The sequence below is a fragment of the Camelina sativa genome, chromosome 17, assembly GCF_030686135.1.
Source record: "Camelina sativa cultivar CO46 ecotype springtype chromosome 17, ASM3068613v1".
In the NCBI taxonomy this organism is placed as follows: Eukaryota; Viridiplantae; Streptophyta; class Magnoliopsida; order Brassicales; family Brassicaceae; genus Camelina; species Camelina sativa.
Window position 1 is genome coordinate 12,826,600 of NC_141896.1, and position 143,596 is coordinate 12,970,195.

At 36.1% G+C, this 143,596-nt stretch overlaps 10 protein-coding genes, 1 non-coding gene and 10 pseudogenes across 17 annotated transcripts; 9 read left to right on the plus strand and 12 right to left on the minus strand.

The window, feature by feature from the left end:
• The first annotated feature begins 5,219 nt into the window (after positions 1-5,219).
• LOC147923618 (uncharacterized) lies at positions 5,220-7,620 on the plus strand (annotated as a pseudogene).
• A 183-nt stretch (positions 7,621-7,803) lies between these two features.
• On the minus strand, positions 7,804-12,046 carry LOC147923619 (uncharacterized). The gene is made up of 6 exons (XM_087497377.1): positions 11,922-12,046; positions 11,747-11,833; positions 11,323-11,417; positions 10,334-11,186; positions 9,046-10,227; positions 7,804-8,953 (listed from the first exon to the last, which is right to left on the minus strand). Exon 4 carries the CDS (start codon positions 11,183-11,185, stop codon positions 10,457-10,459), a length of 729 nt encoding a protein of 242 aa, XP_087353503.1. The 5' UTR covers position 11,186; positions 11,323-11,417; positions 11,747-11,833; positions 11,922-12,046; the 3' UTR covers positions 7,804-8,953; positions 9,046-10,227; positions 10,334-10,456.
• Positions 12,047-15,831: 3,785 nt separating this feature from the next.
• LOC104759670 (4-substituted benzoates-glutamate ligase GH3.12-like) lies at positions 15,832-20,475 on the plus strand (annotated as a pseudogene).
• A 2,428-nt stretch (positions 20,476-22,903) lies between these two features.
• On the minus strand, positions 22,904-23,396 carry LOC104757749 (major pollen allergen Ole e 10 pseudogene; annotated as a pseudogene).
• A 3,191-nt stretch (positions 23,397-26,587) lies between these two features.
• LOC104757748 (small ribosomal subunit protein uS13z/uS13y/uS13x) lies at positions 26,588-27,907 on the plus strand. Its single transcript, XM_010480519.3, has 4 exons — positions 26,588-26,727; positions 26,954-27,114; positions 27,307-27,495; positions 27,597-27,907. The coding sequence occupies exons 1-4, from the start codon at positions 26,725-26,727 to the stop codon at positions 27,700-27,702; spliced, it is 459 nt and encodes a 152-aa protein (XP_010478821.1). The 5' UTR covers positions 26,588-26,724; the 3' UTR covers positions 27,703-27,907.
• Positions 27,908-28,386: 479 nt separating this feature from the next.
• LOC104757747 (UDP-rhamnose/UDP-galactose transporter 6) lies at positions 28,387-30,938 on the minus strand. Its single transcript, XM_010480518.3, has 6 exons — positions 30,687-30,938; positions 30,147-30,354; positions 29,886-30,070; positions 29,589-29,789; positions 29,271-29,432; positions 28,387-28,936 (listed from the first exon to the last, which is right to left on the minus strand). Exons 2-6 carry the CDS (start codon positions 30,274-30,276, stop codon positions 28,607-28,609), a joined length of 1,008 nt encoding a protein of 335 aa, XP_010478820.1. The 5' UTR covers positions 30,277-30,354; positions 30,687-30,938; the 3' UTR covers positions 28,387-28,606.
• A 1,661-nt stretch (positions 30,939-32,599) lies between these two features.
• LOC104757746 (uncharacterized) lies at positions 32,600-37,182 on the plus strand. Of its 4 annotated transcripts, none has more exons than XM_010480513.3 (3): positions 32,600-34,289; positions 34,659-35,276; positions 35,787-36,018. In XM_010480513.3, the coding sequence occupies exons 2-3, from the start codon at positions 34,735-34,737 to the stop codon at positions 35,854-35,856; spliced, it is 612 nt and encodes a 203-aa protein (XP_010478815.1). In that variant the 5' UTR covers positions 32,600-34,289; positions 34,659-34,734; the 3' UTR covers positions 35,857-36,018. The 4 variants fall into 4 exon arrangements, 3 of the variants coding, with proteins under 3 accessions (XP_010478815.1, XP_087350658.1, XP_010478816.1); XM_087494532.1 differs by having other exon boundaries at positions 32,600-32,984; XM_010480514.3 differs by having other exon boundaries at positions 34,172-34,311.
• Positions 37,183-37,373: 191 nt separating this feature from the next.
• Positions 37,374-39,179, plus strand: LOC104757743 (light-harvesting complex-like protein OHP2, chloroplastic). The gene is made up of 2 exons (XM_010480511.3): positions 37,374-38,040; positions 38,884-39,179. Exons 1-2 carry the CDS (start codon positions 37,625-37,627, stop codon positions 38,996-38,998), a joined length of 531 nt encoding a protein of 176 aa, XP_010478813.1. The 5' UTR covers positions 37,374-37,624; the 3' UTR covers positions 38,999-39,179.
• On the minus strand, positions 39,123-41,601 carry LOC104757744 (putative methylesterase 14, chloroplastic). The gene is made up of 5 exons (XM_010480512.3): positions 40,981-41,601; positions 40,166-40,405; positions 39,938-40,081; positions 39,703-39,837; positions 39,123-39,569 (listed from the first exon to the last, which is right to left on the minus strand). The coding sequence occupies exons 1-5, from the start codon at positions 41,224-41,226 to the stop codon at positions 39,297-39,299; spliced, it is 1,038 nt and encodes a 345-aa protein (XP_010478814.1). The 5' UTR covers positions 41,227-41,601; the 3' UTR covers positions 39,123-39,296.
• Positions 41,602-46,697: 5,096 nt separating this feature from the next.
• LOC104757742 (regulator of nonsense transcripts UPF3) lies at positions 46,698-50,295 on the minus strand. The gene is made up of 13 exons (XM_010480510.3): positions 49,932-50,295; positions 49,571-49,677; positions 49,271-49,465; positions 49,099-49,178; positions 48,858-48,956; positions 48,619-48,739; positions 48,408-48,508; positions 48,068-48,299; positions 47,849-47,986; positions 47,664-47,750; positions 47,446-47,561; positions 47,306-47,363; positions 46,698-47,186 (listed from the first exon to the last, which is right to left on the minus strand). Exons 1-12 carry the CDS (start codon positions 50,069-50,071, stop codon positions 47,325-47,327), a joined length of 1,455 nt encoding a protein of 484 aa, XP_010478812.2. The 5' UTR covers positions 50,072-50,295; the 3' UTR covers positions 46,698-47,186; positions 47,306-47,324.
• Positions 50,296-50,573: 278 nt separating this feature from the next.
• On the plus strand, positions 50,574-52,766 carry LOC104757741 (immune-associated nucleotide-binding protein 9). 2 transcript variants are annotated; one of them, XM_010480508.2, is made up of 6 exons: positions 50,574-50,719; positions 50,895-51,152; positions 51,247-51,521; positions 51,618-51,782; positions 51,880-52,014; positions 52,374-52,766. In XM_010480508.2, exons 2-6 carry the CDS (start codon positions 50,906-50,908, stop codon positions 52,578-52,580), a joined length of 1,029 nt encoding a protein of 342 aa, XP_010478810.1. In that variant the 5' UTR covers positions 50,574-50,719; positions 50,895-50,905; the 3' UTR covers positions 52,581-52,766. The 2 variants fall into 2 exon arrangements, with proteins under 2 accessions (XP_010478810.1, XP_010478811.1); XM_010480509.3 differs by having other exon boundaries at positions 50,594-50,784.
• A 703-nt stretch (positions 52,767-53,469) lies between these two features.
• LOC147923620 (uncharacterized) lies at positions 53,470-66,581 on the plus strand (annotated as a pseudogene). The gene is made up of 5 exons (XR_015587466.1): positions 53,470-54,630; positions 54,678-58,697; positions 65,433-65,597; positions 65,695-65,829; positions 66,189-66,581. The product of XR_015587466.1 is annotated as an uncharacterized LOC147923620 (transcript).
• A 705-nt stretch (positions 66,582-67,286) lies between these two features.
• LOC147923621 (uncharacterized) lies at positions 67,287-72,532 on the plus strand (annotated as a pseudogene).
• Positions 72,533-91,266: 18,734 nt separating this feature from the next.
• On the plus strand, positions 91,267-91,736 carry LOC147923622 (uncharacterized protein At2g29880-like; annotated as a pseudogene).
• Positions 91,737-102,139: 10,403 nt separating this feature from the next.
• LOC147923623 (uncharacterized) lies at positions 102,140-102,748 on the minus strand. The gene has a single exon (XM_087496497.1). It carries the CDS (start codon positions 102,746-102,748, stop codon positions 102,140-102,142), a length of 609 nt encoding a protein of 202 aa, XP_087352623.1.
• A 1,797-nt stretch (positions 102,749-104,545) lies between these two features.
• LOC104757740 (immune-associated nucleotide-binding protein 8-like) lies at positions 104,546-115,094 on the minus strand (annotated as a pseudogene). Its single transcript, XR_015585776.1, has 6 exons — positions 115,080-115,094; positions 114,519-114,814; positions 105,459-105,736; positions 105,209-105,373; positions 104,972-105,122; positions 104,546-104,917 (listed from the first exon to the last, which is right to left on the minus strand). The product of XR_015585776.1 is annotated as an immune-associated nucleotide-binding protein 8-like (transcript).
• A 2,690-nt stretch (positions 115,095-117,784) lies between these two features.
• LOC147923624 (small nucleolar RNA R71) lies at positions 117,785-117,890 on the minus strand. The gene has a single exon (XR_015587928.1). It is a non-coding gene; the product is annotated as a small nucleolar RNA R71 (small nucleolar RNA).
• Positions 117,891-124,732: 6,842 nt separating this feature from the next.
• On the minus strand, positions 124,733-126,614 carry LOC147923625 (uncharacterized). The gene is made up of 2 exons (XM_087497139.1): positions 125,310-126,614; positions 124,733-125,019 (listed from the first exon to the last, which is right to left on the minus strand). The coding sequence occupies exon 1, from the start codon at positions 126,422-126,424 to the stop codon at positions 125,669-125,671; it is 756 nt and encodes a 251-aa protein (XP_087353265.1). The 5' UTR covers positions 126,425-126,614; the 3' UTR covers positions 124,733-125,019; positions 125,310-125,668.
• A 1,816-nt stretch (positions 126,615-128,430) lies between these two features.
• On the minus strand, positions 128,431-130,386 carry LOC147923626 (uncharacterized; annotated as a pseudogene).
• Positions 130,387-131,440: 1,054 nt separating this feature from the next.
• Positions 131,441-133,260, minus strand: LOC147923627 (uncharacterized; annotated as a pseudogene).
• Positions 133,261-133,851: 591 nt separating this feature from the next.
• LOC147923628 (uncharacterized) lies at positions 133,852-136,853 on the minus strand (annotated as a pseudogene).
• Positions 136,854-143,596: the final 6,743 nt, after the last annotated feature.

Genomic DNA, 143,596 nt, shown 5'->3' on the forward strand with positions numbered 1-143,596 from the left:
ACAACATGAACAACAAATCCACATATGAATCCCAATAATTCAAGAACCTGCGCTCTATCAGGTGATTAGTCACATATTTAACATAGATATATATTTTATATGTAGGTTATATTATATTATATTCAGCTGCTTCCATAAGCTAATCCCTATTTTTGATTATAAAATACTATCAGAAAACTAACCAAAAGTTGTTATCGAAGAATCTGATGAGAGTTTGGTGAGTAGCCGACAGTCTGATCATGCCCTCGAAGATGATGTACCTAGCATTCTCTCATTAAAGATACACAAGGAAATTCAATGTTTAAGGCTCTTTTCTCATCAGCTTTGTTCTACTTTTTTATTTGATTGTTTGTTTTTCGTGGCCAATATAACAAAAGTGTTTTTGTATTTCTCAGGAAATAAGAAAAAAATTTCTCATATCTTTATATTGTATTCTTATATATGAGCTTCAAGAAGATATATGAGCTTTACGCACGCTCATACCATACAAACAAAGCGTACTATCTGTCATACCAAGCTTAAATATTAAATTATCCCTATATCTAAATTATTTCTTAAACGCAAACCTTCCGTCCAAACTTTTATGACTACTTTTAATTTTAACTCCAAAACTGTTGCAAATAAATATTACAATCCAAATAAGAATTACGATAATTACAGTATTCCCCATTTTTGAAATACAAATTAGGATAATACATTTATTTTCAAATTTCCAGAAGCATATATTTGGGCTTACGATTTATTTACGTTTAAACTAAATTTGATATTTAATTATATACCAAATTATCAACAAAATCTTCCAAACAAAAATAAGGTCATTGCCTATATAATTATGTGTTGTAATATCAACTTACACAATATATTACTTCCTCTCAAAAAGTTATTATTAGCTATTAAATATTAATTCATGTGTTGATTAGGATATAACAAATATATAGACGTGTCATCATGCTTTTGCATGCTTTAAACTCTTTGTATATATAGTGTGTATTTTTATAACGATTGATTTTTTGAGTAAATATGATCATTTTGTTAATTTCTTTGCAGAACACATAAGAGGAATGGATGACATTGAAATACATAAAAGTATATATATTTTTCCCAACCACATAAAGTATACTTTTATACATGGTCAACTCCCAAAATTATTTATATAGACAAATTACATTTTATTATTATGAAAAAGAGAATACTATCAGATATTCAACTAAATGGAGGATGAACTTAGTTGTTGTATTCCAAAAGTACATGTGTTTAATTTATAATGGTATAGTAAGAAGATTTGTAGGTATAGTAGTGATATGATGTGAATATTGACAAGTTGCTTCGACAAACTTTTCAAATATAATATTAATCAAATTTGACAGATTTTACATCATAAATTTTATCATGAATGTATTGCAAACTGGTTATATCACAAAACAACAAGTTCTAGTTATACAATAAAAATAGTATAAGCTTTAATACATTTTTAATCTAACAAAATAACCATCAATAATAAAATTATTTCAAACTACGAGAATGAGTTTTTACTTCTTTGATCATTTCAAAAAGGGTGAGCAAATATATTTATATATTTAAAACAAAAGATAATGAAAAAAGTATAAATTCCAAAAATACAAAAACACATAAATAATAATAATAATAATAATAATAATAATAATAATAATAATAATAATAATAATAATAATAATAATAATAATAATAATAATAATAATAATAATAATAATAATAATAATAATAATAATAATAATAATAATAATAAAGGAATGTTCATTCTCAAATAAGATAAACAAAAAATAAATGAAACAAAACAATACAATTTATAGAAACAAATATGCTAAAAACAGTAAACAACAAACTAAACACGAGACTATACCTAGTTTAATTATATATTTTAGGTAAAAATAACAAAACATTTATAATTTCTTAAACCTTAAACTTTTTATCTAGAAAATCTTATATATCGGAAGAGATGGATTATAATTTTGAAAAATTTATAATGATTTTTATAATCTTATGAGCATACTCAAAATAGAATATTTCATCATCTCCATCCCCAATCACTACTTTAAGCAAACAAAAAGCATGAAGTCGTGTGTCTCTCGAAACTCCGATACTTTATAGACTTATATGTATTTTCATCTTTTCATAAACAGCTTTGTCTTTTACTAAGGACAGTCAAGAACCGCTCTTTTCACCATCCCATCTGAATTATTCGGAGATGTCACCATCTCTATAACTTGTTTCATATTATCATTGCCCTCGCTCTTCTTCCAAGACCAATATCATTATGTCTTTGAACTTTTTTTAAAAAAAAATTTATAAAAACTTAAGTAGATAATAAATAATATATTTGAAATGTTATCTGAAAATGAGGTTTTGTGCAAAAAAACTCTATTAAAATACGTACCAGATTTTGGTTATTTTGTCCAACTCAAGCGCTATTAATTATTTGATATACAATAATTTCAATAACGTACTAAGTAATAAAAAAATGAAAATAATTTATTTTTTGCCTCTTATTTTTAAATTATTATTTGTTTGGATCTCAGCAACTTTTGAATAATGTTTAGATCGGAGGACAATGTATTTATATCTCATTTTTTAATATATATTCCCTATATAATAAAACGGAAGTACACAATCTTTTTTTGTAAACTATATAAGATGGATTACAAAATTAATTATTTGATTATTTCATAGGTTAGAGACGGTTGCAAAATTGAACCCCTAACTTGAGTCAATTGCAAGACTAAACCTCTCATTTTCTCTCTCTAACATTTGTCACTTTCTCCCTACTAAATATTTGGTCATTCATTATATTCACATAAATACCATTATTTTTGATTTATTTGAATTTCTTGCGAAAATGATTATTACATCCATATCCTCGTCTTCTTCTCTTATTCACGGTTGTGTCATCGCCATCAATTTTCCAACAACCATGAACAACCGAATTTGAAGCTCTTAATACTTCAACAACCCAAATTTGTGACCTTAAATAATATGCTATGAGAACTTCATTTTCTTCCATCTCCTCTCCATTTTAATCCAAGAAAATTTGTAAGTGCGTTCATCTTGTTATATGTCGTGATTTTTGGATAGTGATTAAATTGGTGCTGGGTTTCGTCCGTGGTGACTAAAGACGACGTCCTCGGTGCTTGACATTGCGAAACAACCACTGTAAGGTTATTTTCGGTATATTTCGTGATTTTCCTTGTGTTTTTGTCGAATTTAGACTTCATTTGTTAGTCCAACCATCATAATATCATGTAAAGTCTACAATGTGGTCAGTTTTGCAATTAAATATTTATCGAGTTTCGAGCCCGTATACAGAAATTTCAGTTTCCTTAATTTAAAAACAAAAAAAAATATGATTTAGACTGCATTATAGTCTTTCCGTCGGACACTTCGTTTGCAGTCTACTAAGATGTATTTTTGCAATTGACCAAAATCTTGAATTTTTAGTTATGACTGTCTGACGAAGTCTTTTTAAAATAATAAAATAGTAGACTTCTATAGTGGCTATTTTTGGGGTTGACCAAAATATAAAATCATTGACCGGAATATTATTGATATAAAATTAATCAGTTGACTGCAAAAGAAGTCTACTGGTTAATCAAATTAAAAAGATGGTCAACCCCAAAAATGACCACAATAGACTGCTAACAAAGTCAACGTATCTGGAGACTTCGTACGTAGTCTATATGGTGTAAGTCAAACTTAGTCAATTGCAAAACTAACCATGACGAAGTTTACTTTTTCTTGTTGACGGATAGATGAAGTCTACTTATTAGACAGAAGTCTACTATAAAGTCAATGGGTTGGTCAATTGCAAAAATAACCAGAGTAGACTATAATTGAAGTTAACAAGTTGAACTTCCCATTGAAGTCTACTTTTTTTTATGTATTTAATTGCAAAACTGACCAAAAAATTAACAAAGGAAAACCACAAAAGAAGTCAACCGTTTCGGGTAGACTTCGTCTGTTGTCTGCTTTGTTAAATTGTAATTGCAAAAATATACCACAAAAAATAGACTTCATTTGAAGTTATCTGCATATAGTCTAGTTTATATCTACCTGTTTGACGTCAACATGAAGTCAGCAGAATTTGAAAACCAAATTATTGCAAATTGATGAATATTTTTTCAGATTTTCTTGTTGTATTCTTTTATATATGTTATTTACTTGCCTCTGTATGTTTTTGACATGAATTCATATTATACATATGGAGAAATCAAGTTTTGGTTTTCATAGGCAGTTAGGTCAATAAATTAGTTAATTTTGAAAGTCAAAATGTTGGAGTTATCTGTGAAGTCTGTATAATTGAAATAGTATTTGATTGAAATTTAAAAAATTTTCTTTTTGATTTTTTAGTTCATTTGTTTTGTATCGGTCATGTACTTGCCTCTGTCTATTTTTTCATGATAATATATTATACTTTTGGATCAATCATGTTTTTGGTTTTGTTAGGCAATTAGGTTATTGATTTAAGACTTCTACGGATAGTCAGCTATGTAATGAGTATTTGACTTGCTGCTTACTCTTTCAGGTAAATGGCGCAAATACCTGTTGTTTTCGGAGTATGGGTGACGAGAAATGGGTCTTGGCATTTTGACATGGATGGAAGCAAAGGTGGGAGAATGTTTTTTTTGCGACACGGTTGTACATACGCTGAGCTTCTTGAAATGGCTGTAGAAGATTATCTGATTGACAAAGAAACAGAGATGGTTCAGTTATCGTATCCCTTAACAGAGATGATGCTTCAGCAATTGCTCCAAGATACCACTCTTGTCTATGTCACAAATGATAGATCAGTTTAGAACTTGATAGATTTTAGTAGTAGGAATGTTGTTTGCCTTTGTGTCTCTATGTGATGCATGGATGGACAGCCGGTTAAGGAATGTGTTAATGATATAAACAACTCTCGTTCTGTTGACGATGGGGAGCCAACGGATGAATTTGGTGACGATGTAGATCCAGGTACCGATGAATGTGTAGAAGAATGTCAAGAAGCTCTCCATGATACTACAAATGAGAAGCCGACAGATGTTGATGACATGGATTTCGATTACAGTGAGTACGGGAAATTTGAAGATGAAGATGACGATGAAGATGAAGATCACCTGGATGTGGATGCTGAAAAAGGGAAACCGTTTGTTGGTGGTATTAATGGACAGTTAAATAATCCTTGGATAGACCAACTGAAAGTAAGTCAATGTTTTCCATGCAAAGATGATGTCATAACAGAGGTGTGTTTGACCGCTGTTATGTTAAATTCTTTTTCAAAATTAAGAAGTCCACAAAGTCTTGGTTGGTGGCAATATGCTTTGTGCCAGGATGCACTTGGAGGGTCGTGGCCACTCTGAAGAATGATCCAACCAATTTTTGGGTCACCAAATATCTGAACGTGCATACATGTTCTATTGTGGACCGCGTAGCTCAACGTAAGCGTTGCACCCCCAAATATATTGGTAAGAATAGTAGATGGTGTTGTCCCACAACATATCAAAGATTCAATAAGGACAATGTTCGGCATGATATTGGATTACACAACTTCGTACAAGGCTTTACAATATGCCTTGTAATATGTGAGAGGAAACGCTGAATCTGGATACACGAAGTTGCCTTATTGTCTTAGAAAAATAGAGCAGTCAAATCCGGAAAGTGTCGTTGACCTTGTTGTTGATGACGAGCATAGGTTTAAGTACATTTTCATATCTTTCAATGCTTCAATCCGTGGTTTCAATTACGTGAGGCGAGTTATTGTGGTTGATGGGACCCATCTCACCATAAAGTATGAAGGTGTATTGCTAGTCGCTTGCGCACAGGATGGTAACTTTCAGATATTTCTCTTGGCTTTTGGAATTGTCAACTCCGAGTGTGATGCTTCATGGGATTGGTTTTTCACCAAATTAAGTGAGTGTATCTCGGATGATTATCCATTGATAGTAGTTTTGGATAGGTGCAGTTCAATAGCTAAAGCATGTCGCAATGTTATGCCATGGGCAACACGAGGGATATGTTACTACCATCTCCAACAAAACATAATTACTAATTTCCATGGGAAGCAACTAATGTACTTGGTGAAAGGGGCAGCATATGCGCACACTCATGATGATTACAACCGCTACATGGCTTCCCTTACTAACGTAAATCCGGCCCTTGCAGCGTACTTGAATGAGGCAGATCCAACTTTATGGTCTCGGGTTTACTGTCCAGGAGATAGATACAACATCAAGACTAGCAATATTGTGGAATCTATCAACTCCATGCTAAAGAAAGCCAAAGGTTATCCCATCACATATCTCATTGAGTTTATTATGAAAAAGTTAGGTAGGTGGTATTGGAAAAGACGAGAGGATGCACTTAGTCTGACAACCACTTTTAGCCGGGGTGTTGAGTTCTTATTGGCCGTAAGGGAGCATTACGCAGATATGATGACGGTTGAACGCATTGATGGTTGGCGTTTCTACGTTAGGGGTGGGCAACATGACTGTTTGGTTGACTTGGAAGCAAAATCTTGTTCATGTGGGGTGTTTGATGTTGAGAAAATACCATGTTTACATGCAATTAAGGCTGCCAAGTCAAGCGGATGACATATGTTTACCGTAGTCGAAGCTTACTATAGAAAAGATTATGTCTATGTGTCGTACGCGGATAACATCATGCCCAATGTCGAGCACGATCCAATTGGACCAGATATCCGATGTATACCTCCCATACCAAAGCGGAAGCCTGGTAGGTAAAAGAAGTCTTGTTGGCTAACATGGCTAGAACTGTCACGTAAAATGGGGACGAAGCCGAGGAAGTCTTATAAGCAATATGATTGTTCAAAGTGCAGGCAGCCTGGACATACTCGACCTCATTGTGTAAGTAACAATCCCACCTGATACATTTTTAGCGTTTTGTATATGATCGTCGGTTACACTAACGAGTATTTGTTCAGGTTGCTGAAGACTGTGAGTAGAAGTTAACTTCATCGTGAAGTCATCTGGAATTTCCGTAGCAATAATTTGTCTCTGTAATATTTTTAGGGATTATCCCACGTGTTCAAGTCGACATTATTAAAGACTAGTACTTAACTATCATTTACTCGTAAGACCATGTTATGATACTCCTCTTCTTAACCAAGCACCATCAGCTAGAGAATGATGAGTCAAATTTTGGGGTCAGTTTCTAATACAAATTCGCAAATACAAATTACTCGTCCAATCTGCAACTACTGTGGTAGATCGACGATACTTGTGAAATCATGGACAGATGCAAATCCGGGAAGAAATTTCTTCACATGCACTGTTCATGGGTTTTCCCATTGGTCAGATGCAGAACCATCACGTGGTTGGAAAAGGCGGAGCTTATTGGATGCGAGGGATCCGTCGGCAAAGAGAAGAAAATAAGGTACTTAAAGAATCTATAAGAGAAATGAAAGAACAAGTTGTTAACGGTTTGGTGAACTCTGGGGTGGTTAACAAATATGAGGAAGACAAGAAGAAGTTTGAATGTGATATTATGGCTGCCAATGAAAGGGAAAAAATGTTTCGAAAATTCTTGGTTTTGTCTTGGATAGGGTTCATTGTTGTCATGGCCATGTGTCTTGGAATGTGTATGAAGTAGGTTGCAGAAGAAGTCTTTTGGTTAACTTCAATCATATGTCTGCTAAGCTTTCGCTGTACGCTACTTATGTTTACTAAGCTTTTGTTGTACGCTACTTGTCTTTTTTTTTTAAGTTTTTTTTTGGCCACCTACACTCTTTCACCTGGTTTTAAGCTTATGTTGAAGTTATATATATGTAACGAGTGACAACCAAAAAATACCAATATCCCACATATAACTAGTAGACAACAAGAACAGTCATCCTTATACATTAGAATTTTAAAAGGAGGATCCCACAAAAAATATCAAGATACCGCCCATCATCAGAGTTTAATCAGTAGGAACCCACCCACAAAATAGAAAGATCACACAACAGAAACAAAACATCATCCTAATGAGTCATACATAATTAAAACAAGAGTTTAAGTCTTTCAAACAAAGTTTATAGTTAGTCCCGGATTGGGGGAGGATCATAGAGCCCAAAGTCGTCCATGTAGTTCTCCTCAATTGGTCCAAGGCATTCAATCTCTTGAAATAAGTCACAAGCCATCTTCTCCCTTATCCATGTGATGTTTGTGTCGCACAAAGTAGTAGGAAAGGTTATCCCAAGAGCATGACATTCTATGTACTTCAAAGTATACACACCACAGTCACCTGGCTTCATATTCGGAGGCACTCCCTTTATAACCCGCTCATCAGTGAACTTCTCGTACGTCCACATTTGCTTGTGGTCAGGGCTGGCTAACTCCCGCAGCACATAGGGAACCAACACGACAATAGGCTCGATGGCAGATGCAAGCTCTTTGTCGTTGGTGACACTCGGGATGCTATCCCAGATGACGATGTGTCTCATGGGAATCGAGATCCACAAAGCAACCCAGTGCGTCGACTTCACGTTTAAAGGCGCGTATAAGTCGTCTACTTCCAGACCCCATTGCTTGTTAGTGTGAGCATACGGTGGATACTCCCCTGCGTGGTAGCTGAAGGCACCGGCCGGCAACAGTTGTCCAGATTGATTATCATTTGCCTCAGAATTGACAAAGTCAAGGTACTTCGTTGTCCACAGATGAGTGAACATAGCGTATAGGAAAGCTACTCTAATCGTTTTAAACCTCTCAGGATGTTGTGCATGTTGATGTCTCAATAGATTCAACCCCGCATCCATGTGCTGGATAACCACATGGATTTAAAACAAAATTATATAATACTGAAGACTGACCCGAAGTTTTCTATTATACTTGAAGAAGAAGTTTTCTAGTAGACTTCCGAATCTCGTAGCCACACTGTTCTTGTCTGCAGTTCGTACCACCAAAGACAACATCGGGATTTCTATGGGACCTTGTTCTTGAACGTCCTGCGGGTGATGAATGGTTTGGAAACATATAAGTTACTAGAGTTTCGAAAAATAGAATTTTTGAAACATACCATAAAAGTTAGTAGACTTACGGATCTTTCTTTAAGAAATCAAGCAAAACCTTCTTCAACTCCTTGTCTGCTTTATCAAAAGGATTGTATGCTGACATAGCTGACTTATCACCCATGATAGTCTTGGTTGTGTTATCACCAACGAATGGAGAACGTTGACTTGACGCCAACCTCTTAACCCTTTCAGCCTTGCCATGTGCCGCTTCCTTCCTTGGTTCTTGTTTCTTGGCTCTAGCAGTCAAGTCAGCAGCTGTTGGGATTTCCATGCGAATAAACACAGGTGGGTCTGACTCAGTGTCAGATGATTCAGAGCTGACTACCTTTGGCACCTTTGTATCCGTACGAGTAACATATGGAGATGGTTTTAGGGTCTGAGATTGACTTGACTTGTTCTACAAATTCCGATTTAAAAGTTACATGATCATTTATGAAAACAAATAATATTAAATTCGCAGCATTTGTTTAAAAGCCTCGAATAAAACAAACAAAGACAACACGGATATAGAAGTCTACTTCACATAAGGAAGTCTACTTCACATAAGGAAGACAACACTTGTTATTATGTCTGCAAAGTTGACAACTTCTGGAAGTCTATTTTTTCTTCGCCTTGTACCTGGTATTGTGATTGTGAGGGATCATAGTAGGAAATTGCAAGTATTCAAAATTAACCATATCCGTTTTTTGAGTATCAGGCTCTTCATTTTTTCCAGTAGCTACCTGAGAGTCCTTCTGTTCCTTTGATAAAGGATCAGCCTCTTTCTTACCAGCTACATCTCCCTTCATTTTGGTAAGATCCGAAGCCAGGTTTTCAATCTTCTCATTCAACATGTTAAACCGCAAATCACAACTGTTGAAACCTTCCTTCATCTGATCGAGCAGAGCTGCTCCCCACATGCTGAGCTCATCTTTAATAGAATCCAAAATGTTGAAGTCCAAGTCAGTCGAAGAACCTGGATAGTGCCTCTTCCCACTTGGTTCACCAAATGAACCGGCTCTCTTATTCGATCCCTTTTTTTCAATCTTAACCTTCGGATTGTTGGATTCATGAATACCAACTGTCTCCCACAAACCTCACCCCCACTTCCATGGACCAAAATCCCCATTGAGTGCTCTCAAAATGTTATCAATCTTGTCATATGCTTCATCATCTTCCCAAACAGGGCTAATCATGCCACCAATGGTTTTGAAGTGTTTGAAGGAAGTCTACAATTTATATAAAACAGTATACTAGTTCAAATCTAACACAATAGTGGTTACCGACTCATCTAAGATCGTAGATAAACTATAGACAAATCACAGAGATGCGTACCTATTTTAGAATGCCCTCTTTGACATATTTTCTACCGCGAGAACCGTGGTAAGCAAGCAACGGTGTACTTGGATTGTTTGGCAACGGTTCCCCAATTACTTTGGCAAAATCAGGCATAGATTCTTACACCCATATCTGCAGAGGTTCGACAAATCCGTCTATGGTGTAACTCTGCTTGTTTAAGTCCTTCTCCTTCACAGACTGAATCAGGTTCTTGAAAGCAACTCTTCCCCAGGGATAATCAAGAAATGCATCTAAATCCATGACTAGCCTAGCCATATTTAGACGGGTGGGCGTTGATGGGTTTCTAGCTTCTATAAACCCAGCGTAGATGGCTAAATAACCCAACCTAACACGATCTTTTCTATCCCAATCGTTTGCGTTCTTACATGTTGCGACCAGTTGCTCAATACTCGGACCGCTGTCTAAACTGACTCCAAGCTTCTCCCAAAACTCTTCCATCTCGTCTGAAACCTCAGCCTGTGGCTGCTCTAACGACTCGACATCTTCACAGTTAAGTCCAATGATGGCTTCAAACTCATTCAAAGAAAATCGTAAAGGGTTAGATCCAACCAGACTCCAGATCTCGTACTTTTTGTTGCAGACTATCTGAAAGCTGAGCATATAGTGAACCATTCTGGAAGCCCATTCGAATTGAAGACGGTTCAACTGTAACAAGACACCCAGACGAGATTGATAAATCTCGTCCCATTCATCCGGCTCGAGAGCTTTGTACAGTTCATCAAACAGCTTTGTATCGTTACTGTAATAGCCGATGTTTTTACCCAGAAGCGGCTCCTCACCTTTCGTGTAAAACCTCTGAGGAAAATCTGGATTTTTCGCCTCCTCCATTCTGCAAGATAAGGTTAGGTTTGGCGGGAAATTAGAACACGAGAGATTGAGAAAGAAGAAGACTAATCTAATAAGTCTATAAGTCTATGCGTCCAACTGAAATAGAAGGCTACTATCGAATTGCAAAAGAAGTCAACCTTCAGTTTAATCGAAGAGGACAACGGCAGCAAAGACGACGCGGCGAAGATGAAGATGAAGCGGCTGGGTTGAAGAATACAGAGTTCGTCGAGATCTGGTACAAATAAGTTAAACAAAGTAAGTAAACTGACAATCCGAAAGATAGAGATTTAGATTTAACAAGAACAAATAAATAGAAAAATCAACCGTTAGTGATAAGCGGAAGAGAAGCGTGATAATTCCTTATGAGGAAGAATTAGAGATAACTATCCTATGTTATCTCGGTTTTTAAGTTGTATAAAATTACAATAATTATAATAATCCCGGTTTTATAAAACCAAAACCGTTTTGTTAGAAACAATACCAGAAAATTATAAAGAAATTATAAAGAAACCGATTAAAACTGGATCCCGCTTATCGGTAAATTAAATATATAAATATTACCGCCAACTAACGTCAAATCAATTTATACATTGTAATGATTATGTTGACGACTTTTTTGGCAGACTTCTCTACGGGAAACTGAACCGTCTGCAAATCCATCAAATCAAATTAATTTTTTGTACTATTATGATGAATACTTATCAAGTAGACTTCTTTCTGGAAAACTAAAACGTACTTTAAACTGCAAATCCATCAAATTTAATTAAGTGGGGGTTATTGGTTTAAGATTTGAATAGAGTTTTAAAGATTTTAAATGTTAGGTAGAATTTGTTGTTATTAGATTATGATTTTGTTAAACTCTGTTAAAGTTTAGTGTTATTAGTTTGTGATTTATAAAAAGTCATTTAAAATCTTAACAAATCTGAGTTATTGGATTCAGACTTTTATAAAGTCATTAAAAGTTTTGTGTTATTCAATTAAAACAAAAGAATCTAGAATTGTTAATGAGTTCAATTATTATGTTATTGGTTCATGATTTTAGACATTTTCTTTACAAAATAAAGTCATGGAAAGTATCATAAAAATACATGGATTGTTTGGAAGACTTTACAAGATTTTAGAAAACTAATCAACAAAACTCTCTAGCAATCTTTAACAATCTTTCACTTATTCATTTTTTATGATTTTGTTGAACTTTTCATAAATCTCAAACCAATACCACCCCCTAATTTTTGTACTATTATGTTGAAGACTTATCAAGTAGACTTCTTTCTGGGAAACTAAAACGTACTTTAAACCGCAAATCCATCAAATCTAATTAATCCCCTATATAATAAAATGGAAGTACACAACATTATTTTGTAGACTATATAATTTTAATAAGTTGGTTACAAATAGGTTATAGATTAAGTTTTATATTATTTGTATAGTCTGGATTTATTGTTTCCAAAAAACTTAAAGAGAATATTCTAAAAAATCATTTGATATCATCTAACTTACCCTATTAAGTTCCTTTATTAAATTGTTCATCAAATGAAATCTTTTGATCTAACTTAATATATTAATTTTTTAATTATTATTATACTTCACCTCTCATTTTTATATATGAATCTATTTTTTGAAACAAATAAATTATCATATTATTTATTATAATTAAAAAAATATTTTTATTTCCGAATATACCATAAGTTGAATTTTTAAAAACAAATATAGATGATTCAATCTATAAAATATTCAAGTTTTAATAATATTATTCTTTAAAAATAATATCTATTGAAATAAAAAATTTACTTTTTTGTTGAATTTTATAATTTTATATAATATAATAAAGTTTAAATAATTTATTTTGAATTTTTAAAAAAATATTGAAACTTGGTATAAAAGTTAAAAACTATAAACACACTAAATTGGTTTGTTGTAGCAATGTTAATAATATGTCACTATAATATGAAAGAATTTCAAAAAACTAAGTATATTAAAACAAAAAGTATAACAATATATTAAATTACTCATAATATAATAACTCGCTTTTTAAAAACCAAATTCACAAATTTATGTCTTATAATGACATTCAAGTTATGATGTAGAATATACATTGTTGAAATAACTTCATGTACATAAACTAATACAACATATTAAAAATTTATTTTAAAATAGAAAATATACAAAATTTTGTATAAAATAAAATTTAATCAGTGTTATAGCACGGATGCTTATCTAGAATCATTAACAATATAAAACTTACAAAATATGTCTTTTTTCAAGTCATCATATTTAGTATATAATTTTATTACATAATATTTTATCCAAAAAAACTTTTAAAAACAATCACATAAATTATATTTTATATTAAAATTACAAAATAAATAAAATGAATTTCAACCCGTGCTCTAGCACGGGTCTTAATCTAGTTTTGTACTATTATGCTAAAGACTTAGCAAGTAGACTTCTTTCTGGGAAACTAAAACATACTTTAAACTGCAAATCTATCTAATCAACCAAATTAATACATCGTTAACGACGATGAACAAGTTTCTATGGTACAGGAACAAAAGTTGCGTGTGAACATAGAATTCTACACTTATAAGTATGAAGTGATATAGAAACTATCTAAAAATTACCCAACCGTGAATGATAGAATTCTACACTTATATGATGAAGTGAAGTGATATAGAGAAAGTTTCAATTACCCAACCGTGAACAGTCTCCAATTCTACGTGGATGATTTATATTGACTGAAAGACTTTCAATCACCAATTCTCCGTCTTGAAGATGAACTACGTACTATTTTTTTTAAAGAGAAAAGAAATGATTTACTGATAACTTTTTTGGTTGCAGTTTTAAAATAATCAAAAGTCCCAGGGCTGGTTTATATATACGAGACGAAACGGTTACAATGAACAGTTACATAATTAATAACGCAAACCGTCGCGTCGTAAATCATTAACGAGTAGACTTCGTTGACTGACTTCTTAATGTAAACGGTTGAAGTCTACTAGATAAGTCAACTAATGAAGTCAACGATATCGTCCAAATATTACAGAAACTGAAGCAAGTTCACAAATTACAGACATAAATACGCCATTCAAACAAACGTCCACGATAAAGAGAGGTTCACAGATTTTAGAACTTAATTGAAAAATCTATGAAACAAAATAGATTAATACAACAATTAAGATTATACCAGCGATTAAGACATTCTCGACCATCCCGCATACACGACGAACTGAGAGACGTAATTCTTTCATCTGATCTTTCACCTTGTCTAGCTCCTGCTGAACCCATAGCATATCTTCATTTTCCTGGATGGCTGTAATAGAATCCTTTTGGTCAGCACCAATAACCTGCGGTGGATTTGGATGATTAGTTCCATTTGCCACGGTGAGAGGTTAGGATCGATGCCCTGCAGGGCCAGCTTGGAGTCCGTTGGAGCGGCTAGCAGTGAGGCTAGTGGGGTCCACGGGACGGGTTGTTACAATAAATGATGAGGATACAATCTGAATTTTTGAGAGCAACAATATCAGAATTTTTGAGAGAGAAATTGTGGAGAGAGAGAAAGCACATAAAAAACTAGGGTTCACCTACAGAGACAAGTATATATATGGTTAAATTATCCGGTTAGGTTAAAATCAAGGAATTGGTACGCATTTGGTTAGGTTCAGCTATCGGTTTGGTTAAATTGTTGGTGAAATTAAAATAATATAATATTAATAGTTGATGGCATTACAAAGTCAACCACCAATAGTCTACATAGAAGTCTACTTAAGCAAACCCTAAATCAAATAATTTTAACCTAATCAGCCTTTCCTCCCTTAATTTGACTAGTTTATATGTAAATTTATTTTATTTCAATGCAAGAAGTCTATGTGGTTATTATTTGGTCAACAGGTTTACCAAATTATTTTTTATAATTTTTTTAATTAAAATTTAAACTATAATTAAGGAGTAGACATATTTTTATGTCTTCCGTTTGACGTCAATTTGAAATCCACCATAAAGAAATCTATTGCAGACTTCCTCCGGGTTACATCTGTCATTTCGGCTTCTGTTTTTTGTTTGGTCGTAAGGGAGTCAACTGTAATTTCAGTACCCTTAGTGGTTATGTTTCTCAAATATCGAATATGGGGTCTACGTTTTCATTCAAGACCAAATAAAGGTCTACAAATAGCAATTGTCCCAAAAATAAGATCAAATCTCCACAAAATATTTAATTAACCATATATAGACACGAAAATCTCGAAAATTAATATTATTCACAACAACTTTTAAAAATAATCACTTTTAACTCGGGTCTTAAATTTCAACCCGGATCCAACTTTTTTTTTTGTCAACCCGGATCCAACTTTTATTCACAACAATTTTTAAAAACAATCACATAAATTATATTTTATATAAAAATTACAATATAAATAAAAAGAATTTCAATCCGTGCTCTAGCACGATTTCTAATCTAATCTAGTACAATATAATATTTGCCACCCGAAGATGCTTTTGGTTACATCGATTTTCTAAGAATTGGACTTGTGTGGTTATATTATATACAAATTAAACAACCTCGTATCTCTGGAGCGGCGTTTTCCTTAACAAGTTGATTTAATTAATTGTATTGCTCTATATGTAGAACCACTGACTTGAGGTAAATCAAGAGCTCGAAAGCAGATATGAATCTAAGCTCCAAGCTCAAGGATCTGGAGGAGTTGACGTCGAACGCGAAGCAAATACAAGATGATCTACCTTTGAAAAGATAAAGCTCTCTCTCTAGAAAAGTTTTCTCTCCCTTCTCTCTAAAAACAAAAACTTTTAGATCTACTTTGTTGCCTCTCTGGCTAGCCCTTCCGGCGCCGGAGAGGGCTTTATTCCTCTTTTTAGCTTTCTCTCTTCCTTCTGACATCGCCCTCCCCTGCGGTAAGGTGGTCCTCCGTCTTTGTCTGGTCACTCGGGTAGGTGGTTTCCGGAGAGTTTTTCCCGGCGCGTGAAACGAAGTCTCTTCTGGTGGTGGCTGCTGAGGAAGGTTTGGTGAAGATGCTTGAGGAAGGCATCAAATCCATGGCTCGATCTAGCGGATCTGGTTTGGAGTCTTCGTGTGTGGGTCTTCTTCTCCGGGGTGTTTGTTGGCTTCAGATGAGCAGTGAGGCTTCTCCTCATTCCAGTCGAGGCGGTGCTTTGCGGTAGGGTTTGGTGTCGTCTGTCAGGTAAGGAGGGCGGCGCCTAAATGTGGGCTTTGGATATACATGAGGAAGACATAGGTGGGTAGATCTCTTCTCTGGCAACAGAGGTGTGGTTTCTTCTCCCATCTGATGCGACTGTGGCTTTTTTGTGGCGGGTTGGGGAGCTTCTGATCAAGCTGCGGTGGTTCGCGGTGGAGTTTCCTTGGGTTCATCCACCCAATCAAAGCTGCGGCCTGCGACGGAAGTCAGTTGGGAGTCAGAAGGGTTGTGTTGCGCTGTCATGGTGGTTAACTGGGGAGTTTGGCAGCTTCTGGGCTCTCGTGGGTGTCCGGGATATGGAGGGTAGATTGAGCCACCACCGTCTGTATACCGCCACAATTCTTGTCTCCACCGGACCGGATTGAAGAGTTCTTACCTAAAGGAAGCGATGGTCGCCGGAGCTAGAAGGGGGTGTTAGATCTGAGTGAGCAGGTTGCTAGGAACGAGACTTCACTTCGCGGAGCCGGAGATCGGATGTTTGTACTGGTCGGAAGATTTGTAGCAGGTCAGGTGGCTTCGCCGGAGAGAAAACCTAACGGATCTTGGTTGCTTCCGTCAAGGGTTTCGAACTGGTGAAGCCGCCGCAACGCTGCCAATCTTGCAACCACCGGCGCTACTGTACAAGCATCTGTCTTCAGGTCAGTTCAGCAGGATCCGATCCCTCTTTCCAGCAAAGGCATTCGACGTCGTTTTCTTTATTTTGTATCTGTTGGACTCATGTTGTAATTCAAGGCCAAGCCCATTTTGTGAGATGACTCAGTTGAAAATTAATATTAATATAATTTATTTAAAAAAAAAAAAAATACAAGATGATCTATTGGAAGCAGTGTTCAAGAAAGCGGTCTAGGCGGCCGCTTAGGCGCCGTCTAGCCGCTAGGCGCTCAGTAGACGTCTAGATGACCGCCTAAACCGCTTAAAATTACATTAATTTAATTTTAATATTTATTTTTGATTTTTAACTATATAGATTTAAATTATTAAGTTTTATATTTGTATACGTAATTATAAATGTTTATATGTTGTTAATATAACTTAAATAAATGTATTTTTGTTAATTTTGTTTATAATTTATAATTTTTTTTTATTTTTCTAACATATATTTGTACATAATTTTTTATATATAATATTTTATGTTGTAAACGCCTAAACCGCCTAAAACCCGTCTAGGCCCCGATTAGGCGTTCTAGGCGCTAGGCGCTGGGTCACCGCCCAGATACCGCTTAGCGCTTTCTTGAATACTGATTGGAAGAGACTCAGAGTTAACGCGAACACAGTGTATCTTGAACGCTTTCTCCATGGGAGCTCTGATAAAGAGCTTTTCAAGAAGAACGTACCAGTGGTCACCTATGAAGATATTAAGCCTTACATCGAACGTGTTGCGAATGGAGAACCCTCCGATGTGATTTCGGGCGAACCCATTACTCATTTCTTCTTGAGGTATACAAAAGAAATTATTTTATTATGGCCATTTAGTTTTAAAATGGATTTTAGATTATAGTTTTTGGTTTTTGAATTTTATAAAAATAAAAGACATAATAAGAATGTCATGTAAGACATTTTTATTAGGAAAAGTGAAAAACTTAAATAAGATAGTTTTTAGATTATCAGTGAAAATTATTAAAATCTTTTAAAAACTAGATTTTCTATTGTTTTTTTTAAAAAACATTTTTTACAAAATCTTGCAAGGATAAAAGAAAGAGATTTTCAAATAACAAAAACCAAAAAACATTACAAAAACTAGTAAGCATTCAATGGACAACTAGTTATTACGTTTAAAAGATTATCACCTTTGTGACCTTATTGGTGTGTCTAGGGCTGGGCAAAATAACCGATAACCAAATAACCGACCGAAACCGAACCGAAAAAAACTAAACCGAACCGAACCGAAATTCTTCAAATACCCGAATGGTTAGTAAAAATCTATATCCAAACTAACCGAAACCGAACCGAACCGAACCGACAATTAAATGGTTAACCGAAATATCCGAAAACCTAGAAGATATCAAATATTATATACTTAATATTATGCAAAACTATAAAATAAACTTAAAATATAAATTATTTCTAGATTCAAAACAATTAAATATTTTAAATAATCAATATATGTAAATGTTATTATTTTGAATTTACAAAGTTAAATACTATTTTGTAAAATTGAATCAATATTTTTCCCTTTTTTGTATTTTTGTTATTGTATATTTGGTTAATTTTGGTTATATTCGGTTAGTTTTGGTTATATTTGGTTTATTTGGTTAATGTTAATATAATTTATGTTAGTTATGGTTATTTATTTAAATAACCAAACCGAAACCGAACCGAAAAAAACCGAACCGAACTAAACCGAAATTTCATAAATATCCAAATGGTTACTATATTACTATATCCAAAATAACCGAAACCGAATACAACCGAACCGAAACCGAATGGTTAACCGAATGCCCAGGCCTAGGTGTGTCATGTGTGTAGCTCTGGAACGACGGGAGGAAAACAAAAGATCTTCCCTGCGAACAATAAGTACTTCGAGAAGAGGACTTTCAGGGAAGAACTACGCTTGTCCATTTTATCAAAGTAACTAACTAGCACTACATACTGTATATTTCATTCTTTTTAAGTGTAATTTGTAGCTTTCATCACCAAGAATCCAATTCTTCATTTCTGGTTTGCAGGCATATCAATGGGATCGAGGAAGGAAAAGTGATGGCGTTTGTCAACGCTATGCCGTCATCCAGAACTCAATCTGGTCTACTAGTTGCTCCAGTGAGTACGTGCTTCATTATGAGTGATTATTTCAAGAACCGGTCACCCAAATGTTTTACCAGCCCTGACGAAGTCATATTATGTGTGGACAACAAACAAAGTACGTACTGTCATCTTCTTTGTGTTCTTGTCCAGAGAGAGGATGTTGTGAGTGTGTTTTCTCCTTATGCTTATCCGTTAGTTCAAGCAATCAAATTTCTTGAAACTCACTGGAAAGAATTGTGTAGTAATATCCGATATGGTCATCTTAGCGAGTGGATCACCGACCTTGGTTGCAGAGACTCCGTCTCTAACATCCTTAAAGGACCTAATCCCAAAACGGCTGATCTGATCGAACAAGAATGTAGTCAGTAAACATGGGAAGGTCTGATCACGCGGCTATGGCCCAACGTCAAATTTGTTCAAACCGTAATTACAGGACAGATGAGTCAATACATTCCAATATTAGAGTTCTACTCCAACAAAATGCCTCTCATCTCCATGACTTATGGGTCGTCTGAAACATTTCGTGGGATAAATGTGAATCCTCTATGCAAACCACAAGATCTATCATACACCTTTGTGCCCAACATGTCATACTTCGAGTTTCAAGATGCAAGAGACCATAATGAGATAGTTGATCTTGTGAATGTCAAGTTAGGGTGCGTCTATGTCATAGACTCTATGAGCCCTTGGTCACAAATCATTTCGGTGAGTTTTATATACATACATATATATTATATATCAGCTATATCTAATCAAAACTAGTTACTTTATTGTTACTAGACTTATACAGATATAGACTGGGAGATATTCTACAGGTGACAGGATTTTACAATAGCGCACCTCAATTCAGATTTGTATGTAGAAAAAATGTGGTTCTAAGCGTCCTTGTGGAGGCAACAACGGAAGAAGATCTTTTAAAGGCGTTGAATCAGGCGAGAACCGTTCTTGAGTCTTCTTGTTTAATACTGATGGGGTTCACTTGCTATTCTGATATCTCCACTAGCCCAGGTCTATGTTCTTTACTGGGAGCTTAAAGCCAAGAAATTAAATGGCATTGTTAAGCTTGATAACAAGGTAATGGTGGAATGTTGTTGTGTAGTGGAAGAATCACTTGACGTTATTTATAAAAAAATAAGGAGTGAGTTAGGTTCAATCGGGGCTCTAGAGATAAGAGTGGTGCAACAAGGAACGTTTAATTGTGTCATGGAACATTACGTCTCCAAGGGTGCTTCTTCAATTCAGTACAAGACACTTCTATGCATAAAGTCTCCTGAAGTTTTAGCAATTCTTGAAGAGAAAGTTCTTGCTCGGTTCTTCAGTGACAAACTCCCTCCTCTTTGATCACTAAAGTCAAGAAACAAAACCCTATGTATGTTAAGTCTTTTCTTTAGTTTGCTTAATTCTTTCGTGCATAATAAGAAGTGTCCATTGCTCTGAAATGTAGGAGCATGACCTTTAGTTTTCTTAGTTGTTTCCGTCACTGTAGGAACCAAAGAGTTCCAATCTCCACTATAAAAATAGAAAACCAAAATAATAAAAGGCATATTGAATTTTCCTCAAAATCAGAGGGTTCTCAGTATCTCTGCTTTGCTTTGATTGGGTTGACCTTTCATGAAGGGACGAAGTTATTGGTGAGATTGGTTTTATGGAAAATCGGTATATTCATATCCCAGCTAAGGGGGTAAATATTCCTTGATTTTATCTTTAATGGAGTGTAAAAATACTCTCTAGTTTGTGTATCAATATGTTACTTGAAGAGAATTTGTTTGAAGAGAATCTGTTAGAAATACCCTTTTGAGATATTTTTTTCAAAAATACTCGTTTTTTTGAACATTTTCATTTTTACTTCTTTTATACTCCTTCCATTTCATAATATAGGATGTTTAGAGAAATATTTTTGTTTCATAATATAGGATGTTTCCAACTTTCTATGCAACTTTTAGATTAATTTTATATTTTATAGTATGCAGTGTTATTTGTGATTGGTTAAACTTTTTAAAAGCAACTATTTCTTAATATGCATATTTTAACCAAAAAATCATATATTTTGAAACGGAGGGAGTATAATTCTAATATGTTAAATTAATTTTTAGAATGTTTTTTTAGGTTTGAGTTCCCTATTTTATATTTATGGTTTTGTTTTTAGAAGGTAGGATTTAGTATTTGGGATTTAAGATTTAGAATTTAGTCATTTTATATATTAAAAAGGGGTATTTTTGAAAATAGACACCATAAAAATATATTTTTGAAAAGTGACATAGAAAAAAATTATTTTTGAAAATCTCCCTACTTTTAAATCGGTTATTTTTTAAATAAACGATACAAGGACTCGCGAGTCATCTTGAGAACGAGTTATGCAACATTGTCTATGTTGCTATTGATTAAAAATTTAATCTTACTTTGATTTTATAAATTTAATTTTAGTTATTAGTTATTATTACCCATAAAATTATATTCATTTTTATCTGAAATTCTTTTTAGAATTACAAATATCTCATTTAAAAAAATAATTGTAAAACAAAATTTATTTATTTATTTTGTTTTGTTTTAAAAATCTTAATTATTAGTTAATGGCAAAATAGTCATTTTGTGCATTAATTAAGGTATTTCTCAAATACTTAAAATAATTTAGTGTAGACTTCAAATTACCTATAAAAATTAGGATACACTCCAACCCAAAAAAAAATTAGGATACACTATCAAAGTAATCCTATTATATTTCAACGAGCTTCAAAGCATAACGAATCACTTGATGACGGATTTTCTTGATATTCGCCTTGCGATCACTAATGAATTTCATGTCCACTACTACATGTCCCAAAGCATTCTAAATTTTGGAAAAAAAAATTAAATACTTGAGATCTAATAGAGAATATATCGACAAGGTTTCTTTGCTGAACATTTTTGTTGTGTGATTTTATTTGTCTTGAGACGCCATATTACCAGCGGAAGAAAGAAAGAAGTCTTTGAAGCACTGATGCTAGCTAGAGACGGAAAAAAGTACTAAGCCTTCCGGTCAGCCATAGAGAACAAGAATCAAGCGAAGAACATATCATTTTTTGCATACATAGTAGTATAGAAAAGAAGTCACAAGTCTTGAAGGAGATAAAGATGTGAATTAGTTTGAAACAAGGCATGAACATTAGTTGCAATCAATCGTGTCGCTTTAGTTCCGAAGATTATGAATCTGTTATCAGTAACTGAATTTCCCACTACATTATGCAGCTCTCTAATAAAATAATCCTCTCGAGCTATGCCAATTGAAATGAGCCAACTTCTTAATAACGATAACTAATTATGTGCCATCCTGACTCAACAACTGCACTTCCCTCTTCATTTCGTATCCAGAAAGGCTTTGAGAAAAAAGATAACGGGGTAAAATTAGAAAAGGCAATGGTATTTCATTAAGGGTAGCCAAATATTCTGAGGGTGAATTTGACGTCTCTTTAATATGTGTAATGAGTACATACAAATATATTGATATTACTTTTTATCATGCGGAATCAAATATATTACCTGTAAACCTTATACGTATCTTGTAATTATTTTCACAATCACATACATTATTAGACTTAAAATTCTAAATGAAAGCTTCAATTTGATATATTACTCATTAATATTTTATAAACTTGATAGTAAGGAAAAAAATTATATTGCCTATTCTTTTTGACTTTGTATGATTGTTTGTATATTGTAGAGATGGGGTGTACATAATACTGCAGAAATTATCGACTTTGAAAATATATTTTTTTGCAAAAACTCTAAGAAAAATTTAAAATCATGATTTTATTTATTCAGTTATTTATCATGCATATAAATTAGAGCCAATTTAATATTTTTAAGATCCATACACACAACTTCCATAACTAGGATCAGTAGCAGCAAATGTGCCCGTATTTTTAAAACTACAAGCCTCTGTGGTTCGACCGTGGCTCTGATAATAAGCATTCATCACATATGATGCATGATTTACAAGAGTATCGGGGACGAAGCAGGATCCCCCTGGTTTGATTGGCCTACAATCAACTCCTTGACTACATGCAAAATTAATATTATCTTGTAGCTGCGCATTCGTCGCGGTCAGAGTTGCTATACACCATGTTGTGGAACTCACCACATAGAGGTGGTTGATCATGATCAAAGATAGAAAGATGAAAAGGATTGTCAAAGGCGATGACATTTTCATAACTGTTTAAATGACAATTCGAATGATAGTTGACTAGTTTTTTTTTTCTTCTTCTTCTTGATATCTATGTGAGTGTATTTGTGTCCATATTTATAAGTATATATGTGTCTTTATATAGTATATATAACATAATGAAAAGTCAAAGATTTAAAACTATTTTTAGGTTAGAAATTTATATGTATAAATTAGAAATCTGACTTTAAGTATATATATGTCTTAAATAAATTTTAGTCACTAAATAAAGTCAAAGATTTTATGATATTCTAGGACTACATAAATATGTCTTTATAAATATAAATAAATCTCTATAATAATAAATATATCATTATAATTATAAATACAGAAACTATTGTTTCCATATTTAATTCACAGCATTAGCTCTGTATTTGTATCAGATTACTGAGAATAACATCATAATAATAATAATAATAATAATAATAATAATAATAATCAAAATTTATTATTATATATTGTGTATTTTATTAATAGGGACATTTTTAAGAATATACCAAATTATATAAGAAATTTGAAAATTACACTCAATGTTATAATTATTTGATAACTACACTTTTTCAAACAAAAAATGACAAAATTAGTGAGTTATGTATATTTTTAAAATTGTATTTAGTTTAAAATATATAGTGAAATAAATATTTTTAAAAATCAAATCAAATTTAAATAAATATTTAGAGCTGAAATTCATAATTATTTAAATTTACTAGTTTGTAATTTATAATTAACTATGTAACTAACTCAAACAAAGTTTAATCCTATATTTAATTTAATATTATCTAAAATTTTAACTAACATAAATCCAGAAAAAAAATTATAGCTAAATATTATAAATTATATTTTAGTTAATAGTTAATGTTATCAATAGTAAAGAAATTCATTATTATCTGAAATTCATTTTAAAATTACAAATATCTCATTTAAAAATAAATTATTTATTTATTTTGTTTTAAAATATATATTTAATTGTTATTTAAGAGCAAAAAGTCATTTTGTGTATTAATTAAGATATTATCCAATACTTGAATAATTTAGTGTAGATTTCAAATTACTTATAAAAGTTAGGACACACTATCAAATTAATCCATTAATATTTGGTTACATAAATTTCCGTGATAAAAACTTAAATATGAGAAATGAAAAAAATGTTAGCAAGCAAATGACATTTTGTGGACAAAAAAAAAAGATTCAGTTCATCGATTCTAAAGATTGGCTTTTGCAAAGAGAATGCTCGTCATTCATCAATCCATTTTTTTCATAAATTTTACATCGAATATCTATATTTTTTTTTTTTTTTGATTTTACGAGTTATTGAATTCATCACTTTTGTATGCTTATGAGGATTATGGAGATAGATACAAACTAAACCTAAGAGATAATTCGATCTGTCTGAACGTCTTTAATAAGCCATTAATCTTTTTTTATACCCCTTAAGTGTAATTAAAAATAAGTGGCTTGATTAGATCATTTGGACTGCTTGTAAGCTTTGTAAAACTTTCTGTTATACGAAGATATCACCATGATTGTGATGTGCTGGTAAACCTCTAATTTTTTTATTGAATTAATCACATTTAAACATATGCTTCATGTTCAAAAGAAAAAAAATGACTTTATTGCGTCATTTCAATTGTACAAGAGATTAACGATCGACTCTCCCGCTATCACCTTTAAAAGCAGCGTTTGCAGTTATTGGAACCAATCAAAGAAATTGTTTTCTGTTGCTTTGAGTCACCCAGAATCGCTAACTCCAAAAACTCCTTCCGACTAGTGTTTACGTTTGCGAGTGTTAGTGGATGATTAAAAAAAGAAAAAAAAAACATAAATAACAAATCAAAAAATATATTATAACAAAACGATTAGTGTTTGAGAATTAATGTGAATATATTTATTTTCTATATATTTTTTAAAAATTTCATCTTGGTGTTTTTAATACATCTATATAAGAAAAACAATCTGAATAAATGCAAGTAACAATTGCGATTTTTCGTCGTACCTTTTTGTTAATTTTTTTTTTCTTTTTTGATAAAAATCATATGATTGCGTCTGTTCATTGTAGAGTTGTTGTGTTTTTTACCATAAAAGAAAATCATATGGTTGCTTCTGTTCATCGTAGAATTATGTCTTTTCACCATATCTTATTTACAACATTTCGTTATAATAGTTATGTTTATCTAAGTGTTTTATGTATATCTATATATATATATATATATATTTTTTTTTTTTTCTCTTATTAGATAACTAACAAATCAATGAATCAATGTTCGTTGACACAAAATTTTCGTTTCATGCTGAATCTAAATAATATAAATTTTAAGATTCAATATCCAACATTATTCTATAATCTAACTAAAGATTTTATAAATGATTTTAGTAATATAGAAATTTAATCAACTTTATTTATATAACTTACAGTTGCGTTTATTTATCGTAACTTTCTTAAATGATGTGTTTTTAAAAAATTAAATATTTCATCTTTTATTTTTAGAAGTTGTGTATTTTTATCATAATTACTGGTTGATAAATTTTCATTCAAGATGAAATTTATTTTATTTTTAAAATTATTTTATCAAAAATTTGAATTTACTTATTATAATCGTTCGTTTGATATTCTCACTTAGAATCACTTTGTCATAATATTTGTTTATGAGTAATATAAATATCAATAACTGTTTGTATGCTTGTTACTCTTTACAATATTTTTTCATACAATATTTTCTACTTATAATACATACAAATTAAGTAGAATTACCTCGATATATGACTTTTCATTTTATAATTTTTAATTAGAGTTAAGTCTTTTTACTATATATTTTTAGTATAAGTTTTTATTTTGATGGTTGTGTTTTTTAAACTCACAGTTATATATATCTAATATTTATGAAGTTTTAGTCCTAATTATTATTTTTTTCGTTTGAGATAATTTTTACTTTTATTATTTACCATATATTTTCAAATATTTTTATAATATACTTGTTTTGAAATACTATTCCCCGCGATTGAGTCATAGTTTTTATAATTATAAATTATTAATTACCTTTATTTGGGTAATTTTTTTGTTTAACCACTATCACACTCACTCATCAACCGGTATAAATCTCTCCCAACCCCGTCGGTTTGGATCGGTTATTTGTTGTAAGACCCGTCGGTTTTATATCCAAGTACTATTTTTGAAAAGGCCTGCCGAAGTATTGAAGTTTCAATGGTCGTTTAAGGGTATAATGGTCTTTCAACATTCAGTAATTTCGATAGCCAAAAAACAAAAGAGCTATATAAACCGGAAAAAAAAAAACCCTAGCTTTGGCTGTTGAATCTATATACACTGGAGAGAGAAAGCTTGAAGACGGCGATAGAGCTTCATCTTTTCTCAGGCACCCTCTTCTCTTCAAATCAAAATGGTAATGATGCTTTACGCTTCCCGATTCTCTCGTCTTATTATCTTCCCCAACAACTATTGGCTCTCAGATTCGTTACTTTTGATTTCCTGTCGATTTTGATTTACACTCAAGTGTAGAAGTAGGATTTGTATTAATTTCATGATTAGAAGAACCAAATCGATCTTTTTATTGGGGATATTGTAAATTTGTTCTGATGAATTTGTGATTTTTTGTTACGTTTGTGTAGTCTCTGGTTGCAAATGAGGAGTTCCAGCACATTCTGCGTGTGCTCAACACTAACGTTGATGGAAAGCAGAAGATTATGTTTGCACTTACCTCTATCAAGGGTATTGGTAGGAGATTGGCCAACATTGTCTGCAAGAAAGCCGATGTCGACATGAACAAGAGGTAGTCACTGAATTGAAATTAGCACTTCTTTTTCCATAGACCAGATTAGTTTTATGTGGAACTATGATAATAACTGTAGAATAGAATAGCTAGTGTTGTTGAGATTATATTTGAGTATTCTTGTGTATCCCTATTTGCAATTCGGTGTTTTATGAGTGGATTGTTGTCTAATTTTTGATATCAACTCGTCAGGGCTGGTGAGTTATCTGCAGCTGAGATTGACAACCTCATGAACATTGTTGCAAACCCAAGACAGTTCAAGATTCCAGACTGGTTCTTGAACAGACAGAAAGACTACAAGGATGGCAAGTACTCTCAAGTTGTCTCCAACGCCCTTGACATGAAGCTCAGGGATGATCTTGAACGTCTCAAGAAAATCAGGTAAAACTCAATACTGATCCCATTCATTGTATACGTGAGACCATTTGCTTCTTTGATTTTATCTAAATTGGTGGGTTTCATGTTTTCTTCACAATGAGCAGAAACCACCGTGGTCTGAGACATTACTGGGGTCTCCGTGTCCGTGGGCAACACACCAAGACAACTGGTCGCAGAGGAAAGACTGTTGGTGTGTCTAAGAAGCGTTAAGCCAATGTTGCTAGCTGCAGCTGGATTGGATCTTTGATAAAGACTGGTTTTAAGTTTTGTTATTCGTACAATTTTGCACGACTCAATATTGGGTCTTTTATAAGAGATCTTCACTACTATTTTATTACTATTTTGTTCCTGGATCTTTATGCCACTTCTCTAGTTACATGATGTTGGCCTATTTAAATGTTTTCTTTAGCAAAAATTTGATTTATCGCATTATTAAAAAAATTCAAGTATTACTGTGAAACATGGGAGTACTTGGATGGTTCTATCAGCCAAAACAAATGGATATTACTGTCGCGGTACTAAAGCGTATAACCTTGGAACAAAAGAGTCTGAAGAGATCGAATGCTACTAGATAATCCCTGTTATCCCATCTATTAGTGTTAGAACTAGCAATCCTTCCTGGTCTGGTAGCTTAAATTTTCTCAACATCCTCCCTTTCTTGGATCAAGTTTTGGTTTCATTCTCTTGCATTTTCAACTAGCAACTCTGAAACCTCTATATCTACATGCTGATATTCAGACAGATGAAATGTTTTTTTTCAGGACAATAATCTGAGGGTTTAGGTGGTTTGTCTGATAAGGATCAAAACAGACAAGAGTATTCTCCATTGTCCACCAATTTGGCATACATCAGAGCCTGCAGCATGTATGATAATCGGCAATAAACACCCCAAAATAATAAAATGAATGTCTGACTGCAATATGGAAAGCTGTGAGTTGATGTAACTTGATTTCCCCAAAAAGCATTACAAAAACCCCAATCGTCTCTGTATGAAAAAAATTCGCCTTTTTCGCACCCAACCAAAATTAACACAAGAATGATAAATTAAGCTAAAAAGAACAACTCAAAACAGAGACGTAACTATGTGGTGTTCCTGATAATTTACTACTTACTACTAGGCTTTGTCTTCGTTGTCGTCAGAATCCGAAGCAGCTCCAAGTTTCTGTTGACGGGTCGTTGGAAGAGAATAGCTTCGTCGCTCTTTGCCTCCAGGCTTCGAGGAGGCATTACCGTACCAGATCATACCAAGTACTGCAATTATCATTCCGACAACCACGTGCAAGTTTAGACCTTCTCTACCAAAGAAGAAGAATCCCATTATCAACACCAGGATTGTCTTCATGTGTCCCAGTACTTGGAATGATACCGCCGTGAATCTTCCGATGCAGATGAACTGGCTTAGGTTGGTTCCTATCGCTATTGTGCACGACAGGGTTATAAACAGCTGCAAAATTCAAGAACGTTAGGTTCGAATGAGTTATATCATGTAGGTAACAGCACAGTTTGGCCTTAAGCATAGAGAAACAGTTTGTTAGTTAACTAAGAAGCAGGCATTATAACAAGCTAGATTCGTATAGTATCTGCTCGACTCAGCATGCTGACTCTAAACAAGGTTGGTACCAAACAACGAAAACACAAGAATACTATCCCATTCAAACTGCACAAAATTTATAAGGCAGTGACATGGTGATGTGATTTTGCTCTTGTGAGAAGAGGAAAGTTAAATCTAATTCCAATGAGACTAAGGGATGGAACTTATTGAGGTTTTTGGTGCTTACCACGGAAACCAAGTTGTAATCGTACATGTCTACTCTTTTTTCTGTCAACCAATAATCAAGAAACGGGCCAACTACAAGCAATGTTGCGGCTTGGGCTGGAGCGGTATGTCCCAATAGGTTGAACGAGTTTAGTGAGTACTTGCGCTGAAGGTAATGTACATACTGCATCATGTAACACCAATATTTAGTTTTGTGTTAAACAAAGAAACGATAGATAGGAACAGATATGATAAATACTGATAACTATCGGATCGAGTATTAGAACAGAAAAATCCATATGTTATGTCATAAGAGCACGGATGCTTTAAGAACACTTACGTATTGTTGCAGAGCAGTACTCCACACAGCAACAACAGCGGCTACAAAGCCTTTAGTGTTTACACTGACATCAGTAACAGTACAAACACCAACACCAACAAGAACCAGTCCTATGCTAAGCTTTGTGTCTCTGGAGTAACGGATCTTATCGAATACCATTTCCAACAAGCAGGACACAGGAATCATACTGAGCTTAGCAATCTGACACACACGAAAAAACAGAACACAAGGAAATAAAGATTAGATGATTTTCTTTGCGCAATTGCATAAATACAGAGCTAAGATAGTATTGATCACCTGATAAAAACCGACAGAGTTCCACATAAGACTGACATTCATTCCAACAATCGAGAAATTCGCAAACAGAATAAATCTCAAAAGCTCCGTAAACGGAAGATGAGAAGGCTGAATGTAACCAAGACATCTTAAAACAATCGTCATCAGAGTTGTTGTAGCGAAATGTAAACCAGTTAAGGTTGTAGCTGCAGCGAGTTTTGCAACACAATAAGAATAGCTTCAGGCTTTAAAGAAAAGGCATAAGAGCAAAAGAGACCTTACCAAAGCTATAACCATAAGTCGCCATTAAAGCTTTATTAACAATGATGATGCCAACAGAAGTGACGACATTGAACATCCAAGCAGCAGCATCTACTGCTGCCTTCTTATCAGCTTTACTCACAGGAGCCATTTCTAACTGTATCTCTCTATCTCTGTTCCTCGATCAGTAGTTCTCTGTTTCTTCAATCTCCCATTCTCCAGAGACACACTTCACCACAGAGATATAATTTCCATAAGAAAACGGATCGAGAGTTATGAAGAAATTATAGAATCGATTTCGATAAAAGCGTAAAACAAAGAACTGGACTCAAACTCATTCAGTTCGATCGCGATCGCGATCGCCTAATCAACAGTAAATTTGAATGTAACACGATTCGATTTCAGATCGGATCCGGTGCCGGAGACTGGAATCGGAACAAACTTACCATAAGATCTCTAAGATCATATATCAATCTCCACAGTTTGAAATCGAATCTGAGGGGAGAGCAAACAGATTCAAGAGAGAAGAAGGAGAATACGAGAATACGGCGTGGAGTTTACCTAGAGAGGCAGGAGAGAAACGCAAGAAGAGAGCAAATCGGAAATGAATCGTGTGGAGGTGATCGGAGCACCGGCGCTGTCGACGGCGAGAGTGGTAGAAATCGGAGTGAGTCTGTAAGGTAATCTGAAAAAGGCAGTTGGGAAGCGTAGGGCTCGTGGAGAGCGAGAAGAGTAGTTGTAGTCAGCTCCAGCAAATTCGTTATCGTTATTTTGTTTTAATATTTTTTTTCCTATAATATATAATTTCCAAATACATTCAGACACATTCTATTCTTTATTTATTTTTGCCATCATCAATTCAACATTTCCTTTTCCGCCGTCAACAAATTTTATTCTTATATAGCACATCATCTTTTCTTTTTAATCAACTAAAATTTTATCGATCGGAGAGATAATTTCTAAATCCATATGGAATTGTAAATTTTAGAAATCAAAACAGATGGATTTTGAAATAACATGTTTTATCTTTGGATTTCAATCATTCTATTTTACACTATCAAATCCATTCAAATCCATATAAAACATAATGTGGATTTTGAAATCCAAAAACAAATCATTAAATGAATAACAGGGGATTTTAAAAAGTATTTGTAAATCATAGAACCAATAACACATGATTTTGATAAGTATTTTAAAATCAATGATTGAATAACACATGATTTTTGTTTGGATTTCTAAATCCATCAAAATCATACATCCAATAACCCCCTTAGAATAGAGTTTTTATTTCTTTCAGTGTATTATATTTTCATAAAAGCTTAGTTGTTTGCCAAAAAAAAAAAGTTGTTTTTGTGTTAATTTCACACCGAAGTAAAATACAAAACCCAAACAAGAAAAACTAAAGCTGATGGACAAAGTAAAAACTTCATTGAAGGAGTTTAGTAGAAAAATGAAAGACAATAAAAACACATAAAACAGAACAACTCATACGTAAAACGAAGGAGAACGAACTCATAAAATAAACACAAAAACAACTAAGCGTTTGTTCCTAATGTAGAGTTCCAGGAAAATATGACTTAGCCACAGATCCACATACATATATTCATTGATCATAAAAGCGAATCCCAATATCATTTTTTGGTGTGAAATAGGAGACAAAGTCCCCTATGCTTTATTAGAAAAAAAAAAAAAAAAAAAAACTACATACGAACAGTACCTGGGATCACAGTCCCTTAGATATTCGTTAACAACACCGGACAATATCATCCGGGCAAACATCTAAAACAAAAAAACTAAGCAGTAAAGAAAAAACATAGTTAGTGAATTTCAATATCATAATTTTTATAATTTAATATATAAAAAATGAATCCAAATATGTAGTTTTTATATATTTAATATATAAAAGAATCTGAAATTCCTTAAAATACCACATTTTAAATGTCTTTCCAAAATATCATATTTTAAGTTTTTCTTTTTAAAAATACTACAAATTTTTTTTTTCAAAAATACCATAAACACAAAAAATTAAATTTGAAGTATGGAGAATTTGATTTTCTAGGTTTGGATTGATAATCTAGATTTAATGTATAGTTTTTAGAGAGTATATTTTGGTGTTTATGATTTAGGGTTTAGTTTTGAATATAAAAAGTTTACGTTAATTTTATGATATTTTTGGAAAAAATTAATGTTAGTAATATTTTTTAAAAGTAAAAACTAAAAATGGTGTTTTTGGAAAAAATCTTATTATAACGATATTTGGAAAAATTGCTCTCTTAAAATTTACAAATTAATTTTTAATAACAAATTCTGGGCATCCCCTTTTACACTTTCACTTAGGCCATCATTAACGGGGCATCAGATGAGGTGTTCTAAGCCGTTTTTAATATAAAAAAATTGGTTCGTGGTCTAAGTTCAATATTTTAGGTCTTGATGTAGAACAGTTTTAATCCCAGCTCTAGGAAACGTGTCAACACGTGAGTCGCTGATTTTTTCTTTTTGCAATTGAGAGATTTTTTCATTTCTCGAAGGAGATGGATTTGGAGAAGAGGAAAGCTGTGACCTTAGCTTCAATTCGTTCATCGGTGACTGATAAATCTCCCAAAGGTTATCTCGACGAACCCATCATACCTCTCCTCGACACCATCAACCACCACCCATCTTACTTCACTACAAGTTCATAGCTATACGATGTTCGATTCGAATGGAGGTTCCTTTGGGCAAAATTTTCATTTCTCCCCTTCTGTCCGAAATCGATTCTAGGTTTTCTTCTTTCTATGTTCCATCAACGCTCTGGGCAAAGCTTCTTCACTCTCCCTCTCAGACCAATCGTGATTTTGCATACTCCTCTCATAATCTCAGGTTAGTAATTCAATCTGTAGTCTTAAGAGGAATTAGGTGATGAGATTGTAGAATTAGTCGGAATCTAGAATCCAAATTCGAATGGTATTCGAATGTTTGTTCCAGACATGAAAAACCGCCAGGACCAAGAACTTGAGGGTTTGTGATTGGTGATATCACAAAATAATTAATAAAAAAGTGATTGAATCTTTCTCGAGGGTTTGTGATTTGGTCTGAGAGGTTTCAGTTCACATCAGCTGTGAAACTCAATTCCGATGCGACTTGTATCAATGTGTTACCTTTTAGAGATTTCAAAGGTTCGAGCAAGTACTTTGCTATTGGTGATTCTAGAGGAAGGGTTTATGTGTTCTTGAGAAATGGTGATGTTTTGATTGAGTTTTTCACCACGGTTGATTGCATAGCCTTTCTCTCTTGCTGCCATTAAAATGTTAGAAGCTTGGTGATTGCCTAAGAACTTGATCACTTCATGTAGATGTTAGTATGAATGGTAGCTAGATGTTCAACATTGTTGTTAGATGCCATTGGAATGTTAGAAGCTTGGTGATTGCGTATGAACTTGATCACTTCATGTAGCTGTTAGTATGAGTGGTAGCTCATGAAGTCAGTTTTTGATTTAGCAGAAGACATGGTAATCTTATGGATTAGGAATTGGTAGCTAGATGTTCAACATTGTTGTTTCAGCCTTTTATTAATACATTTCTGTGGCCTAATTTGTTGAAAGCGGAAAGTTTTGCTTCTTGTTTTCAATGTCCCAAGTAGAGGTACGGTTACAGTGGGATTACCACCAGACTGGGTTGATGTATCTGAGGAGATTTCAGTTAACATTCAACGTGCAAGAACCAAAATGGCTGTGGGTGTGGATTCTTGGATCATTTGCAGCTTCCTTGGATCTCTGTTTTTTAAAGAGCTCTCTGTTTTTTAATTTGAAAGTTTTGTAGGTAAGTATTAATAATTTTTTGTCCAAAGATCATTGAATTTGGTTTGTATCTTTGTTCACATTCAAGTTTTGGTCTATAGTTAATAATAAATTACATCTTTGTAAAATGTTTAAGAATATTATATTATTATATCTTTATTTTAAGAACACCAAAATTAGTTCCCCTATTTTTTTACCTATGATCTTAACAACTGATCTTACATTATTTTCACTATATATTTAATCTAAGAACACAAAAAAAAGTTCTCCCATTAAGTATGCCCTTTGTTTTCTCCATCACAAAGCAAACCAACACAAACAAAAGCCCACCAGTTAATCAAATCTCTCTCGCCGCTACTCTCTCTGCTCTGCCGCCGGTTTTCACTCCGGTACGTCTCTCAGATCCGTCCGGTGAATATTCTTGGCCCTTTGATTTCCCAATCTCACAAATATTTTATTTTCTTTCTAAATCTGAAGGTGAAAACCACACTAGAGTAGGAAGTGTTTTAGATTCCTAGTTCTTTTTTTTTTTTTTTAATGTCTTCCCCATCGCTTCAACAACTTACTGAACTGAAACCATTATGGTGAACTCCTTTCGTAGATTTCGTTTCTGATTTCAGACTCAAGCCTCTTCTTTTTTACTGTTTTGCCGTATTTAGTGGAATCAGAGAGTTTTTTTTTTTTTTTTTTTTTTTTTTTTTTTTTTTCATATTGTAAAAAAGCCTTCTTTGTTGTCATCCTAATGACTTTGGTTTTAGGGATTTGGAGTTTGTGTTCCGGAAAAAGAAAAAAGAACTGTTGTTGGAATGATGTGCAAATGAGACATTATTGGAAATGTTATTTGCAGCAGAAGGAGGAGGATTCTTCTCTTCATCAGCTTCTGGGTATAGCAATGGTTTAGCTCTTCTTCTATTAGGTCAGAAGAACGAACAAAAACCTGTCAAGGTGTCATCATCACAATGGAACCATTATCATTTGGTAGTTGAAGAATCTAATACCGGGTTTCGGTTAGATTCGTCTAAGAACTGGCTCTCCTCTGCCTGCACTTCTCTTATATGTTTTGGTCGCAAATCCGAAAGACCGGATAATCCATCTCCTATCCGAGTCAGTCCTTCTCATACAAAAGATTTCACTTCTGACTCTTCAGTTCATCGTGAGGGGAAGAAGGATCAGGCACCTAGTGTGGAGTATAATTGTGAAGTCACTAATAGGTTTGCGCTTAAGAGCAGTTTGAAGAAAAGATCATTTAGTGATGTTGTTATTGGTGATGATGATGTGAGTAGAAATGGTGTGGTGGATCATACAGATAGAAGGAAAGTGCAATGGCCTGACACTTGTGGTATTGAGATCGCTGAGGTCAGAGAGTTTGAGCCTAGGTATGGATGTCTTTCTCTTATGATATTAGATTCGGTTTGATGATTGATCAGTCTTTGTATGTGTGGCTAATAGATGTCAGTTTTGGGGTATGTTAATAGTAGGGATACATCTCGTAGGAAAGAACTGGCTTGATCCCTCCCTGTCTGCTTAATATGGTTTAGAAAACTATCTTTTATCATGATCTTACAGATTCTGCCATGTAAACTTAAGCTCATAGTCTGAGAATTAATAGTTTGGATGTGTACACTTTAGATCATAGATAAGCAACAGTTTAATAGATCCAAAAATTCTTTAGCTCATTCTTTTTTTTAGATACTACTCATATAACTCTCTTTATTCTTTGGCACAATGGTTTGATTTGTTCTTAAGAAATTGTGATGTAGTTGTGCAATCAGTGTGTTTTCGTCTTTCTTATCTTTTTGCATACCAAGTACTAGCATTGCTCCTTTTACAATTCCATTTTTGGTGAACAAATGTTGAAACCATAGTGCTATGATTGAATTTTGCAGTGAAGTAGGTGAATCAGACGATGAGATCCATCATGGAAGTGGTAAAAGCTGTATGTGCACAATCATGTGAAGTCACCTTCTTGTCTCTTTCAAGTACCAAAGAGCTTTCATATAGTTTGTGGTAGAAACGGCCAATTCCCCCCTAAACTTAGTTGCTTTATCGTATTCATACACAGATCTTTGGAGTGTGCCTAAAACTACATGAACTTAACTAAAATTTGAATTTTCCACATGAACTATTGAAATCAAGCCAAAACCATCATATCGAGTAACGGTGTTATTCTTCCGTTAATATATGATGACTGGACGCCACACTGGACCCTTAAACGACGCCGTTTTATTGTTTTAAGATAAAAAATAAAAAAATCAGTTTGTACAGCGTAGGCAGTTGAATCCCCGACATCTAGTACTCACAACCAACCATAAAACCAGCTGAACTACCGTAACTTTTCAATATATGTGAAAGGGATAAACAAATATATCTAAGACAACGCAAAAATTATAAAAAAAAAAACCCTTTTCTTTCCTTTGTTTTCTCTTCTCCGACTGTAACTGTTGATTTTTCATGGATTGGATCAGTAATTGGGATTTTTTTGTTAGTTTAGATCAAAATTGATTCAAATCATGTATGAAATCCGATCCTTAATAGCTGAACTTGATTTTATAAAAAAAAAAATTGTAACTGAAAATGAATTGGGTGATAGATATTTCAGTTCTTGACATCCTAATTTCAAATTAACCTCAGTTGATATATGACATCCTAATTTGAAATTAAGAAAAATTAATGGTCATAAATATCCCAATTGTTGAAGACGCGGCGAAAGAAGCGTGTAGAAACAAGAAAACGAAGATCGGGGGAGAAGAAAGGATAAGCTTTAATTTCCTTTAGTTTTTTAATTTGCATCGTAAATGTATATATAAGTATAGATATGTATACCTGTTTGCAGTTGTACGATTTGTTACTATAGTTCAGCTGCTAAATCGCTTGCTCACGTGTGTTAGAGTTCTATGGTTCGATTCTTCAGTTTCTGAAATTTATTTTATTTCAATTTTTTTTCTTAAAACAATAAAACGACGTCGTTTAAGGGTCCAGTTTGGCGTCCAATCATCATATATTAACGGAAGAGTAACACCGTTACTCGATATGATGGTTTTGGCTTGATTTCAATAGTTTATGTGGAAAATTCAAATTTTAGTTAAGTTCATGTAGTTTTAGGCACACTCCAAAGATCTGTGTATGAATACGATAAAGCAACTAAGTTCAGGAGGGAATTGGCCGTTTTCCCTGCTCTTTTCTCCAGCCGAGTTTTGAGTTCTCTCTTGTTCAGTGCACCTTTGTTATTTTTTTATATAGCGAGTAAGTGAGAGATGAGACAGGTGACAGGAGAGAGAGAGATGGTTTGCAAAAGATTGGATAAGAAGAACTTTTGGATGTGTACCTTTGTAGCCACTTGATTTGTCAATTTTGAGCTGTATTTTAGATTATTCAAATGTACAACATCTCTATGCTACTCTGTCCTGTAATGATAAAATCCACACAGCAACTTTTTGGAGTAGAATATCCCAATTAATATAAATCCAATGTTTAATCCTGATAAATTTCAAGTTAATTACCAATTACTTTGTTTCACCTTGTGCCTAATTGTTTTAGGCTTTTTAGCTTCAAGTCAAACAAAACTATTTCCACGCGCCGGACACGCGCGTGGGATGAATCCAAAAGTACCATTTGAGCATAAGCATGAGACTTGGCCATATCACATCCACAAAGACATTACCAAAAAGACGGAACCAAAGCTTCGGAAAAAAATTCAGACAAATCAAGTAAACGAAGAAGAAAGATGTCAGTAGCTTCACCGATTCAATGTATCAGGATTCTAAATCCATCATCATCATCTTCTTCATCTTCTTCTACCTCAACATCTTTTAGATTCTCAACGACTACTAAGCCATGTGTATTCATCATCAGATGTTCTCAGACAGAAGGTCCTTTACGAAGGCCCTCGGCTCCTCCTACTCTCCGGGAGCCGCAAAAACCTGTTCCTCCATCGCAGCCTTCTTCCGCTCCATCACCATCACCACTGCCGCCGACGCCGCAGAAAGCTGTGGCTGTTGATGGGAAGAGTGTAACTACGGTTGAGTTTCAGAGACAGAAGGCTAAAGAGCTTCAAGAGTACTTTAAAAAGAAGAAGCTTGAAGCTGCTGGTCAAGGTCCCTTCTTTGGTTTCCAACCCAAAAATGAGATCTCTAATGGAAGGTACTGGAACTTACCTTTACTCTAAACTATGATCTTAGGTGTTCCAATTTGATTATCTTGGCTCCTGATTTATAATTTAGTTACATAACTGCTGCTATTTTCTGATGTTAAGTGTTATGTCACAAATTTATATGCATCTTGATGCTATATGTCTAATTGTCTATAATACATTAGTTTGTCTTGATCTCAATTGCAATTGTGGCTAGCTATGGTTCTTGAAACAAGTTGCTGTTGATTGATGTTACTTCCTCTGCAGCCATAACCCTTCAAATTCAGACATTCAAAGTTTCACTTTATCAGTTTTGCCCAATTTTGCCTGTGCATTTGTCTTAAGTAGATCGTAAACCCATACGTATACACGCAAGTTGCTGGTCATTGATGTTACTTCACTTTACTTTGAGTTATGATCTCAAGTTTCGAATTTGAATATCATGGCTATTGGCTAGCATATATTAGGTTTAAAGAAAAAGAAACATAGTTATATGTGTCCTGATGCTATGTGATGCATTAGTTTGCAGATAATGTTCTTGTCATTTCAACTGCATTTGGGGTAGCTCTTGTTCTTCAGACAAGTTTCTGGTCATTGATGTTTCTTCATCTGCAGCATAAACCCTTCAAATTCAGACATAAAGAGCCTATAGTTTAACTCTTGATAGTTCTGTCACGATTGCTTTTGCACAGTTTTGCCTCTGCATTTTCTCTCAGGTAGATTGGAAAACTTATCCGGATCTCGGTGTTGAATGTATTAAGTTCTTACTAATGAGACACTCAGGCATACACACACAAGAAACTCTGGTTGATTAAAAAAATTGCTGGTGTAACTCTGTGTGTTTGTGTTTTTAGGTGGGCTATGTTTGGTTTCGCAGTTGGGATGCTGACAGAGTATGCAACAGGATCTGATCTTGTCGACCAAGTTAAGATCCTTCTCTCGAATTTCGGCATTCTAGACTTGGAATAATAAGAGTGTTATTATATATAGAACAGACAGACCCCTTCTCTCTTGTCTCCAATTCCTCTACTTGTTGTTGATTCTTCTTCCTGTATATGTATCTCCAAGATCTTACCTAAAAAATACAGGGCCATTTGTGTATTCAATCACTTTTTATCTTCAAATGGTATAAATCCGATCTTTGTATCGATCCTAGAATTGCATACAAACTGTGTTTTGAGGATTAAATGAAAGTATTCTTGTTCATAAAAAAAAAGAAAAATATAATCAGTATGCTCTCTCCTCCAAAGAAATCTCAAGATCTTTGTTAAGGAATCTGTGCAATCTCGAGAAGAATTTTGTGGAGAGATTGAGGCTTTGAGAAGAAAGGACAATGATCACTTCCTTTGATCTTGAACACTCCTTCAGGGCTGTTCTCTCTCACTACCTTCTCTTGAACATCTGGTGAGAGTGCACGGTCATCTAACGTCTGAACATAGAATCTTCTTCCTGTCCCGTATCTTTCTGTGGTTAGAGATACCTTTTCCATCATTGGTCCGAGTGGTACAGGCCGCATTGAGATCATTGACAATGCTATATCCTGCAAAGCCAATAAACCAGATCATTTTTACTAAATAGCTAACTTTTGCTGATGTTATTCAAGAACCAGTCAGTGATTGCCAAATGCAATTGCAGAGTTGAAATGAGATCAAGAATTAGCGTTTGGAGTGTACCTTGTTGGGTGATTGATTGAAATACAAGCCTTTCATGTGTGGTTTCTCAAACATGAACCCTGTAGGAGGCTTGTCTTTTCCGTTCCCATATATCAAGAATTGCGACTCTTGCATGAACCGCTCTGCGGAACCAAGCTGCATCAATGTAGACAATTTTTTTTTTCACCAATGTGAGCACCAGAACAAAAACAATGTCTAATGCATGATAGGTATGAACTCAAACAATGTTTATTACCTCTTCAGAGAAAACATCAAAGGGTCTTTGGCCATCAGAGACCATGGTTGCACATACAAATATAGCTTTCGATATTTTCTCTGGATACCGCTCTAACGCATATGAAATGGATGCACCTCCAGTACTATGACCCACTAGAATAACCTGCATAAAACAACAAACTCGTCGTATCTCTCATTGCCTCATTCCTCCAATTAAATGGTTAACCAAAGAGAAAATTCTTAGTACCTTCTCTTCTTCAGGGAGATTTTCGAGGAGCTCGATCAACGGTTTTGAATATTCTTCCAAGGTAGAGACAGTGTTTGTGTCTGTCATATTAAATCCACAACCAGTGAGGTCAACTGTAGTAGGAGACAGTCCTGACTCTTCCAATGATGCAACAATTTTGTACCAACACCATGCCCCAAACCCTTCACCGTGCACCAGAACAAATCTCTTCACAGTCAAGCTCTCTGAAAAATCAGGTACCTGAAGAAGGAACATAGATACGTTATCCAAAGTTAAGCTTCACTACCCATTCATTACTCTTAACATATGAAATCTAGTTAGCAGCATCAATCTATAGCAAAGATACCATCCACTAACTTAGCTTTATAGAGAACAAAGAGGAGAGACAAAAAAAAAAAAAGTTATCAGTACTTCTAAAAGTAAGGTTATGGGGGGTGGCTAAAGACACTCAATAGTTTTATAGCTCATCTGGTCCCAACCCAGTGTCAGTATCAGAGTTTAGAACATTTCTTTTCTGGATAAAGTGAACATTTTTCCAACAGATAAGTCTGAAATCTTTCAGCACTTTTCACATCTCTTTTCTCCCACCTTTTATAGTAACCTTATTCTTCTCAAAAGACAGAAAAAAAGTTCCCAAACAATCATTAAACCCAGTACCAATCTTATTAAGCAAAAAGGCAAAGACTCAGTCGAAAACAATCAATCATTACATCATATAAAATAAAATAAAAAAGTGGTAAAGCTTTGAACTTTTCAAGAAAATAAGATTGAAACTTTTGGAAGTGTGGAGAGAGATTCAGTAGTGAGTGACTGACCTGCTTGCCATTAGAGAACGGGTCAGAGAGGGTTCGTTTCCTAGTACTAGTAGAACCGACACGTCTAGACATAGATCCATCAAATCTCTGAGAAAGCTGAGCTTGATGAATCGCCATGGAAAGAGCTCGACGATGCAACATCTCTTCATCAGCAAGCAATTTCCTCTGTGACCGATTCATTCTTTTGCTCTTAGATCCTCCATCTTTGCTATCTTTCTTCATCATGGAGATTATCTTGTTACCCATCTTGACAAAATCAAGAAATCTAAAGCTTAAAACCGAGATGGGAAAAAATTCAATAGAGAATTCTCAAGAAAATGGAAGTTTTCCGAGAAAGTCAAAGGTTATAGCAGAGAGGGTTGCCCTAGATGGGATCAGCATATAGAGAGGGCTTGTTGTTGTTACTTCCAAGAGAGAGAGAGAGAGAGTAGGTGAAGAAGCAATCGGTCATTAATTGTGAAAGCAGTTGATTCTGAATTTTTGTACCACCTCAAAGAAAAATTTAAAAACAGAGGATAGAGACAGATTTGGACAAAGTTTGTAGATTTTTTGTAAGAGATTTTGTATCTCTTGTCTTCAATCTTTTTTAAGATATGAGTTCACACTGTTGCGTCTTTCACTACTGTTACAGTTTTACTATCTTGTGATTTATTGAGAATTTCTAACATTTTGACGTTTTTTTAGTCAACATACTTGATTTCTTTTGTTTTCTTAGTCAACATATTTGGTTTAGTTGGTAGATAAATATTACATGGGACATGTATTACATTTTGTTTATGAGAGGGATACTTTGGCATTTGCTTGACATAAGTCTCACTATATTCATCCTTATATACAAAATAAAATGAATTTTTTTCATTCAAATATTGTTATTATAACGTATATATATATATATATATATATATATATATATTTTAATTTCACCCAATTTTTAAAAATTCAATAGAAATAACATAACTTAACCAGGAAAAAGAACATCATTTGAAAAAATTTAAACACACATTTTCTTCCCAAAATTTTACATTTACCGATGAGTTTTAGTCTCATGTGACTAGAACAAAATAGCCATTACAAAAGTATCATTTCCTTGGACAAACTAAAGAATCACTAAATGATCAAGTTCAACTTTCAGAAAAAAATATAAGACCCCGAGAGATAGTGTACTTCCTGAGATAAACGTACTTAAACATAATTTTATGACATCGACTTTTGTTTTGGCTACTTCATCTCTGATCTCTCCTCGTTAAGATCTCTTTTAAATCGTTTTTCGACAGACATATCATCCGCGAGCCCATATTTAGTATTAAGAATGTTACTTTATGCCTACATAATTGAGTTATTTAAGATATAACATTTTACTACAAACTACTAGATAAAAGACCCGTGCTAGAGCACATGTTGAAATTCATTTTATTTATACTGTAATTTTTATATAAAATATAATTTATGTGATTGTTTTTAAAAGTTTTTATGATAAAACATTATGCAATCAAATCATATTCTAAATATGATAGCTTGAAAAAGACACCTATTTTGTAAGTTTTATATTGTTAATGATTCTTGATAACTACCCGTGCTATAACACTGGTTAAATTTTATTTTATACCAAATTTTGTATATTTTCTATTTTAAAATAAAATTTTAATATGTTGTATTAGTTTATGTATGTGAAATTATTTCAACAATGTATATTCTACATCATGACTTGAATGTCATTATAAGACATAATTTTGTAAATTTAGTTTTTAAAAAGCGAATTATTATATTATGAGTAATTTAATATGTTGTTATACTTTTTGTTTAATATACTTAGTTTCTTGAAATTCTTTCATATTATATTGACATATTATTGACATTGCTATAACAAATTAATTTAGAGTGTTTATAGTTTCTAACTTTTTGATCTATTAAATGTTGGGATATTTTCAAAAATATCCCTTTTTCTATGTCACTTTTCAAAAATACCTTTTTATGGTGTCTATTTTCAAAATTACCCCTTTTAATATATAAAATTATTAAATTCTAAACCCTAAACCCTAAATACAAAATTATACTTCCTAAAAACTATACCCTAAAATATAAAATTGAGAACCCAAACCTAAAAAAATTCTAATAATTAATTTAACATATTGTAATTGTGTAAAAAAGGGTAAAATTGAAAATATTCAAAAAGGGTATTTTTGAAAAGGGGTATCTCAAAAAGTTTTTCAAAATATCAATATTTTAAAAATATTTCAAAATAAAAGTGTATTATTATATTATTTAAAATTATAAAATTCAACAAAAAAATATAAAATTGAATTTAAATATTCAAATTTTGATCTGTTACTCAGTAAAAATTAAATTTAATAGATATTATTTTTAAAGAATAATATTACTAACGCTAGAATATTTTAGATTTAAAAATTTATATTTGTTTTTAAAAATTCAACTTATGGTATATCCAAAATAAAACTATTTTTAATTATAATAAATAATATGATAATTTTTTTTATTGTTTTTTACAAAATAGATTCATATATAAATATGAGAGGTGAAGTATAATGATAATTAACTAATTAATATGGTAAGTTAGATATCAAAGGATTTTTGATGAATAATTTAATAAAGAAAATTAAAATGGTAAGTTAGATGATATCAAATGATTTTTTAGAAAATTCTCTTTAAGATTTTCGAAAACAATATGTTCTAATAATAGAATATTCAGAAAATAAATTAATGTTGCATCCACTATTTAACTTGTAACCAATTAATCTATAACCTATTTGTAACCAACTTATTAAAATTATATAGTCTACAAAATAATGATGTGTACTTCCGTTTTATTATAAAGGGGATGTTTTCTTTTCTGTCGATAACTACAAACGATGCTTCACACTCAATTTTTATCTATGAAAGTTTAGGATCATGAAAAATCGATTTATGCAATGTATAATCGCAACTTTTCAGTTCTTTTTTGGTTTTCATGGATACCATAACATATTTAGTGGAATTAATTTGAATCATCATAAGAACAGACAATTTATATCATTTGCTTCGCAATTGTTATCTATTTTTTCTAGTTTACTATGCTCTTGCTTTTTTTTTAATAAAGATTTATTGTACATAACTCCAAACTAAGAGTTGGCAGCAAAAAAAAAATATGTAACAAAACAAAATTGTTGTGAAGAGTAAACCAAGTAGAGAAATACTAATTTCATTAGTGTTCTTATAAGTTGTTGGCCTCCTAGACTATTGCACTACATCTTAATTCTTTTTATCTAAATTTTTGGTATTAGCATATTGTCAAACTGTGACTTACATTAATTTTGTTGATAATCTATTGTATACTCCATTGTTTATTTACAAGTATGTCACTTTTTGGTTTTTACATTTATCATAACATAAATAGAAAAAAAATTCGCATAACTTAGTTAGTTGGTACTATCTGTATTATAAAAATAAAATATCGATAATTGTAAACATATTACCATGGAGAAGATACACACCGGTTAGCATGGATATCATATGAGAGATGATTCTCATATTTTTCTAGCAATACGATATTGGAAAAGTATATTGTTTATGTCCATTTTCTCTTTGTGTGTTTAGAAGGATCCATGAGCTTTAATATATACATTGAATGCTTGATATTTTTATATATAACAAAAATCCTTTATCTTAAGAGGAATTTGAAGATTCAAAATTTTCTAATATAATATTCATTTGGATATTTTTCGATATGGATGAAACTCTGAATTCATGTCTTCACATAAGTTGATATAAAAATTTACATAAACCAACTCACTCGACACCTTTGTTTCTAATGTCTCTTACAACATCACTTAACACTTAAATTAGTTTTCTTGCGAAAACTGGTTTTGGTAAGAATAATAATTTGAAAATGGCAAAGACAACCATTTTCTGGGTTCAGAAATGCTATAGGAAGATTTTGAAAAGAGTGAATTTGTATAAGGCGATACTTAAACAATTATCATTTAAATGTAGAAGAACTCATGATGTCATTTTCAAATGGAGAAATTTACTAAGCCAAGGAAAAATACGGGAAAAAACTCAGATCAAAGAAACAAAATGAAATGAAGAAAAAATGCACTCATCTTTCTCAAAACATTGCAAAAACACAATGGTTGAAAAACATTTTCTTTATTTTGTTTTCCCACTTAGCCTTAAAATAAATAAAAAATTGAAAAATAAAATAATCAATATAGATTCTATATGTACATTTGATATATATTAACAAAATGAAAAAGAAAAAAACATCTTTAATCTTGATATATAAATAATTCTAAACAATTGAGTACAATATGTAATATATTTCATCATTACAATATGTTACACCATCCATTTTTATTATTTTAATATAAGTAGACAAGATTGTAAAATATTTCGCGCGTGAAAACAATATACACATGTAAGTATTTTTATAACTAAAATGTATTTCATCATTGCTTGTGAGTTGTGATGAAAAACATAAATATCCATATATATATATTTACGAGGTTAGATGTTTTAAGCAATTCCTACAAATATATCAATATCGAACTTTATTAATAATTAGTAGAAAATTCGAGATCACATAATACCTTGATCAAAGATGTAAATATATTCTACATAAAAAAGAAATGATGTTTTAAATGTGAGAGATGCAAATTATGATAAAAGTAGTCATAGTGGTTATATTCAATCAAACATCTATTTGTGTAAAAATATCAAATCATATGTTATTCAATCACGGATTTTAGAAAGTCTAAAAAAATTCATTTTTATTTAACTAGTGATTTGAAAATCTACTGTTATTGAAAATATTTTTAAAATTTGATTTTTAATGATTTTAAGCACGCCAATCTACTTAAAAACAAATTAATTTATTTATTCATAAAAAAATTAATTTACTTATTGTTTCAACTTTAAATTTTTGTTTGATGCTGATACATTCGGTGGTACATAAATTAGCAATCTTTGTGGACATAGATTTGCTTCTACACTTTATGACCACATTTCCTTCAGCTTCAACATGAGAGGATCAATGGTTTTTTCTAGTTTCATATGGGTATTGGTGATATAATATTCAAAAGGTTTTGGAAAATGTAATGGAGTTGTCTTGATGATTCGAAAGTAATTCACATCTCTAGCGTGAAACTCCAATGCTCTTCCGAGATATAGGAAAATTCATTATTCATATCTAGACCGATTCAGTTGAGAATGTTTTCGTGTTTTTTGCGGTCACCCAAGATACTAGTTTCTTTTGTCTACCACATGTTGGATGTTCAATTTAGTGAATCTTATTGTAACTTGCATAGTAATATAAATCTTATGAGAATGAGACATCATTAGAAGGAAATCTTATGCTTACCTAAGAAAGTTATTTTATTCGTCCACTGACCATGTATATGTTAAGAGTTGCACATCTATATTTACAAAATTTTCTTATACACGACATCTCCTATTATCTTGTAATTTTATTCTTTGCTATTTAGAGAGAGAGATGTCGTGTATTAGAAAATTGCAAAGAGGTCAAAGGAATCGGTCCAATCAAAGAGGGTGTAAAATATAAATAAAAGTCAGCGGCAAACTTTTATTTTTAATTTTAAGTCATCCTCATTATAGTGTGAGACCAGAAATAATGGAGATAGCCATTGCTGGTGCATCTGAGTTCTGAGATATCAAAAGAAAATAAAAGCTTGTGAAGTTATAACAATCACGTGAAAAAAAAAAAGTTTCCACAATAAAATACTATTACTTAGCAAGAAATTAACTTCACAGTAATCAAACTATTATATGGTTAAATCGTGCAATCACGTTCCAAGGCCTCTCAGGAACCCAAAATAAAACCCGACACAGTGTTACCCGCTCCCTATACACTTGACTTTATGTTTCATTACTCAGACTCGAGAGTAAGTTCTCACTTCTCACCCACTTGTCTGTAACACGGCACAAGCCAAAAGGGGGGGATGCAGGTACCGTGAATCGCTAGGGCCTTTGAAAGGCAGTAGCAAACGAGTCTTTTCTTGTCTCACTCTCATAAATCTTGAGCTGATTCCTATACTTTGAGAACGGCCTTTTTTATGTGCAATACTACGACTTACAACGCCTGACCAAAAGTCTCCAAACCCGATTGTTGTTGATAGAGTTACTCCTCGTTTCGATTGAGATCTATAGATTCCCGTTGAAGGACAAAATCCATTGGAATGGCTTATATATTTAGCCTGAAAGGTCAGAACAATTATAACATTGTGTTCACCAAACCATCTTATTGTTCATAAAAAAGCAATTGAAATTAAAATGGTGAGAGTATTAGAGGGTAAGCGTGTGAACAGAGCCTTACCATGTGTTAAGTGAATATATCAAGTACCAGATGATGGTTTTTGGATCCACATTTGCTTCTGCAACACAGTAAAAATGAGTCTTCTAAACATGGTTAAAAGAGCACATTTTAAGATGTAGTAAAAGGCTTTGGTATCTTGCCTCATGTGAATTAGAACCACCACCACCTCCTCTCCGGGATAATTTACCCTCACCAGTAATCACGTCTTCTTTTCTATTGCGACCTCCAACACGACGACTAGAATGTCTAGTAGAACCTGGATAAAGTCAAAAATTTTGGCAGAACCAACATCACTTTTCTTGATTCGTATAAATGACACAAGAAACATTATGCATTCTCCAACTTCAAATGAACTAACCATTCTCGAGAGTGTGTCCACCAGACGAGTTCACCACTTCTCCAGATCTTTGAGAGTATATCCTTTCTTTCACTTCACCATTGTTTGCTGTAAGAACATATGCAAGATGAGTTGAGATGTCATGGAGGAGAAACACAACCATAAAAATGAAACTAATTACTTATTGTCAACAACAGAAACAGAACCTGCTGAGGGTAGCGATTGATCCTCGCTGATATTGGACCCATCACGACGAAGAGGAGCCCACACAGCACGATCAGGTCTGTCCTTGTTTCTTGTACGCCTCTCTTGCTTCTCACTGTTGGTACCAGAATAATCTTTCCCTGCACATGGATCATCTTTTTTAAATTATCAGCCCAACTCGGGAAACAAACATATTGGCTTAAATCCTACTCCCTTATCACCTGCTCGAGTGTTGGCTGGCCGAGAGGGTCGTTTGTAGTTTTCTGCTTCCGAGGGTTCCATTCTTTGCTCAGGCTGGACAAAAGTTGAAGACTGGCTCGGTCTTGAGTCACTTCTCAGAAGTATTCCCTTGATCAACCTCCCTCCAACATCAATTTTCTGATTTTGTCTTGAAGCTGTGAAGTTTCCAGAAAGATTGGTTTCTCTATGCTGTTCTGGTTGTGGTGGAGGGTTCTAAAAATACCATTGATAAATGAGAAGCTGTACATGGCTCATAATCCTGTATACAACTGTCAAATACAAGATAGTCTGCACAACTTTCTTAAAGAGCAAATAGCTTACATCAGGATTGTCTCGGTCTTTCGGTTTCAGGAGCAAAATCTTTTTCTTCCCAGAATCCATAGTCAATGCAATCCCTGGGAGAGAACTATCTAGGACAGAGGCTGTAGTTGAATAGATAGGAAAATAAGTTAGAATGACAGTGGGACTTTTACGAAAACTGAAAAATATATAACTAGCTAGACAAGAATAACTAAAGAAGTTGATTGATTACCACTATCCTTTTCTAGTATTTCCTTTCCACTAGTATTCTGCTGATGATATTCTTGCTTAGAGCTGCCAACATCTAATGCAACCTTCCGGGACACATTTTTTGAGCTTTCTTTTTCCACATACTATAAAGAAAAGTAAAAGATTTTACCATGTACACATAAATTTCGCAATAAGAAGGCAACATACAAGTAAAATGGCAGACTACACTAACAATTCACTCCTAAAAAGTGAGAGACACACCTTTTTCTTTTCAGAGTTTCGTTTGGAGGGCCTTGGACTTGGCTTGTTAGCAGAGACTGCTCTGGCTCTTCTACCTCCTCTTCGGACATCTGATAAACCCTGTTGGTTTAACAATAACCAGAGATCAACAACTTTAATTCCAAAAAAGAATGGATAAACTACAAAGATATCCATCTCAGGACACCTCTGATTTTCCACTAGGTCGACTAATACAAAAAGCAAAAAACGTGAGCATAAGTACCTGGGAACCCATCACAGTAGCACGTTTTTGACGTATGAATTCCATAAGAGGGGTAACAATGGGAGCCGCTTTAGAAGCACCTATAAAGTGATTAGTAATCTCCATTAACTCACTAGAGAATATAACCAAACCAGATCAGATAGTGATATAGCAAATAGAACTCATTTCTAACCAGACAGCTCAGCTTCTCTTCTTTCCAACTGGATTTCAGCGCTAGGGAGATTCTCAACAGGTTGAGCAATCACCTTAAGGAATTCCAGATAATCAGGGTCTTTGCTAATAGACCCTTCACGAGGATCTTTCTTATCACACGGTTTCGGCACACGCTGTGAAGGTGCATATTCAACTATAGCCTTAAACTGAGCACCTAACCAAAAGCAACCACACCAATAATCACATCTCCGAATACAACATACAGCTAAAAAAACACATGCAGCCATCAGACAAAGACAGATTAGTAAAAGTCAAATACCCTTTTCATTAACAAACACATGCCCGTTGAAAAATGCAGCGAACTCATAAACATCTTCTGGTGCCTTGAAAGCTACGTAGGCCCGTGAACACTTCTGATTCCTAAAGCTGAAGCAACCACAACAAAAACACACACACACACACACAGACACAAATCAATCAAACTCAATACTGAGTATATAATTTCACTAAAATCAACTTAATACCCAGAATCTTCAAACATAATCAAAGACAATAAATCCTCAATTTCTCTTATACACAAACCAATCACCTTCCCCCTCAATTACAAAATAAAAAAAAAAAACGTAACCCTAAAATTTAAGCAACGTTCCAAGAAACCAAATTAGAATAAGAACCCAAACCTGGACTTCCCGGGACGAAACGAAACCCAATTGTAACGATCACCGAAACGAGGATCAATCTGGGACAAGAGATCGGACTGAGAAAGAGAAGGGGGCAAGTGGCGAACAACCACCTTCTTCTTCTGCAAAGGTTCCTTCATCCAAAAGATTATATGAAAACAACACCGCTAATCAAAGAGGAACACGATGAAGAAGACGAAAAGTGAAACACATCAAAGACGCTGTGAAAAAAAAAAAAAAAAAAAAAGATATCGCACGCAATTTTGCCCTAATTTTGTGTTTCCTCTCTTCCTCTTCCTCTATAAAACTCAGCTAAAAAAATTAACTTAAAAAAAAAAAAAACAATCGCATAAATTTCGAACCCGAAGACTAATGAACCAGCCGGTCTACGTGGACTTTTGAACCTTAATGGGCCACAATTGGGCCTATTATGAACTTTTTAACTTTATCTTTCAGCCGTAGGATTGAGGTTTAAGGGCATCAAACGGCAGAGAATAAACTCTGAATAGGTTTTGTGTATTAAAGTCTTCTCATATAGACCGTAGGATGAAGGCTGATAAATACATCGTACGGTTTATAATCACTATAGTAAGGTGAACCGCGTGACAGGTGATAAGTACCAGTTTTGTACATTGGAGGAACACAAAAAGACTTGTTTGGTTCTGGGGTTCTAGTCACAGGTTTTACTAGTTCCGTATAAATATCGTCCAAAAGATATTTTTATTTTGCAAAGATCTTTGTTTATCTAAAATCTCTCGTCGCTTTTAGCTTCTCCTCTTTTTAAGCAAGTAATCTTCTCTCTTCTCTATCTTTCTGAATTCGATTTGCCCTCTCTTGATCTGTTGATTCTGTGGTTTGTTTTTTTGATTTTTCTGGTTCTGTTTTGCTCTGTTTTGGTATTTTATCTTGCGATCGTTGCTACTAAAGCTTAGACCTTTAAGCGATCTTTTTTTTGTGTGTTAGCTGCTAGGTATATGAGTTTGGTTGAGATGGGTGGAGATATGATGGAAGATGATTGGGAATTTGCGACGTCGTCAAACCTTAACCGAACCCTAGTTCTTGTGGGACGTACTGGTAACGGAAAGAGTTCCACAGGGAATAGTATCCTTGGGAGGAAAGCTTTTAGGTCAAAAGTTAGAACCGTAGGAGTGACGACCACGTGCGAGTCACAGAGAGTTATTCGAGAAGATGGTGAGATCATTAATGTCGTTGATACTCCTGGTAAGCTCCGCCCCGTTATTTTCATTAATGTGATGGTAACCTAGTGATAGTCCTTGAATGTGATGGTAACCTGGTGAATATGTTGTTGGTATAGGTTTGTTTGATGTGTCCACTGCAGCCGATTTTATCGGTAAAGAGATTGTGAGGTGTATAAGTTTGGCAGAAGGTGGGATTCATGCCATCTTGTTGGTCTTCTCTGCGAGGAGGCTTGGTAGCGAGGAGAAAACTGTGCTTAGTTTCTTGCAAGCGCTATTCGGCAGTAAAATCACTGACTATGTGATCGTTGTTTTTACCGGTGGCGATGACTTGGAAGAGGATGATGAGACAATGGAGGACTATTTAGCTGACTCCTGCCCTGATTTTATGAAGGTAAGTGACTTTGGCTGACTCTTTCAAGAGGATCATATAAAAGAAGGATATTTGTTTTTTTTCAGCTTATGTTATTTGTATTGGTGTGGATTGTAGGAAATTCTTGAGCTATGTGACAATCGGGTTGTATTGTTTAATAACAAGGCTACTAATAAAGTCAAGAAAGCTGAGCAAGTTGAGAAGCTTCTCTCAGTTGTTGAATCCGTTGTCAAACATAACAATGGTAGACCGTACACAGATGAGTTGTTCCACGAGCTACAGGTGAAGAATTTTGTTGCTTTTACATTTTTTTTTTCTGAGTTGTTGTTACTTTTCCTAATCGAGGCAGAGAATCCTAAACTGTGGTTGCATTCTCCAGGAAGAGGCTATCAAGCTAAGGGACCAGAAAAAGGAGGTTGAAGCGCTGGAAGGTTACTCAAATAATGAGATATCTGAGTTCAAGAAGCAAATCGATATGTCCTATGACCGGCAGCTTACCCGTATCACAGAGATGGTAATTCTGTTATCATTCTTTATACAACAATGTTGAGTTTTCACATTTCTAAAGGGTTCATGCTATATAACTTCAATAATTCATATGCAACCACCTATGCATCTACCAAGTTGGAATTGTGTACAAAAAGAGTTAGTTAGTTGATGGTTAGGGTGTGTTGTTCATTTAATTGATAAGCTTACAAAATTGTCTGCATAGACAGAAGCTTTATGGTTGTGCTTTCATTAGCATCTATCTTATTCCTATATGATTCCTTCAGCTATAAGTTGTTGTGTTGTTAAATGCTGACCACATGCATTTTCTTATACATTGATTAAATCATAGCTTTACAAGTTTTCTGCTTTCTTGTTGCTCTCCAGGTGGAGAAAAAGCTGAGAGAAACGGCCAAGAGGCTGGAGCAGCAACTGGGTGAAGAGCAAGCCGCAAGAATTGAAGCGGAAAAGAGGGCTAACGAAGTTCAAAAACGGTCGAGTGATGAGATTAAGAAGCTGAGAGAGAATCTGGAGAGGGCTGAAAAAGAGACCAAGGAACTCCAGAAGAAACTGGGAAAGTGTATTAATCTGTGATTGCTTAAATGTCAGAAGCTTCACTGAAATCTGATTAAGGGTTTTCTTATGGTTTTTAGGTTTTATCATCAAAGACAGTGTGTGAAAAACACATCCTATGTATATTTTTCATCCTTATTCTCCTCAGAGTGTCATGGACAAAAGTTCATTCTTTTTTTCTTGGTGGAACTTATTTGGTTTTCAAAATTGGTAACTCGCTTGATAATTATAACATAACTATAGAAAAGTCAGAGAATCTAAAAAGATAATTTACTCATAACTTTTTAAGTAAAACTAATTTATCTCATAAGATATGAAAAAATAATAATAGAAAAGAAAACACAAACATCTTATAGAAATAAGATAAATGTAAATTTTGGTTTATTTTCGAGTTGAAGTTGGGTTAGGTTTTTTTTTTTTCTCAAGTTAATAAAAAATTCAAATCAGCAATAAAATAGTTATATTTATTTGTGAATATAATATAACATAGCCACACCATTACGACACATTACATACAAATTTTACTTTGAGAGATAAATGATTTTTTTTTTTTTTTTTTTTTTTTTGAAATTTTTTTTGTTGTTGTAATCGATCATTTTGAAAAATGGATTTTTTCTCTCTCGGCGATTCCTCTGGCGATCGCCTTCTTCCTTCTTTCAAATTGATTTCTCCGATCGAAATTTTGATCAGGAGTTTCTTTCCGACCACGGAATCTTGCAATTATGGTTTGGGATTTCATGTAGGCGGTTTATTTCTGTCAGTTTCTGTTGACAGTTTGTTTCTCCCAACTTTCACGGGAGATAACCGTCAATATAAACCGTCATGGGCATCTTATAAATCCATAAATTTCCCACGCTTTCCCTCTATCATCTTCTCAAAACCTTATGTTCTTCCCATTCCATTACCAACAATGAGCGACAATATCCGCAAATCCGTTCAGGATCTTGATTTGGGCATTGATGATGCCCCAATTTCACTTCCACCAGAGTTTCTCAATCGAGCAATCTCTGTCAATCGGCACACTTTGGTCGTTACTCCAGTCAATCCACGGAAGCAGAATCTGCGAGCCCTCATACGCCAAATGCCACGGGTTTGGGGTTTCCCCGATGAATGTGTCGGACGGATTCTCGATGGAGGGCGAGCACAATTCCGATTTCAGTCTGGGGACTCTCTGAATCTGGTGTTGCATAGGGGTCCCTGGTCTTTCAACGATTGGATGGTAACCACCCACCGCTGGTACCCAAACATAAGTGATGCTAACATGAAGATTATACCTTTTTGGGTACAAATTCAAGGTATTCCTACACTTTGCTTAACCAATGATACGGCTAGGTGGGTAGGGAACAAACTAGGTTATGTTTCTGATGTTGATTACAATGAGAATGAGATGCAAGTGGGGGCTGTTCGTGTTAAGATAAATTGGAACATAGATGATCCCCTGCGTTTTCAAAAGAACATTCAATTCATTGCTGATGAGAATATAGTAATCAAGTTTTGTTTTGAGAGACTGCGTAATTTCTGTACGAGATGTGGGTCACTCAAACATGATGTGAAGGAATGCTCTCTTGGCTTTGATGATTCTGAACCAGAGGATTCTGACAATGACAGTGATGGTGAGAACCACAAGGATGGTGATAAGGATATGTCCGAGGCAAATACATTACCTTCAGTGGACCCTGCAACCCTCATCCCGGGTTTGCAAATGCCACCACCTTCAATTGGTCATGTTCAGGGGTATGGCACACACACCGGGGTTAACAAGAATCTACCAAGTGTTTTCGTGGATAAAGACTTAACGGTTGAGCGTATCCGCTACTTGAATGCTAAGTTCGCAGGACGTTTTGCTACTCATAACCACTCGCAGAACCTTCTTGATGACATATCTGACAATGCACAACCGGAATTTGTTTTCATGAAGCGTAAGCGAGTACAATTCGAGAGTTCTTTCAACAAAGCAGAAGCGGCTGAGGAGTTGGTGGTCCTGAATCAACTTCGACAAAAGACTCAACGCACTGTTTCAATGGACTCATATTCAGTGAATAAAGGTTTCGACGGAGGCGCGGAGGGCCCAGTACCCCCAGAGTTTCCAATATGAAGATACTTTCATGGAATTGTCAGGGTGTAGGTCCTTCTTTAACTTCTTCTCGTTTAAAAAAACTCTGTTTAACTACTAAGTGTGATATTCTCTTTCTCTCTGAAACTTTAAATCAAAATGCTGTAATAACTAAACTTAAGTGTGATTTAGGATTTTCTAATGCTTTTATTCAACCCCCTCAAGGTAGGAGTGGAGGTTTATGTTTATTTTGGAAAGACAATGTTGTCTTGTCCTTAATCTCACAAGATGAGAGACTTATTGATGTAACTGTTGACTATAATAATATTAAGTTCTACTTGTCTTGTGTGTATGGCCATCCTAATCCTAGTGAAAGACATGTATTGTGGGAACGCTTTGAACATATGACACTTTCACGTACTTTACCATGGTTACTGATCGGAGATTTTAATGAGATAAAAAGCAATCGCGAAAAAATAGGTGGACCATCTCGGGAGGAATGGACCTTCAGAAATTTTAGACACATGATTGCGGTGTGTGATCTTGAAGACATACGTTCAAGAGAGAATAATTTCTCATGGGTTGGTGAAAGACACTCCCATACAATACAATGCTGTCTTGACAGAGCAATGTTCAATTCACCGGGAGCTGCAATCTTCCCAAATGCAGAGGTTCAGTTTTTAGATTTCGCAGGATCCGATCACAGGCCCATTTTGCTCGACTTAAATGACATAGTAAGGCATAAAAGACGTATATTTCAGTTTGATAGACGTCTACTAGAGGTACCAAACTTCCAGGATACGGTCAAGGAAGGCTGGCTAGCTGCTAATGATGAGTCAGACATCCCAATAACAGAAAGAATCAAGAACTGCAGACGAAGTATGGCCAACTTAAAACGCGAACATCAAGTAAACTCAGAGGAACGAATTGTCAACCTTCAAGCTCGTTTAAACTTTGCAATGGAGAGTCTAAACCCACAAATAAGAAGTACTATCCCTTTCTTGCAAGATGATTTAACAAAAGCATATAGTGATGAAGAAAAACATTGGCAACAAAAAAGCAGAAACCAATGGATGTCTTCTGGTGATCAAAATACCAGTTTTTTTCACGCGTGTGCACAAACGAGGTTTGCAAAAATTGGATTACATCTATCTCGGATGAACAAGGCAATCTATATCAAGGAGACAAGGAGATTGGGGATCATGCACAAAGTTTTTTTTACAAATATATACGCAACTGCAAACCATCATGTCTCACCCTCTGTATTTGCGGACTTCAAGCCAAACGTATCTGAGGAAGCAAATAACAGTCTTACAAGAGCTTTTAGTAATGAGGAGATTTATAATGCCGTTTGTTCCATAGGTGATGATCGTGCTCCGAGACCGGATGGTCTCACAGCCAGGTTTTATAAAGCATGTTGGGGAACAGTCGGACCACAAGTAACAAGTGAGGTACACTCCTTTTTTGAGACTGCAGTAATGAAACAGAGCATAAATCACACAAATATTTGCATGATACCAAAGATAGACAATCCCTAAACTCTCTCGGATTACCGACCCATAGCCTTATGTAATGTCCTATATAAGATAGTCTCTAAATGCTTGGTGCAACGCTTAAAACCACACTTGAATGACATAGTCTCGGACTCTCAAGCTGCTTTCATCCCGGGACGATTAATCCAAGACAATGTAATGATTGCACATGAAGTTATGCATGCATTAAAAGTCAGAACTCGAGTCTCACAGACTTACATGGCTGTAAAAACAGATGTCACAAAAGCCTATGACCATGTCGAGTGGAATTTCCTGGAAACAACTTTACAACTTTTTGGTTTTTGTCCAAAATGGATAAATTGGATCATGGCGGTAGTAACAACAGTTAACTACTCAGTCCTAATTAATGGAGCTCCTTATGGTTTTATTCAACCAACGAGAGGTATTAGACAGGGAGACCCTCTGTCACCGTACCTGTTCATACTATGCTCGGATATACTAAGTCACTTAATATCATCAAGTTCTCGAGAAGGAAATCTTTGTGGTATTCGGATTGGTAATGGTGCTCCAAGTATTACTCACTTGCAATTTGCTGATGATTGCCTATTCTTTTGCAAAGCTAATAAGAAAAACTGTCAAGCATTGAAAGATGTTTTCGACATATACGAATATTATTCGGGACAAAAAATAAATACATCGAAATCTATGATCACATTTGGGAGTCAAGTATATGGAACTACCCAACAACGCCTGAAAGTGATCCTAGACATCCCTAATCATGGTGGAGGTGGCAAGTATTTGGGTCTCCCGGAGCAGTTTGGTAGCAAAAAGAAGGAAATGTTTGAGTATATTGTCGACAGGATCAAGAAACGCACTAATGGCTGGACAGCAAAGAAGCTATCTCCTGCAGGCAAAGAAATAATGTTAAACTCAGTGGCTTTATCAATGCCGGTCTATGCTATGTCATGCTTTAAACTACCATTAGGAATCACCACTGAAATTGAGACCCTGTTAATGCAATATTGGTGGGAAAAGAGTTCAAATAAAAGAAGCATACCATGGATTGCTTGGAAAAAATTACAGTGTTCAAAAAGAGAAGGGGGATTAGGATTTAAGGATCTTGCAAAATTCAATGATGCCCTTTTGGCAAAACAAGCATGGAGGTTAATACAATACCCTAATTCTCTTTTTGCGAAAGTGATGAAAAACAGATACTATCGTGATGAGTCTATACTCGATGCTAAACAAAGAAAGAAACAGTCCTACGGATGGTCGTCTATTTTAATCGGTCTAGATCTTATTAAAAAAGGTTCTAGATACATTGTGGGGGATGGTAAGACTATCCGTATCGGGGAGGATAATTTCCTTGAAGTTCATCCACCAAGATTAGTCCAAACCTCACCAGTACAATCATCGACAACACTTGATCATTTCATCATTAAAACGGGTGATTCTCGGACATGGGACAATCAAAAACTACTAAAATCAGTTCAACAGTCGGAACAAGAGATGATTAAAAACATCCACCTCTCTTAAGATGAATATTCAGATAAACTCATTTGGAATTATACTCGCTCCAGGGATTATACTGTAAAATCTGGTTACTGGTTCATCACACACTATCCCTTTGATCCAGGAGATATCCCAAATATCCCTCATGGTTCAGTGGAACTAAAGAATAAAATTTGGAAGCTAAGGTTACAACCAAAGATCAAACATTTTATGTGGCGTATATTATGTCAAGCTATACCAGTCACTACACGGTTACGATCACGAGGTATGAACATTGATCCTTTATGTTCACGGTGTCGTCAAACAGAGGAGTCAATCCATCATGCTCTATTTTCTTGTCATTTTGCCATAATGTCATGGAGACTTTCCGGTACTGTTTCTTTAAACACTTCTCACCTACCTTCAAGTGTAGAGGATGTCATTGACCAACTGCTATCATTCCAATCACAAACAACCAATTTACATGATTCTCTGTTGCCCTTTGTTCTGATATGGCGCATTTGGAAAGCAAGAAACAATCAAGTTTTCAATAATTTTCGTGAAAGTGCGTCGAAAACAGTTTTAATGTCAAAGTCGGACACAAAAGAATGGATTAACACCTTAAAGAACACATCGTCCTTACTACCTGCAACACACCGAAACATAAGTACTTGGTTACCGCCAACTCAACCGTATTTGAAATGCAATTTTGATGCTAGTTTTGACTATCAGACACATCAGGCAACAGGAGGATGGATGTTTAGGAACCATCAAGGTGAACCAATAGTATGGGGAGCAACTAAACTACACAATGTACGATCTCCACTAGAGGCAGAGACAAAAGGATTGCTTATAGCGATTCAACAAGCATGGATTCGTGGTTATCAAGCAATTATCTTTGAAGGAGACTGTGAAATTCTGATTAAAATTGTAAATGGTTATACTATGGATGTCTCCTTAACAAATCTTCTGCATGACATAAGAGCTTGGTCTTCCAAAATAGGGCAAATTTCATTTACTTTCACAAAGAGAGAATGTAATAGGGTGGCACATGCCTTAGCTAAGAATGGATGTATAAATTCTCAATATTACACTGACTCTGTTTTGAAGCCACCATAGCTGAGCAACTCTCTATGTAATGATCTTTGTTAATCAATATATATTACATTTGTGGAAAAAAAAAGATAAATGAAAAAAATAATTAAATTAACAAAAAATGGAAAATCAAAAGACTTCCAATAGAAAATTAGTATTTTAAAAGGTTTAAATTCAAATATTCGTAAACCTTTAATAATGATATGTTATTGATTCTGATTGTTTTGTAATTTTAATTTTTAATCTCTTCTAAAATTTAAGTAAGTGTATTCACATAAAGTTTATCCAGTATATATATGTATATTCATAAGGAAAATTAACTAATCACGATTAGCCATTTCACTAACTAAAATTCTTAAAATTTAAATACCTTTCTATATTAAGATATAAATAGAAACAAGGAATAACATTATACTAAATAAAAGTAGGAGCTATAAGCTTCTAAGGCTGTCCACCTAAGCTTTAAAAAAACCAATAGATATTCAACATGTCACTAATTAACATTTTTAGAAATTTACAAAATTTTATATATTAAGAATTATTTTAAGCAACCTATCAGGATTTGACATGTCATTCATTAACATTTTCTAAATTTCCAGAATTTTTTAGAAAAAGGAAAATTTTTAATATATGGAAATAAAAAAAACTATGTACGATATCTCACATTAGCTAGAAAATTTTTAGACGATGGTTCAAACCAGTATAAATAAGATTAATATGCTTCCAACAACGAATGAGCAGGAAAGTTTGATTTATCAGGCGTCCAAGTTTAAAAGTTTTATTCGGTTTGATCCAGCTTTTTATTTGATCAAACTAAAACTTTAAAAAGTTTCAAAAAATATTATAATATTAATTTTTAAAATTTTTTTAAATATTATAGATATTGAAAATTTTAAAAGCTCTTAGCCTTTAAAAAGTTTTTAAATATTATAATTTTAAAATTTTAATAGTTTAAAATATTATAAATTTTGAAACTTTTTAAAAGGTTCAAATATTATATTCGAACCTTTTAAAAGTTTAAAATATTATAAATATTGAAACTTCTAAAAGTTTTAGCTTTAAAAAGGTTTCAAAATATTATAATTTTTAAATTTGAAAAATTTCTTAACATTTAAAAGGTCTTTAAAATAATTAAAATTTATAAATTTTAAAAATTTGAAATATAATAAATATTGAAACTTTTAAAAGGTTCAAATATTAAAATATTTAAACTTTATAGAATGTTTTAAAATACTCCCTCTGTTTCATAATAAGTGTCATTTTTACACTTTACACACAAATTAAGAAAACATATTTAAATATCTCTTATACCCTTAAAATTGATATTGACTCTTGATATTCTTCAATGAATATGAGGTTAAAGTTGGAAATTTATGCTTAATATTACATTGAAAATCTAAAATGACACTTAATTTGAAACAAAAAAATCAGGCCAAAATGACACTCTTTGTGAAACAGAGGGAGTATTACAATTACTTAACCTCCATAAAAATTTTAAGATAGTATATATATACTAATAAAAAGTTGAAGCTATAAACTCATAGTGTCCATATAGGATTTAATAAAACCAGTAAGAATTAGATATTTTGCTAAGAATTTTTTTTGGAAATATAGTAGTAATCTATATTATTAAGATTTTTTTAGAAAAAAAAAATCTATAGAAATAAAAGAAATATGTACAACGTCCCACATCGAATAGAAAATTTTAGACAATGGCTGAGAACCATTATAAATAAAAATAATATGTTTATAACTTTAAATTTATCAGGTTTGCTTGATTTATGCTTATTTATCAAGTTTTCAAATTTAACAGTTATTTGATTTAGTTTAGCAAATTAATTTTTTAAAGGTTTAAATATTTATTATAGAATGTTTAGAAAAATTATAATACCTCCATAAAAATGTTAAAATATTATAACTATTTAAACTCTATAAAAAGTAAAAGTGTCATTAATATTTAACTCTAAAAATTTTTTTTACAGATAATTAAACTACATCTAAAGTTTGAAATATTTTAAATATTTAATATGTTTTAATAATTTAAAAGTTTAAGAATTACGAAATATTATATATCAATTTTTTTAATATCTTGAAACTATCTTACTTATCTCCGTTTGTGCTTTATATCTCTTATGAGCTGTAAAACATGTTTTCCGTATCACTTTACAGATGATTTGATACTTTTGCAGTAAAATTTTTATTTTTAAGTCGAAGAAAGAAGGATTGACGTTGAAAGACCTTGATTTGATGTTATTTGAGTTTAAAGAAGAAGGATCGACGAAAAACACAAATATTGTTTTTACTATATATGTGTTCATATTACTTTCTGTGCAAGTAAGGATTTTGGTTTGAGAAGTATATGGATGAAATTATCAATAATTGGGTGCATGTGTTGACTATGCTGGTTTTCATGAATTGTACAATTTTTATGAGAAAAAAATGATTTTGGTCTTGGAGTTTGATGGGTTAACAAGTTGTGTGTTAGTCTAAAAAAAAAAGGTTTTTTCAGTGAAAGAATGTGAAAAAGTTGAAAAGGAAGAACAAAAAGAAGAGTATAACAAAGAACTGAACGGTAAATGTAACGATGACAATTGGTATAAAATTTGACAATGAAAATGACAAGAAAGAATATGAAGAATAAGAAAACATTAAATAAAAAATACGAAAACAGAGGTGATAGTGATCAATTAAATATGAAAAAGGAGATAAATTCATGATTATAAAATTGTTTCATTTTTCTGGTGGCCAAAGAAATGGTTTAAGATATGTGAGGTCACCAGTTTGATCCGCCTCGCCTGGATGTCGAGTTAGATTCATGATTTTTTTATCAGATTTGATTTTAGAACACAACTGATTTTTATATTTTTAAAAATTGTGTATATGAAATTTATTTTTTTCCTTAATAGTAATTTTAGGGGGGTGTATTGAAACAATGATTTTGGAGGATTTCATGGAATTTAGGAAATTTGGAATTTTGATTGATTTTAGGGAAGTTGATATGATTTATGGGAAAATTCTTTCAAATCCCACCTAAACCATGAGATTTGGATTTCTGTATTTTTAACTAAACGAATTCTCTCAAATCCTCCAGAATCCCCAAAACTTATTAAAATCTAAATCCACGAACTGTTTTGAATAATAGTGGATTATAAAGTAGATTTTTAAATCATCAGTTCAATAACAGTGGATTTCAGAAGACTTTTTAAAATCTATGATTGAATAACATAGGATTTGTAACTTTTATACAAATCACCTAAAATATCAAGTTGAATACTTCTGTAAGATAATATTTCACTACCTCATCAATCATATATAATTTTTATCAAAATATATCAAACTACGCGTGGATTCAAAACCTAGTATATGAAAAAGATAAGTGCAAACTTAAATAAACAAATAACACACTTCACAACTTTTTTGCTTTCATTCCGAGTTAGAAGCCGTGAAGACTTTCTTTTTTGCCAAACCAACACAGTTCACAGCTGTCTTGCTTCTTTGTCATTCTGCTCTTCGGGAGTTTCTAACTCATATCCTCTCATTTCAAGGTTCCACTCCAGGCCATATTAAATGTCTTGCTCGCCTCCTCTCGAGATAATTAATTAGTTTCTTGATCAGGCTATCTTCTCCATAAACTCAGCTTTGGATCTTTCTATATATCCTCTTGTGCTTCCAATCCGTCAATCTCGTCAAATGCAAATGGAATGAGTCCAAAAGAAAACCAAGATACCACAAGCTCTCTTGAAATATCAAAATGCAAGAAAATACAATTGGACATTTAATGCAACAATGAAAATTACATGAGAATCAATTGGGGAACTCGGTGGGTATTTTAGGAGTGAGCGTGGACTGCGGCAAGACTATTCTTCTTTCTATTCCTATTTGTTTATCATATGCATTGAAGTTCTCTCCAAGTTATTAGATAGGGTTACCGCCATTTCCTGCGTTGGATATCATCCACACTACAAGGCTCTCGGTCTCATTCACTTGAGTCTCGATGATGATTTGATGGTGCTTACAGATGGTAAAGTCCGGTCTATAGATGGTATTCTAAGGGTTTTTGAGGAGTTTGCTATGTTCTCCGGATTGAAGATTAGTTTGGAAAAATCTACTCTATATCTAGCTGTGGCATTACAGAGAGGCATGCCAACATGATATATGGGTCACTCCCTCTTCTCACTAAGAGGTTCACTAGAGCAGACTATCAACCATTATAAGATCAGATAAGGAAGCAAATCAGCTCATGGACCACTCGTTTGCTATTGTATGCAGGCAGGTTGAATTTGTTAGCTTCGGTGAGTATTGCAAATTTTTGGCTAGCTGCGTTTCAACTCCCTAAGGAATGTGATGTCTCTCTATTTTACATTTTGTTAACCATCTTTTTTGTCATGTTTTGCATTGTTAAGAGTATGTCCTTAGTATTTTTAGGTCCTTAACCTTAGATATTTGTATTTAAGTGTTTTAGGGTGTTGCATTGTTGCATTTTGGATGAAAATAGGTATTTTGGAGCTTAAAATGAGTAAAAAGAGGGATTAACGAGTTGCATCTATCACAAGGAAGGATCTGGTGTCATTTATGGGGTTTACACAAAAGGATTTGAAGCATCAAGAAGGAAAAGGGAGGCACCGGACCATACCACCCGACCATTGCCAAAGAGCACCCAGTCGAGTTAATGACAATACCCTCAAGGTCGACACTAATGAAGCTTTTCCATTAAGATTCAGCTTCTGAGTTCTTCATCAAAGTTAAATGGAATCAGGTTAGCTTTCCAATGGTTGTGATTTCAGGCCAATCGGACTTGCGGTTCAAGAGTTATTACTATTTTAGTGAACGTACATACATCCAGATCGAAGAATTGAATCACCCGATCGCCTATCCAACCATGCACCCAAAGTGGAGCTCGACCCTAGCCTCGTGTAGCATGCTTCAGATACTATATGGTGCGGCTAGGTCAATTGGTTTCCATATATAAATCACCTCCTAACCTATTTTCGAGAGGGAGGAGGCGAGAACCGTTTTTACACTTTTCTTGGAGCAAATTTTAGAACTTAGCATTTATTTTCCAGTTTTTTGTAGTTCTTTTAATTTGAATTCTGTTTACATTTTGCTATTGCTTCTTTATAATAAAACGTTTATCTCTTTTTCATCTTTCTGCTTATGCAATTTTTATTTCTTTATGGGTTTATGTTTGTTGCCATGAAATCTGACTAGTGTACCAAAGTTTCTAGGGATGGGATAGGCTAGTAAGTCTTCTTAATCGATTATGATGTTTTAGATTGTTTGTTTTATGAAATTTCTCGTTTGGATTAGTGGTTTTAATGCTAGTTTCGAACCAAGAGGTTGAGATTAGATTCTAGGCATTTCCACACCGAGAGGTGCTCGATGAAATACCTGAATAAATTAATGCCAGATATTTACTCACTTAGGCTAAGAGATTATATGTGTAAGGAATTTTTTGATAATAATGGATTGGATTTTAATGCCTGCTTGGTCATGTTTGTCCAACGAGAGTTGGGTAAGGGAGTGATTAGGGTTGATTGTTTCTACCAAGAGAGTGGATTAGCAAGGTTTAGAAATTCATTGTGTAGGGAATAGATTGCTTGAGGCCCGTAAAACATTCTACGTTGATTAGGAATACTTATGAACCGATTACCCCATTCTTAGGAGCTTTCATATTTTGATTGTTTACAATTTTAATATCAACTCGACCACCAACCCGACCTGGTACTCGATCAGGTGCTTCGTGTGGTACCTCGAGTTGTTTTTCATTTTGTTCTTATTTTCTTGTTACCCGATCCCCTACTCGATCTGGTCATCATGTACCCTGGTTGTGTAGTTTTATTTCGTTCTTTTTATTTATGTTCATTTTAGGTTGTTGGACAAAACCCTCATTATTGCTTGGCTTGACTTGCATTGCTTTGATTGCATCCTATCTGCTAGCATATAACAATTTATATTGATAACCCTTTGTATCACAACTGCATAGGGAATTGATATCTTGGTGTAAAAACCTATTATCAATTTGGCGTCGTTGCCATTTGGTTGTTTCTTGTTACAATTAGGATTTCAACACTTGCTAGATCAAGTTCTTTTTATTATTATCTATTCTCGATACTGATTGTTTACTTGTCTAGTTTGGATCTCAGGTGAACCTACGGGACCCCCTATCCGATCCCCCACCCGAACCCCTACCCGAACCTGTCTACTCGAGTACCTGCTCGTGTGACCATTCAGATACTTGATTGGGTACTTGTATACACCAACCTTTTCCCAAGAGAACTGAGACATCAAAGGACAATATCAAAGTTGAACAAGAAGAAGTGGGAATGGAAAATCCAATAGTTCAGATTGGGCCTCAATGGTGGCCAAAACACATTGGAGGCTACATCTAGAACCAGGAAGGCTACATGAATTCTACAGCCATACGCCACAAGGAGGTTATCAAAACCAAGCAATGGGTCCACCACCTTATTTTGCTTATCAACAGCTTCCTGCTCAAGATCAAGAAATGAAGAACATGCTTCAACAAAACATGCTTCCACCAATCTTTTCGTTTAACCCGGAATTGTTTTCCCCTACCCTTGAACCCAAACATTTTCTTTCAAGCCTTGTTATGATTTGTTGAGTGAGGCATTTTCATGTTTTGATGGTGCTATAGGTTGTGAAACCTTTCAAGAGGATCATATAAAAGAAGGATATTTGTTTTTTTTCAGCTTATGTTATTTGTATTGGTGTGGATTGTAGGAAATTCTTGAGCTATGTGACAATCGGGTTGTATTGTTTAATAACAAGGCTACTAATAAAGTCAAGAAAGCTGAGCAAGTTGAGAAGCTTCTCTCAGTTGTTGAATCCGTTGTCAAACATAACAATGGTAGACCGTACACAGATGAGTTGTTCCACGAGCTACAGGTGAAGAATTTTGTTGCTTTTACATTTTTTTTTTCTGAGTTGTTGTTACTTTTCCTAATCGAGGCAGAGAATCCTAAACTGTGGTTGCATTCTCCAGGAAGAGGCTATCAAGCTAAGGGACCAGAAAAAGGAGGTTGAAGCGCTGGAAGGTTACTCAAATAATGAGATATCTGAGTTCAAGAAGCAAATCGATATGTCCTATGACCGGCAGCTTACCCGTATCACAGAGATGGTAATTCTGTTATCATTCTTTATACAACAATGTTGAGTTTTCACATTTCTAAAGGGTTCATGCTATATAACTTCAATAATTCATATGCAACCACCTATGCATCTACCAAGTTGGAATTGTGTACAAAAAGAGTTAGTTAGTTGATGGTTAGGGTGTGTTGTTCATTTAATTGATAAGCTTACAAAATTGTCTGCATAGACAGAAGCTTTATGGTTGTGCTTTCATTAGCATCTATCTTATTCCTATATGATTCCTTCAGCTATAAGTTGTTGTGTTGTTAAATGCTGACCACATGCATTTTCTTATACATTGATTAAATCATAGCTTTACAAGTTTTCTGCTTTCTTGTTGCTCTCCAGGTGGAGAAAAAGCTGAGAGAAACGGCCAAGAGGCTGGAGCAGCAACTGGGTGAAGAGCAAGCCGCAAGAATTGAAGCGGAAAAGAGGGCTAACGAAGTTCAAAAACGGTCGAGTGATGAGATTAAGAAGCTGAGAGAGAATCTGGAGAGGGCTGAAAAAGAGACCAAGGAACTCCAGAAGAAACTGGGAAAGTGTATTAATCTGTGATTGCTTAAATGTCAGAAGCTTCACTGAAATCTGATTAAGGGTTTTCTTATGGTTTTTAGGTTTTATCATCAAAGACAGTGTGTGAAAAACACATCCTATGTATATTTTTCATCCTTATTCTCCTCAGAGTGTCATGGACAAAAGTTCATTCTTTTTTTCTTGGTGGAACTTATTTGGTTTTCAAAATTGGTAACTCGCTTGATAATTATAACATAACTATAGAAAAGTCAGAGAATCTAAAAAGATAATTTACTCATAACTTTTTAAGTAAAACTAATTTATCTCATAAGATATGAAAAAATAATAATAGAAAAGAAAACACAAACATCTTATAGAAATAAGATAAATGTAAATTTTGGTTTATTTTCGAGTTGAAGTTGGGTTAGGTTTTTTTTTTTTCTCAAGTTAATAAAAAATTCAAATCAGCAATAAAATAGTTATATTTATTTGTGAATATAATATAACATAGCCACACCATTACGATACATTACATACAAATTTTACTTTGAGAGATAAATGATTTTTTTTTTTTTTTTTTTTTTTTTTGAAATTTTTTTTGTTGTTGTAATCGATCATTTTGAAAAATGGATTTTTTTCTCACTCGGCGATTCCTCTGGCGATCGCCTTCTTCCTTCTTTCAAATTGATTTCTCCGATCGAAATTTTGATCAGGAGTTTCTTTCCGACCACGGAATCTTGCAATTATGGTTTGGGATTTCATGTAGGCGGTTTATTTCTGTCAGTTTCTGTTGACAGTTTGTTTCTCCCAACTTTCACGGGAGATAACCGTCAATATAAACCGTCATGGGCATCTTATAAATCCATAAATTTCCCACGCTTTCCCTCTATCATCTTCTCAAAACCTTATGTTCTTCCCATTCTATTACCAACAATGAGCGACAATATCCGCAAATCCGTTCAGGATCTTGATTTGGGCATTGATGATGCCCCAATTTCACTTCCACCAGAGTTTCTCAATCGAGCAATCTCTGTCAATCGGCACACTTTGGTCGTTACTCCAGTCAATCCACGGAAGCAGAATCTGCGAGCCCTCATACGCCAAATGCCACGGGTTTGGGGTTTCCCCGATGAATGTGTCGGACGGATTCTCGATGGAGGGCGAGCACAATTCCGATTTCAGTCTGAGGACTCTCTGAATCTGGTGTTGCATAGGGGTCCCTGGTCTTTCAACGATTGGATGGTAACCACCCACCGCTGGTACCCAAACATAAGTGATGCTAACATGAAGATTATACCTTTTTGGGTACAAATTCAAGGTATTCCTACACTTTGCTTAACCAATGATACGGCTAGGTGGGTAGGGAACAAACTAGGTTATGTTTCTGATGTTGATTACAATGAGAATGAGATGCAAGTGGGGGCTGTTCGTGTTAAGATAAATTGGAACATAGATGATCCCCTGCGTTTTCAAAAGAACATTCAATTCATTGTTGATGAGAATATAGTAATCAAGTTTTGTTTTGAGAGACTGCGTAATTTCTGTACGAGATGTGGGTCACTCAAACATGATGTGAAGGAATGCTCTCTTGGCTTTGATGATTCTGAACCAGAGGATTCTGACAATGACAGTGATGGTGAGAACCACAAGGATGGTGATAAGGATATGTCCGAGGCAAATACATTACCTTCAGTGGACCCTGCAACCCTCATCCCGGGTTTGCAAATGCCACCACCTTCAATTGGTCATGTTCAGGGGTATGGCACACACACCGGGGTTAACAAGAATCTACCAAGTGTTTTCGTGGATAAAGACTTAACGGTTGAGCGTATCCGCTACTTGAATGCTAAGTTCGCAGGACGTTTTGCTACTCATAACCACTCGCAGAACCTTCTTGATGACATATCTGACAATGCACAACCGGAATTTGTTTTCATGAAGCGTAAGCGAGTACAATTCGAGAGTTCTTTCAACAAAGCAGAAGCGGCTGAGGAGTTGGTGGTCCTGAATCAACTTCGACAAAAGACTCAACGCACTGTTTCAATGGACTCATATTCAGTGAATAAAGGTTTCGACGGAGGCGCGGAGGGCCCAGTACCCCCAGAGTTTCCAATATGAAGATACTTTCATGGAATTGTCAGGGTGTAGGTCCTTCTTTAACTTCTTCTCGTTTAAAAAAACTCTGTTTAACTACTAAGTGTGATATTCTCTTTCTCTCTGAAACTTTAAATCAAAATGCTGTAATAACTAAACTTAAGTGTGATTTAGGATTTTCTAATGCTTTTATTCAACCCCCTCAAGGTAGGAGTGGAGGTTTATGTTTATTTTGGAAAGACAATGTTGTCTTGTCCTTAATCTCACAAGATGAGAGACTTATTGATGTAACTGTTGACTATAATAATATTAAGTTCTACTTGTCTTGTGTGTATGGCCATCCTAATCCTAGTGAAAGACATGTATTGTGGGAACGCTTTGAACATATGACACTTTCACGTACTTTACCATGGTTACTGATCGGAGATTTTAATGAGATAAAAAGCAATCGCGAAAAAATAGGTGGACCATCTCGGGAGGAATGGACCTTCAGAAATTTTAGACACATGATTGCGGTGTGTGATCTTGAAGACATACGTTCAAGAGAGAATAATTTCTCATGGGTTGGTGAAAGACACTCCCATACAATACAATGCTGTCTTGACAGAGCAATGTTCAATTCACCGGGAGCTGCAATCTTCCCAAATGCAGAGGTTCAGTTTTTAGATTTCGCAGGATCCGATCACAGGCCCATTTTGCTCGACTTAAATGACATAGTAAGGCATAAAAGACGTATATTTCAGTTTGATAGACGTCTACTAGAGGTACCAAACTTCCAGGATACGGTCAAGGAAGGCTGGCTAGCTGCTAATGATGAGTCAGACATCCCAATAACAGAAAGAATCAAGAACTGCAGACGAAGTATGGCCAACTTAAAACGCGAACATCAAGTAAACTCAGAGGAACGAATTGTCAACCTTCAAGCTCGTTTAAACTTTGCAATGGAGAGTCTAAACCCACAAATAAGAAGTACTATCCCTTTCTTGCAAGATGATTTAACAAAAGCATATAGTGATGAAGAAAAACATTGGCAACAAAAAAGCAGAAACCAATGGATGTCTTCTGGTGATCAAAATACCAGTTTTTTTCACGCGTGTGCACAAACGAGGTTTGCAAAAATTGGATTACATCTATCTCGGATGAACAAGGCAATCTATATCAAGGAGACAAGGAGATTGGGGATCATGCACAAAGTTTTTTTTACAAATATATACGCAACTGCAAACCATCATGTCTCACCCTCTGTATTTGCGGACTTCAAGCCAAACGTATCTGAGGAAGCAAATAACAGTCTTACAAGAGCTTTTAGTAATGAGGAGATTTATAATGCCGTTTGTTCCATAGGTGATGATCGTGCTCCGAGACCGGATGGTCTCACAGCCAGGTTTTATAAAGCATGTTGGGGAACAGTCGGACCACAAGTAACAAGTGAGGTACACTCCTTTTTTGAGACTGCAGTAATGAAACAGAGCATAAATCACACAAATATTTGCATGATACCAAAGATAGACAATCCCTAAACTCTCTCGGATTACCGACCCATAGCCTTATGTAATGTCCTATATAAGATAGTCTCTAAATGCTTGGTGCAACGCTTAAAACCACACTTGAATGACATAGTCTCGGACTCTCAAGCTGCTTTCATCCCGGGACGATTAATCCAAGACAATGTAATGATTGCACATGAAGTTATGCATGCATTAAAAGTCAGAACTCGAGTCTCACAGACTTACATGGCTGTAAAAACAGATGTCACAAAAGCCTATGACCATGTCGAGTGGAATTTCCTGGAAACAACTTTACAACTTTTTGGTTTTTGTCCAAAATGGATAAATTGGATCATGGCGGTAGTAACAACAGTTAACTACTCAGTCCTAATTAATGGAGCTCCTTATGGTTTTATTCAACCAACGAGAGGTATTAGACAGGGAGACCCTCTGTCACCGTACCTGTTCATACTATGCTCGGATATACTAAGTCACTTAATATCATCAAGTTCTCGAGAAGGAAATCTTTGTGGTATTCGGATTGGTAATGGTGCTCCAAGTATTACTCACTTGCAATTTGCTGATGATTGCCTATTCTTTTGCAAAGCTAATAAGAAAAACTGTCAAGCATTGAAAGATGTTTTCGACATATACGAATATTATTCGGGACAAAAAATAAATACATCGAAATCTATGATCACATTTGGGAGTCAAGTATATGGAACTACCCAACAACGCCTGAAAGTGATCCTAGACATCCCTAATCATGGTGGAGGTGGCAAGTATTTGGGTCTCCCGGAGCAGTTTGGTAGCAAAAAGAAGGAAATGTTTGAGTATATTGTCGACAGGATCAAGAAACGCACTAATGGCTGGACAGCAAAGAAGCTATCTCCTGCAGGCAAAGAAATAATGTTAAACTCAGTGGCTTTATCAATGCCGGTCTATGCTATGTCATGCTTTAAACTACCATTAGGAATCACCACTGAAATTGAGGCCCTGTTAATGCAATATTGGTGGGAAAAGAGTTCAAATAAAAGAAGCATACCATGGATTGCTTGGAAAAAATTACAGTGTTCAAAAAGAGAAGGGGGATTAGGATTTAAGGATCTTGCAAAATTCAATGATGCCCTTTTGGCAAAACAAGCATGGAGGTTAATACAATACCCTAATTCTCTTTTTGCGAAAGTGATGAAAAACAGATACTATCGTGATGAGTCTATACTCGATGCTAAACAAAGAAAGAAACAGTCCTACGGATGGTCGTCTATTTTAATCGGTCTAGATCTTATTAAAAAAGGTTCTAGATACATTGTGGGGGATGGTAAGACTATCCGTATCGGGGAGGATAATTTCCTTGAAGTTCATCCACCAAGATTAGTCCAAACCTCACCAGTACAATCATCGACAACACTTGATCATTTCATCATTAAAACGGGTGATTCTCGGACATGGGACAATCAAAAACTACTAAAATCAGTTCAACAGTCGGAACAAGAGATGATTAAAAACATCCACCTCTCTTAAGATGAATATTCAGATAAACTCATTTGGAATTATACTCGCTCCAGGGATTATACTGTAAAATCTGGTTACTGGTTCATCACACACTATCCCTTTGATCCAGGAGATATCCCAAATATCCCTCATGGTTCAGTGGAACTAAAGAATAAAATTTGGAAGCTAAGGTTACAACCAAAGATCAAACATTTTCTGTGGCGTATATTATGTCAAGCTATACCAGTCACTACACGGTTACGATCACGAGGTATGAACATTGATCCTTTATGTTCACGGTGTCGTCAAACAGAGGAGTCAATCCATCATGCTCTATTTTCTTGTCATTTTGCCATAATGTCATGGAGACTTTCCGGTACTGTTTCTTTAAACACTTCTCACCTACCTTCAAGTGTAGAGGATGTCATTGACCAACTGCTATCATTCCAATCACAAACAACCAATTTACATGATTCTCTGTTGCCCTTTGTTCTGATATGGCGCATTTGGAAAGCAAGAAACAATCAAGTTTTCAATAATTTTCGTGAAAGTGCGTCGAAAACAGTTTTAATGTCAAAGTCGGACACAAAAGAATGGATTAACACCTTAAAGAACACATCGTCCTTACTACCTGCAACACACCGAAACATAAGTACTTGGTTACCGCCAACTCAACCGTATTTGAAATGCAATTTTGATGCTAGTTTTGACTATCAGACACATCAGGCAACAGGAGGATGGATGTTTAGGAACCATCAAGGTGAACCAATAGTATGGGGAGCAACTAAACTACACAATGTACGATCTCCACTAGAGGCAGAGACAAAAGGATTGCTTATAGCGATTCAACAAGCATGGATTCGTGGTTATCAAGCAATTATCTTTGAAGGAGACTGTGAAATTCTGATTAAAATTGTAAATGGTTATACTATGGATGTCTCCTTAACAAATCTTCTGCATGACATAAGAGCTTGGTCTTCCAAAATAGGGCAAATTTCATTTACTTTCACAAAGAGAGAATGTAATAGGGTGGCACATGCCTTAGCTAAGAATGGATGTATAAATTCTCAATATTACACTGACTCTGTTTTGAAGCCACCATAGCTGAGCAACTCTCTATGTAATGATCTTTGTTAATCAATATATATTACATTTGTGGAAAAAAAAAGATAAATGAAAAAAATAATTAAATTAACAAAAAATGGAAAATCAAAAGACTTCCAATAGAAAATTAGTATTTTAAAAGGTTTAAATTCAAATATTCGTAAACCTTTAATAATGATATGTTATTGATTCTGATTGTTTTGTAATTTTAATTTTTAATCTCTTCTAAAATTTAAGTAAGTGTATTCACATAAAGTTTATCCAGTATATATATGTATATTCATAAGGAAAATTAACTAATCACGATTAGCCATTTCACTAACTAAAATTCTTAAAATTTAAATACCTTTCTATATTAAGATATAAATAGAAACAAGGAATAACATTATACTAAATAAAAGTAGGAGCTATAAGCTTCTAAGGCTGTCCACCTAAGCTTTAAAAAAACCAATAGATATTCAACATGTCACTAATTAACATTTTTAGAAATTTACAAAATTTTATATATTAAGAATTATTTTAAGCAACCTATCAGGATTTGACATGTCATTCATTAACATTTTCTAAATTTCCAGAATTTTTTAGAAAAAGGAAAATTTTTAATATATGGAAATAAAAAAAACTATGTACGATATCCCACATTAGCTAGAAAATTTTTAGACGATGGTTCAAACCAGTATAAATAAGATTAATATGCTTCCAACAACGAATGAGCAGGAAAGTTTGATTTATCAGGCGTCCAAGTTTAAAAGTTTTATTCGGTTTGATCCAGCTTTTTATTTGATCAAACTAAAACTTTAAAAAGTTTCAAAAAATATTATAATATTAATTTTTTAAAATTTTTTAAATATTATAGATATTGAAAATTTTAAAAGCTCTTAGCCTTTAAAAAGTTTTTAAATATTATAATTTTAAAATTTTAATAGCTTAAAATATTATAAATATTGAAACTTTTTAAAAGGTTCAAATATTATATTCGAACCTTTTAAAAGTTTAAAATATTATAAATATTGAAACTTCTAAAAGTTTTAGCTTTAAAAAGGTTTCAAAATATTATAATTTTTAAATTTGAAAAATTTCTTAACATTTAAAAGGTCTTTAAAATAATTAAAATTTATAAATTTTAAAAATTTGAAATATAATAAATATTGAAACTTTTAAAAGGTTCAAATATTAAAATATTTAAACTTTATAGAATGTTTTAAAATACTCCCTCTGTTTCATAATAAGTGTCATTTTTACACTTTACACACAAATTAAGAAAACATATTTAAATATCTCTTATACCCTTAAAATTGATATTGACTCTTGATATTCTTCAATGAATATGAGGTTAAAGTTGGAAATTTATGCTTAATATTACATTGAAAATCTAAAATGACACTTAATTTGAAACAAAAAAATCAGGCCAAAATGACACTCTTTGTGAAACAGAGGGAGTATTACAATTACTTAACCTCCATAAAAATTTTAAGATAGTATATATATACTAATAAAAAGTTGAAGCTATAAACTCATAGTGTCCATATAGGATTTAATAAAACCAGTAAGAATTAGATATTTCGCTAAGAATTTTTTTTGGAAATATAGTAGTAATCTATATTATTAAGATTTTTTTAGAAAAAAAAAATCTATAGAAATAAAAGAAATATGTACAACGTCCCACATCGAATAGAAAATTTTAGACAATGGCTGAGAACCATTATAAATAAAAATAATATGTTTATAACTTTAAATTTATCAGGTTTGCTTGATTTATGCTTATTTATCAAGTTTTCAAATTTAACAGTTATTTGATTTAGTTTAGCAAATTAATTTTTTAAAGGTTTAAATATTTATTATAGAATGTTTAGAAAAATTATAATACCTCCATAAAAATGTTAAAATATTATAACTATTTAAACTCTATAAAAAGTAAAAGTGTCATTAATATTTAACTCTAAAAATTTTTTTTACAGATAATTAAACTACATCTAAAGTTTGAAATATTTTAAATATTTAATATGTTTTAATAATTTAAAAGTTTAAGAATTACGAAATATTATATATCAATTTTTTTAATATCTTGAAACTATCTTACTTATCTCCGTTTGTGCTTTATATCTCTTATGAGCTGTAAAACATGTTTTCCGTATCACTTTACAGATGATTTGATACTTTTGCAGTAAAATTTTTATTTTTAAGTCGAAGAAAGAAGGATTGACGTTGAAAGACCTTGATTTGATGTTATTTGAGTTTAAAGAAGAAGGATCGACGAAAAACACAAATATTGTTTTTACTATATATGTGTTCATATTACTTTCTGTGCAAGTAAGGATTTTGGTTTGAGAAGTATATGGATGAAATTATCAATAATTGGGTGCATGTGTTGACTATGCTGGTTTTCATGAATTGTACAATTTTTATGAGAAAAAAATGATTTTGGTCTTGGAGTTTGATGGGTTAACAAGTTGTGTGTTAGTCTAAAAAAAAAAGGTTTTTTCAGTGAAAGAATGTGAAAAAGTTGAAAAGGAAGAACAAAAAGAAGAGTATAACAAAGAACTGAACGGTAAATGTAACGATGACAATTGGTATAAAATTTGACAATGAAAATGACAAGAAAGAATATGAAGAATAAGAAAACATTAAATAAAAAATACGAAAACAGAGGTGATAGTGATCAATTAAATATGAAAAAGGAGATAAATTCATGATTATAAAATTGTTTCATTTTTCTGGTGGCCAAAGAAATGGTTTAAGATATGTGAGGTCACCAGTTTGATCCGCCTCGCCTGGATGTCGAGTTAGATTCATGATTTTTTTATCAGATTTGATTTTAGAACACAACTGATTTTTATATTTTTAAAAATTGTGTATATGAAATTTATTTTTTTCCTTAATAGTAATTTTAGGGGGGTGTATTGAAACAATGATTTTGGAGGATTTCATGGAATTTAGGAAATTTGGAATTTTGATTGATTTTAGGGAAGTTGATATGATTTATGGGAAAATTCTTTCAAATCCCACCTAAAACCATGAGATTTGGATTTCTGTATTTTTAACTAAACGAATTCTCTCAAATCCTCCAGAATCCCCAAAACTTATTAAAATCTAAATCCACGAACTGTTTTGAATAACAGTGGATTATAAAGTAGATTTTTAAATCATCAGTTCAATAACAGTGGATTTCAGAAGACTTTTTAAAATCTATGATTGAATAACATAGGATTTGTAACTTTTATACAAATCACCTAAAATATCAAGTTGAATACTTCTGTAAGATAATATTTCACTACCTCATCAATCATATATAATTTTTATCAAAATATATCAAACTACGCGTGGATTCAAAACCTAGTATATGAAAAAGATAAGTGCAAACTTAAATAAACAAATAACACACTTCACAACTTTTTTGCTTTCATTCCGAGTTAGAAGCCGTGAAGACTTTCTTTTTTGCCAAACCAACACAGTTCACAGCTGTCTTGCTTCTTTGTCATTCTGCTCTTCGGGAGTTTCTAACTCATATCCTCTCATTTCAAGGTTCCACTCCAGGCCATATTAAATGTCTTGCTCGCCTCCTCTCGAGATAATTAATTAGTTTCTTGATCAGGCTATCTTCTCCATAAACTCAGCTTTGGATCTTTCTATATATCCTCTTGTGCTTCCAATCCGTCAATCTCGTCAAATGCAAATGGAATGAGTCCAAAAGAAAACCAAGATACCACAAGCTCTCTTGAAATATCAAAATGCAAGAAAATACAATTGGACATTTAATGCAACAATGAAAATTACATGAGAATCAATTGGGGAACTCGGTGGGTATTTTAGGAGTGAGCGTGGACTGCGGCAAGACTATTCTTCTTTCTATTCCTATTTGTTTATCATATGCATTGAAGTTCTCTCCAAGTTATTAGATAGGGTTACCGCCATTTCCTGCGTTGGATATCATCCACACTACAAGGCTCTCGGTCTCATTCACTTGAGTCTCGATGATGATTTGATGGTGCTTACAGATGGTAAAGTCCGGTCTATAGATGGTATTCTAAGGGTTTTTGAGGAGTTTGCTATGTTCTCCGGATTGAAGATTAGTTTGGAAAAATCTACTCTATATCTAGCTGTGGCATTACAGAGAGGCATGCCAACATGATATATGGGTCACTCCCTCTTCTCACTAAGAGGTTCACTAGAGCAGACTATCAACCATTATAAGATCAGATAAGGAAGCAAATCAGCTCATGGACCACTCGTTTGCTATTGTATGCAGGCAGGTTGAATTTGTTAGCTTCGGTGAGTATTGCAAATTTTTGGCTAGCTGCGTTTCAACTCCCTAAGGAATGTGATGTCTCTCTATTTTACATTTTGTTAACCATCTTTTTTTTCATGTTTTGCATTGTTAAGAGTATGTCCTTAGTATTTTTAGGTCCTTAACCTTAGATATTTGTATTTAAGTGTTTTAGGGTGTTGCATTGTTGCATTTTGGATGAAAATAGGTATTTTGGAGCTTAAAATGAGTAAAAAGAGGGATTAACGAGTTGCATCTATCACAAGGAAGGATCTGGTGTCATTTATGGGGTTTACACAAAAGGATTTGAAGCATCAAGAAGGAAAAGGGAGGCACCGGACCATACCACCCGACCATTGCCAAAGAGCACCCAGTCGAGTTAATGACAATACCCTCAAGGTCGACACTAATGAAGCTTTTCCATTAAGATTCAGCTTCTGAGTTCTTCATCAAAGTTAAATGGAATCAGGTTAGCTTTCCAATGGTTGTGATTTCAGGCCAATCGGACTTGCGGTTCAAGAGTTATTACTATTTTAGTGAACGTACATACATCCAGATCGAAGAATTGAATCACCCGATCGCCTATCCAACCATGCACCCAAAGTGGAGCTCGACCCTAGCCTCGTGTAGCATGCTTCAGATACTATATGGTGCGGCTAGGTCAATTGGTTTCCATATATAAATCACCTCCTAACCTATTTTCGAGAGGGAGGAGGCGAGAACCGTTTTTACACTTTTCTTGGAGCAAATTTTAGAACTTAGCATTTATTTTCCAGTTTTTTGTAGTTCTTTTAATTTGAATTCTGTTTACATTTTGCTATTGCTTCTTTATAATAAAACGTTTATCTCTTTTTCATCTTTCTGCTTATGCAATTTTTATTTCTTTATGGGTTTATGTTTGTTGCCATGAAATCTGAGTAGTGTACCAAAGTTTCTAGGGATGGGATAGGCTAGTAAGTCTTCTTAATCGATTATGATGTTTTAGATTGTTTGTTTTATGAAATTTCTCGTTTGGATTAGTGGTTTTAATGCTAGTTTCGAACCAAGAGGTTGAGATTAGATTCTAGGCATTTCCACACCGAGAGGTGCTCGATGAAATACCTGAATAAATTAATGCCAGATATTTACTCACTTAGGCTAAGAGATTATATGTGTAAGGAATTTTTTGATAATAATGGATTGGATTTTAATGCCTGCTTGGTCATGTTTGTCCAACGAGAGTTGGGTAAGGGAGTGATTAGGGTTGATTGTTTCTACCAAGAGAGTGGATTAGCAAGGTTTAGAAATTCATTGTGTAGGGAATAGATTGCTTGAGGCCCGTAAAACATTCTACGTTGATTAGGAATACTTATGAACCGATTACCCCATTCTTAGGAGCTTTCATATTTTGATTGTTTACAATTTTAATATCAACTCGACCACCAACCCGACCTGGTACTCGATCAGGTGCTTCGTGTGGTACCTCGAGTTGTTTTTCATTTTGTTCTTATTTTCTTGTTACCCGATCCCCTACTCGATCTGGTCATCATGTACCCTGGTTGTGTAGTTTTATTTCGTTCTTTTTATTTATGTTCATTTTAGGTTGTTGGACAAAACCCTCATTATTGCTTGGCTTGACTTGCATTGCTTTGATTGCATCCTATCTGCTAGCATATAACAATTTATATTGATAACCCTTTGTATCACAACTGCATAGGGAATTGATATCTTGGTGTAAAAACCTATTATCAATTTGGCGTCGTTGCCATTTGGTTGTTTCTTGTTACAATTAGGATTTCAACACTTGCTAGATCAAGTTCTTTTTATTATTATCTATTCTCGATACTGACTGTTTACTTGTCTAGTTTGGATCTCAGGTGAACCTACGGGACCCCCTATCCGATCCCCCACCCGAACCCCTACCCGAACCTGTCTACTCGAGTACCTGCTCGTGTGACCATTCAGATACTTGATTGGGTACTTGTATACACCAACCTTTTCCCAAGAGAACTGAGACATCAAAGGACAATATCAAAGTTGAACAAGAAGAAGTGGGAATGGAAAATCCAATAGTTCAGATTGGGCCTCAATGGTGGCCAAAACACATTGGAGGCTACATCTAGAATCAGGAAGGCTACAATGAATTCTACAGCCATACGCCACAAGGAGGTTATCAAAACCAAGCAATGGGTCCACCACCTTATTTTGCTTATCAACAGCTTCCTGCTCAAGATCAAGAAATGAAGAACATGCTTCAACAAAACATGCTTCCACCAATCTTTTCGTTTAACCCGGAATTGTTTTCCCCTACCCTTGAACCCAAACATTTTCTTTCAAGCCTTGTTATGATTTGTTGAGTGAGGCATTTTCATGTTTTGATGGTGCTATAGGTTGTGAAACCTTGAGAGTATTGAGAACGACAAAGAACTGGCTCTTGTTTTAGCTAAGTTTAGAACCATTTGGATTAGCTAATAGAATCGGTTTTGAAAGATAGGTGATTATCATGTTTATTTGGGTTGGGTTGAGGATCAAAAGAGAAATAAAAGAAGAGAGTCCCTAAGGTTCAGTTTAATTAGCTCTAAGTATCTAAGTAAAAAAAAAAAGAGAAAAGTCTTGTTATAGTCTCCTAGAAAAGGAAAAAAAAAAAAAACAAAAAAAAATAGGAGTATAGCAAAGAAAAAGAAAATTTGTTGTAAAATAGAGCTAGCTGTTCAAAGTTAAAACTTTAGGGTTTGTAAAAAAAACTGGGGAGTTAAAATCAATGTTGTAGGCAGTTTTATTCTAGGGTGTTGGATAAAAAGAAAGTGAATGAGAAAATAGTAGATAATCAAGAGTTCAGCTTTGAATGCCTCAATTGTTTTCAATCTTAGATAGTTTTTACAACTGTCTAACATTCCTTCTTTTGAGAGTAAGCCACTTAAAGATATTGTTTGGAACCTACCTACCAAAAAGCCTTACCCTTGAAACCGATTGAGCTTGATTCACTTTCCATTTGCAAGAATTCGCCAAACACTTTAATGAAAGAGATGTTCTTTGGAATCGCAAGTCTTTACTATTAGTTGGAGGATAAACTAGATCGATGCATGGGGATAAGCATAGAAAAATATTTGTAAGTATGTTGATTGATCTTAGCACCTTTAAACTATCCTTAAGGACTATAGCTTGAACCCTTCGCTTGATACTATGAGGTTATGAGTCTTCACTTTCAAACCTCATCCTCTTACTTCCTTGCTAGAGGACTAGCAAGAGATAACTTTGGGAGTGTTGATAACTCTCTAATTTACATGTTTTAGACACCATTTTCATCCATGTTTTGCATTATAAATACCCTAGCCTTAGCATTTTTAGGTTCTTAACCTTAGGAATTTGCATTTAGGCTGTATAGGGTGCTGCATTGTTGCATTTGTGCATTTTAGATGAAAACATGTGCTTTGGAGCCCTAAAAGGGGAAGAATGAGGTAAAACCCGAACATTTACCCGATGGAGTGATCGTGCGAGAAGAACAGTCCGAACCTTAATCCGACCGAAGAGGATCTGAGCGCAGGAAAAACAACCCAAAACCCTACCCGAGCATCCACACGACTAGAACCTCGTGCATAGCCTTGAGCAGACCTTCGGGCAGAACTGAACGGCTAGGTCAAAAGGGTTTCCATATATAAACCTCCTTCCTTTTTCTTGCCCTAGCAAAGCCGCAGACACTCACGAACCCAGAGAGCAAGTGCTTCTGAGAGAGAGAGAGAGAGAGAGCGATTTACACTTTTCAAGCTTTGTTAGGATTTTATTTTTACATCTTTTAACTACTTTTTCATTTGCGATTCTGTATTTTTTCATTACTTCAGTTTTCCTTTTAGTTGAATGCAATTCTTATTCGTTTCTGTTTTATATTGTTTGCCAGGAGAACTGAGTACTGAATCAAGGTTTCTAAGGATGTGATAGGCGAGTATGTGTTCTTGATCGATTAGGATGTCTTAGCTTGATTGTTTTTATGAAAATTTCTTTCTAGATTGGTATGTTTAATGCTAGTTTCAGACCGAGAGGTTGAGATTAGATCTAGGGTGTTTTGCCATCGAGAGATGTTTGTTGAAAAGCTTGAACCAACCAATGCTAGAGATTTACTCACTTGGCCTAAGGATTAGATGTGTAAGGAGTTTATTGACAATAATGAATCGGATTTTAATGCCTGCTTATTCATGTTTCTCCAACGAGATTTGGGTAGGGGAGTGATTAGGGTTGATTGTTTTTACCACGAGAGTGGATTTGCAAGGTTTAGAGGTTCTTTGTTTAGGGAATATTTTGCTTGAGGCATGTGAGACATCCCAAATTCATCAGGAACACTTATGAGTCGATTACCCTATCCTTAGGAGCTTTCGTGTTTGATTGTTTAAGCCTTTTGTCAATAACTCGATCCTCTACCTGAACTGGTACTCAATCACTAGCCTCGTGTACACCCTCAAGTTGTTCATCTTTGTGTTCTTGATTCTGCTGTTATCCGACCACCCACTCGATCCGATACTCGATTGCTTGCATCGTGTACTTAGGTTGTGTGGTTCTTGTTTTTAATTTCCTTTTTGTTTACCTTAGGTTGATAGTCAAAAACTCACACCATTGCTTGGCTTGACTTGCATTGTTCTGATCATATCTTATCTGCTAACATCACAACCATTTGGATTGATAACCCTTTGTACTACAACTGCATAGGGAATTGATACCCTGGGTGAAAATCTTGTTATCACTAGGGTGTTCATTGACATGAATGAACTGGCTTGTCATGCCTGCTCGACCATGTTTCTCTAGCGAGAGCTAGGTTTGGAAGTGGTTGAGTCTGAGTAGCTTATGCCAAGAGATTGGATTAGCTAAGTCGTGATGTTCATTGTTTAGGGATAGTTTGCTTGTGGCATGTTAAACAGTCTGTAGACTAGGAGACTCCGCCGACATCAATTACTCCCATCTTTAGGACTTCTATCTTTCTGATTGATATTGCATTCTTGAGACCGTTTCTGATCTTGCTATCTAGTTCATGCTTAGAATTGTTTTTACTTTTACTTATTCATGTTCGTTTCATGTCATGCATGTTCGTTTCTAGTTCTGTAGTTCATTTCCGTTTTGTATTCTGATCATTCTAGGATTGTTAGATATAAAACCACTCTCTGAATTGGCTTTACTTGTGATTGCTTGATTGCATCTTGAGTGATAGCATCATCCCATTTGGATTGACATCTTAAGTACTACAACACATAAGGTTAATTGAACCTGCTAGGATACATACAAAAATCCTAGTATCAAACCTCATGGTCAGGTTCATGTTCGGGTCCATGGTTGGGTCATGCTCCAGCTCTCCCAAAATGCCTAGATTCAATCCCCAAGCTTCCCCAACAACTAGAGCCAAGAAATCTCGCATCTGATGGGTTGTCAACACTTCAAACTATTAACATTCTCAAGGATTCTGTGAGGGAGTTGACAGCTAACATGAAGAAGATGAGTGGGAAAATCAAGACACTCTAAAGGAAAATCAGTGGTTCTTCTTCAAAGAAAGCAAAGCAAGGGCTGAGTATAAAGAGGAGGAACAACTCTTTTAGCATTGATCCTGGAAAGAGAGGAAAAATGAAATCTCAGGGAATAGAGAGGACTTTATCACCTCTCTATGACTCTTCCAAAGCATGAGAAGTGTGCACAGTCAAGCTTAGTGACTTTAAACAAGCTCACCTGGGAGGAAGTACCAAAGGTATCCTTGAAAATATGGTTTAAGTGTTTTTTGTTTTGATTTCTTTTCTTTAGTGTTTTTGAATTCCAGGAATAAAAGACATTAAGTGTTAAGGGGATATTTGAATAAGCTAGTGCCTATCTGATGCCTAACCCGTTGGGGTACTCGATGCCTTACCCGATGCATGACTCATATGTTGGTCTGAGCAACAGGTCCGCGCATATCACTGAGCTCACTGATGAGCCAACTGCAGCAACCACTGAAGCTGTGAACGAGTCTGAGTATATATTGGGAAGCATGGAAGATGCTGTGACTTCCTTCTTCACCAACCCATGATGTATCACCTTCATCCACACTATTGTTTATACCATTGCATTGTGTTTTGTTTTCTTTGTGTGATTCTCATATTCATTTTTCAAACTTTTATTTACACAAGAGACTGTATAATTTAAGTTTAGGGAAGAGTCTAAGAATGTATTTAACATTGTGTTTTGTTTTCTTATTTCAAAATTTTGCATGATAGTTTTATTCATTTGAGTCTGCATCTATTTTCATAGAAAAACCCAAAAAATGTTGAAAACTTTGAAATGAAAAAAAAAAATTATAAAAAGTAGAGTGTTTATTTAGTTGCATTAGTATGATATGATCGAGTCTAGATTGTTTCATATAGGGCTGTTGCATATGCATTTTAGGGGGCAATGATTGAAACTACCTTGTTTAAGTTCAACCTTAGGATTAAAGTTATAGCCCTTAGTCACAGTTCATTGTTGCTTGATCAATCTCTGGAAAAAATGAAGAATCTTTGTTTGAAACCTTTTGTCTTTTAAAAGCTTCTTCCACTTGTATGAAATTTGCTTGAGCATTGTAGCATCTCTATATTATTGGACATAACCTAAACTTCAATTATCTTGCTTATGGAACTTGAATGGTTGCTCATGGTAACTCTAAACTCGGGTTAACACTCTGTTTTCGCCAATCTTTTCGTTTAACCCGAATTGTTTTCTCTACACTTGAACCCAAACCTTTTCTCTTAAGCCTTGTTGTGATTTGCTGAGTGAGTCCTTCTTAGTTTTGATAATGCTATAGGTTGTGAAACCTTGAGAGTATTGAGAACGATAGGGAACTGGCTCTTATTTTAGCTAAGTTTAGAACCATTAAAACTAGCTAATAGAATCGGTTTTGAAAGATAGGTGGTTAGCATGTTTACTTGGGGTTGGGTTGAGGATCAAAAGAGAAATAAAAAGAAGAGAGTCCCTAAGGTTCAGTTTAATTAGCTCTAAGTCTCTAAGTTAAAAATAAAAAAGTCTTGCTATAGTCTCCTAGAAAAAAAAAAAAGAGACAACAAAAAGAATAGGAGTATGGCAGAGAAAGAAAAAAGTTGTAAAAGAGAGCTAGCTGTTCAAAGTTAATACTTTAGGGATTGCAAAAAAAAAAAAAAAAAGGGTAAGATCAAGGGTGTTAACGGTTTATGTTTTTGGGTGTTGTATAAAAAAAAGAGGGAATGAGAAAGGGGTAGAATCAGATTAAAAAACTTCTAGGAGGATAGATCATCAAAAGCTAAGCTTTGTATGTCCCAATTGCACTTAGTCTTAGATAGTTTTCACAATTGTCTAGCATTCGTTCTTGTTTGAGAGTAAGCCATCTGAAAATACTATTTGAATCCTACCTCCAAAAGCCTTACCCTTAAAACCGATTGAGTTTGATTCACTTTCCATTTGCAAGAATTCACAAAACACTTTAATAAATGTGAAAGTGATGTTCTTTGGAATTGCAAGTCTTTACTATTAGTTGGAGGATGAACTAGATCGATGCATTATAATAAGTGTAGAGAAATATTTGTAGGTATGTTGATTGATCTTAGCACCGTTAAACTATCTTTAAGGACTATAACTTGAATCCTTCGCTTGATACTGTGAGGTTATGAGTCCACACTTTCAAACCTCATCCTCTTACTTTCTTGCTAGAGGACTAGCAAGAGATAAGTTTGGGGGTGTTGATGTCTCTCTATTTTACACCTTTTTAACCATCTTTTTGTCATGTTTTGCATTGTTAAGAGTTTTTCCTTAGTGTTTTTAGATCCTTAACCGTATATATTTGCATTTAAGTGTTTTAGGGTGTTGCATTGTTGCATTTTGGATAAAAACAGATACTTTGAAGCCTAAAATGAGCAAAAGGAAAGATTGACGAGTTGCACCTATCACAAGGAAGGATCTGGTGTCATTTATGGGGTTTACACAAGAGAATTTGAAGCATCAAGAAGGAAATGGGAGGCACCAAACCATTGCCAAAGAGCACCCAGTCGAGTTCATGACGATACCCTCAAAGATCGACACAAATGAAGCTTTTCTGTTGAGATTAATATTCTGAGTTATTCCTCAAAGTTATAGGAAATAGAGTTAGCTTTCCAATGGTGGTGATTTCAAGCCAATCGGACGTGCGGTTCAAGAGTTATTCCTGTTTTAGTGAACGTACATACATTCAGATCGAAGAATTGAACCACCCGATCGCCTATCCGACCATGGACCCGAAGTGGAGCTCGACCCTAGCCTCGTGTAGCATGCTTCGGATACCATCTGGTGCAGCTAGGTCAATTGGTTTCCGTATATAAACTCCCTCTTAACCCATTTTCAAGAGGGAGGAGGCGAAAACCGTTTTTACACTTTTTTTGGGGAAAATTTTAGAACTTAGCATTTCTTTGTAGTTCTTTCAACTTGAATTTTGTTTACATTTTGCTATTGGTTCTTTATAATAAAACGTTTAACTCTTTTTCATATTTCGGATTTTGCAATTTTTATTTATTTTTGGGTTTATGTTTGTTGCCTTGAAATTTGAGTAATGAACCAAAGTTTTTAGGGATGGGATAGGCTAGTTAGTGTTCTTAATCCATTAGGATGTTTTAGATTGTTTGCAGTTTTAATATCAACTCGACCACCAACCCGACCTGGTACTCGATCAGGTGCTTTGTGTTGTGCCTCGAGTTGTTCTTCATTTTGTTCTTATTTTCTTGTTACCCGATCCCCTACTCGATCCGGTACAGGATTGCTTGCACAGTGTACCATGGTCATGTAGTTCTTTATTTCGTTCTTTTTATTTTTGTTCATTTTAGGTTGTTAGACAAAACTCCCATTATTGCTTGGCTTGACTTGCATTGCTTTGATTGCATCCTATCTGCTAGCATACAACTATTTGGATTGATAACCCTTTGTACTACAACTGCACAGGGAATTGATACTTTGGTGTAAAAATCTATTATCAGCATGTATCCGAGAAATTGATAAGCTATATTCTGTGTTTCTATGGTCTGGCCCTGAGTTAAACCCACACAAAGCCAAAGTTTCTTGGGAGGATGTTTGCAAGCCGCAGGATGAGGGAGGATTAGGCCTAAGGTCTTTGACGGAAGCCAATAATGTTTATTGCTTGAAACTGATATGGAGAATTGTCTCGCATAGTTATTCGTTGTGGGTTAATTGTGCCTCCACCAACTTATTTAAGCGTGAGTCTTTCTGGTCTTGTTCGAGAGAACACTAGTACCGGGTCGTGGATACAGCACAAGCTTCTCAAATAAAGGGCAATCACTAAGTCATTCTGTAAAACTAAGGTCGGGAATGGGGTACTAACCTCTTTCTAGTTCGAGAACTGTTCCTCTCATGGATATTACTGGTCGGGGTGGATTATTGATATGAGAATCAGCTTGACTGCTTCTTTGGCTGAGGCATGGAGGTCTCGAAGGCGACGAATGCACCTTTATAAAGGTCTAAACCGGATTGAGAATTTTTATTGCAGCAGAGGCAGAGCTGCAATATGGAAACGTTAGATATTGTGTTATGGCGTGGGAAGGGTGACACTTACAAAGCATGTTTCTCCACAAAGGAAACCTGGATTCATACTCGGATAATTTCACAAAAAGTTCCTTGGCATGACAGAGTTTGGTTCCCTCATGCGACGCCAAGATTCCACTAGAGTTTTTAACATGTATAGTTACTAATATTTTGTAGGTATAACCAATATTCCGTAGCAACAAAATTTGGAATCGTCTCTCAACTACAGATCGCACGATACACTGGAATACGGGCTCAATATTAGCATGTCTATTGTGTAACAAGCATATGGAGACTAGGGACCATATGTTTTTCAGATACAGTTACTCTTCGGCGGTTTGGGCTGCTCCAAGGGTCCTTTTCTACAGCCTGGAAAAAATAGTAGTCCACACCTTCTTAATTTGCTACAACTTTCAACTCCATTCAATGTCTCTGGTGGGAGCACAATGGAAGAAAACATGGCACCAAGCCAACACCGGTCACCAGTCTCATCGCTTGGCTTGAGAAACAAATTCTGAACAAGCTTCTAGTTATACAGAAGGCATGGGATAGGCGGTCCGAAGCAAGCTTACGAGATTGGTTTGCATCGACAGGGCTCTAGTATACTCATGTAAATTTTATCTATTTTCAAAACCTTTTCGCAACTCACGGTTGTAATAAACTTTATTTTGTTCTTAAATTAATTTAACACTATATTAAAAAAAGGGTAAATGTATACACGAGAAAAAAAATTATAGTTTTTTTATACCTGAGCTCGATAACTTTTTGCTATTACTAATTTTATTAAGGTCAAAATTATTTGAATTTTTTCAAACTGTCTCTCTTTTTTCAGTTTCTGAATCTACACTATTAAAAGGAAAGCATTATTTACATGGTAAAATAAAACTTGAGAATATATGAGATAAATTGACCTTGAATATATTTCAAAGCATACAATAAAAGAAGGACAATAAAGTAATTTTAAATGTTAAACACGTAGATCCGTTTGTGACCCGGTTTTTGTTAATTCGGATCGTGTTTTACAAAGCGGATCAAGAATAAATAGTCTTGGATCCAAACAGAATCAACCACAATTATAGGCAATAAAAGTCAAACAAAAATATATATATTTTAGGGAAGTAAAAGCAAAACAGTATCGGTGATAATTAGTAACTTCCATAGCTAATAACAATATTATGGAACATTAATCACAAAACTTAAATAACATATAATTCAATATAGAAAACTATCCATATTTAAATTCCAATTAAAAATGAATCATTAAGTTGATATCTCGAATGTTACCTTATCAAATGATATCAAATCAAATATCTAATCAACCTTAAGTTGGTTGTTAATTAGCAAGTTAAATACGACCACAATTTCAGTAAGTTAGCAAAATCGTTTTTATTTAGTAAATTATTGTGATACAAAACTCTACATGTTTCATATATTTTCTTGATTTAGTTTGAAAGATTTAAATTATCACATATACGAAATTTTAGCTACTTACCAAAATATGTAGTTATCTTAGCTACTTACAAAAACGGGTATAAATTCAAAATTTTATATAAGTAAATATATTTAATTTGGTTATATATTTTGAGATATTTTAGGAAAAATTGATTATCGATTTTAATGTTACATTGAGCTACTCTAATCTCTGTATAAAACGTGTCGAAGTATTTTGTTTCATTCATTCACAAAAACTTTTTTGAGCATCAATATTTTGAGTTTTGAATTTTCTGACTTTTATATTTTAATATCCTTTAGTCTTTCAGATTTGAAACTCTCACTACAAGAAAACAGGCGGTTAGCGACTACACTATTAGTCGGTTTGTAGTCGCATAAACTGTGTTTACGACCAAATAGCGACTAACTCAAGCAGTCGGAGATCGATAGTCGCTAATTTATTTAGTCGTATTTATAGTCGCCTTTTAGCGACTACGGTACGACCATATAATGTAGTCGTTATATGGTCAGTAAGTAGTCGTAATATAGTCGTTAAAATACGACTAAGGGGTGACTATAGTGTGATTAATTAGTAACTGAGTGTTTATTGTCGCTATATAGTCACTTACCGTAGTGACTATTTAGAAACTACGGGGGGTTATTGGATCATTGATTTTAATGGATTTAGAAATCCTTATAAGATTTGGAAATCCACATGGAATCCATGGATTTTAAAATCAAATAATATGGATTTGAAAATCAAATAATGTGGATTTGAAAGTCAAAGAAAGTGTGTGACAACCCGTCCCGTTGACCCCACTAGCCCACCGCTAGCTTGCCCCCATAGGCCCGAAGCTGGCCCTGCAGGGCATCGATCCTAACCCCTCACTGGGCAAATGGAACTATTCATCCAAATCCACAGTAGGTTATTGGTGCGCCAGGCGTTCCTCGAACCCTGGTCCCCACCCTTTAACAACCTTCCCACAGGACAAGCTGTCACCAATTGACATCAATTGGTGACAGCTTGTCCTGTGGGAAGGTTGTTAAAGGGTGAGGACCAGGGTTCGAGGAACGCCTGGCGCACCAATAACCTACTGGTGGATTTGGATATCCACAGTGATGGGTTAGGATCGATGCCCTGCAGGGCCAGCTTGGGGTCTGTTGGGCCGGCTAGCGGTGGACTAGTAGGGTTCACGGACGGTCCGTTGGGGCAGCTAGCGGTGGGCTAGTAGGGTCCACGGGACAGGTTGTTACAAAGTGGATTTGAAAATCCTAGAGAATAGAATTCAAAAGTTATAAAAGAAATAGAACTTATAAAAATAATATCTCATGTAGCATTCTCAAGTGAATCAGTCCAAATGTTTGATGCTATTGTCTCTCTCCACTCATTGGCATATTCTCTTTGTTGTTCTTGGGTTGTAAGTACTTCAGCATTATCATCGTCATTAATTTCTTCGACAACTTCTTCTGCACTCTCGATTTCTTCTGGAAAAATATCCGTTCGACAAAACTTTCGCAGAAAATTATGTAAACCAACACATGCAAGTACAAGCTCTGTTTGTGTCTTATAAGGAAAAGGAGGTGCGTGCTTAAAGATTGCAAATCGAGATTTGAAAATACCAAATATTCTTTCAACCACGTTCCTTAGGGATGCATGACGATGGTTAAACAACTCTTTTGCATTCGCTGGTTGTGAATTTTGCCCAGAAAATTCTTGTAGATGATATCTGACACCATGATAAGGAGCTAAAAAGTTTTGACGATTTGGAAATCCACAATCTACTACATAAAACTTTCCTGAAGTACAACAATAATATACAGTCACTTGTCATGTTGAGAAAACATATTTACAATAGAAAGACATGTACATACCTTCTGGAACTGGTAGTCGATCAGTGTTCCTTGTCAAAGCATCATTTAATACTTTTGAGTCATGAGCTGAACCTTCCCATCCACTAAGCACATACATGAATTCAAGATCAAAATTACAAGCTGCCAACACATTTTGCGATATATCACCTTTTCTGTTACGATAAGAAGGCGCTTTTTTTGTTGGTACCATTGCAAGGATATGTGTACCATCAATAGCTCCAACACAATCCTAAATAAAAAAAAAATATAAAGTTATATTCTATGAAAGATAATGAAAAAAGCAAAAACATAATTATATGAAAAATATACCTTAAAGTACGGATAAAATCTTGTACTTTCTCTAATTTTTGTAGGCACTGTAATCTCAGGCTTAGCCATTAAACTTGGAGCAATTTGATTTAGAGCCCGTAAAACTTTGTGAAAGTTCACACTTGTTGCAAACGATGACCTATTAAAAGTGTCTTTTGTACGACAATACCTTGAATTTTGGCCAACTATAAGAAGAAAAGTTGCAACCATTTCTTCAACACTAATATATTTTGTATCACATAGATCTGTATGCTCTCGGAGATGAACACATAACTTTAGAAAAGTCTCGTGATACATTCGATACAACTGTTTAAAATCTGAAGGCTTTTTCTTTTGCATATTTTCTATATAGATTTCACCTTCTCTTGTGATCGCACGTCGAATAGAATATTGCAATCGAGGTCGTTGGCATTTTCTCAAATATAGCATTTGAATGAAAATCAAAAGCACCAAGAAAATAATATCACTATCTAACTCGTCATCATGTAATGCATCTTTTTCTCTTTCATCATGGACTTCTTGATACATGTTTGATGTACACCTGTGACAAAAAAAAAAGGTTGAAAGAATAATTAACAGAAAAGTATATAACTTTTTGTTTTATGTACATTTTACATTTTTCAAAGATACGAATATTCATAGAGAAAGTGTATATTACGATGTAAGTTAAAAAAGTGTAAGATTTCCAAATTTTTAATCAAAGATCCAGCGGTAATATATTACAAATTTTTTTGTGAGTCAAGAAATTGTAATATTTCTAATTTTGTAACTAAAAATATTTGTCAAATCACCAATTTTTCATATGAAATATATGGTAAAGAAAAACACTATATATTATTGGATCACCATCGATACTTCTTCATTATTATAAGAAAGAGTTGGAGCACCTACGTCTCGACCATATAGTTCTTAACTTTTTAGTTTGTAAGTGTCTTTGTTAACTTTTTAGTTTTTATATTACTTGTAGTGTATGCTCACTTACGTGCAATCTCACTTATATTACTATATTACTTGTAGTGCAATATTTGTTAACTTTGCTTGATTCTGTTTAATTATCATGTTATTTACTTGCAAGAGAAGATTTACGAGTTGTGTTTTTTTTGTGTCACAGGTGTAGCACAAAACTTTAACCCACAAAAAAACAATGAGTGAATCACAAGAAGATCGAGAAAAAAATCTTTACCTTCCATGGACTCCACAAGAAACAAGAACGTTAATAGATTTACTATTAGACGGTGTTGCTGCGGGTTGGCGTGATTCAAGTGGTGTATTTAGCAAATTTACAGTGGAAAGAAGAATACTGCCTGTTATTAATGAAAAACATGGGGGTGGCAAACTTCATAAACACTACCTAAACAGAATGAAGACCTTGAAGGGAAAATACAATACTGGTCTTGATCTTCTTCGTTGCAGCTCCGGGTTTGGATGGGATCCAAGCACAAAAAGGTTTACGGCTTCAGCTGAGGTGTGGGCTAATTATGTAAAGGTAAACTATATAAACTATACGATAATAAGCAAATAAACTTTGAAATTTGTAATTATGCTAAATTATTTTTCTTTTATTTTAGGGGCATCCGAATTTCAAAAAATTCCAAAATGAAACGTTTGAAGAATTTGATGATCTCAAAATCATATTTGAGGACAACGTAGCAACCGGTGGGAATGCTATTGGATTAGGTGATGGTACAGATGCTGAAACAAGTGGAACTGCAGGAAAAAAGCAAACAAGTTCTACTGAAGATTTTTCTATGGATGTCGAGGAAGACCATGAAACACCTTCGTCTTTTGTATGCAGCAATGCAAGGGGCCCTCTAGACAAACTACCTTTAAGAAAGAAGCATAGAAGCAATACTAACAATGTAAGTGAACCATCAAGTCAATCTGAAGGTTCAACAGATGTCCATGCTGAGATGAATTCATTGACAACAGTAACTCATAAACTCTTCGATCTAATACAAGAAAGAGAAACAAGACAACAAAGAGAAGCTGAACAAAGAGAGGTCGAGAAGAAAAGAAATAATGTATGGGAAGCTATCAAAGAAGTTCCTAATTTGGAAGAAAACGTTCGTGACGATGCAGTCAAAGTGATTCACCAATTAGGAATGAAAGAAGTCTTTGTTAGCATGTCCACTGATGAGCGTTATGGTTGGATTAAGCGTAACGTGATGGAGTGCTAATTATTATTAGGGATCACCCTTTCTACTTTCTCTTTATAAGTTGAATTATTTTTATTAGGTGCTTCATGATTTTTGTCTTCTACTATAATTATTAGGTGCTTCATAATAGTTTACATGTCCGATATTTATCATGTCCGATATTTATCATGATTATCATGTTACGTACTGTTATGCTTTTTATTATTATCATGTCATTCTTTGTTTTGCTGTGTTTTTAAGAACACTGTTTTGTTACGTACTGTTTTTAAGAACACTGTTTTGTTCGTGCATGAACCCCCCCTAAGAATGTTCGTGCATGAACACTGTTTTGTTCGTAGCTTTTATTATTATTACGTATTGTAATTTTTTTTCCAAATCCACCCAAATAACTAGGTGGAGACCAAGGATTTCATTCTCTATATTTATAAGTAAAACATATTTTCAAATCCATCCAAATCCAATATGAAATCAAATCCATACTTAAATCTTTAATAATGAATAAGGGGTGATTTTAATTAGGATTTAGAATTCATAGATCCAATAACACAGAATTTTAATAAAGATTTTAAAATGAATGATTGAATAACACATGATTTAACTTGGATTTCTAAATCTATTAAAATCAAGGATCCAATAACCCCCCCTACATTACGACTATTTGGCCACTGATTTTGATTTCAGAATCTGTATGTTACGACTATTTAGCCACTGCTGTTGATTTCATTATTTGAAAGTTTCATATACTAATTTCCTATTATCCTCTTCTTTTCATTCTTGTATACCAATTTTAATTGAGAGATTCGAATTAAGAAAGACATATCGAATTAAGAAAGACATATCGAATTAAGAAAGACATAATATCGAAATATTGAAATACACTACATGTTCAAGTTACAGAAATCAAAAGAGGATGAGATAGAGTTCATACAAAAGTGGCAATGAGTTCATACAAAAGAGCGAGAGACAGAGTTCATCCGAGTAGAGTGAGATAGAGTTCATCCAAAAAGAGTTAAGACATAGAAGAAACCTATGAAGCAGCGGTTGATGGAGTTGGAGTTGGATCATCTTGGAGAAGAGGTTCTGTGGTTGTCTGTTTCCTTGCAACAAAATTCTCAAACCGCGGATCACATTCCCTCAGAAAATCCTCGACTACTGATAAATGGTCAATCTTGTCCTTCTGGGCAGCAATAAATTTGGATTGCTCAGCTTGGGCAGCAATAAGTTTGGATTGCTCAGCTTCACGCACAGCTGTTTCTGCATCGTGCCTCCGCAGTTGAGCAGCCTGTTCTTCTATCATGCGTTGAGCTTCTTCAACTGTTCTTCGAGCGCCACAAAGGTAGAAGAGCCACATGCTTGCTTATGCTTTCCATTGACAAGGCAGTCCTTGAGGATTCCAACTCCATAAGGTGTTCCTCTTGTATCTTTCTCAGTGGACTTGAAAATAAGAGAAGAGTTAAGATTAGTGGATGACAAATGAAACTACAAGACTATAAATGTGTATTGGTTTTTTAAAAAAGTTACCTCAAGGAAAATTTCTGTATATTCTTCTGTTGTGAGGTCCCGTGGCCGTGATTCTCCATCCGACACAGCAAAAGACTCTGCCTCGAGCTGAGACAACCTCTCTTGAACAGTCTTCTCATAAGTTCCAGCAATCTTCTCTGCCTTCCGATCAACATATGTACCATCAGGCTTTGTATGTGCCTTGATAAAAACCTCACCAAGTCGGACTTCTCTTCCCAATTCCTCAACCTGCAATGTTAGCAAAGAAACAGAGATTAACTAAAAAAAATAACAGCTATGTAAGAATTGAAAGTGGCAAAAATAACAGCTACTTAACCATTTCGTCTTGAAGCTGTCGATATGACTTTGGCCCTGAGAGGTGTACATGAGGACCTAGGACGTTACGGTCAGACATACGGGCATCAGAGTAGGTTTTACTCCTTTGTTGTGCTTCTTCAGTGTCCCAGTAATCCTCCATCGTAATCCAGAGAGTGTCGCCAATCCAGTTTGGTTGAACTCGACTAGTCCTCATACTGCTAACCATGTCTTTGATCCGGTTTTGACAGATTCCCTCAAAGTAAGCTTGAACAGTCCCGGTTATCAAAGGATCCCAAGTGTGGGTTTTCTAGAAAAAAATGAGCTATTGTGAGTGAAAAGAAGACATGTAAAGCTATCTATGAAAGCTATGTAAAAAGGAGCTATCCTTACCGCGAACTCAAGGAAGTATCTCTCTTGTTTGTCCCGCGGCACACATGTCCAGCTGTAGAAGGGACCTTCGAATTTGTTTTGAAGAATTTTAGTAATCTTCCGAACAAGTTTTGATCCTTTGTCACGAGTAAACCTCCATACACATGAACCAATAAAATAAGTAAGATCAACAGAAATTTTAGTACAATACAAGACAAGACCACAATCATGACTATTCGCACAAGACAAACCAACAAAAATGAGAACAATACAAGACAAGACCACAGTCACTGCTATTCGCAGAAGACAAGACCACAATCATGGCTATTCGCACAAGACAAACCAACAAAAATGAGAACAATACAAGAGAAGACCATAGTCATTGCTATTCGCACAAGACAAGACCACAACCATTTATATTCGCACAAGACAAGACCACAACCATTTATATTCGCACAAGAGAAGACCACAATCATTGTTATTCGCACAAGACAAGACCACAAGACCACAAGACCACAATCATTGTTATTCGCACAAGACAAGACCAACTTAGAAGCTATTCGCACAAGACAAGACCACAAGACCACAATCATTGTTATTCGCACAAGACAAGACCAACTTAGAAGCTATTTGGACAAGACAAACCACAATCATTTATATTCGCACAAGACAAGACCACAATAATTGAAGAGGAAAAACATACCATTGGGTGTTCGGTGCGGGTGTGGGAGAGAGGACAGTGGTGAACTGATCCCTGTCTGGAACCACAAGCAATGCATTTAGAGCACGCAACACATCGGACTGTAGTTCGGGCAACACCGGAGAAGATTCTTCTTCAAAGTTGTTCCCTTGAGACGATGGATGCGATGGATGCGACTGACTTCTCGCCTGACTTCTCGCCTGAGTTTGAGAGGGTTGAACTGGAGAAGGCGGAGAGACTTCCCGACTTCTGGCCTGACTTCTCACCTGACTTCTCGCCTGACTTCTCGCCTGAGTTTGAGAGGGTTGAACTGGCGAAGGCGGAGAGACATCCCGACTTCTCCCCTGAGTCCGTGGATTGAAGTGGACTTCTTCTGAAGGAGTCCGGTGTAGCTCGGGTGGAGGTGGATGTGTAGATGAGTTCTGAAAAAGTTGTTGCGGCGGAGGATAGTTCCGGATCTGGGCTGGAGACTGTCGTTGCAAACCGCCGGCTTGTGCTTCAGGCGTCTACAGAGGAGGAGGATCTTGTCCCGCCGGCGTGAAGTTGTACTGACTGGGCAGAGTATTAGGCCGTCGATTTGGTGTTGCCCCCGTCACTCTCTGAGTAACGTTAGGACCAACCTTCCTTCTCTTCCCTCGATTTGGTATCTTCTTGGTGATGGAGACTGATAGATTCGAAGAGAGTGAGAGTTGTGTTGTGAGATTAGGGTTTGAGAGAGAGAGGCGATAGAGTTTCGAGTGAGAGTTGTGTTGTGAGATTAGGGTTTGAGAGTTGTGTTGTGAGTTGTGTCGTGAGATTAGGTTTTTTAGGTTAGTTAGTGGGTTAATGGGTTTAGGTTAGTTAGTGGGTTAATGGGTTTTTAGGAATTACAAGGCCTAATTAGATAATTAGGTAGTGGGTTTGGGCCTTAAACATTTAAATGATTAGGATAGAAATTGTAATTAAGATAGAAATTATAATAATAAAATTAATTTATTATTTTTCTAAAAATTATAATTACAAATTTAAATTATTTTAGTACTTATTAATCCTTAATGAATATTGAAACAAAAAAGAAATAAGGAAAAGATTCTATATATAATTTCTATCTCTATTATAATAATAATTAAAAGAATTTGTAATTTTAATTTTATAAAAATAATAAATTAATTTTAATATTATAATTTCTATCTTAATTATAATAATAAATCTTCACACAAATTATTTTAGTACTTATTAATCCTTAATGAATATTGAAACAAAAAAAGAAATAAGGAAAAAATTCTATATATAACCTATATAGATACTTTAAATAGAGCATATTCATAAGTCCAAATCCTATGCAAATATTGTTTGTGAATAAAAGTAAGAAATTGATAGGCTTCTTAAAACATATGTTTGTTTTCTTCTTCTACTACATGAACAGAAAAACTTACCTCCATTATTCTGAACTGTATCTTGGCTACTTCCAAACGAGAATTGGTCCAACCCTACTAATTCGAATTCTAATGAAAAATTTCCCGCCATTATATATATATATATATATATATATATATAAATTGTGTTTTTTTAAGAACTATATATATTTTTTTTTTGGAGAAAATAAAAGTTTTTATAAAGCCAAATGTTTTTTTTAACTACATTTTTTTTGGGGAAGGAAGACAATTGTGTTGGAATGAAGATGACAAATGGGTGAAATTTGTTTTTGTAGTCTACATCTATGCCACTAATAGGCGACCACTCAATATCAGTTGGCCCCCACAGAAAAACACGTTTTTTAACTGTCTTTTACGACTATTTGGCGACTACGTGGTGATTATTTAATGACTCGCCGACTGAGTCACAGAATAGTCGCTAAATTGACGACTATAGTACGACTATCTACTGTGGTCGGTAAAGTAGTGACTGATTGGCGACTAAATCACTGTAGTCACAGCGTAGTCGCAAAATAGTCACTATATGGTCGTTATTTTTGGCGACTACAAATGTAGTCGCTACTTGTAGTCGCTAATCGACTGTTTTCTTGTAGTGTCTTCAAGAACATTTGAAACATAAAAGTCTAGACTGTAAAACTTCTAAAATACGGTTGCTGTGAGACAATCAAATTGTTATAATCGATTTTATCTTATGATTCTTTTTGTATAGTTACGGTTTTTCTTTATGTTAGTACATATATACATTAGCTATAATAGTGTAGTTTTACTTCATGATTATATTGTTACACGTCGCCTATTGATAATAATCATATTAGTGTGATTGATTTCTTCAATATATTTCCAAATCATTAATAAATTTTGCAGTGTTATAAGGTTCTGACATGGCTGGCTTAAGCATCTGATCAAGGTTTAAAGTAAAAATATAAATAATCCAGTGGTTCCTTCTCTTAGGTTTAGTGAACCATGTTCTTTTTGAAATTTAGTTCTTTTTATTTGTAAAAGTCTTTTCTTAATTATAAAGCTAATTTATGTTTAAATGTATTTTTACAGGGTTAGAAAATTCATGCGTAACTCAAGAAAATATATGTGAGCCCTTTTTATTCGATTTCGAATTACTCTATTCTTTTTAATGTTTTTAGAATTTTACATCACGGTTGACGAAATACTAACATTTAACAATTAAATGTTTTGTTTACCTTTCTGAAATTATATCTTAAGACTATAGTAGCTGTGAAAAATTGTAATGAAAATATTGATATCCGAACAGGTTCTAAATCTCTAAATCCAAAAACCCGAATCCGAACCGAAATCCAAACGGGTATCCGAATATACCAACATTATTAATATATAGTAGTAATATATTAGTAATATTTATAATTTTAATAATATAAGTGTTCAAAATATTCAGATTTTTAGATATTTTTGATAATTTAAAGTATTTAAACTGTTTATTATTAAATTTGGGTAGAAAATACTCTAAATTTTTAGATATATTGTGTATTATTGAATATTTTAGACTAAATTAGATACTAAAATTTTGAATTTTGTGAATTTCGGGTAATCCGAATCCGAACCCGAAATACCCGAACCGAACCCGATCCGAACCCGAAGTCTAGAAATACCCGAACGGGTCCTATATCTCTAAACCCGAAAACCCAAAAACCTGAAATACCCGAACCGAACCCGAACGGGTAGCCGAATGCCCAGGCCTATTTAGCATATTATTTAATTTTAGTAAAATAAATCTATTACCATATATGCAAATACAGAAACTTCTTTACAATCCAATAAAACATTATAAACTTTTTAAAAAGATAAAACTCTTATGAATATAGAGTTTAGGGATAAAGCTCTTGTTATTCTTCTTATTGATTAATCTCGAGGTTACATGCATATATATAGTAGAGTACAATGTATAAGCTTAAACCGACATAAGGAAGTAATGGCCGAGTAAGGCTTCGGCTCATGGGCCGAAGGTGTGCGGACTGAGTATGGCCGATGGACCGAGACTCCATGGATAATATACAGGCCGGTCTATTGAGTCCACTAAGTGTTTCACAACACTCCCCCTTGGACGAGATGACCGTGCCTATGTTGGAATGAGATCGACGCAATGTGCTTGGGGTTGCTGCCTCATTAAAACCTTACCAGGAAAACCCATTGGGACAAAACCTTGGTGAAGGAAAAAGAGTACAGCACACATTGCTTACCCTGTTCCAAACATCACTCTAAGTCCCTAAGTCTCCGCATCCCAATCTGGTGCGCGAGCTTCTTGAAAGTTGTTGTCGGTAGCGATTTGGTGAAGAGATCGGCTGAGTTGTCGCATGACTGAACTTGCACCACTTGAACTTCTCCGGCCTTTTGTAGTTCATGTGTAAAGAAGAATTTAGGTAATATGTGCTTCGTCCGATCTCCCTTGATGTAACCTTCCTTGAGCTGTGCGATGCAGGCTGTGTTATCTTCATAAATTATGGTTGCTTCTTTGCTGTCTTCCAATCCACTGTCTGTCCGAATATGCTGAGTCATGGACCGCAACCAAACACACTCACGGCTGGCCTCATGTATTGCTAGTACCTCTGCGTGATTTGATGATGTGGCTACAAGGGTTTGCTTCATAGAACGCCAAGAGATTGCTGTACCACCGTGTTTGAACACATAGCCTGTTTGTGACTTACCATTGTGTGGATCGGATAGATAACCTGCATCAGCAAAACCAACTAAACCATCTTTGTTATAGTTAGTGTAATATAGACCAAAGTCTGTCGTACCCTGTAGGTATCGCAGAACATGTTTTATACCATTCCATTGCCTTATGGTCGGACAAGAACTATATCTTGCTAGGAGGTTCACGGCAAAGCATATGTCTGGTCTAGTGTGGCTAGCCAAGAACATTAACGCTCCTATAGCACTGAGGTAAGGCATTTCAGGTCCGAGAACTTCTTCATCGGCCTTCTTAGGAGCAAATGGATCTTTATCTACATCTGTGCTTCTCACAACCATGGGGCTAGTCAATGGGTGAACTTGCTCCATATTAAACCTCTTGAGTACCTTTTATGTATATGCCTTTTGATGCACAAGGATACCATTGTTTCTGTACTCAAGCTGCAATCCCAAACTGAATTTTGTCTTGCCTAGGTCTTTCATCTCAAATTCTTTCTTGAGGTATTCTACAGTTTGGGCGATTTCCCCAGAGGTTCCAAGGATGTTTAAATCATCCACATAGACTGCTATTATCACAAATCCTTTGTTTGCAAACTTCTTTATAAATATACATGGACTGATGGGGTAATTCCTATAGCCTTTCTTTGCCAAAAATTCGCTAAGTCTATTATACCACATTCGACCACTCTGTTTTAGTCCATAAAGCGATTTGTCTAGCCTTATGCAGTACTGTTCTCGAGAACCACTCTTATCTTTGAGTTCTATTCCCTCTGGTAATCTCATATAGATTTCATTATCCAGTGGACCATATAAGTAAGCAGTTACAACATCCATTAACCGCAAATCCAGTTTTTCTCTTACAACCAGACTTTATTAGATATCTAAAACTCGTTGCATCCATCACAGGGGAGTATGTCTCCTCATAATCTATTCCTGGTCTTTGAGAGAATCCTTGTGCTACAAGCCGTGCTTTATATCTCACGATTTCATTCTTCTCATTTCTCTTTCTTACAAAAACCCACTTATGTCCAACTGGTTTAATTTCAGGTGTTATCCTTAAGATCAGACCAAACACACTTCTCTTCTTTAAAGAGTTTAACTCCACATCAATAGCTTCTTGCCATTTAGGCCATTCTTTGCTCTGAGTGCACTCTAATATGGATGTGGGTTCTAGATCCTCATTTATCTGAAGTGCTACCTTGTATGCGAATATATCATCAATGTCGACATCTTTTCTGTTCCATTTAATTCCAGACAATGTATAATTAATTGAAATCTCATTATTATCAATATTCTCAGGACCTAGAGGTTCAGCGTCCTGAACCCCATCCGGCTCCTTATCATTTGCCGCGGCCATGTCTGTACTCTCGGTAATTCCCTGAACCTCGGTCTGTTTTGCACCCTTAGACTTTCGAGGATTTTTATCTTTGGAACCTAATGGTCTACCTCGTTTCAAACGGGTTTCAGACTCTGTAGCAACTTGAATATTTTGTTCCTTCTGAACATCAATTCGTACTGGTGCATTGCAAGCTGGTATGTACGATTTTGTTACTCTCTTTGGGTCAGCAAAGGAATCTGGCAATTGATTAGCTAGCTGCTGTAAATGTATAATCTTTTGAACCTCTGCATCACATGCTAGAGTTCGAGGATCTTGCCAATTTAAGGATGTTTGATTCCATGTTAATTCCTTGACCAGCTTGCTAGTCTCACCACCTAACATAGGGAATTCGGACTCAATGAATTGACAATCCGCGTATCTGGCCTTAAAGAAATCTTCTGTTAATGGCTCGAGATACTTTATAATGGTGGGAGACTCATATCCAACATATATTCCCATCCTCCTCTGAGGTCCCATCTTAGTTCTCTGTAGTGGAGCAATAGGTACATAAACGGCACAACCGAATGTTTTGAGATGGGATATGTCTGGCTCATGACCCGTTAATAGTTGGGATGGTGAATATTTGTGTTCACTAGATGGCCTGATGCATATGAGTTTTGCCGCATGTAATACTGTGTGTCCCCAAGCCGACACAGGGAGCTTCGATCTCATTAACAATGGTCGAGCTATCATTTGTATTCGTTTAATGAAGGACTCAGCTAGTCCGTTTTGTGTATGGACATGTGCCACAGGATGTTCCACACTCACCCCCATGGACATACAGTAATCATTAAACGCTTGGGATGTGAATTCACCAGCATTATCTAGATGTATAGTCTTAAGTGGAAAATCTGGAAAGTGTGCTCTTAGCCTTATAATTTGAGCCAACATCGCAAATGCTAGATTTCTTGTAGATAACAAGCAAACGTGCGACCATCTGGTTGATGCATCTATCATCACCATAAAATATCTAAACGTCCCACTAAATGGGTGTATTGGTCCACATATATCACCTTGTATCCTTTCCAGAAAGTTTAAAGTCTCTCTTGTGACTTTTACTGGTGAAGGCCTTATAACAAGTTTCCCTTGTGCACATGCTACACACGTAAGATGTTTAGGGATAACTTTCCTTTCACTTAGGTTGTGCCCATTCGAACTCTTAATCAATTTACGCATCATGTTCGAACCCGGGTGGCCTAGCCGGTCATGCCATAGAATGAACTGTTCATTGAACATTCTGTGCTTTGCCAAGTTAGCCTCTATCATATTAATCTTAGCATGGTATAAACCAGTGGCTAGTGCAGGTATAGTCTCTAGGACCTTCTTTTGTCCTTTTACGATTTCTGTAATATATAGGAACTCTCTAGTTCCTTCACCCTTGGTTTCCACATGATAACCATTTAATCTTATATCTTTAAAGCTCAATAAGTTTCTCTTAGAGCTGGGTGAATATAAGGCATCACTTAACTCAATGTGTGTGCCATTAGGCAACAAAATGTGAGCCTGGCCGTAGCCCTCTATCAAGTTAGCTATACCCGCAATTGTACTAACATTGGCATTTTTCATGGTGAGGTTTATAAAATATCTTTTATCTCTTAAGATAGTGTGGCTGGATCCACTGTCCACCACTAGTTCACTCATATCCTCAGCCATTTTCTATATAAAACAACATTTGTGTTTTAATTCAATAAGGCAAATAATTTATAAAATAAATCCTTGAATTTAAACCAAATCAATTATCCAATACATAGAAATAAATCGAAGTTGCCTTCATCATCGAGATGCACCAAGTTGGCTTCTGGGTTTTTCTTCAAGATTTCTTGTTCGTACAAGCAAGAGAAGAGACTTGCAAATGTCTGAAAATTCCTTTCACGAATTCGCTGCTGGAGCAGTTTGCCGTTGGTGTGAAAGGTTGAGAGTGTCTTCTCTATCAAGTCCTCATCAGTAACCTTGAGACCACATAACTTCAACTTTGATGCTATCGTGAACAGCTCTAAGTGGTACTCGTCCAAGGATTTAAAATCCTGGATCCTTAGGGTTCTCCAATCCTCTTGAGCCTTTGGTAGGAGTACAATCTGTTTGTACCCATATCTGTCTTTCAACTCTGTCCAAAGTTCAAGAGGATCTTCAATAGTAAGGTACTGCTCTTTGAGGCTTATATCCATATGATGACGTATATAAAAACACGCCTCACACTTGTCCTCTTTGGAACACTTATTGTCACTCTCAATGCATTCGTATAGACCTTTTGCTCTCAGGCTGATCTTGGTGTCCAATGCCCATTGCAAGTAATTTTCACCCGAGTCTTTTAGGCTAGCATAGTCTAAGTGCTTAAGACTTGCCATCTGCGCACAACAGAAATAGACATCCGAATATTAGCATGCGATATTTGAGATCGAACCATGCACTCAGTCAATAGGACATGCGATATTTGAGATCGAACCATGCCTTAGGCCATGCGATATTTAAGATCGAACCATGCCTTGCCATATTTGGTTTATGGTTTAAATTCATGCATGCAACAAAAAGCAAATAGTCTAGGCATGCAACAATTTTAGATATGATTTCCTTTTTCTTAAGTTTCCTATTTAGTCTAGGATTTAATCTTTTAAAACTTTGGATAATTGCTAAATTAATTTAGGAACTTATCCTAATGTTTTAATTCCGAAAAATATATGCTTTCAATGATTATGGAATTTTAACAAATTTTGTTCTTGATCGGATTCAATCCTAGATCACAATACTAGTTCATGCAGCCGATTAAACATTCTTATGCGAATTCGATTTCTATATGCATGAACAATCCAAGTTTTAAATCTCCTAGAACAGTTAGATTAATATCTCCATGATTCTAAAAATTTTAATTCTTGGTTCTTATGCAACACAAACAGTCAAGCAATCATAGACAATTTAATCAACCAATTCGGATTTTAAGCTTGATGTAAGTTGGTGCAATTATCAATCAATCTAACAACCTAACAATCCGATTTTAAGTCTTAGGATTTAGGGAATTTAAAGTTTGTTAGATTGTATACTTGGATGTCTTAATGGTCCGATAGTTTTAAGGTTCAATTCGGTCATAGGGTTTTAAGAGGGTTCGATAATGTTTACCTTAACACCACAAGGATTCTGACCGGATATGATCTGGGAGCTAAAGACCTCAGATATCTCACTAACCTCGTGCCTCGAACAGCTTCCACAAACCATGAACTGCTTCCCGCGAACTCGAACTGCTTCCCGCGAACTCGAACTGCTTCCCGCGAACAACTCCTTGCGCGCGAACTCACCCCCGAACCAAGTAACCACAAACCTCGATAAAGTTTTGAGAAGATCGCGAACACGAGCTAAGGATGCTCGTGTATCAACAGAAAGAACTTCGAGATCAAGAGAGAATCTCGAAGGAGATGAAGAACAAGAGGCGGTTTAGGGTTTTAGGGAAGAAGAGAGAATCGGCAGCTGCCTTTAGGGTTTTAGGGTTTGAGGCTATCGTGCTGATAACGTGTTATGAATATAGAGTTTAGGGATAAAGCTCTTGCTATTCTTCTTATTGATTAATCCCGAGGTTACATGCATATATATAGTAGAGTACAATGTATAAGCTTAAACCGACATAAGGAAGTAATGGCCGAGTAAGGCTTCGGCTCATGGGCCGAAGGTGTGCGGACTGAGTATGGCCGATGGACCGAGACTCCATGGATAATATACGGGCCGGTCTATTGAGTCCACTAAGTGTTTCACAAAAAAAACACTATATTTAAATATGTCAATTATTACATATTAGTTCAGAAAAGTAACATATCATGAAGTAACAAAACTGTTGTTATTAAAATCTTATTACCTCGCTTCAAGCGCGGGTACCTCCCTAGTATATGTGTATATATATATGTTTGGTTTTAAAAAGTTAAATGTTATTAATATATTTTAATAAAAAAAATTGAATTGTAAATTCACATTTTAGTTTGTTTTCATTTAATTTGGATGCTATTTTAAATTGGGGCAATCAAACAAAATAAAACATATGATTAGAATTTTCTACCAAACTGATAAAAATCAATAATATTCAATAAAATTTTGGAAAGATAATTATAAATATAAGTAATATAAGGATATGATTCTTCTTTTCGACTAAAACACATAGAATATTGTACTGATATGAGATTATATTATAAATGTTAATAATATTCGTTAAAAATATGTTTACAAACATAAGTCACATACACATCCATAATATATTGTAAACCTAATAAATAACATTAATTTTTGAAATCAATCCCGCATGTATGTGCGAGTCTGAATCTAGTATCTTATAAATAGGAAATGGGGATATATATTCAATCAAGGAACACATAACGTAACTAAGCGTAAGAATCACCCTTTAACACGGAAAAATAGATATCCATTTTTAACCTTTCCAGCTGTTCATATTTTTCACGGAGGCTCAGCTCCGGTTTTTTTTCTCTTTTCTCAAAGAGCTTCTGTTGTGCTTCATTAGCTATTTTCATATTTTTCTCCAGCTGAGGAAAAGAAAAAGATATTGTTAACGAATATAATTGGAGGAGTTTATATACCATATCTGCATATGTGTGTGTGTTTTTGTCAACGAATAGGAGGAGTTTATATACAATAGCTGTAGCTCCTTCCTCAGTGCTTCGAGTTTTTCTTCTAAATACGTCTTTGATTCAAGCACCTCTTGTTCTCTCAGTGCCTATCATTTTCTTCCTGATGAGGGAGAGAACATTTGATTTCGGCATTCAAAACACGCGAGAGATGGATGCAAACAGAATAAAAATGGCAAACTATTTAACCTTCATCTTATAGTACATCTCGTCGGTGTACGGAATATTGTGGTTCTGCTCTCTGACCTGGTCGATAAGTTTGAGAAGTTCATGGACTTGCTTTCTCTTTTTCTCCTCATCCTTAGTTTTGTTATCGAACAGGATCACTCGTTGGCCACACAATATGAGCACTCTCTGAAACCAAAGAGTGCAAATTTCGTAAATTCCAAAGCTGGAAACCTCACAGAGTTCACAAATTTGATCAAAAATTACCACGCACCTTTAAGAAGTCAGGCAAGTTACCACCCAAATATTCCTGCAGTGTCATACCATCCTCTTCTAATACATCTCCCCCCGTGAAAACAATGATGAGGTAATCAACAATCTTACTGCCGAAAAGGACCTGCAAGGTACTAAGTACCATCTCTTCCTCTTGACTCATTCGAGTCCTTGCAGATAAAACCAATAGCACAGCATGTAGCCCTCCATCCGCTAGAGTTAGGCATCTAACGATTTCTTTACCGATAAAATCAGCGGACAGCGACAAATCAAACAGACCTGCGACAAACAAACCCCGGTCCGTTAATTAGTTACATATATACATATATACTAGAATTTAACCCGTGGTATACTACGGGACAATTTTTTATTTTTACATATAATAATATTAAAATAATCATGGCCTACTAATTTTGTATTAAAATTTAAAAACTTTATAATTTAGTATCTTATATATTTAACATGTTTAACAAACTTCATTATTTAGTATTAGAATTATACATTTATAGTTTGAGTTTTTAAAGGAGATTAACAATTTCATTTCACTTATCTTACACCGAATAAATATTAACACTAACCCTCTCACTCCGCTAGCTATTATATTTTTTTTATTAAGATAGATTATTATATCATATTTACATATATATTGTACACTTTTATAAATTATAAATGTCTAATTACATCATAATAAAATATATCTTTTTTAATCAGTAAACATATAATATTTATGTATTATGTTTATGAAGGTAAAATATAAAATTTAGAAGTAATTATTTTTTCTTAAAATCCATATCTTATTTGTTAGATGAGAGGTGAAGTAAAATATTTAATTACTAATTAATATACTTTTAAGATCTTGGTATTAAATTGTAAGATTTAATACGCTGGAATTCATCCAAAAAAAGAGAAACCCGCTAAAATTTGTTTATGTTGTTTTTATATAATAATTAACAGTTTATTAGACCAAAGCCGAAAAACCAAAAACATGTACATACAAATAACATATTAAATTAAAGATTATATAGAAAATAACAAATAAACTAATAAAAATAACTACTACGTCAAAATAATTACAACGAATGAAAAATGTTTTTCATCTTTTAGTTTGCCACCAACTAATTTTAACTTGCTTTTGGAAATGATGATACTGTACATTAAAAATTAAAAGTATTTTAAGAAGTTATTTGGTTTCCATATAATTAAAATATAAATTTTGAAAACTGAAAAAACAAACACTAATAAGAGCAGACATTAGAAAACCCGTTAATTAGCATGTTCATGATAAAATAAACCAAACTAAAACAAAAACTGGATATGGTGTCATAAAAACAAAAAACAAAAACAAAAAAAAACTCGTTCCCAATACCAATTCAAGAGCATAGATGATTAATTGTGTATTAGTGCCATGAGCGGAGGAGTAAGTCATCACATGCCATGAGTGGTATGTGTTGTTCGCTTTAGGTGTTGATGGTGTTATGAGATGTGGTTTAGGCTGTATTTAAAGATGATCAATGCTAATAGATATGCTTGTTGACCAAGTAGGAGAATTGTCGGATATTTTGATTAGTATTTTTGAGGTTAGGAAAAAACCAATTTTTATTAGATATGCATAATTAAATTAGAATAATCGATTTAATGTTTACCAAGTTTAAAATGAAGTGCAATCTCAACATAATATTATTGTTTATATATGTAACATCCGCAAACCAAAAATTGGTTTTTGGGGATGGGTGTCGATCGACACCAAGGGGGTGTCGGTCGACACCAAGGGGGTGTCGGTCGACACCACTTATTTTTCGGTTCGATCAGAATGAGTTTTTAATCGATTTGGTTCGGTTTGGTTTAAGGAAACCATTGAACCGAGTCTTTAAAGGAAGGAAACGACCTAGGTCGTGTTCGAGAGGTTGTGGTCGCCGTTTTTTTGTTTGAAAAAGAGGAAAAAGAGAGAAAACAAGTGTTCTTGAGATTGTGAGTGAGATTGGGAGATTTCTTGGCTGTTCTTGAGAGATTGGAGGCTGGGAAGGTGCTAGAAGCTTGCTAGGAGTGAGGGATTCGTCCTTATTGGTCAGAAACTTCCTGCAAAGAGGTGAGTGCATGACCATGGCTTATCTAAGCTAAGATCTCTAGATTCTATGTGATTTGGTGCTTATGTGGTTGTTTCTTTGAGTTCTCTATGATATTTCGTTGCTGTCTGGGCTGGGTTTGGCTTCTGGGAGTGCAAGGAGCGGATTGGAGAAGCTTGGAGGCGAGATTCGGAGTTTCTGATCGAGGGAAATCGCTGCTCGGCATCGGTGTCGGTCGACACCAGTTGGGGTGTCGGTCGACACCAGTTGGGGTGTCGGTCGACACCAACGCGAGGACGGCTCGGGACTTTGGCGAGTGTCGAACGATGCCATGTGGAGGTGTCGGTCGACGCAAACTAGGGTTTTCGGGAGTGTCGGGCAGGGTGTCGGTCGACACCATTTTGGTGTCGGTCGACACCAGATAGTCAGTGTCGATCGACACCATCTGGTGTCGGTCGACACCCCTTGTTCAGTTACGATGGATGTTGCATGCTATGTATATTGCCTGGTTTGTTTTATTAATTGTTGTTTGTGGCATGTAGAGATCTTATTGCTTGTGTGTATAGCCCAGTAGATGGGAGGATTGCCTCACTGAGTGTTTATCAAATACTCATGCATCTCAATTTGTGTTTGTGGTGCAGGTAAAGGCAAAGTGTGATCGTGGAATCAAAGGCAATGAAGAGGAGGATGTTCTAGGGACTCGATTGGATGTTGTCTGGCTTTTGCTAGGGTGCTAGAGTTGAGTCATTAGAAACATTGCTAGGTTGTTGGTTTCATGTTTCTTGTTGTTTGGTATTGAGATATTGCCTTGCTATAATATTGGTTTATTATTGGTTTATTATTGGTTTATTATTGGTTTATATTGGTTTATTATTGGTTTATTATTGGATATTGATTATGTTATTCCGCTGTTGAATGTGTTGTGGTTAGATGGCTAGTGGGTATGGGACCACTAGCTGTAGTTTATTTTAATATATTATATTTATTATTTATTATTAAAAAAAAAAAAAAAGGGTCGGTTGTTTCATTTTGGTATCAGAGCCCTTACGGTTCTAGGTTTGGGTTCACTAGGTTTCTGTTGTAGATGTTTGGGATTGCATGTCTTGATTGATTATGTGAGTTAGTCAATTGTGTGTGGCATGAAGTCCTACAACATCCTCTTCGAGCCGAGTGTGTGATTCCACGGTGAGTTTATGTTTCTGTGTTATAATAGAAATTGTTTGCTTAGCCTTCTGTTCATGGTAGTGCAGATGGTTAGAGAGGATGCTGTGACTGGTCGAGGTCGTGGACGCGGACGTGGTCGCGGACGTGGTCGTGGTAGGGGTAGAGCCCCAGTGGTTAGTGAGACCGAGGACCAGAGTGTGACAGCTGAGGGTGTTGGCGAGTCGCAGGATGTTCCGGGGGATTCCGTGAGTGTGGCAGGAGGGGTCCCGGGTGTGGGGGTCCCAGCGGGTGGAGTCCCTGGTGTTGACATTGCGGCTTTGCTAGCACAGGTGTTAGAGCGGTTACCACCTGTGGTACCGGCTCGGGCTCAGGTAGTGCCACCAGTGGTGGCGGAGGAGCGGCAGCCAGTGGTTGCGGATGTGGGAGAGCATGGACGTTATTTGGCTATGCTCAAGGAGATGAAGGGTCTGTTCACTGAGAGGTTTTTGGGTGGTACAGATCCTACAGCTGCGGATGCTTGGAGGACGAGTGTGGAACGTAACTTCCACACTCTGAGATGTCCTGTGGAGTTTTGGGTGGACATAGGGGTCTACTTTCTGGGTGGTGATGCTGAGTTGTGGTGGAGATCCGTGGTTGCTAGGAGGGTGCAGAGGGAGATGACTTGGGCTGACTTCGTCTTGGAGTTCAACCGCAAGTATTTTCCTAGGGAGGCATTGGACCGGTTGGAGGTGCAGTTCCTTCAGATATCTCAGGGGACGCGGTCAGTGCGGGAGCTGGACTTGGAGTTCAGTCGACTTCTATGTTATGGGGGTCGGGCCATGGAGTCTGAGGAGGCTCAGGTCAGGAGGTTCATGAGAGCTCTACGGGATGATTTGAGAGTTCATTGTAGAGGGAGGTACTATGCTACGCATGCAGAGCTGGTTGAGACTGCAGCAGAGATTGAGGAGGATATCCGGGCACAGTCAGTGTCGGTTACCCCAGCAGTTCAGCCTAGTAAGGCTCAGCAGCAGGGTGGTTCTAGCAGGGGCGGTAGGCATGCTCAGGGAACCAAGAGGAAGTGGGAGGCTACGCAGAAGCCGAGTGGTGCAAGTTGCTTCGGTTGTGGGAGCAGAGATCACAGGGTTGCTAGTTGTCCCAAGAGGAGTGTTCCGTCGACAGGACCTCGGGTATGTTATCACTGTAGGGAGACAGGGCACATCAGGCCTTTTTGTCCCAAGTTGCAGCCGGCAGCCGTGGCAGCGTTGCAGCAGGTGCAGCCTGGTGGTCAGCAGGTGGCATGGATTGAGCAGGGGCCTCGGGTTTACACGACAGCTGAGACTGGTGGAACCAGTGCCGGGGTGATCACAGGGACCTTGTTGGTGGGCGGGTTTAAGTCCCATGTTATGTTTGATTCTGGAGCTTCGCATAGCTTCATTACTCCAGAGTGTGCAGAGTGTGCGGGGATCAGCGGGGATCCTGGAGAGCGTGTAGGAGTTGTCAGGGTTGCGGGAGGCGAGTTCCTGAGAGTGATTGGACGAGCTAGAGGAATTGATATTCAGATCGCAGGAGAGTCGTGGCCAGCAGATTTGCTTATCTGTCCAGTGGAGCTGTATGATGTTATTCTCGGGATGGATTGGTTGCATTGGCATAGGGTGCATTTGGATTGCCATCGGGGTAGAGTGGAGTTTGAGCGTTCAGGAGGGAAGTTGGTCTTTCAGGGTATTAGACCGACTTCGGGGAGTCTCGTGATCTCAGCCATTCAGGCTGGGAAGATGATCGAGAAGGGCCGTGAGGCCTATCTGGTTACTATATCTATGCTAGAGTCAGTGAGGAAGTCTACGGTTAGCGGTATTCCAGTAGTGGAAGAGTTTGAGGATGTGTTTCAGTCTTTGCAGGGATTACCACCATCTCGGTCGGATCCCTTTACCATTGAACTGGAACCGGGGACGACACCGTTATCCAAGGCTCCTTACAGAATGGCTCCAGCAGAGTTGGCAGAGCTGAAGAAGCAGCTAGAAGATTTGTTGAGTAAGGGATTCATCCGTCCTAGTGTATCACCGTGGGGAGCGCCGGTGTTGTTTGTGAAGAAGAAGGATGGGAGTTTCAGGTTGTGTATTGATTATCGGGGTTTGAACCGGGTCACTGTGAAGAACAAGTATCCTCTTCCTAGGATCGATGAGTTGTTGGATCAGTTGAGGGGTGCTACTTGGTTCTCCAAGGTAGATCTGGCGTCGGGTTATCATCAGATACCGATAGATGAGGCATATGTGAGGAAGACTGCTTTCAGGACGAGATATGGGCACTATGAGTTTGTGGTGATGCCCTTCGGATTGACTAACGCGCCAGCAGCGTTTATGAGATTGATGAACAGTGTGTTTCAGGAGTTTCTGGATGTATCTGTCATCATTTTCATCGACGATATCCTGGTCTATTCTAAGAGTCCTGAGGAACATGCAGTGCATTTGAGGGCAGTTATGGAGAAGCTGCGGGAGCAGAAGTTGTTTGCCAAGTTGAGCAAGTGTAGTTTTTGGCAGCGTGAGATGGGCTTTCTGGGTCACATTGTTTCTGCAGAGGGGGTTTCTGTAGATCCAGAGAAGATTCAGGCTATCAGAGATTGGCCTAGACCGCAGAATGCCACAGAGATCAGGAGTTTCCTTGGATTGGCAGGGTACTACAGGAGATTTGTGCAGGGGTTTGCAAGCAGAGCACGTCCTATGACTAAGTTGACAGGGAAGGATGTTCCTTTTGTCTGGTCAGAAGAGTGTGAGGAAGGCTTTGCAAGCCTGAAGGAGATGTTGACTACTGCGCCAGTGTTGGCTTTGCCTGAGCAGGGAGAACCCTATGTGGTTTATACTGATGCATCTAGAGTTGGGTTGGGTTGTGTTCTGATGCAACATGGGAAGGTGATTGCCTATGCTTCGCGGCAGTTGCGGGTGCATGAAGGCAACTATCCTACCCATGATTTGGAGATGGGTGCTGTAGTTTTTGCCCTGAAGATTTGGAGGTCTTATCTTTACGGTGCAAAGGTACAGGTGTTTACAGATCATAAGAGCCTGAAGTATATATTCACTCAGCCTGAGCTGAATTTGAGACAGAGGCGGTGGATGGAGCTTGTGGCAGATTATGATTTGGAGATAGCCTATCATCCTGGAAAGGCTAACACTGTTGCAGATGCTCTGAGTCGGAAGAGGGTAGCTTCGGCTCAGGAGCAGGAGATGGAGTCTCTGGTAGGGGAGATCAGTGCGTTGAGCTTATGTGCTGTTTCACAGGAACCGTTGGGTTTGGAAGCAGTAGATAGAGCAGATCTTCTGAATAGAGTGCGGTTGGCTCAGGAGAAGGATTTGGGGCTGGTGAATGCCTTCGGGACAGATGGTCTTTGTGACGGTCCTTCGGGACAGATGGTCTTTGTGATGGTCCTTCGGGACAGATGGTCTTTGTGATGGTCCTTCGGGACAGACGGTCTTTGTGACGGTCTTTCGGGACAGACGGTCTTTGTGACGGTCCTTTTTAGGACATTTTGTTTGGCCTTGGTGGCGGTCCTCGTGAGGACATTTTTGTTGGCCTTTGTGGCGGCCCTTGTGGCGTATATATGATCCTTGTGCGGTCATGGGGTATCCCGGTGTGGGGATATGTGGTTGGTAAGACATTGAGATGTTTTACGCGAGCCACGGGAAGGAAACCTGGATAGGGATAGGACTCAGACGTGTTCAGAATTGTTTGCTCGCGACTCTTGGGGGACTTAGGTTCTCCTAGTACTGCCATTTTCAGAGACTTTGTGGCTCGGGAGTATGGTTGGTATATCGACTCCGGATGACGATCCGGGGGCGCGCTGTAGGGTGGCAACCCGAGAGACGAGTTTGGATTTTTCCTTATATCATTTGGCATGCAGACTTAGGTCTGATGAGGAGCCAATAAAAAAACTCAAGGTGTAGGCCTATGAGTAAAGGAAAGTCCAAAAAGTCAAGAGCAAATGACGCCTGGAGCGTGAGTCTATCGCCTAGAGGTGACCTTCTGTAGATCGGTCGGAGGAGTGCAGGCCGTGGAGACGGTTGCACGGGAGTCCTTGACTTATGGTTGTTCGAGATTCGAGGACGAATCTAGATTGGTGGGGGAGAATTGTAACATCCGCAAACCAAAAATTGGTTTTTGGGGATAGGTGTCGATCGACACCAAGGGGGTGTCGGTCGACACCACTTATTTTTCGGTTCGATCAGAATGAGTTTTTAATCGATTTGGTTCGGTTTGGTTTAAGGAAACCATTGAACCGGGTCTTTAAAGGAAGGAAACGACCTAGGTCGTGTTCGAGAGGTTGTGGTCGCCGTTTTTTTGTTTGAAAAAGAGGAAAAAGAGAGAAAACAAGTGTTCTTGAGATTGTGAGTGAGATTGGGAGATTTCTTGGCTGTTCTTGAGAGATTGGAGGCTGGGAAGGTGCTAGAAGCTTGCTAGGAGTGAGGGATTCGTCCTTATTGGTCAGAAACTTCCTGCAAAGAGGTGAGTGCATGACCATGGCTTATCTAAGCTAAGATCTCTAGATTCTATGTGATTTGGTGCTTATGTGGTTGTTTCTTTGAGTTCTCTATGATATTTCGTTGCTGTCTGGGCTGGGTTTGGCTTCTGGGAGTGCAAGGAGCGGATTGGAGAAGCTTGGAGGTGAGATTCGGAGTTTCTGATCGAGGGAAATCGCTGCTCGGCATTGGTGTCGGTCGACACCAGTTGGGGTGTCGGTCGACACCAACGCGAGGACGGCTCGGGACTTTGGCGAGTGTCGAACGATGCCATGTGGAGGTGTCGGTCGACGCAAACTAGGGTTTTCGGGAGTGTCGGGCAGGGTGTCGGTCGACACCATTTTGGTGTCGGTCGACACCAGATAGTCAGTGTCGATCGACACCATCTGGTGTCGGTCGACACCCCTTGTTCAGTTACGATGGATGTTGCATGCTATGTATATTGCCTGGTTTGTTTTATTGATTGTTGTTTGTGGCATGTAGAGATCTTATTGCTTGTGTGTATAGCCCAGTAGATGGGAGGATTGCCTCACTGAGTGTTTATCAAATACTCATGCATCTCAATTTGTGTTTGTGGTGCAGGTAAAGGCAAAGTGTGATCGTGGAATCAAAGGCAATGAAGAGGAGGATGTTCTAGGGACTCGATTGGATGTTGTCTGGCTTTTGCTAGGGTGCTAGAGTTGAGTCATTAGAAACATTGCTAGGTTGTTGGTTTCATGTTTCTTGTTGTTTGGTATTGAGATATTGCCTTGCTATAATATTGGTTTATTATTGGTTTATTATTGGTTTATTATTGGTTTATATTGGTTTATTATTGGTTTATTATTGGATATTGATTATGTTATTCCGCTGTTGAATGTGTTGTGGTTAGATGGCTAGTGGGTATGGGACCACTAGCTGTAGTTTATTTTAATATATTATATTTATTATTTATTATTAAAAAAAAAAAAAGGGTCGGTTGTTTCAATATAAAAGATAAATTCGGTTTAGTCAGTTTTAGGTTGTTTGTATAGTGTAATATTATTTGTTTATTTTTGCTAGAACATTAAAATCGTTTAACAACAGAAGGAACATAGTAATATTTTTTTCACTAAAACATTTAAAACTTTTATTAAAAATGAAAACATAAATTGATTTTGTTAAGATATTTTAGGAAAACATATATTATTTCCGATTTTGGTATTACTTATTTATAAAACTTACCTCAAACGTTTTCTTATTTATTCAAATTGTCAAAAGATTAATTATGCAATATCTTACAAAACAAAAGGTAGAATACAAAATGTACTTAAAAATGTATATATAGATATACAATCACCGCCATATAAAATTTGTAATGACACAACATACCAGGAGTGTCAATCACATTGAGTATAGGACCTTCTGGTGTCACGGTTCTAACTGCGTGGCATTCCGTTGTAACACCTGATGCTTTTGATTTCGATTTGAACACATTTGATCCGACGATAGTGTTCCCGGTGGCGCTTTTTCCGTTCCCCGTACGCCCAACTAAAACAATGTTTTCGATCGGATGTGGCTGTGATACCACATATTCTTTCTTATCAGCTTTCTTATGCTCTTCCTTCGCTGGAAAAAACTCACCATTCTTCTGATCATTGGCCATTTGGTTAAAAGTTCCTTCAACCCTTCATTATATCATGTAAAATGTTAATTATTAACTCATAGATCAAAGTGACAACGTTGAAAAGACATATATATCGTTACTATTTACGGGGGAAAAAGGCTATAACCACATGAAAAGTATTGAACGGATCTTATACTCATATTTCTTTTTAAATCTAGAGAAAGCGTAGAGAGCATGTAAACTCTAAGTAAAAGCCATACAAGTTGATCGATGAGAAATTACAAAAAAAAAAAAAAAAAGAAGAAGAAGAAGAAAAAATGACGAACTTGATTTTTCTTGGCAGATGTAGTTAATCGCAAAGCTAGTTTCCAAGTTTAAATAGAACAATTTGAAGTTTCTTTCCATTAAAATAAATAAATATAAATATATAAATAATATATTATACTATATTTAAATAATATATGCTATATTATATATATATATATATATATATATATATATATATATATATATATATATATGATTCTCTCTTACATGAATACAATTATTCAATATTTGCCACCCAATTGCTTATATTTCTATGACTCTTTTAGTGGGTTTTCTTTCTTTTGATAATTTATAATGAGCATTTGCTCATATATATATATTGCAATATATGAAGGTTTAGCTTGGTGACACGAGAAGAATTTCTAAGCATAAAGATAAAAGATGAATGAAACTAATGAAAAGAAATTAAATTAAAAACGGAAATTACGTATAGTGAGAATGAAGAAAAATAATAAACTATCATGATGAATGATAACTATTTAAAAGTATTTATAAAAATAAATTAAATAAATTTTGATAAAATATATTAAAACTCATCTTACATTTTATTTTAAAATTAAATTTATGAATTGCATGGTAGATAATTTTTTTATATATGTAAATTATAGTAGCAATTTGAATATTTTAAGTTAAATATAATTTCTCTTGGAAAACATCTCACATATTTATTTTACCATTGATATAATACTGAAATCTCATGGAATTAGTTTAACACAAAATTTTGTATGATCAAGCCAGTTTGTAATTTTGTCTTGCAGGTAGAACTGTCTGTGGTGAGTCTTTCGCTAACAGAGATAAAGCTTCGTGAGCAGATTGTTCTCCTTACTATGAAATTTCATGTGAACTCATCAATTTTGACGTTGTAACATTAATATTGATCACTCTTTCCATGAAATGGGTTCTCATCTTCCTTGCTAATATATTAATCAAAAAATACTGGTGGAGCCACTCATTACAATTCCATTTCAGGACAAACAATGATACAGTTGTTAGTAGTTACATTCAATACAATTCCATTTCAGGACAAACACTGATGATAGTTACAACTTGATATACTCTTTACTGTTTTTTCATGGTTGTTATTTTCCATTATATTGTGTTTCATTGTGTTTTGTTGCATTTAGTGTCCAAGTGAGTCTTTATGCATTTTAGAGGTCCTATAGTGTCTTTGTCTATGTTTTGGTGTGTTTTGTGTGTCTTTTGAACTATTTCAGATTAATATAATTGACAACACACATTTGGATGCAAAGAAGATGATTGATGATTCAGAACCAGTCTGCAATCCCAAATATCGACTTGTTTGAAGAGTTCTTCAGAGTTCAGAGTTCTTCGGAGTTCAGAGTTCAGACCAATCGGATATGCATGTAAAGAGTTATACCTGTTTTAGTGGACATATATACAGCCAGAGCGAAGACTGTAGGCACAAGACAGAACGATCGACCACTTGGTCGATCAGATGGTTGATCAACTCGAGCCAGACTTAACCAGACTCCTAGACTTGACCGATCGACCAAGCGATCGACCAACCGGTCAATCGTATTAGTACAAGAATTAACCAGACTCCCAGACTTGAACAACCGACCAGACGATCGACCAACTGGTCGAGAGAGCGAGAGCTATACAGAGAGACAAAGAACTGATTTTACTCTTTTTCAAGCTTTGTTAGGATTTCTAATATTCTATTTTTCTTTTCAATACATCATTTACTTTTATTCTATGCAATTCTTATCCGTTTATGCTTTTATGCTTTTATGTCGATTATGATGAGATCTGAGTAGTGAACCAAAGTTTCTAGGGATGGGATAGGCTAATAGGTATTCCTGATCGGTTCGCATGTTTTAGTTTGATTGTTTTATAAAACTTCTCTTCTGGATTAGTGTTCTTATTGCTGGTTTCAAACCGAGAGGTTGAGATTAGATCCTAAGTGTTTCTGCACCGAGAGATGTTCGATGTAATGCTTGAATTAACTAATGCCAGAGATTTATTCACTTAGCCTAAGAGATTAGTTGAGTAAGGGATTTATTGACAATAGTGAATCGGATATTGATGCCTGCTTGGTCATGTTTCTCCAACGAGAGTTGGGTAAGGGAGTGATTGAGGTTGATTGTTTCTACCATAAGAGTGGATTAGCAAGGATTAGAGATTTATTGTCTAGGGAATAAATTGCTTCAGGCATGTAAAACATTCTAGGTTGATTAGGAATACTTATGAACTGATTACCCCATCCTTAGAAGCTTTCGTATTTTGATTGTTTACAGTTTTTGCATTAACTCGATCCCTCACCCGATCTAGTACTCGATCACTTTATCATGTGGGCCTTCGAGTGGTTCATCATTCTGTTCTTATTTTCTTGTCACCCGATCACCTACTCGATCTGGTACTCGACTGCTTGCATCGTGTACCTCGGTTGAGTGGTTCTTTGTTTTATTCCTTTTATTTATGTTCTTATTAGGTTGTTAGACAAAACCTCTTTTATTGCTTGGCTTGACTTACATAGTTCTGATTGCATTCTATCTGCTAGCATACAACCATTTGGATTGGTAACCCTTTGTACTACAACTCCATAGGGAATTGATACCCTGGGTGAAAATCCTACTATCAGCAAGCTGGTGGGAGAAAGCTATACCATCATGTTTGGTAAATTCTTGGGATGCTTGTAAGAGGATTTTCCTTCTCAAGTTCTACTCCAAACTAAAAAGGGTTCAAATGAGAAATGAGATAATGGGGTTTAAAAAAGGAATCTATGAAAGTTCTCATGAAGCATGGGAACGACTAAAGGGTTACACTCGAGATTGCCCTCATCATGGATTCACCAAATAAGCTATCCTTAGTATTTTGTATTGGGGAGTGAATAAGGAGCTAAAATTTTCATTGGACATGGCTAACAAAGGGAGTTTTGCAAACCTTACAGTGGAACAAGGAGAGTTACTTGTTGAGAATCTAGCTCAAAGTGATGGTAGGTTCAGTGAAAGTTACGGGCGTTCTTCAAGGGAGAGTGATGAGCTCAGCAATCCTCCACCTCAAGGAGATGAAACTAACACCCTTCTTAGACAACTTCTCGAGGGGCAAGGAAAAAGAGTTATTGAGCTTGCTATAGAAATGAAGGCTATGCAAACCAAGGTTTATGACGTCTATGGTGATCTACATGCCAAGATTGAGCACTTGAATGAGCATGTCTATAGCCACTCGTCATCTTCTTCCAAGCATCCATTGGCTGATCAAGCCCAAGAATCTTGGGTTCGGGTTTGAATCTTGGATACCCGTTCGGATTTTGGTTTGGATCGGGTTCGGGTTCGGGTTTTCAGATTTAGAGATTCAAAACCCGTTCGAGTATTTTACAATTTCGGATACGGATTCAGATCGGGTTCGGATCGGATCTTCGGATCTGGGTATTTTTCCCAGGCCTACCCAAGATCAATTCCAAGTAGTTTCATGAAATCTTAACAAATGAAGTGGTTATGGAACTTCTAAGTGTTGAGAGCTTGGTGGTTACTTAAGATAAGACAACCGAGGAAGGCATAAAGGGAAATGATATCGTAGCAAAGAGGGTTGAAAGAAAAACACATCAAGCGTTGCAACAAACAAGAGGAAGAAGAAAGAACCTCACCCTCCCGCCCTTGTTCCCTCCTCCATCATCATGATTTTGTATCTCCAAAGACTCAAATGGAGAGATTGAATACAAGGTAAAGCATAGGGGATATTCTACACCCTTTGCAAGTGTTAAGGCTAAGTTTTCTCCCAAGATTCATCATGACCAAGAAAAACTTCAAGAGCTCCTGTCCCAGGTCATCACCATAATCATTCTCGGTGAAACAAGCACAAGTCATAACTTCAACGCTCTTTCCACCAATTCAAATGGATCTCCTAGGAGCATTAAAGCTCCTCCTCTTACTCCACACCCTAAGGTTTCACCTTCCCTTTTATATACCATTTGAGTCTTGTTTTCTTTATTTTTGTTAGTATTTTTCTTGGATTTTTCTCACACTGAGACGGTGTGAATTAAGTTTGGGGGAGAGACTAACCATATAACATTGCATCTTCTTTTGATTTTCATGTTTTGAGTGATGCATTGTTAATAGTTATGTTTTGAGAAAATCAAAAAAAAATTGAAAAGCAAAAAAATGCATGTAGTTTTGCAAATTCATTTTTTTTTTAGGATTGAGTTTAGAAGCATATAGTATTCATTGGGGATGATGATAAAATTGCCTTTTTAGAAGCAAAATCTTAGGATTGGACCCACAACCCTCATTTATAGTTCATTGCTGCTTGATCAGTCTTTGGAAAAAATGAAGAATCTATGTTTAAAGCATTGTGTCATTTGAAAGCATTTCATTCTTGTGTAAAACTTGCTTGAACATTGTTACATCTCTATATTATTGGACTTTTAAATATATCGCTTATGGAATATGAATACTAGCTTATGGAACTTTGAATTGGGTTAACACTCTCCTTTTTGCCACTATATACGATTAACCCAATCTATTGTCCTACCTTTGAACTCCAACCTTATCAATCAAGCCTTGTATTGATTTGTTGAGTGATGTCTCTTTGTTGATAATGCTATAGGTTGTGGAATCTTGAGAGTATTGAGAACGACAAAGAACTGGCTCTTGTTTTAGCTAGTTTTGGAATTATTGGAACTAGCTAATATGACTGATTTTGGATGAAATAGGTGGTTAGAATGTTGATATGGGATAAGGTTTGGTAACAAGAGAGAATAAGAAGGGAAATAAAGGTTTACTTGGTCAAAAGAAAAGAAAAGAAAAGAAAGGTCTCTAAGGTTAAGTTTGGTTGAAAGCTCTAAGTCTCTAAGTAAAAAACAAAAGATACAAAGTCTTGTTATATTCTTGTAGAAAAACTTCAAAGAAGGAAAAAAAGAATAGTAAAAGCAAAGTCAAGTAAAAATGGGAGTGTAACAAAGAAAGTTTAAGAGAGATAGAGCTAGTGTTTAAAGTAAAGAAGAGCCTTACAGGTATACAAAATAATAAGACCATAAGTGAAAAGGGGGGTTAAAAGATCAAAGTTTGAGTTTTTGGGTTTAAAAGAAAGAAAAGAAGGATGAGAAAAGGGTAGGTAGAACGTCAAGAGCTAAGCTTTGTATGCCCAAATTGTTTCAGTCTTAGATTGGTTTCACAACTGTCTAGTGTTCCTTCTTGTTTGAGAATTGACTACCTAAAAACACCATTGACAACCCACCTTTAAAAGCCTTACCCTTAAACCAATTGAGCTTGATTCATGTTCTATTTACAAGATCACACCAAACACTTTATGAATGTGAAAGAGATGTTTAATGGGATTGCAAGTCGTGACAAATAGATGAGAGTTGAAATAAATTGATGCATTGCGATGAGCATAGAAAAATATATGTAACTCTTTTGATTGATTTAAGCACCATTGAACTATCTTTGAGGACTTTGATATCCTTTACTTTGCATTTTGTTGCTATGAGTTTCCACCTTCAAACCTCTTCTCTTGGCCTTCCTTTTGGTTGTTTGCTTGAGGACAAGCAAAAGGCAAGTCTGGGGGAGTTGATATACTCTATATTTACTATTTTTTCATGGTTGTTATGTTCCATTATATTGTGTTTCATTAGTATTTTCATTGTGTTTTGTTGCATTTAGCGTCCAAGTGAGTTTTCTTGCAATCTGCAGTCTCTCAAATATCGACTCGTTGTAAGACCTTTCCTTGGAATTTAGCTTTGGAGTTCTTCATCAACATTATTGGAAATTGAGTAGCTTTGCAAAGGACGTGATTTCAGACCAATCGGATGTGCGTGTAAAGAGTTATCCCTGTTTTAGTGAACATATATACAGCCAGAGCGAAGACTGGAGCCACAGGATAGAAGATCGACCACTTGGTCGATCAACTCGAGCCAGACTTAACCAGACTCTCAGACTTGATCGGTCAACCAACCGGTCGATCGAATCAGTACCAAACTTAACCATACTCCCAGACTTGAACAACCGACGAGACGATCGACCAACTCATGCTGGGAATTTGATCGACCAGTTGGTCGATCATGCGGTCGATCCCGCGTTATTTTTGAAACCCAATCCGGTTTGTTCTGGTTTTCTTTAATTTGTCTTATTTCAGTCTAGTTTATTCCGGTTTAGTTTCCTGATTTTTGATAAATACAATAAGTACTCATTAGGAGAAACCATCTTTTGTTTAGCATTTTTTAGGGTTATTAAGCTTGTTTATTCTAAGTTTGTTGGATCCTTTGTTTATTTTCAAGTTATTAATAGTGAAATATCTTTTATATCTTCTATTCTACAATCTCTAATTATGATTTCACAAAGATCAAACATCTACCTTTGTGTGATCATTACCATGAGTGAGTAGATGAGTAGTCCTTTAGAGTCTGGGTTTTGGTAGATTAGAATGATTTAGGATTTAGGTTATGAAGTTTATGGCTGTATTTCTTTAGATCCTTGATTATTGGTTGCTCATAAAGCTAGATCAACCTTGATCATGTTGATTCTAGACTTTAGGAATTCCATTCCCAGAAGGTGTTTGATGAAATTACTGAACCAAAAATTTTAAGGGCTTTGAATTCCTTACCTTTGGAAATTGTTGACTAGGGTGCTTAGTGGCTAGATAGAACTGATTGTAATGCTTATTGATCATTTAATTTCCTTTGAAAGAAGTTGATGATTGATTGATTAGTAAAGGGATTAATGTGATGGAAATGTGTTAGTCTTACTTAGTGTTCTATGGCCTATGAGAAGAAACTAAATGTGTATAAACGGTTTCTTGCTTTATTCATTCATAGGCACAACCCTTATATACATATACAAGAATAAACCCTAAGTACTTTACATATATTGCACAAGGTCATCTACACAATATAGAAATAACATAATAGTCCTCAATACCCCCCCCCCCCCTCAAGTTGGAGTATGAAGATCACAAATACCCAACTTGCCAGTAAAAACATCAAACTCTTTGCGACCGAGAGCCTTGGTAAGTATATCGGCCAGTTGTTCACGAGTCGAAACATACTGCGGAGCAATCACGCCACGAACAATCTCGTCACGGATGAAGTGACAATCAACCTCAATATGCTTTGTTCGTTCATGGAAAACTGGATTCTGACTAATATAAATGGCAGACTGATTATCACAATGCAACAGTATCGGATAGGCACAATCAACACCAAGCGCAGTCAGTAACTCACGCAACCAAAGAAGTTCACAAACCGTTTCAGACATCGCCCGATATTCAGCTTCAGCTGAGGAGCAGGAGACGACCTCTTGTTTTCGTGTTCGCCAAGAAACAGGTGAACCACCTAGCTGAATAATCCAAGCCGTGAGCGAGCGACGTAAAAGAGCACAACCAGCATAATCTGAATCACACCAAGCGACAATATGTAAATCAGTCCCAGCCCGCAAAAGTATTCCTTGACCAGGATTGTTCTTAAGATAGCGAACCACTCGCAAAGCAGCCTCCCAATGTGCCTCTTTAGGAGCATGCATAAACTGAGAAAGAAGATGAATCGCATAAGAAAGGTCCGGACGAGTGACACTGAGATAAATGAGACGTCCGACCAAACGGCGATAAGGAAACGGATCGGGAAGACACGAACCAGTAGCCGAGTCCAAGTCTTGATCTTGTTCAAGAGGATGAGAGACAGGTTTTGCACCAAGAAGACCAGTATCGGAAATTATGTCAAGTGTATAATTCCGTTGGCACAAATACATACCTGTAGAGTTACGAGCGACCTCAATACCTAAGAAATAGTTAAGAGATACCAAGATCCTTCATCCGAAAACAAGAACTCAAATAACGCTTGAACTCCTCAATGATCTGCCGTGAACTACCAGTAACAATAAGATCATCAACATACACAAGAACGTGTAAACGTATGTCCGCATCAGCAAAGGTAAACAAAGAGTAATCCTTGACACACTGTTTGAAACCATATTCTTTCAAAGCACTGGAAAGCTTAGCAAACCAACACCTAGGAGCCTGACGCAGACCATAAAGAGATTTACGTAAACAACATACCTTGGTTTTATCATCATTACGGAAACCCGGAGGAAACCGAATATAAACTTCCTCATCTAAATCCCCATGTAAGAAAGCATTATGAACGTCCATCTGATGGACCTCCCAATCTCGAGAGACAGCGACCTCCAGAGATGAACGTACCATGGTCATTTTGCACACAGGAGCAAACGTATCCTTGTAGTCCAAACCCTCTGTTTGATTATTGCCAAGAACAACCAAACGTGCCTTATAGCGTTCAAGTGACCCATCTGTCCTATATTTCAATGTAAACACCCATTTACAGCCTAAAGCTTTCTTCCCGGGAGGTAAGTCCTCAACAGTCCAAGTACCACTCTCTTCTAACGCATCAATCTCCACCCGGGCTGCATTTCTCAAATTCTCATCAAAAAAAGCTTCTGTATATGTCTTTGGAATTACACCAGCTGTAATAGCCGCGAGAAATGCTCGGTGAGACTCCGAAAACTGAGAGCAATCAACATATGAATCAATTGGATACCAACTAGAATCAGTAAAATCACCATCGGAATCAGCTGTAACTGTGTTGATCACATAATCTCGAAGTTTAGTAGGAGCACATTTTTGTCGACAGTCTCGCCCCATAGGTATTTCTTCTTCCGCAGATGGGTCCGGCTCCACAGTCTCGACAACCGGTGAAGGTAGGGAAGAAGATGGTAAAACAGAGGAGCGAGAAGACGGAGAATCAGTATGTGGAGAGGATGGAGAAACAGCAGGAACCGGTGATAGTTCGAGAGCAGGCTCAGTGGGAACAGGAGAAGACGGAGTGAGGACAGGCGAGTCCTCTATCGGGTCAGAACCAACAACAGCCGGAGAAGAAACAGAGGAGGATCCAATGTTCGGTAATGACGGGGGAAAATCAGCAAAACAATCTTCATCTGGAGACTGCGGAGAAGATGGAATGGGTGAAGGCAGAAGCGGTGATGTAGAGGAAGTGTCAACACAAAACGAAAATTCTGATTCCATAAAAATCACATCACGTGAAACAGAGATCACACCACTTTCGAGATTATAAACCTTCCAACCCTTTTTCCCGAAAGGATAACCAAGAAATATCGATCTATTGCTCCGAGAAACAAACTTGTCACCATCCCGATGCTGATTGTGAACATAGCATAGACATCCAAAAACTCGTAAATGATCCATCAGTGGTGGTCGATCATATAAGATTTCAAATGGAGTCTTTCCATTAAGGACCGCAGTAGGTGTGCGGTTTATCAAATATCCCGCAGTAAGAGCACAAAAACTCCAAAACTCCACAGGGAGATTAGCTTGAAAATGTAAAGCGCGCGCAACATTGAGTATATGTCGATGCTTGCGCTCCACGCGTCCATTCTGTTGGGGTGTCCCAACGCAAGAAGTCTCATGAATGATTCCTTGTTCCCGAAAGAAACCACCAAGACTCAAAAATTCAGCCCCATTATCACTTCGAATTTTCTTAATCTTCTTATCAAATTGACGTTCAATGAGAGAAATGAAACCACGAAGTGTAGATGCAGTAGGAGCTTTTGAGGGTAACAAATATATCCACACAGCTCGTGAGAAATCATCAACTATAGTGAGAAAGAACCGAGACCCACAAATCGCTGTAGTCCGATATGGACCCCATAAATCGCAATGAACCAAATCAAAAACCATCGTAGTTTTATTAATACTCAAAGGAAACAGGTCTCGTGTTTGTTTAGCACGAATACAAACGTCACAAGACTTGAAATCAAAAACATTCCTACTAGTATTATCAGAAAACTTCATCATTTCCATAGCTGTAGAAGAAGGATGTCCTAAGCGACGATGCCACACATCCAAAGGCTGAAAGTCCAAGGTTTGTGTCATAGCCGCAACCTCCACACCTCGGAAAAAATAAAGACCATACAACTGCTCACCGGCTCCAATCACAATCCGTGTGATGCGGTCCTGGACAACACAAAGTTTGTCAGATATTTGGAAAATGCAACCCCTATCTCTAGTTAACTGAGAAACAGAGATAAGATGACACTGCAACCCATCAACAAAAAACACACTAGACAGCTGAAGATGTGATCCAAGAGAAACTTTTCCATGTTTATTTGCCGTAGTAAAACGTCCATCAGGAAGTTTAATAAAAACCAGAGCCATATCGCAAATATCAACAAGGAAATAAATGTTGCCGGTCATATGATTCGAAGCACCTGTATCAATAACCCAAGATTCGATAAAAATCTTACCTGAGAGATGATCACACTTGCCAGAATTCCGCTCATTCAGCATCGGTCAACCCACTAACACCCACCCGGTCAGCTTCAGTAATGGCGGAGTTAGCATGAAAAACCGGTGGTGTGGACACAACTTGGTTAGCATGAGCCGCATCTACCCGTTTGGAGGTCGCGGAACCAAAAGAACCACCACGACGATCACCATTCGTCCCACCAGAAGGAATCGACGGCTGAGTAGCAGGAACCTTCGAACGAGGCCTATCTCCCCACCACCATGGGTAGCCAATCTTGCGAAAACAATTGTCAGCAAGATGACCAGACCGACCACAACTCGTACACACAGCAGACGGATCACGCAGAACAGTTTGAGGTCAAGGACGAGATGATGTTTGGACAACAAAACTAACGTCATCATTACGTTCTTCCATACATCGACTCGCCTTCTTCAACTCCTCATCTTGAGTAACTACTTGATACGCCTCATCCAAGGATGGCAAAGGATCTCGGGAGAGCAACGATGACTTCACCACGCCAAAATTATTTTCATCAAGTCCCATTAAGAATTGATGAAGCTTGTCTTCTTCCCGTTCTTTGGCAATTTCTTCCACCGTCTTTGCTCTCTGGAAATCAGCAAGACTTGTCCAAAGCTTTCTAAGTTTCCCATAGTAAGCTTCGACTGTTGTTCCCTTTTGGAGACAATATGCAAGTTCCGTCTTAAGTCGTTGAACCCGTTGTCCATTCTTCACCGAGAAACGCTTTTGTATATGCATCCATAAGTCATGAGCCACTTCATGATGCGAGAGAGAACTACACAGATCCGGAGCTACCATTAATTTGATCCAGGAGACCACCATAGCATTATTTGCCCACCAATCTTCAATATCATCAGAATCATCAGCCGGTTTCGGGATTGAACCATCCGCAAAACCAAAATTCTTTCTTGTCCGCAAAGCAAGTCGTATGTTCAATGCCCACTCGTCATAGTTTGGACCGCGCAACTGAGGTTGAGATATGACTGAGCCTGAATTATATCCGGAAGAGAGATCATACGGATCTATCCATCGTCGTGTCGGCTCAGACCGTGTGTGTCGTGCTTTAGTAACAGAAGATTCATCTTCTCCACTCATCGTGATGTTAAACTAGAAAGTATATCGATAAGAATAGATCGATAATACTAAGGTCAAACAAAGGAGAAGAACAAGAGAACAAAACAGAGTAGGGAAAAACAGAGTAAAAAAACGAGGATCGTATGACCTAAGAGATTAGGTTTTGCTCTGATACCATGAGAAGAAACTAAATGTGTATAAACGGTTTCTTGCTTTATTCATTCATAGGCACAGCCCTTATATACATATACAAGAATAAACGCTAAGTACTTTACATATATTGCACAAGGTCATCTACACAATATAGAAATAACATAATAGTCCTCAATAGCCTAAGGATCATTGCTTTTAGAGGTTGTATAAAGCTCCATAATCCATCTCTTTAACACTCCTAATCAATTACTTAAACCCAGAGATTCGTGTTTTAGTTATTGTTGAGCGATTTGCTTAATCTTGGTTTGATTGTGTTGCATTTTGTTAGTCTTTTTGCAATTTGTTTTCTTTTGCCTTGGTTTGAGTTTGTTTTAGATTGTTTACTTTGTTATTGCATTATAATTAGAATTATTTAGAAACCCAAATCCTTGTAATTAGTTTAGATTCAACAATCATGTGTATTCTTAGTGTGTTGATCATTGCAAACTGAGATTCTATAATTTAATTGAGTAAAAAATATTACATCACAACTCCTTTTCAGTGTTTTTGGATTCTAAACTTCTTGGTTCACAGCTCGTGTTGAAGTTGTTTTACTTTTGTTAATGCTTAATTTAAGTTCTTAAAATGATAAACACTACCGAAAACTACCTAGCTAGGTAGAATTATTAGAGAAAGAACATATAAATATAGGAGAAAAATAGATCTGGAAGACTTAATTGGTCCATGAGCCTTGATATGTTTTGGCCCACGGACATAAAACTTCGCGAGAAGATTGATCTCTTTGCTCTGAAATTACATGTGAACTCATCATTTTAGTGGAGACATAAATTGGTACAACGCACTCTATAACCCCATAATCATAAATTGTGGTGGAGCCATAGATTTAAAGCTCCAAATCAAGACAAATATTGATAGTAGTTGTAATTTATGTTTATTGAAAATTAGTTCTTGCTATGTTCAACGTTCACACTCAATATGCAGACTCAACAGTTTTTGTCACTGTTTTAAATTATATATACAAAAAATCCTCTTAGTTTTATTCTTTCTCCACATACCTTTTTACTACGAAAATATGCAATACAACCATCATTTCGAGCTCACTTGTAGCGTTTAAAAACTGGTAGCCGACTTTATATGTACAACAAATGTATTAGGTGTAAATGCGGATGAGGCAATAATAAAGAGCAGAAAGTAAAGAACACAAGAACTTTGTTAACGAGGTTCGGTTTTTCCTACTCCCCGGGACCACGTCCAGATTTCGATTCCACTAGAACAAGAAAGCAAATACAACCTATTCGCAAACGCGTAAATTAAGCACAACCCTCTTAATTCACCGCTCCGTTCTATAACATGAAATCTTAAGGATAATTCTCTACCCTTAACTAGACTAACACCAAGCCTAGATTCAAATCAAGATAACCTAACCTTGGGCTAAACTCCCCCTGAGCCTAGACTTCAGATCTTCAACTCTCTTGAGCAACCTTCACACACACGTCACACTGCGAAACTAAGCCGCACACCAACAGAAAGCTCTCTAGGATTCTAACCTTTATGCCTCAGCTCTCTTGCTTCTCTAGGACGTGCCTAACACCTCCTTATATACCCATCAATACTTCCTAATCATCATAGAAGAAGATTTCCAAATCTCATAAGAAAAAGACTTTTTCCTTTTTGCTATTTTCCTTTTCCTTGTAAAACTCCAATTTACTCAACCAAAGAAATAGTAGTTTTCCTCTTCAATATATCCTCAAACCGTCCTTCAATATTGTCTTCTCAAACCTTCTAGAAACTTCTCACACACATAAAACACCAACAATCTTGTATCACGTCTTGAATCACACATACACTACTTCAGCCATTCAATACATCTTCATTCTCCCCCTTTTTGACTATGCTTGTGAACTCATCAGTTCAAACACCTAAACAACATCACCAGACACATCTTCATTCTGCCCCTGAATGAGTCACAACATGGTCAAAACTAACTGGAAAATTCTCCCCGCTTTGCAATACGCGGTTGATAGCCTAGTACACCACCTCCATAGAACTCATCTTTTCTAACCCAAATCTTGTTGCGCCTTAGACCTCAATGATTGACTCCTTGAATGAATCTGAAACAATTCCTCTTAAGATGTCCTTGAACTCCACAATGATAACATGTAGGACCATGAAACCTTACATCAAAAGCATTCTCCATGCGACTCCTCTCTCTCAACAATCTGAAACATCTTGGCCTAATATGCCCAACAACACCACAATGATGACAAACAGGTCGAAAAACTTGTCTAGGTGCATTCTGCAATTCAGAAAGTTTTGTACCACGTTCTTTCACAAATATCGTCTCTGAGGCAGCCTCTGTAGCAGTCTCTGAAGTACGCTTTGAAGCAGACGTGATTTTTCCACTTGAAACAAACACTGGATCCGATTTTGAAACTTTTCCTTCATATCCAAGACCACACTTATCTGTCTTGTCAATATTCAGAATATGATCCAGTTTCTCTGTACCATTATTAAGCATCCTCAAATTCTATTGAGTTTCTTCAAGTCGCACTTTAGCTTGTAATGCTTCTTCCTCTTTTTCTGATGCAAGTTTCTCTGCTTCAACAACTTTAGCCTCTAACTTGAGCTTCTCCTTAATCAAAACTGAATTTTCATCAACTACCTTAAGCAAATGTGCATATAACTTCTCATAACTCTTACCAAGTTCTTCATAGCTCATATCCTCTGAATCACTATCACTCTCAGACTCATGCTCTGTTGCAGTTGCAGGTTTTGCTCCAGATTCAGAAGCAGTTACAGACACTGTTGCAGACGCTGATTCAGAACTATCTTCAAAAGTTGTAAACGCCACAAAATTCTTCAGATCTTCTTCTTCATCTGAATCTGTTTCAGAATCACTAGTAACAACATTCATAGCCTTCTTCTTATGATTTTATAGATTAGCACAATCAGACCGTATATGACCATATCCTTTGCATTCAAAACATTGAACATTCTTTGATAAAGTCTTCATCTCTTCACCCATTCTATTTTTCTTCTCTTCGCCCTTACGATTCAGAAATTTAGCAAATTGTCTTGATAACATGGCCATTGAATCTTCAAGATGATACCTTAAGAGCTACTCCAATGTCTACTTCCTTCTTTATTGCTTCCTTAACTTCATCATCTTTCTTCTTAACTCCTTCAGCTTCATATGCTTTGCTTAATTCGAAAGCTTTAAGAATCCCAACAAACTCATCAAAAGCCATCTCATCTAAATTATGAGCTTCTTCAACTGCAGAAATTTTTGACTCAAATTTTGCAGGCAACGATCGCTTCAGCTTCTTCACAAGCTTTTTGTCTTTGTACTGCTTTCCAAGAGCAAAAGCCTCATTAGATATATCACATAACTTAGCACTGAACTCAGCCACAGATTCTTTTTCTTCCATCCTTAGATTCTCAAATTGTGAAGCCAACATATCCAACTTAGTTCTCTTGACACTTGAAGTACCCTCAAACATATTATCCAATGACTTCCATGCTTTCTGAGCTGATACACATTGAGAGATTAACTTGAAGTGGCTTGAATCATTGTAAATCGCTGTCTTGGCTGTCGAATTGCAACTTGATAGCTTTTTCTCTGCAGCAGTCCACTTATCTCTTCGCTTAAGACACTCAACTCCTTTATCATCCACGAATTTAGGGGGCTCACAACCAAGCTCAATCGAATTCCAACAATCCTCATCAAGGTTACTAATAAACGCTTGCATACGAACCTTCCAATATCCATAATTAGATGAATAAAGCAACGGTGGTCTTGTCATAGACGTGCCTTCTCTGTATGAAGTCATCACAACTGATTCAAAGCTCTTCCTTACTTCCTGAACTACCCTCACCCTTGATCTACCCGAAACAAGACTGAATCTCTATCGAGAACCCGCTCTGATACCACTTGTAAATGCGGATGAGGCAATAATAAAGAGCAGAAAGTAAAGAACACAAGAACTTTGTTAACGAGGTTTGGTTTTTCCTACTCCCCGGGACCACGTCCAGATTTCGATTCCACTAGAACAAGAAAGCAAATACAACCTATTCGCAAACGCGTAAATTAAGCACAACCCTCTTAATTCACTGTTCCGTTCTATAACATGAAATCTTAAGGGTAATTCTCTACCCTTAACTAGACTAACACCAAGCCTAGATTCAAACCAAGATAACCTAACCTTGGGCTAAACTCCCCCTGAGCCTAGACTTCAGATCTTCAACTCTCTTGAGCAACCTTCACACACACGTCACACCGACGAACAAAGAAGCTTGAACAACACAAGCACCAAACCGCGAAACTAAGCCGCACACCAACAGAAAGCTCTCTAGGATTCTAACCTTTATGCCTCAGCTCTCTTGCTTCTCTAGGACGTGCCTAACACCTCCTTATATACCCATCAATACTTCCTAATCATCATAGAAAAAGATTTCCAAATCTCACTATTTCCTTTTTGCTATTTTCCTTTTCCTTGTAAAACTCCAATTTACTCAACCAAAGAAATAGTAGTTTTCCTCTTCAATATATCCTCAAACCGTCCTTCAATATTGTCTTCTCAAACCTTCTAGAAACTTCTCACACACATAAAACACCAACAATCTTGTATCACGTCTTGAATCACACAGACACTACTTCAGCCATTCAATACATCTTCATTCTCCCCCTTTTTGACTATGCTTGTGAACTCATCAGTTCAAACACCTAAACAACATCACCAGACACATCTTCATTCTGCCCCTGAATGAGTCACAACATGGTCAAAACTAACTGGAAAATTCTCCTCGCTTTGCAATACGCGGTTGATAGCCTAGTACACCACCTCCATAGAACTCATCTTTTCTAACCCAAATCTTGTTGCGCCTTAGACCTCAATGATTGACTCCTTGAATGAATCTGAAACAATTCCTCTTAAGATGTCCTTGAACTCCACAATGATAACATGTAGGACCATGAAACCTTACATCAAAAGCATTCTCCATGCGACTCCTCTCTCTCAACAATCTGAAACATCTTGGCCTAATATGCCCAACAACACCACAATGATGACAAACAGGTCGAAAAACTTGTCTAGGTGCATTCTGCAATTCAGAAAGTTTTGTACCACGTTCTTTCACAAATATCGTCTCTGAGGCAGCCTCTGTAGCAGTCTCTGAAGTACGCTTTGAAGCAGACGTGATTTTTCCACTTGAAACAAACACTGGATCCGATTTTGAAACTTTTCCTTCATATCCAAGACCACACTTATCTGTCTTGTCAATATTCAGAATATGATCCAGTTTCTCTGTACCATTAAAGCATCCTCAAATTCTTTTGAGTTTCTTCAAGTCGCACTTTAGCTTGTAATGCTTCTTCCTCTTTTTCTGATGCAAGTTTCTCTGCTTCAACAACTTTAGCCTCTAACTTGAGCTTCTCCTTAATCAAAACTGAATTTTCATCAACTAGCTTAAGCAAATGTGCATATAACTTCTCATAACTCTTACCAAGTTCTTCATAGCTCATATCCTCTGAATCACTATCACTCTCAGACTCATGCTCTGTTGCAGTTGCAGGTTTTGCTGCAGATTCAGAAGCAGTTGCAGACACTGTTGCAGACGCTGATTCAGAACTATCTTCAAAAGTTGTAAACGCCACAAAATTCTTCAGATCTTCTTCTTCATCTGAATCTGTTTCAGAATCACTAGTAACAACATTCATAGTCTTCTTCTTATGCTTTTGTAGATTAGCACAATCAAACCGTACATGACCATATCCTTTGCATTCAAAACATTGAACATTCTTTGATAAAGTCTTCATCTCTTCACCCATTCTATTTTTCTTCTCTTCGCCCTTACGCTTCAGAAATTTAGCAAATTGTCTTGATAACATGGCCATTGAATCTTCAAGATGATACCTTAAGAGCTACTCCAATGTCTACTTCCTTCTTTATTGCTTCCTTAACTTCATCATCTTTCTTCTTAACTCCTTCAGCTTCATATGCTTTGCTTAATTCGAAAGCTTTAAGAATCCCAACAAACTCATCAAAAGCCATCTCATCTAAATTATGAGCTTCTTCAACTGCAGAAATTTTTGACTCAAATTTTGCAGGCAACGATCGCTTCAGCTTCTTCACAAGCTTTTTGTCTTTGTACTGCTTTCCAAGAGCAAAAGCCTCATTAGATATATCACATAACTTAGCACTGAACTCAGCCACAGATTCTTTTTCTTCCATCCTTAGATTCTCAAATTGTGAAGCCAACATATCCAACTTAGTTCTCTTGACACTTGAAGTACCCTCAAACATATTCTCCAATGACTTCCATGCTTTCTGAGCTGATACACATTGAGAGATTAACTTGAAGTGGCTTGAATCATTGTAAATCGCTGTCTTGGCTGTCGAATTGCAACTTGATAGCTTTTTCTCTGCAGCAGTCCACTTATCTCTTCGCTTAAGACACTCAACTCCTTTATCATCCACGAATTTAGGGGGCTCACAACCAAGCTCAATCGAATTCCAACAATCCTCATCAAGGTTACTAATAAACGCTTGCATACGAACCTTCCAATATCCATAATTAGATGAATAAAGCAACGGTGGTCTTGTCATAGACGTGCCTTCTCTGTATGAAGTCATCACAACTGATTCAAAGCTCTTCCTTACTTCCTGAACTACCCTCACCCTTGATCTACCCGAAACAATACTGAATCTCTATCGAGAACCCGCTCTGATACCACTTGTAAATGCGGATGAGGCAATAATAAAGAGCAGAAAGTAAAGAACACAAGAACTTTGTTAACGAGGTTCGGTTTTTCCTACCCCCCGGGACCACGTCCAGATTTCGATTCCACTAGAACAAGAAAGTAAATACAACCTATTCGCAAACGCGTAAATTAAGCACAACCCTCTTAATTCACCGTTCCGTTCTATAACATGAAATCTTAAGGATAATTCTCTACCCTTAACTAGACTAACACCAAGCCTAGATTCAAACCAAGATAACCTAACCTTGGGCTAAACTCCCCCTGAGCCTAGACTTCAGATCTTCAACTCTCTTGAGCAACCTTCACACACACGTCACACCGACGAACAAAGAAGCTTGAACCACACAAGCACCAAACCGCGAAACTAAGCCGCACACCAACAGAAAGCTCTCTAGGATTCTAACCTTTATGCCTCAGCTCTCTTGCTTCTCTAGGACGTGCCTAACACCTCCTTATATACCCATCAATACTTCCTAATCATCATAGAAAAAGATTTCCAAATCTCACTATTTCCTTTTTGCTATTTTCCTTTTCCTTGTAAAACTCCAATTTACTCAACCAAAGAAATAGTAGTTTTCCTCTTCAATATATCCTCAAACCGTCCTTCAATATTGTCTTCTCAAACCTTCTAGAAACTTCTCACACACATAAAACACCAACAATCTTGTATCACGTCTTGAATCACACAGACACTACTTCAGCCATTCAATACATCTTCATTCTCCCCCTTTTTGACTATGCTTGTGAACTCATCAGTTCAAACACCTAAACAACATCACCAGACACATCTTCATTCTGCCCCTGAATGAGTCACAACATGGTCAAAACTAACTGGAAAATTCTCCCCGCTTTGCAATACGCGGTTGATAGCCTAGTACACCACCTCCATAGAACTCATCTTTTCTAACCCAAATCTTGTTGCGCCTTAGACCTCAATGATTGACTCCTTGAATGAATCTGAAACAATTCCTCTTAAGATGTCCTTGAACTCCACAATGATAACATGTAGGACCATGAAACCTTACATCAAAAGCATTCTCCATGCGACTCCTCTCTGTCAACAATCTGAAACATCTTGGCCTAATATGCCCAACAACACCACAATGATGACAAACAGGTCGAAAAACTTGTCTAGGTGCATTCTGCAATTCAGAAAGTTTTGTACCACGTTCTTTCACAAATATCGTCTCTGAGGCAGCCTCTGTAGCAGTCTCTGAAGTACGCTTTGAAGCAGACGTGATTTTTCCACTTGAAACAAACACTGGATCCGATTTTGAAACTTTTCCTTCATATCCAAGACCACACTTATCTGTCTTGTCAATATTCAGAATATGATCCAGTTTCTCTGTACCATTAAAGCATCCTCAAATTCTTTTGAGTTTCTTCAAGTCGCACTTTAGCTTGTAATGCTTCTTCCTCTTTTTCTGATGCAAGTTTCTCTGCTTCAACAACTTTAGCCTCTAACTTGAGCTTCTCCTTAATCAAAACTGAATTTTCATCAACTAGCTTAAGCAAATGTGCATATAACTTCTCATAACTCTTACCAAGTTCTTCATAGCTCATATCCTCTGAATCACTATCACTCTCAGACTCATGCTCTGTTGCAGTTGCAGGTTTTGCTGCTGATTTAGAAGCAGTTGCAGACACTGTTGCAGACGCTGATTCAGAACTATCTTCAAAAGTTGTAAACGCCACAAAATTCTTCAGATCTTCTTCTTCATCTGAATCTGTTTCAGAATCACTAGTAACAACATTCATAGTCTTCTTCTTATGCTTTTGTAGATTAGCACAATCAAACCGTACATGACCATATCCTTTGCATTCAAAACATTGAACATTCTTTGATAAAGTCTTCATCTCTTCACCCATTCTATTTTTCTTCTCTTCGCCCTTACGCTTCAGAAATTTAGCAAATTGTCTTGATAACATGGCCATTGAATCTTCAAGATGATACCTTAAGAGCTACTCCAATGTCTACTTCCTTCTTTATTGCTTCCTTAACTTCATCATCTTTCTTCTTAACTCCTTCAGCTTCATATGCTTTGCTTAATTCGAAAGCTTTAAGAATCCCAACAAACTCATCAAAAGCCATCTCATCTAAATTATGAGCTTCTTCAACTGCAGAAATTTTTGACTCAAATTTTGCAGGCAACGATCGCTTCAGCTTCTTCACAAGCTTTTTGTCTTTGTACTGCTTTCCAAGAGCAAAAGCCTTATTAGATATATCACATAACTTAGCACTGAACTCAGCCACAGATTCTTTTTCTTCCATCCTTAGATTCTCAAATTGTGAAGCCAACATATCCAACTTAGTTCTCTTGACACTTGAAGTACCCTCAAACATATTCTCCAATGACTTCCATGCTTTCTGAGCTGATACACATTGAGAGATTAACTTGAAGTGGCTTGAATCATTGTAAATCGCTGTCTTGGCTGTCGAATTGCAACTTGATAGCTTTTTCTCTGCAGCAGTCCACTTATCTCTTCGCTTAAGACACTCAACTCCTTTATCATCCACGAATTTAGGGGGCTCACAACCAAGCTCAATCGAATTCCAACAATCCTCATCAAGGTTACTAATAAACGCTTGCATACGAACCTTCCAATATCCATAATTAGATGAATCAAGCAACGGTGGTCTTGTCATAGACGTGCCTTCTCTGTATGAAGTCATCACAACTGATTCAAAGCTCTTCCTTACTTCCTGAACTACCCTCACCCTTGATCTACCCGAAACAAGACTGAATCTCTATCGAGAACCCGCTCTGATACCACTTGTAAATGCGGATGAGGCAATAATAAAGAGCAGAAAGTAAAGAAAACAAGAACTTTGTTAACGAGGTTCGGTTTTTCCTACTCCCCGGGACCACGTCCAGATTTCGATTCCACTAGAACAAGAAAGCAAATACAACCTATTCGCAAACGCGTAAATTAAGCACAACCCTCTTAATTCACCGCTCCGTTCTATAACATGAAATCTTAAGGATAATTCTCTACCCTTAACTAGACTAACACCAAGCCTAGATTCAAACCAAGATAACCTAACCTTGGGCTAAACTCCCCCTGAGCCTAGACTTTAGATCTTCAACTCTCTTGAGCAACCTTCACACACACGTCACACCGACGAACAAAGAAGCTTGAACAACACAAGCACCAAACCGCGAAACTAAGCCGCACACCAACAGAAAGCTCTCTAGGATTCTAACCTTTATGCCTCAGCTCTCTTGCTTCTCTAGGACGTGCCTAACACCTCCTTATATACCCATCAATACTTCCTAATCATCATAGAAGAAGATTTCCAAATCTCATAAGAAAAAGACTTTTTCCTTTTTGCTATTTTCCTTTTCCTTGTAAAACTCCAATTTACTCAACCAAAGAAATAGTAGTTTTCCTCTTCAATATATCCTCAAACCGTCCTTCAATATTGTCTTCTCAAACCTTCTAGAAACTTCTCACACACATAAAACACCAACAATCTTGTATCACGTCTTGAATCACACAGACACTACTTCAGCCATTCAATACATCTTCATTAGGCTTTCGATTTTCAAGGTTATATGTACAACCATTTTTTCTAGCTCACTTGTAGAGTTATTATAGAAGGAACTTAAGAAAATCAGATCTCGAAGACTTGACCCATGGAAGTTTGAAATTTATTTTTTTCCAAAAAAAAAAACGTGTGAATTTGATCACTTAGTTAGTTAGGTGTGAAACTAAATGTATGGAATCATTAACTCTCAGACATTAATTTTGATCACAACTGCCATGAAATTGCTACTCTTCTTCCTTTTCGTCATTTTTGTTAGAAAAAAATTGGCCCAAAGTAGTGGTGGAGCCATAGATTTAAATTTCACTTCAGGACAAACACTAATTATAGTGTTTTGGTAACAAAATTTCCATGCAATTTGTTGTTGTTGTTGTTGTTGTTGTTAAAGACCATGAAACGCTCTTGCTAGGATCAACGTTCACGTTCAATAAATAGGTAACAACGATTGCTTCTTCGTGTATTCTTTCATCAAAACGTACTATTTTTGTTGATTTGATTTCTATTTCTAGCCTTCTTTCGTATTACTATTTATGGCATTGATGCGGTTTTCAGTAATTTTCATTAATTACATCTCCATATAATTTATTTCTCAAAAATTGTATAAAGTTTAAAGTTTTACAAAAACAAATATGAAAACAACATTTTATATTATATTCTTAAGATTTCACGTACGTTGATGTTAATGGCTGGTTGTTTTTTTTCATTTAATACTATATATTCATCCGCGGTACACCGCGGGTCTAAATTTATTTTAAAAAACGCTAAATGTATTTTGTTTGGTAGATTAACTATATATATAACTAATTTTTTGTATTTTGTAAATGTACAGTATTTTGTATCTATATATTTTGTAGTGTCCAATTTCTATGTTTTAGGTATATACCGTGTATTTTTTTATAATATAGGAATGATATTATACTGTTCCTTAAATATTTAAATCGTCGATAAGTATTTATTTTTAAGTTTTCATTGTAGAGATAGTAGTATTTTAATTATATTCTAGTTTTTCAATAATATTAGTACAATATAATTTGGCTTTCTATCTTTGTTAGTTTCATATAAAAATAATCTAACACTTTAGTATATATATAGCTTATGTGTGCAATGAAAATAAAAGTAAGTTGGTTTTTTATATGCTTTATATAATTGATTACTTTTATAAACTTTCATTAATGGATTAAAAATATGTGTTTTTTTTTGTGCAAAAAAATGTGTATATAATATGTTATCTAGAGCATCTCTCACCTTTGGTAAGTATAAAACATATTCATCATTTTTCAAAAAGTGCATACTGTATAGAGTTCATTTATAGAGTTGTTAATTTACCGATTCTTAAGCAGAACCATAAGAAAAATTTGGAACCAAAAAAATATATTGACTTATCAAGTTTTAATTTTTATTAATTTATCACTATTTTTAGGTTTAGTCTATATACATAGTTTAAAATGTGGAGTAAATTCATATATAAAGTATAAAACATTCATCCTTTTCATAAAATTTCTGGGAAAAATTTGTCAATTGTTATCACACAATTTATTATAAATTTCCAAATTATATATTACCAAATGAAGATTATAATGGAGAAACAAAATTGGTGGTTAATTAAAAAAGGAATAATGACAATGCTTAGTATAAGACATACCAAAGAAAGTACATAAGATAAAGTCATAAAGGTTATTTTACCCCAAAAAAAAAGTTATTTACCCCAAAAAAAAACGTAAACCGACACATTATATCTTCCTTCCTTCTTCTGAAAAAACAAAACTGAACGATATCATACTGTTTCTGAACGATATCATATCATACACATTATATCTTCCTTCCTTTTTTCCTTTTCTTGTATGTCAAAGAGGATATGCAGTTTAATGTCAAAATGGAGCTGAGAACAAATTCTTCTGAATCTGCCATTAACAAAAGAACAAACAAACTATACAACGGTTACTCATCATAATCCTTGTTAAATCCACACTACACAGCCAACAAAACAAAGAACAATGAACCTAGTTTGTGGCTTTGCAACACACTACACCATAGCTTGATTGAGCAGGGCCAATCAGTTTAGGCATAACCTTCTTCAACCGCAACACCATAGCTTTGGTAGTGGTTTTAAACAACACATTACATAAACTAATTGGTTGAAACTGCATAATTTTCTCAGGTTTAGCTACCTTAGAAATCAACACCAACAATGCTGCATTCGTCTCTAGCGGCAACTCCCCTGTAGCAAAGAACTCCAGCACAAAGCGAATAACCGAAGGTCCAACAACATCCCAACACTGATGGTAAAAAACCGGATGATATCCATCTAGGCCTGGTGCTTTAAACTGACTCATACTACGGACTGAAGACTCCACTTCCACACCCATAGACTCCTTGTTAAGTGCTCCCAACTCCTCTCTTGTTAACGTAACAAACCCCACATGTGGTAACTCCACAAACTCCTGATCCACATCATCTAAAGAGTAGAGATGCCGATAGTAGTTTATAGCTAAATTTTCTAGCTCTTGCCTATCCGAGACCCATCTCTCCTCATCATCTTTTAACATCTCAATACGATTCCTCCTACGTCGGATGATCGTCGAGGTATGAAAAAATTTGGTGGTTCTATCACCGAGAACAACCCATTTTTCTCGAGATTTCTGAAACAAAAGTAGCTCCTCTTGTTCTAACACATCCTCCAGCTCTCGCAACACAACCTCCTCCCGTTGTAGCAGAGCATCTGAATGATCTACCTGTATCAAATCCTGATCCATTTTAAGCTCATTGACAAGAGTTTCCTTACGTTTTTGAACCAAGCCAAAAACTTCTCTGTTCCATTGTTTCAGTGTATCCCTCAGTCCTCGCAGGGCTTCAGGTGTTGTTATATCTCCATTCCAAGAGTTCACCATTAAGTCCTTAAAACTGGTATGTTTTAACCATGCGGCTTCGAACCTAAAAGGTCGCCGACGAGGATCTCCTTTTCCCTCCGGCATCCGTTGTACGTAGAGAGGAGCGTGGTCTGACGCCATAAATGGCATATGTGTGACCACTGCTTCCTGCCATTTCAAGCACGCATGAGCATTACACATCACCCTATCCAAGCGCTTAGCAATGAAGGTATTCACCACAGACCTCTCCGCCATGTAAACCTATTTCCCTTGAATCCCATATCAATCAAGGACATCTCACTGATCCATTCACCAAAAGCTAGGGAGTCAGCAGACAACAAACCGTTTCCTCCAGTACGTTCATCTAAACGAAGGATCGTATTAAAGTCTCCTCCGATGATGAACGGCTCAGTAATCCCTTGAATAACCTCCCCGAGCTTACCCCATAAACCGCTTCTCCGACTCACCGTCGGTGCTGCATACACCACAATTATATGCATTACTTCCTGACCACTCTCCGTCGATAATGGGTCTGAGGACTCCATTATATTCACATCCCCCACACTTGATCTCCATAACAGCCACAACCCTCCCCTCTGACCTTGCGCATCGACACGGAGAGAATTTTCAAACCCCAAACCTTGACATATACGACTCGCTCTATCACCTCCTGCATGTGTCTCGAACAGAGCCAACAAATCCGTAGTAAACTTTTTCAACATATAAAGTATCGAACGCCGAAAGTTAGGTTCATTTGCCCCTGAAAATTCCACATTAAGCAATTCATCATGATTATGCGATATATTTGAGTTCGAATCACCGGGGCGCAGCATTATGCAACGACTTCCCCTGCTGCGTCATGAGGTTTGTCACCCCACACAACCATATCCGTAGGGATCCTGATGTGAACGCCGGACGCGGTCGTCTGCCGAGTCGCACGGACGGACGGACGCTACGGACGGACGGACGGAGACGAACGATGGCTAGCGACCCGAGTAAGAAACTCGACCTCGGTTGACTAGGAAGAGATGGGGGCGAAAGGGAAACACAACTAACGATCGGTTTGACCGCGGTGCGATAGAGACGATATGGTTCGAACGGCGGTGTACACGAGCGGTGGAAAGCGTCGTACGCCGTCTAGAGAGATCGATCCCGGATCGGTCTTTCTAGGGTTTCTTTCAAGCCCAGTCCCGGACTAAGATGCGTGAAAGAGAAGGGAGACAAGAACACAAAGAATCTCTCTTTGGGAAAAGTTATATTTTATTCCAGTCTGAAGAACCTAAGCTCGTGGCGTTGGACGCTTAAATAGCGTAAGGGTTTAAAGGGAACTAGGGCACGCGGACTCATAATGGACCGCACACGTAGCCCTTGACGCGTCTCCACAGACGGTGAACACGTCACACTATTCCAACGTTCACAAGGGAAGGATCTAGAAAAGGTTCAAAACGCAAAGCTTAAAGAAAAAGACAAAATAGGCCACGTCCTTAGGCTGAACGCGGGAACCGCGTCACTGGCTTCAAAACGCGGCGTTGTGCGTCAGGACTCGTCGCCTCGTTAAAACCTTCTCCGGTAAACCTCATGGGAAAAACCCGAAGTAAGGGAAAAGAGTACGAGTCATGATCCTGACGTCTTGGCGCCCTCATCCTTGGTTAAGGACGAAGGCTGTACGGACGGTCTCGCCGATGGTTGCCTTGTACGAGTCGCTCTCTTGGTCTTCTTGGACGAAAGCTTGGACGAAGTGGTTAATCTTGTGCTTGGATGTTCTGGCCGAGCTCTTCGAGCGAGTGGTTGCACCGGGAGTTATCCTAGGCATGCTGGTCCGGAGTTGTCCTGCGGGTGATCCGAGTGTTCCAATGGTGTCCGGGTCTTGTGCGAGTGTTCCTGGTCAGATGTCCGATCCGGTGCTCACATCATTCCCTCCCCCTTGCGAAGGTTTTGTCCCCAAAACATCTTCGTCATCACCTGCATCAAACGGAACAAGATCAGCAACGTTAAACGATGTGGACGTATTGTACTTACCGGGCAGCTCGAGGCGGTAGGCATTGTCGTTGATCTTCTCGACGATCTGGAATGGTCCGTCGCCTCGGGGGCTTAGTTTGTCTTTCCGTTTTTGCGTGAAACGCTCCGGCCGTAGGTGCAGCCAGACCCAATCGCCAGGTTGAAAGAGCATTGGCTTTCGGCCCTTGTTGGCAAAGCGTGCGTATTGCTCGTTTTTCCTCTCGATGTTGGCTCGGACCTCTTCGTGCAAACGTTTAACCATTTCGGCCTTAGTGGCTCCATCTTGACAAACGGTCTCGTCCGGTGGCAATGGTAGCAAGTCCATCGGTGTTAAAGGTTTAAATCCGTAGGCGACTTCGAATGGTGATTTCTTGGTGGCCGAGTGAACCGCTTGGTTGTAGGCAAACTCGATGAGAGGAATGCATTCTAACCAGGTTCCTTTGTTGCTTGCGATAGCCGTTCGGAGTAATGCGCCAAGTGTCCGGTTGACGACTTCGGTCTGTCCGTCGGTCTGAGGATGCGCGGCAGTGGAATAGAGTAACTTCGTGCCCAGCTTTTTCCACAAGGTACGCCAGAAGTGACCAAGGAATCTCGGTTCCCGGTCCGAGATGATCGTCCGCGGGAGGCCATGAAGACAGACTACATGGCTAAAGAATAGATTGGCTAAGCGCACTGCGTCGTTGCTCTTCTGGCATGGGATGAAGTGCGCCATCTTGGAAAAACGATCGACCACCACAAAAATAGTGTCATTCCGATGTATAGGCGGTAGTCCGAGGACAAAGTCCATGGACAAGTCGACCCAAGGACCTGTCGAGACTGGTAGCGGTGTGTAGAGTCCGTGGGGATGAGTGGTTGACTTTGAGGCTCGACACACCACACACTGGCCGCAATGCTTCTCGACCATGCTCCGCATCCTTGGCCAGAAGAAGTGTTCTTGAAGCATGGTTAAAGTTTTAGCCACGCCAAAATGTCCGGTCAGACCTCCACTATGCGCTTCTCGGATTAATAGGTCGCGGATAGAGCCGGCTGGGATGCAAAGGCGCCGACCTCTGAATAAGTAGCCCTCATATACATAGAACTCCGCATAGTTGCCTTTACCGAAATTTTTGAAACATTCCCCAAACTCAGCGTCTTCCGCGTACGCATCCTTGATGCTCTCGAACCCCAAAACTTTGGCGTCCATGGTGGTGATTAAGGCGTGTCTTCGGGATAGGGCATCGGCGACAACGTTCTCCTTTCCTTTCTTATACCTGATGACGTATGGAAAGGATTCGATGAACTCCAGCCATTTCGCATGCCTCTTCTTGAGATTCGTTTGGCCGCGCAAATGCTTCAAAGTCTCGTGGTCCGTGTGGATTACGCACTCCCGAGCTAACAAGTAGTGCTGCCAAGTCTCCATGGCTCGGACCAACGCGTACAGCTCTTTGTCATAAGTGGGATAATTAAGAGTGGCCCCGCTGAGCTTTTCGCTGAAATAGGCCACCGGTTTGCCGCCTTGCGTGAGAACGGCTCCAATGCCGACGCCCGATGCGTCGCATTCCACCTCGAAGGTCTTGTTGAAGTCGGGTAAGACAAGGAGAGGAGCTTGAGTGAGTCGCTTCTTGAGTTCCAGGAAGGATCGTTCTTGTTCGGCTCCCCACTTGAACTCCTGATTCTTCTTGATCACCGCGGTAAGGGGTGCGGCGACCATGCTAAAGTCTCTCACGAACCGTCGGTAGAAACTGGCCAGCCCGTGGAACGATCGGACTTGGGAAACGCTGGTAGGTGTTGGCCATTCCTCTATGGCTCGGACCTTCTCGCCGTCCACCTTAAGCCCCTGTTCACTGACAACAAAACCTAAGAAGACAAGTTCATTAGCAGCAAAGACG

Coding starts and splice junctions, on each gene's coding strand:
- LOC147923619 (XM_087497377.1), bottom strand. CDS start 11,185: ATGGAGGAGGCGAAAAATCCAGATTTTCCTCAGAGGTTTTACACGAAA.
- LOC104757748 (XM_010480519.3), top strand. Junction 27,115..27,306: donor GATGTCGACATGAACAAGAG/GTAGTCACTGAA, acceptor TCAACTCGTCAG/GGCTGGTGAGTTATCTGCAG. Junction 27,496..27,596: donor GAACGTCTCAAGAAAATCAG/GTAAAACTCAAT, acceptor CACAATGAGCAG/AAACCACCGTGGTCTGAGAC.
- LOC104757747 (XM_010480518.3), bottom strand. CDS start 30,276: ATGGCTCCTGTGAGTAAAGCTGATAAGAAGGCAGCAGTAGATGCTGCT. Junction 30,071..30,146: donor GACTTATGGTTATAGCTTTG/GTAAGGTCTCTT, acceptor AACTCGCTGCAG/CTACAACCTTAACTGGTTTA. Junction 29,433..29,588: donor GTACTGCTCTGCAACAATAC/GTAAGTGTTCTT, acceptor TACATGATGCAG/TATGTACATTACCTTCAGCG.
- LOC104757746 (XM_010480513.3), top strand. CDS start 34,735: ATGTTATTTGCAGCAGAAGGAGGAGGATTCTTCTCTTCATCAGCTTCT. Junction 35,277..35,786: donor GTCAGAGAGTTTGAGCCTAG/GTATGGATGTCT, acceptor TGAATTTTGCAG/TGAAGTAGGTGAATCAGACG.
- LOC104757743 (XM_010480511.3), top strand. CDS start 37,625: ATGTCAGTAGCTTCACCGATTCAATGTATCAGGATTCTAAATCCATCA. Junction 38,041..38,883: donor AATGAGATCTCTAATGGAAG/GTACTGGAACTT, acceptor TTGTGTTTTTAG/GTGGGCTATGTTTGGTTTCG.
- LOC104757744 (XM_010480512.3), bottom strand. CDS start 41,226: ATGGGTAACAAGATAATCTCCATGATGAAGAAAGATAGCAAAGATGGA. Junction 40,406..40,980: donor CGTTCTCTAATGGCAAGCAG/GTCAGTCACTCA, acceptor TTCCTTCTTCAG/GTACCTGATTTTTCAGAGAG. Junction 40,082..40,165: donor ATCTCCCTGAAGAAGAGAAG/GTACTAAGAATT, acceptor TGTTTTATGCAG/GTTATTCTAGTGGGTCATAG.
- LOC104757742 (XM_010480510.3), bottom strand. CDS start 50,071: ATGAAGGAACCTTTGCAGAAGAAGAAGGTGGTTGTTCGCCACTTGCCC. Junction 49,179..49,270: donor AAGAGAAGCTGAGCTGTCTG/GTTAGAAATGAG, acceptor ATCACTTTATAG/GTGCTTCTAAAGCGGCTCCC. Junction 47,987..48,067: donor GCCAGCCAACACTCGAGCAG/GTGATAAGGGAG, acceptor ATCCATGTGCAG/GGAAAGATTATTCTGGTACC.
- LOC104757741 (XM_010480508.2), top strand. CDS start 50,906: ATGAGTTTGGTTGAGATGGGTGGAGATATGATGGAAGATGATTGGGAA. Junction 51,153..51,246: donor TAATGTCGTTGATACTCCTG/GTAAGCTCCGCC, acceptor TTGTTGGTATAG/GTTTGTTTGATGTGTCCACT. Junction 52,015..52,373: donor TTACCCGTATCACAGAGATG/GTAATTCTGTTA, acceptor GTTGCTCTCCAG/GTGGAGAAAAAGCTGAGAGA.
- LOC147923623 (XM_087496497.1), bottom strand. CDS start 102,748: ATGGCAAGTCTTAAGCACTTAGACTATGCTAGCCTAAAAGACTCGGGT.
- LOC147923625 (XM_087497139.1), bottom strand. CDS start 126,424: ATGAGTGGAGAAGATGAATCTTCTGTTACTAAAGCACGACACACACGG.